At 52.5% G+C, this 139,377-nt stretch overlaps 8 protein-coding genes and 1 pseudogene across 16 annotated transcripts; 4 read left to right on the forward strand and 5 right to left on the reverse strand.

Moving 5' to 3' along the window:
• Nucleotides 1-7,346: 7,346 nt before the first annotated feature.
• Nucleotides 7,347-12,575, reverse strand: LOC120381000 (ribonuclease-like). Its single transcript, XM_039499000.1, has 2 exons — nt 12,530-12,575; nt 7,347-8,269 (listed from the first exon to the last, which is right to left on the reverse strand). Exon 2 carries the CDS (start codon nt 8,243-8,245, stop codon nt 7,817-7,819), a length of 429 nt encoding a protein of 142 aa, XP_039354934.1. The 5' UTR covers nt 8,246-8,269; nt 12,530-12,575; the 3' UTR covers nt 7,347-7,816.
• Nucleotides 12,576-16,211: 3,636 nt separating this feature from the next.
• On the reverse strand, nt 16,212-19,225 carry LOC120380044 (ribonuclease-like). The gene is made up of 2 exons (XM_039497547.1): nt 19,181-19,225; nt 16,212-16,688 (listed from the first exon to the last, which is right to left on the reverse strand). Exons 1-2 carry the CDS (start codon nt 19,223-19,225, stop codon nt 16,212-16,214), a joined length of 522 nt encoding a protein of 173 aa, XP_039353481.1.
• Nucleotides 19,226-20,513: 1,288 nt separating this feature from the next.
• On the forward strand, nt 20,514-88,499 carry LOC120379758 (ribonuclease-like). Of its 2 annotated transcripts, none has more exons than XM_039497266.1 (3): nt 20,514-20,532; nt 86,927-87,042; nt 87,535-88,499. In XM_039497266.1, exons 2-3 carry the CDS (start codon nt 86,971-86,973, stop codon nt 87,994-87,996), a joined length of 534 nt encoding a protein of 177 aa, XP_039353200.1. In that variant the 5' UTR covers nt 20,514-20,532; nt 86,927-86,970; the 3' UTR covers nt 87,997-88,499. The 2 variants fall into 2 exon arrangements, with proteins under 2 accessions (XP_039353200.1, XP_039353199.1); XM_039497265.1 differs by lacking the exon at nt 20,514-20,532 and adding an exon at nt 84,191-84,209.
• Nucleotides 33,901-39,436, forward strand: LOC120379759 (ribonuclease-like). 3 transcript variants are annotated; one of them, XM_039497268.1, is made up of 3 exons: nt 33,901-33,998; nt 37,848-38,018; nt 38,512-39,436. In XM_039497268.1, the coding sequence occupies exons 2-3, from the start codon at nt 37,959-37,961 to the stop codon at nt 38,971-38,973; spliced, it is 522 nt and encodes a 173-aa protein (XP_039353202.1). In that variant the 5' UTR covers nt 33,901-33,998; nt 37,848-37,958; the 3' UTR covers nt 38,974-39,436. The 3 variants fall into 3 exon arrangements, with proteins under 3 accessions (XP_039353202.1, XP_039353201.1, XP_039353203.1); XM_039497267.1 differs by lacking the exon at nt 33,901-33,998 and adding an exon at nt 36,755-36,797; XM_039497269.1 differs by lacking the exon at nt 33,901-33,998 and having other exon boundaries at nt 37,645-38,018.
• On the reverse strand, nt 54,687-61,001 carry LOC120379760 (ribonuclease-like). 3 transcript variants are annotated; one of them, XM_039497271.1, is made up of 2 exons: nt 60,966-61,001; nt 54,687-55,661 (listed from the first exon to the last, which is right to left on the reverse strand). In XM_039497271.1, the coding sequence occupies exon 2, from the start codon at nt 55,641-55,643 to the stop codon at nt 55,194-55,196; it is 450 nt and encodes a 149-aa protein (XP_039353205.1). In that variant the 5' UTR covers nt 55,644-55,661; nt 60,966-61,001; the 3' UTR covers nt 54,687-55,193. The 3 variants fall into 3 exon arrangements, with proteins under 3 accessions (XP_039353205.1, XP_039353206.1, XP_039353204.1); XM_039497272.1 differs by lacking the exon at nt 60,966-61,001 and adding an exon at nt 57,763-57,834; XM_039497270.1 differs by lacking the exon at nt 60,966-61,001 and adding an exon at nt 55,897-56,016.
• On the reverse strand, nt 66,046-67,463 carry LOC120380045 (annotated as a pseudogene).
• Nucleotides 88,500-98,845: 10,346 nt separating the features above from the next.
• Nucleotides 98,846-110,716, reverse strand: LOC120381097 (ribonuclease-like). 2 transcript variants are annotated; one of them, XM_039499169.1, is made up of 2 exons: nt 110,681-110,716; nt 98,846-99,520 (listed from the first exon to the last, which is right to left on the reverse strand). In XM_039499169.1, exon 2 carries the CDS (start codon nt 99,494-99,496, stop codon nt 99,071-99,073), a length of 426 nt encoding a protein of 141 aa, XP_039355103.1. In that variant the 5' UTR covers nt 99,497-99,520; nt 110,681-110,716; the 3' UTR covers nt 98,846-99,070. The 2 variants fall into 2 exon arrangements, with proteins under 2 accessions (XP_039355103.1, XP_039355102.1); XM_039499168.1 differs by lacking the exon at nt 110,681-110,716 and adding an exon at nt 110,356-110,542.
• Nucleotides 110,717-111,118: 402 nt separating this feature from the next.
• Nucleotides 111,119-112,864, forward strand: LOC120381096 (ribonuclease-like). The gene is made up of 2 exons (XM_039499167.1): nt 111,119-111,133; nt 111,829-112,864. Exon 2 carries the CDS (start codon nt 111,853-111,855, stop codon nt 112,288-112,290), a length of 438 nt encoding a protein of 145 aa, XP_039355101.1. The 5' UTR covers nt 111,119-111,133; nt 111,829-111,852; the 3' UTR covers nt 112,291-112,864.
• Nucleotides 112,865-120,799: 7,935 nt separating this feature from the next.
• LOC120381094 (ribonuclease-like) lies at nt 120,800-136,507 on the forward strand. 3 transcript variants are annotated; one of them, XM_039499162.1, is made up of 3 exons: nt 120,800-120,894; nt 127,010-127,116; nt 135,474-136,507. In XM_039499162.1, the coding sequence occupies exon 3, from the start codon at nt 135,498-135,500 to the stop codon at nt 135,939-135,941; it is 444 nt and encodes a 147-aa protein (XP_039355096.1). In that variant the 5' UTR covers nt 120,800-120,894; nt 127,010-127,116; nt 135,474-135,497; the 3' UTR covers nt 135,942-136,507. The 3 variants fall into 3 exon arrangements, with proteins under 3 accessions (XP_039355096.1, XP_039355097.1, XP_039355098.1); XM_039499163.1 differs by lacking the exon at nt 120,800-120,894 and adding an exon at nt 122,337-122,347; XM_039499164.1 differs by lacking the exons at nt 120,800-120,894; nt 127,010-127,116 and adding an exon at nt 135,231-135,239.
• The last annotated feature ends 2,870 nt before the right edge of the window (nt 136,508-139,377 follow it).

A 139,377-nucleotide genomic window follows, 5' to 3' on the forward strand; every position in this document is an offset into this window, starting at 1 on the left:
TTTCTAGCCCTCGTGACTGTGGAGAAAGCTTCACAATGTGACCACAGTGCACCCTAAAGGCTCAAAAAGCAGAAGGCAAATAAAAAGAACCCCAACGCGATTATTTTTACATAATCTCATGATTTTTGGTGGTTTTTGAACATTTGCAATTGGCAATACTGAGAAAGTGACTTGAAAGTGTCAGTTTCACTCCTATTTAAAGTCAGTTTCTAGCTTATTATTTGTAGTGGGGTAACACCCCTACAGCCCCAGGCAGGTGCAGTATAAGCTCATGGGGCCTGGCCATAGTAGGATGATTCCAAAGTTACATGATCTGTTCCAAGCTTGGTGAACTGCAAAAAGAAAATAGCCGAAATGATAGAAAGTAATTGTAGATTTTCCTGCAATTGCTTCAATTGTTGTTTTCAAGAGTAAGAATATACTTTACATTTTTAAATCTAACCAGTGTCCCTTAAGTGATGTGACGCAAGATGTCAGAACATGTTAGTGTTAGAGCTGAGTATTGGAGATTCTTTATATATATATCTAGTCAGCTAATTTTCAAGGTACTGTCTGCAAAATAACCAGAGTTTTCAGGTGCCTAAGTAGCCCCTGGAATCATGGTTAAAGTCAGGGGCGGCTCTATGTTTTTTGCCACCCCAAGCACAGCAGTGAGGCGGGCTGCGGTGGCACGCGTGCGGGTGGTCCACTGGTCACGCGGATTTGGTGGTGGTTCTGCGGGTGATCTGCCGGTCCCGCGCCTTCGGCGTACCCACCACTGAATTGCCACTGAAGCCGCAGGACTGGCGGACCTCCCGCAGGCATGCCGCCGAACGCTGCCTGACTGCTGCCCTCACACCAACTGGCACGTCCCCCCCGTGGCTTGCCGCCCCAGGCATGCGCTTGCTGCATTGGTGGCCTGGAGCCGCCCCTGGTTAAAGTTGTGTTCCCCTCCCCCCGCAACCAAAATCTTAAATGGGGTCCCTGCACGCTGCCCAGCCCCGCTGGCTCCCCAGATGTCGGTTGGTGGTTGGGATGTGACTTGCAGGCATCGGATACGATCCCCTCTTGCTCCTTGTGGTCTGGGGCAGCCTGTCACCATGACGGTTGGAAAGATCCTCCACACCCAGGGGAAGCTTTCACAACCCCTGGGCCCATGGGTTGAGGCTGAGGAAATGGGTGAAGGGACTGGGTTGGGGGTGTCTGACTTTAGGAGGGAAAATTTTCCACCCAAGGAGCTTAAGAGCTGGGGGAGGTGATGGGAAATGTCACAGCAGAAAGTGCCCAGGTTTAGAGCAATGTGTCCTGGCAAGAAGAGGACATCTGCCAGGGACTCCTCGCATCTCCCCGTTCCCCTACTCAAGTGCCGCGTGTGCCCCCCGCCACCCTCTACTTCAGGCTCTCCTGCAACTCCCCCCAATCTCTTCCCTTCCAGGGTCTCCATGTGCCCCCAGTGCCCTCTCTCCATACCAGGGTCCTCCATTCCCCCCTCATGCCAGGTGCTGCGTGCACCTCTGTTCCCACTTTCCCCCACTCCAGGGAATGATGCCTCCCCGGGGTGCCCAGGGTCATGAACCACCCCCTGCCCTTAGTGGAAGGGTCTGTGCCATCAGGCACAGCTTCCCAACTCCGCTGGCCATGGGTGACACAACCCCTCCCCTCTCGGCCACATGGATGTGATTGTCCCTCTGCGGTTGGGCAGAAGACAGAAGCGGAGCCTTGCAGGCAGGAGATGGGTCACCTGATAATTGCCCTGGTCTGTTCATTCCCCCCGAACCATCTGGCACCGTCAGCTGTCGGAGACAGGCCACAGCCCGTTGGTCTGACCCAGCATGGCCGTTCTTCTGGAGCAACAGGCACACACCAACCCCCGAACGTCCCCCTGCGGCGCCTGGCCCCAGCTCCACGGCACACATGGATGCACCGCACCAGTGTGGGTTACACTGAAATCCAGGGGAAGTTTATTTAACAGCACTTGGTGGAGTTGCAAGGAAAAGTAGTGGAAGCAAGTGGCTACATGGGAACTAAACCCAGAACCCACCTGGGAGAGCCCAGAGCAAGCTACAAGGACACGTTCTTGGCTAGGGGCATTTGCCCACCTGCAGCCTTTGCAGCAATGTCCAGCCAGGCTGGCTGGGACCCTCCGTTCACAGAGAGGACAATCTGAGGTTTGTCTCCTTGGGGAAGGATCAGGGTGTGTCTCAGTCCCCCCGTGACACCCCCTGTTGTCCATAGCAGGGGTAGGCACCCTATGGCACGGGTGCCAAAGGCGGCACGTGAGCTGATTTTCAGTGGCACTCACACTGCCAGGGTCCTGGCCACCGGTCCAGGGAGCTCTGCATTTTAATTTAATTTTAAAAGAATCTTCTAAAACATTTTAAAAACCTTATTTACTTTACATACAACAATAGTTTAGTTATATATTATAGACTTACAGAAAGAGACCATCTAAAAACGTTAAAATGACAGGCACGTGAACCCTTAAATCAGAGTGAATAAATGAAGACTCAGCACACCACTTCTGAAAGGTTGCTGACCCCTGGTCCATAGCCTAAACAGGGCACCCTCTCCCTGCGGGTTTTGTTTCTTTCCTTGTGACTTCAGACCCCATGGCTCTCAGCATCAGGCTCAGCAGGGCAAATAGGCCCCATTGAGAGCCCTAAAATGCCCCCAGACCCCCAAACACACCGACTCATTTTGCATTGGCAGGAAAGTGTTTTATTGCAAGAAGCAGCAAGGAAACAAACTCAGTGACAGCTTCCAGGGCCCTGCCTGGGACAATCTTCTCCCCACAACTTGCCCCCAATACCTAATGGATGCCGGGTGGGAGAGGGTGGCCGTACTGTACAATGGGCACCCGGCGAGGCGGGCGGTGGGCTGAGGCTGTGGGTCTCAGTGCCAGCTGAGGTGCCCGTATTTTCACTCGTGTGGATGGGAACCGGGCACCCAGTGTAGGAAATCCCCCCGCAGGCCCCGAGCTGCCGGCCTGTGGGATAAGAGGAGACGCTGAATGTCCCTGTGGAGACTCATGGCCGGCTTTGCCCAGCAGGGGCAAGGATGGGGCAGGAGAGCCCCCAGTGACAGAGGGCTGCCTAGGAGCAAAAGCAGGGAGTTTCTGGGTGTGCTAGGGGATAAGCAGGCCCAGGGCAGGATCCTGAAACAGCAAAAACCCCACAGCCTGAGAGCCTTGTGCACCTGCAATCCTCAACCCAATGTTTCCTCAAGAATGGAAATGGAACCCAGGAGTCCTGGTTCCCAGCCCCCCCTGCTCTAAGCCATGAGACTGCATTCCCCTTCCAGAGCCAGGGATAGAACCCAGGAGTTCTGGCTTCCAGACCAGCTGCTCTAAGCAACAGACCCCCCTCCCCCTCCAGAGCCAGGGAAAGAATGCAGAAGTCCTGATTCCCCACTCCTCTAACCACATGGCCCTGGTGCCCCAGTGAATCTACCCCCATACTGGTGCCCTGGGTCCCCATAACCACCACAACCCCCTGCCCCATTCAGTCTCTGCCCAGGTTCCCTGCCCAGGTCCCTGGGCATGGAGAGGGGCAGCGACCCTGCCAAGGGAGAGGCAGGCCTGGCTGCTGGAGACATCCATGGCCAGCAAAGCTAGTGGGAGCCAGGTCCTGCCCTCCCAGCACCACCTGAGCTCCAGAGCCTGGAGGAAGGGCAAGGGCTGGAGGGGATGTGGGGTGCAGTAGTCTCTGCTGGGTGTGTGTCCTGCCCCTGCAGTGTGTGTGTGTGTGTGTGTTTGTGTGAGAGAGAGAGAGAGAGCGAGAGTGCCAGAGCCAGAGTTTGCATGGGAATATGTCTGTACAGTGTGTATGAGTATGTGTGTTTGTGTGCAGTGTGTACGAGTATATGAGCAGTGGATGTATGTGTGTGTATGTCTGAGCAGTGCGTATGAGTATGTGTGTGAGCAGAGTGTATGTGAACGCATCTGGGTGGGGAGTGTGTTCGTGTATGTGTGTCTGTCTGTGTGTGAGTCCAGGTGTGTGTGCTGTTAGTGTTAGGGTTGCCAACTTTCTGACCGAACTCTCTGTGTCTCCTTGTCACTAACTGATCCCCTGATGTGTCTTGTTGGAGTAGGGGAGGCCGGGCTGGGCCCAGGGGGATCTGGGACAGGCCAGGCTGGCTGGGCCCAGGGGGATCTGGGACAGGCCAGGCTGGCTGGGCCCAGCGGGATCTGGGGCAGGCCAGGCTGGCTGGGCCCAGCGGGATCTGGGGCAGGCCGGGCTGGCTGGGCCCAGGGGGATTCAGGGCTGGCTGGGCCCAGCAGGATCTGGGACAGGTCAGGCTGGCTGGGTCCAGGGGGTTCTGGGGCAGGCCGGGCTGGCTGGGCCCAGGGGGATCTGGGGCAGGCCAGGCTGGCTGGGCCCAGGGGGATCTGGGGCAGGCCGGGCTGGCTGGGCCCAGCGGGATCTGGGTCAGGCCAGGCTGGCTGGATACACTGTCCAGTCTGATGCTCAGTTTCTTCTCTGTCTTTCCCCCAGACCAGCCCAGACCCCACAGATAACGACCGAGGAGGGGCAGGCCCCAGGACTGGTTCCCAGCCACCCCTCTCCACTGGCATCAGCTATGGGGCCCTGCCAGGTCCCCTCTGCACTGGATCCTGTCCCATTCCCCTGCATGACCCCGTCAGCCTGGATCAGCCCAAGCCCATCCCCTCTGGCTCGCCAGGTGTCAGTTGGTGGTTGGGACATTGCTGGACCCTTGCCTGTGGTCTGGGGCCTAGATCTGACCCTATCGGGGCTGCCCATGAGCCTAGCAGTGTGGCCTGGGCAGGGTAACACCCGAGGGCCCATTGCGCACTGCCCAACCCGGCTGGCTCGCCAGGTGTCGGTTGGTGGTTGGGATGTTGCAGGCGTCAGACACGATCCCCTCTTGCTCCCTGTGGACTGGGGCAGGCAACTGTCCCCATGACGGCTTGGAAAACCCTGTACACACAGGGGAAGCTTTCACAACCCCGGGGCCCTTACCCACCCGGGGCTCCTCGCATCTCCCCTTTCCGCCCCCAAGCTCCGTGGGTGCCCCCCCACTTCAGGGTCCCCTGCAACTCCCCCCAATCTCTTCCTTCCCAGGGTCTCCATATACCCCCCATTGTGCCCTCCCCAGACCAGGGTCCCCCATTCCCTCCTCCTGCCAGGGGCTGCATGCACCTCTGTTCCCACTTTGCCCCATGCCACAGGGTGACTCCTCCCCAGGGTGCCCAGGGCTGTAAGCCACCCCCTACCCTTATCAGGAGGGTCTATGACAGCTGGGGGCAGCTCCCTGACTCCACTGGCCAAGGGTGACACAAACCCTCCCCTCTCGGCGAACGCTGTCCCTCTCCAGGTGGGCAGAAGCCAGAAGATGGGCCTGGCTGGCAGGGGATGGATCACTCTATAACTGCCTGGCTCTGTCCATTGCCCCCGCACCATCTGGCACCAGCCGCTGTCAGAGACAGGCCACTGGCTCGTTCGTCTGACCAAGGATGGCCGTTCTTCTGGAGCAACAGGCACATGTCAACCCCTGAGTGTCCCCCTGTGGTGCCCAACTCAGGTCCCTCTCTGGTCACCAGGCCTGCCAACAGCAATTCCGAGCCCCAGGGTAGAACATTCAATGCCCACCCCCTCCAGAAAGGGGTGGCTAAGGTTTATGACGCTACTTCTTATCCTATTTATAACAATTTAGAACCCACTATAGGAAGGTTGTGGCGTTGCTTGATGTAATTAACTTTTTTTCCAGTTACAGCACCAGTATTATACAAATTGTGAGCCTAAATATAAGATGTAGAATTTGTTATTTTGAATTATATATTTACATTAATATATATATTAATATACGCATAGTGATCAATGGCTCCAACTGGCAGCCGGTATCAAGCAGAGTGCCCCAAGGGTCGGTTCTGGGTCCGGTTTTGTTCAATATCTTCATTAATGATCTGGAGATGGCATGGACTGCACCCTCAGCAAGTTTGCAGATGACACTAAACTGGGAGGAGTGGTTGATACGCTGGAGGGTAGGGATAGGATACAGAGGGACCTAGACAAATTAGAGGATTTGGCCAAAAGAAATCTGATGAAGTTCAACAAGGACAAGTGCACAGTCCTGCACTTAGGACGGAATGAATCCCATTCACTGTTACAGACTAAGGACCGAATGGCTGGGCAGCAGTTCTGCAGAAAAGGACCTAGGGGTTACAGTGGACGAGAAGTTGGATGTGAGTCAACAGTGTGCCCTTCATGAACCCCAGTTTGGGAACCACTGATCTAGACTGTTCTCAGTGGTACCAGATGGCAGAACAAGGAGCAATGGTCTCAAGTTGCAGTGGGGGAGGTTTAGGCTGGATATTAGGAAAAACTTTTTCACTAGGAGGGTGGTGAAGCACTGGAATGGGTTCCCTAGGGAGGTGGTGGAATCTCCTTCCTTAGAGGTTTTTAAGGTCAGGCTTGACAAAGCCCTGGCTGGGATGATTTAGTTGGGTTTGGTCCTGCTTTGAGCAGGGGGTTGGACTAGATGATCTCCTGAGGTCCCTTCCAACCCTGATATTCTATGATTCTATGAAATATGTCATGGAATGAAATTGGAGAGAGTGCAGTGGAGGGCAACGAAAATGATTAGGGGACTGGAGCACATGATTTATGAGGAGAGGCTGAGGGAACTGGGATTATTTAGTCTGCAGAAGAGAAGAATGAGTGGGATTTGATAGAAGCCTTCAACTACTTAGTATGAAATTAATTCTTTATAGGCTATGAAGGATCGCATACAGTACATATGCTATGGAAGAGGAAGTTGAAATAAAACATACAATACAAATTTTCATTGCTCGGAAAAATATTGGAATTTATCTTATATTGAGAGGAAAAATCATTTGTGTGCATGTGCTGAATGTGGGGCTTTGTCTCTTTGGCCAGAGACCAATCCTATTGATAGTGAAATACTGAACTGCCTGAAAACATCGTAGCCAAAGATGCATCATGGCCATAGGCTGCGTGGTTGGATGCCCTCTTCTGGCATGGCCAGGGCATCTACATGCCCGCCTGGCTGCCTTCATTGGTGCTGGTACCACTCCACGTGTGCCTAGGAGCTCTGCTGCCTGCCCGGGCAACTGCCCCCTTTGTGCCCCTTTGGCTGGCCTGCTGGTCACCGCCCCCCCCCCCCCGGACGCACAGCACTGGCATGGGCTACACTGAAATCCAGGGGAAGTTTATTTATCAGCGCTTGGTGGAGTCACAAGGAAAAGTACTGGAAGCAAATGGCTACATGGGAACTAAGCCCAGAGCCCGCCTGGGAGAGCCCAGAGCGAGCTAAGAGGACACGTTCCTGGCTGATGAAGTTTGCTCACCCACAGCCTTTGCAGCGCTGTCCAGCCAGGCTTTCAGAGACAGGCCAAGCACACCAATTCGTTTTGCATCGGCAGGAAAGTGTTTTATTGCAAGAAGCAGCAAGGAAACAAAACTCAGTGACAGCTTCCAGGGCCCCGCCTGGGACAATCTTCTGCCCACAACCTGTCCCCCAATACCCAATTTATGCCAGGTGGGAGGGGGCAGCCATACTATATAATGGACACCCAGCGAGGCAGGTGCTGGGCTTAGGCTGGTGGTCTCAGTGCCTGCTGCGGGAGCTGGGCACCTAGATTTTCACTCGTGCAGATGGGAACTGGGCACCCAGCATGGGAAACCCCCCCGCAGGCCTGAAGCTGCCGGCCTGTGGGAAAAGGGGAGACACTCAATGTATTTGTGGAAAACATTGTCCCAGGAGGGGCAGGGAGAGGGATGGGGCAGGAAAGCCCCCAGCAGCGAAAGCGGGGGAACAGGGGCCCCCCTGCTCCCAGCCCATGGCCAGAGCCCGGGGTCTACAGGATTCTGTCGAAGTGTACGGGCAGCCTCTGCCTACAGGCCACGCGGATCCTGCGGTTCCGGACTGTGGCCCTGTAAACACAGCGCCCCGGGCGGGAGCCGGGCCTCACCCGGCAGACGGTGAGGCTGAAGGCTGCGTTACTGTCGCAGTTGCGTCCGCGGCATCTCCCTGCATAAGTGCAGATGGCCTGGACCTGGTTGGCGGGGGCGTGGACGAAGGTGTTGGTGGGTTTGCAGACAGGGCGGGTCAGCCCTCGGCGCTGCATTATGCGGTTGCAGTAGAGCCGATCGTTGCCACTCTTGGGGAAGTCAACATGTCGGTTCAGGAACTGCCGGTAGTTGGCGCCTTCGCTGAGCTGGGCCAGGCAGGCGGCCAGCAGGACCAGGGTCAGGAAGAGCAAGGGGTGGGGTCCCTTTGGGGCCATCGCTGTGTCTATCACTGGATCAATCTGCAGTGGGGAGAGGGGGGAGATGGATGAAGACAGCGTGGGGTGGGAATCTGCCTTCTCCATGGAACCTCCTGGGCCTGAACCCCTCCCCCTGCCAGGCCATTCCACCCCTTAAGCTTCATGACCCCAACTGAGATCAGGGTCCTTGTTGTGTCAGATGGAAGCAGATTTCTGGCACTTAACATTAAAAAGGTCGTAGAGCAGTTTTTAAACTAAGGGTTGGGGGAAAAGCTGACAGGTGTGGAAGAGCACATGATTCGGACAGAGACATCCCTTAGGGGAGGATCTACTTGTGACAGTGTACCCCATAAGGCTTTATGGGGGGTGCTTACAAAGGTATATCTGATGTAACTGGAATAGAGTGTTACATGGCATATGTAGCAAAACTCTATTCCAGTTACATCATATATACCTTTGTAAGCACCCCCAATAAAGCCTTATGGGGTACACTGTCACACTACTAATGGAGATTCACTGTGTCCTAGTAAGGAGGAGAGGACGGAAGATGATAAAATACAGGTAGGATCTGATGAGAAACAATCAAATGAAAAAAAGTCTCATTCAGTTACATCATGTAATGGCAGACAGCTAACTGGTGACAAGTTTTTAAAGTGCTATATACAAATGCTAGAAGTCTAAATAATAAGATGGGTGAACTAGAGTGCCTTGTATTAAATGAGGAGATTGACATAATAGGCATCACAGAAACTTGGTGGAATTGGGATAATCAATGGGACACAGTAATACCAGGGTACAAAATATATCGGAAGGACAGAACAGGTGGTGCTGGTGGGGGAATGGCACTATATGTGAAAGAAAATGTAGAATCGAAGTAAAAATCTTAAATGAACCAAACAGTACCGTCGAATCTCTATGGATAGTAATTCCATTCTTGAACAATTAGAATACAGCAGTAGGGATATATTGCTGACCACCTGATCAGGATGGTGATAGTCACTGTGAAATGCTCAGGGAGATTAGAGAGGCTACTAAAATAAAAAAACTCAATAATAGAGGAGGATTTCAACTATCCCTGTATTGACTGGGTAGAATCATAGAATATGAGGATTGGAAGGGACCTCAGGAGGTCATCTAGTCCAACCCCCTGCTCAAAGCAGGACCAATCCCCAGACAGATTTTTGCCCCAAATCCCTGAATGCCCCTCCAAAATTGAACTCACCACCCTGGGTTTAACAGGCCAATGCTCAAACAACTGAGCTATCCCTCCCCTGTGCGTGCTACTACAGGATGGAATATAGAGATAAAGTTTCTTGACACCTTAATTGACTGCTTCTTGGAGCAGCTAGTCCTGGAACCCACCAGAGGAGAGGCAATTCCTGATTCAGTCCTAAGTGGAGCACAGCATCAGGTCCAAGAGGTGAATATAGCTGGACCCCTTGGTAATAGTGACCATAATATAATTAAAATTAACATTTATGTGGCAGGGAAAACACCACAGTGGCTGAACACTGTAGCGTTTAATTTCAGAAAGAGGAACTATACAAAAAGGAGGATGTTAGTTAAACAGAAATTAAAAGGTAAAGGGCCAAAAGTGAAATCCTTGCAAGCTGCACGGAAACTTTTTATAGACACCATAATAGATGCTCCACTTAAATGTAACCCCCAAATTAAACACCATAGTAAGAGAACCAAAAATGAGCCACACTGGCTAAACAACAAAGTAAAAGAAGCAGTGAGAGGCAAAAAGACTTCCTTTAAAAAGTGGAAGTTAAATCCTAGTGAGGAAAATAGAAAGGAGCATAAACTCTGGCAAATGAAGTGCAAAACTGTAATTAGGAAGGCCAAAAAAGAATTTGAAGAACAGTTAGCCAAAGACTCCAAAAGTAATAGCAACATTTTTTTAAGTACCTCAGAAGCAGGAAGCCTGCTAAACAACTAGAGGGGCCACTGGATGATCAAGATGCTAAAGGAGCACTCAAGGGGGATAAGGCCATTGCGGAGAAACTAAATGAATTCTTTGCATCGGTCTTCATGGATGAGGATGTGAGGGAGGTTCCCAAACCTGAGCCATTCTCTTTAGGGAACAAATTGATAAATTAAACAGTAATAAGTCACCAGGACCAGATAGGATTCACCCAGGAGTTCTGAAGAAACTCAAATGTAAAACTGCAGAACTACTAACTGTAGTCTGTAACCTATAATTTAAATTAGCATCTGTACCAAATGACTGGAGGATAGCTAATGTGATGCCAATTTTTTAAAAGGGCTTCAGAGGTGAGCCCCACAATTACAGGCCGGTAAGCCTGACTTCCATACTGGGCAAACTGTTTGAAACTATAGTAAAGAACAGAAGTGTCAGACACCTAGATGAACATAATTTTGGGGGAATAGTCAACATGGTTTTTGTAAAGGCAAATCATGCCTCACCAATCTACTAGAAATCTTTGGGGGCGGGGATCAAAAAGCATGTGGACAATGGGGATCCAGTGGTTATAGTGTATTTAGACTTTCAGAAAATCTTTGACAAGGTGCCTTGCCAAAGGCTCTTAAGCAAAGTAAGCAGTCATGGGATAAGAGGGCAGGTCCTCTCATGGATTAGTAATTGGTTAAAAGATAGGAAACAAAGGGTAGGAATAAATGGTTAGTTCTCAGAACGGAGAGAGGTAAATAGTGGTGTCCACCAGGGGTCTGTACCTGAACCAGTCCTATTCAACATATTCATACATGATCTGGGAAAGGGGGTAAACAGTGAGGTGGCAAAGTGTTAAGATGATACAAAATTACAAGGGTAGTTAAGTCCAAAGCAGACTGTGAAGAATTGCAAAGAGATCTCACAAAACTGGGTGACTGGGCATGAAAATGGTAGATGAAATTCAATGTTGATAAATGCAAAGTAATGCACATTGGAAAACATAATCCTAACTATACATATACAATGATGGGGTCTAAATTAGCTGTTACCACTCAAGAAAGAACCTTGGAGTCATTGTGGATAGTTCCCTACAAACATCCACTCAATGTGCAGCAGCAGTCAAAAAAGCTAAGAGAATGTTGGGAATCATTAAGAAAGGGATAGATAATAAGACATGTTGCCTCTATATAATATCACGTTGCCTCTATATAAATCCAAGGTACGCCCACATCTTGAATACTGCGTGCAGATGTGGCCACCCTATCTCACAAAAGATATATTGTACTTGGAAAAGGTTCAGAAAAAGGCAACAAAAATGATTAGGGGTATGAAATGGCTGCTGTATGAGGATTGATTAATAAGACTGAGACTTTTTAGCATGGAAAAGAGATGACTAAGGGGGGATATGACAGAGGTCTGTAAAATCATGACTGGTGTGGAGAAAGTAAATAATGAAGTGTTATTTACTCCTTCTCATAACACAGAAACTGGGGGCCACCAAATGAAATTAATAGGCAGCAGGTTTAAAACAAACAAAAGGAAGGATTTTTTCACACAACGTACAGTCAACCTGTGGCACTCCTTGACAGAGGATGTTATGAAGCCCAAGACTATAACAGGGTTCAGAAAAAAACTAAAATTCATGGAGGATACGTCCATCAATGGCTATTAGCTAGGATGGGCAGGGTGGTGTCCCTAGCCTCTGTTTGCCAGAAGCTGGGAATGGGCCACATTCTGGCAGGTGCTGCACAGACCCCGACTGAGATGAAGGCCCCTTTTTGCTCGGAGTGTCCCAGACACAGAGTGAAATGCAGGCAGAGCTCACGCTGCACAGGGAGCAGGGAAGGGAAGGGTTCTTCTCCCCCTGTTACAGGTGAGGAAGCTGAGCAGTGAAAAGTTAACGTTGGGGGTTTTCAGCTCCCTCTGGGTTCCCAAGTCCCATGGACACACCTCAGGGTTTGGCCTGCATCTGGGGGGGCTTGGAAATCCACATCCTAAGAAACAGGGAATGAACCCCAGGCTCCTAGACCCAGTGGGGGCACACAACGAGCAGAGCAGCTGGCCAGGAACTGAACTCAGCGTTACTGCTTTGTCTGCAGTGTATCCATTGTCCTGACTCCCAGTCCCAGCCGCCCTTCCTCTGACCACTAGATGCCACTCGCCACCCAGAGCTAGGGCGAGAACCCAGGAATCCTGACATACCCTCTCCCCAGCATGTTCCTCTCACTCTCTTGCCAAGTTTCTGATCTCAGTCCCCAGGGTCAATGCAGAGTCACTCCCTGAGTGCAATTGGGTCAGGGCTGGATTCTGCTCCCAGCCCCACTGGGTCAATCCACAGTGGCCCTCCCTCTGCTTTTCCCCCCTGGCTGTGTCTGTTCTCAGCTCACCTGAGTCCTGGGGCTCCCGTCAGAGATGGATCCAGTTGCCAGCAGAGCTGAAAGTTTCTAATTCTCCTTCCCTCCACCAAGCCCCTTATATAAAGCCCGACCAGTGGGAAGGAGTGGGGCAGCTCCTCCCACTGAGGGGCCCAGAAGGGCTGGGTGTGGCAGGGAGTTAGGGGGGAAGCAGGCACAGGGCAGGGTCCTGAGACACTGAGAACCCCACATCCCCTGTATCTGGTGCACCTGAACCCCGGGGTTCTGGCTTCCAGCCTGCCCGAGCTCTAATCCACAAGACCCCACTCCCCTCCCAGAGCCTGGTTCGAACCCAGGTGTCCTTACCCAGCTGCCCAGTGAACCTACCCTGTAACAGGTATAACCTGGGTGCCCTGGGTACCCCATAACCACAATCCCCCCCAGACTCTCCCCAGGTTTCCTGAGCAGGTCATCAAAAGAGGGGCAGCGACCCATGCAGGGGAGGGGCAGGCCTGGCCTGTGCCCAGCAGATTCTTGGATCACAGTCCTCCCCCCACCCCCTAGCTGCACCTGAACCCCAGGGCCAGGGGGAAGGGTGAGGGCTGGAGGGGACATGGGCGGGATGGGAACTGGCTGGGGCTTGGTGTCCTGTCTCCTGGGTCTGTGTCCTGCCCTCTGCAGAGTGTATGTGTTTGTGTGTGAGTGAGTGAACAGTGTGCAGGTGTGTGTGTGTGAGCAGTGTGTATGTGGGCAGTGTGTATGGGTGTGCATGAGTGTGTGTGTCTGTGCTGAGAGTGTCTCTGGGTGTGTAACACAACGGCTGGAGAGTTTGTGGTGCCAGGGGAGTGTTACAGAGCTGACTGGACACAGCACAGTGAGTAGCCGCATACTGGATGGCCCCTGGCTGCCTGCGACGCCCCACCCAGGGCTGGCTCTCCTCCGGGCCAGGGTATTCTCTGCCCGACTGCCAGGCCTGTGCAGTGTCACTGAACTGAAATAAATACCATGTCTGTGTTCGTGTCCGTGTCCGTGTCCGTGTGTGTGTGTGTGTGTGTGTTCTCTCTCAGTGTGTTTGTGTCATGCTGGGCCTGAAGGTGCATTTGTCCCTGTGTCTGATTGATCTGGGGCTTCTCACCACTGGATCTTGTCACCATCTAATCCCCTGATATGTCCTGTTGGAACAGGGGGGCTGGGATGGATGGGCCCAGTGGGGTGCTGAGAACCATTGACCCAAACTGTAAGCCTTGTGTATAATGGAAACCACTTCATGCAAGGGGGTGCGGCAGCCAGGCCCCTCTGCGCCGGTGCCTGTCCCATTCACCCTGCAGTGTCCCCCTGGTGCTCACTGGCTCGGGGCTTTGACACCCCTCCATCTGGCCCTGACGGGGGCTGCCCATGACCCCGGCAGCCTGGACTGGCCCTAGCCCCATCCCAGGCAGCCAGATGCAAGGTGAGACCTCTGTGTCCATGGATTGCTGCAGCTAGAAGGGCGAATGCAATCCTTCGGGTGAGAAACAGGGGCGCAGCGCTGCAATGCATGGACCCAAGGAGCCAAAGGTGTTAACATGACCCTGAAAGAGTCCAACAGTCAATAGTATTAATGAAGGTTCGGGGTTTGGTATCCAGAGATCTCAGCCTGCTCCATCCCATGGCAAACCCACCGCTCTGGATATTGTTTAACATGCTGTTAAGGCTCAGGAAAAGAAGGACAAACAATTAAAGCATGTAACATGGCTTTCATTTCAATGGCATCCTTTATTCCCCGTCACAGGCAGGCTTTGCGATGGTATAAAATATGGCCGTGGCTGTCTCCATTGGAGAGAAGAGCTGCTAGTAGTGTGTGTGTGTTTGTGTGTGTGACAGATGTGCAGGAGAGTGTCTCTGGGTGTGTAACACAACCCCGGTAGAGTTTGTGGTGCCAGGGGAATGTTACGGAGCTGACCGGACACAACACCCCGGAACAGATTGTAATTTCATCCTGGATGGCCTCTGGTTGCCCGGGGTATCCTCTGCCCAACCTGCCAACCCTGTGCAGTGTCACTGAACTAAAATAAATTGTGTTCGTGTGTGTGCAAAGTGCATGTGTGTGTATGGGTGTTTTGTCAGTGTGTTTATGTCACTCTGTACCTGGGGTGCATTTGTGCCTGTGTCTGGCTGATCTCGGGCTTTCTCACCAGTGATCTTGTCGCCATCTGAACCCCTGTTATAATAGGGGAGGCCAGGCTTGGCCTAGGGGGATCTGGAACAGGCCGGGCTGGCTGGGCCCAGGGGGATCCAGTGCAGACTGGGGTGGCTGGATACACTGTCCAGTCTGATTGTGGATTTCTTCTCTGTCTTTTCTCCCTGACCTGCTCAGACCCCACAGATAACGACCGGGGAGGGGCTGGCTCCAGGGGCCAGTTCCCAGCCACTCCTCTCCACTGGCACCGACTGTGGAGCCCTGCCAGGTCCTCTCTGCACCGGCTCCTGTCCCATTCTCCTGCAGTGTCCTCTGTGCTCATGGGCTCAGGGCTTTGACACCCCCACAGTCCCGGGGAAGGCCCAGATCTGGTCCTACTGGGGCTACCCATGACCCCGTCAGCCTGGACTGGCCCCAGCGCATCCTGGGCAGGGAGTGAGGCCTGAAGGCCCGTCCCGCGCTGCCCAACCACACTAGCTCCCTGGGCATCAGTTGGTGGTTGGGCCGTTGCTGGGTCCCTCCCCGTGGTCTGGGGCAGGTCACTCTCCCTGGGACAGGGGGGAGGGGAAACGCTGCACACACAGACAAAGTTTCACAACCCCGAGGCCCCTGGGCTGCGGCTGGGGAAGTCGGCGAGGCAGGGGGGTCTTGGAATTTAGGCAGTAAGAGCTGGGGGAGGCGATGGGAAATGTCATGGCTGGATGCCCACTGGGTGCAGAGCCCACCAGGGAGAGCTGAGAGCGAGCAAAGAGGACACGTTCCTGGCTAAGGAAGTTTCCCACCCACTGCCTTTGCAGTGATGTCCAGCCAGGCTGGCTGGGACCCTCCTTCCAGAGATAGGCCAAGTTGAGGTTTGTCACCTCGGGGAAGGATCAGGGTGCGTCTCAGTCCCTCCGTGTCACCCCCTGGCCCCTTTGTCCATACCCAGAACAGGACACCCCTCCCAGTGCAGGTTTCGTTTCTTCCTGGAGCTTTTCCTTCACTTCACACCCCACAGCTCAGCATCAGGCTCAGCAAGGCAAACAGGCCCCACTGAGAGCCCTAAAATGCCCCAGCCCCCCAAACACACCGACTGGTTCTGCACTGGCAGGAAAGTGTTTTACTGCAAGAAGCAGCAAGGAAAGAAAACTCATGGACAGCTTCCAGGGCCCTGCCTGGGACAATCTTCTCCCCACAACCTGCCCCCGCTACCCAATGGGGGAAAGGGGGTCTGGCTGTACTGAATGATGGGCACCCAGCAAGGGGGTGCTGGGCTCAGGCTGCGGGTCTCAGTGTCAGCTGGGCGGGGGGAGAGGGGGCTGGATACCTGGATTTTCACTCATGTGGATGGGAACCGGACGCCCAGTGTGGTAAATCCTCCCACAAGCCCGAAGCTGCCGGCCTGCGGAATAAGGGGAGACACTGAATGTCCCTGTGGAGACTCATGGCGGGTGTTGTGCAGGAGGGGCAGGGAGCTCCCAGTGACAGGGGGCTGCCCAGGAGTGAGAGACGGAGTAGGGACCCCTCTGCTCCCAGCCCATTGCCGGCGCCTGGGATCTACAGGATTCTGAGGAAGTGCACAGGCTGCTGCTGCTGGTTACAGGCCACGCGGATCCTGCGGGTCTGGGGTATTTCCCTGTAGATACAGCGCGGTGGGCGGCGGGGGCTGAACACCAGCAGGCACGTGGTGAGGCGGAAGGCTGTGAGGCTGTCGCACTGGTTGAGGCTGGGGTAGACGCATGTCCCTGTGCGGCCGCAAATGGCTCCAACCTGTCTGGTGGGAGCATGGATGAAGGTGTTGCTGAGTCTGCAGCCAGAGTGGGTCAGGCTGAGGCGCCACATCATGACTTTGCAGTAGCTCTGGTCAGTGGGGGGTCTGGTCTTGGGGAAATCAACGTGTTCGCTCACAAACCGCTGGTAGCTGTTGGGTAGTACAATGTTCTGGGCCAGGCAGGTGGCCAGCAGGATGAGGGTTAGGAAAAGGGAGGGGCAGGATCCCCTCAGGGCCATGGCCGCGTCTGTCACTGGATCGACCTGAGGTGAGGTGTGGGGAGGGAAATAGATGGAGACAGCGTGGAGTGGGGATTTGCCTTCTCCATGGAACCCCAAACCCTCCCCTGCCAACTGATTTTATCTGTAAAGCCTGAATAACCTGACCGAGATCAGGACCCCGTTGTGCCAGGTGCTGCACAGACCCTGACAAAGATCAGGGCCCCTTTCTGCTCAGAGTGTCCCAGTTCCAGCCACCCTTCCTGTGACCACTAGACACCACTCCCTTTCCAGAGCCGGGGTGAGAACCCAGGAGTCCTGAGTCCACATGTCCCCCCGTGTTCCTCTCACTCTCTTGCCAAGTTTCTGATCTCAGTCCCCAGGGCCAATGCGGAGTCACTGCCTAAGTGCCATGTGGTCAGGGCCGGATTCTGCTCCCAGTCCCCCAGAGTCAATCTGCAGTGCCCCTCCCTCTGCGTTTCCCCCCGGCTGGGTCTGTTCTCAGCTCACCCGAGTCCTGGGGCTTCCGTCAGAGATGGATCCAGCTGCCAGCAAAGCTGAGTATCTCTCAGTCTCCTTCCCCTTTGGGTGTCATTATATAGAGCCCGATCAGGCAGTTGGGGTGCAGCAGCCCCTCCCACTGCGGGGACCAGAGATGCAGACTACGACAGTGATTTTGGGGGGGAAGCGGGCACAGGGCAGGGTCCTGAGACAATGTGAGCCTCACAGCCCCAGTGTTTGGTGCACCTGCCTCTGTGATCCTCAACCCAGTGTTTCCCCAAGAATGGAAATGGAACCCAGGAGTCCTGGCTTTCAGTCTCCCTGAGCTCTAATCCATGCGATCCCACACACCTCCCAGAGCCAGGTTCAAATCCAGGAGTCCTTACCCAGGTGCCCCAGTGAATCCACCCCATTACAGGTTTAACCTGGGTGCCCTGGATACCCCATAACCACAACCCCAAGCTAGTCCCTGCCCAGGGTCCCTGATCAGATCCCTGGGCATCAAGAGGGGCAGTGACCCATCCAGGGGAGGGGCAGGCCTGGCCTGTGGCCAGCAGATTCTTGGATCACAGTCCTGCCCCTCCCACCAGTTGCACCCAAGGCTCAGGGCCAGGGGGAAGGGCGAGGGCTGGATGGGACATGGGGGGTTGGGTAGGGACTGGATGGGGCTTGGCGTCATCTTTCCTGGGGCTGCCCCCTGCCCCCTGCAGTGTGTGTGTGTGCGTGAGAGAGAGAGAGCAGTGTCCAGTGCACGAGGGTGTGTGTGTGTGTGCGTGAGAGAGAGAGAACAGTGTCCAATGCACGAGGGTGTGTGTGTGTGTGCGTGAGAGAGAGCAGTGTCCAGTGCACGAGTGTGTGTGTGTGTATCTGAACAGCACAGGTGAGTGTGCATGTGAGCAGTGTGCAGGAGTGAGTGTGTGAGTGTACGAGGGTGGTGTCTAACCAACGGCTATGAATGGGGGTGTGAGTGTGTACGTGAGTGAGAAGTGAATACGGGTGTGCATGTTTATCTGAGCATTTGTGTCTGTGCAGGATGTGTGTGTGTGTCTTTGGATGTGTAACACACACTCTGGAGAGTTTGTGGTGCCAGGGGAGTGTTACACAGCTGAACACACACAACCCCCCAGCACAGTGTGTAGCCCTGTCCTGGACACCCCTGGCTGCCAGTAACACCCCAGCCAGGACTGGCTCTCTTCCAGGCCGGGGTCTCCTCTGCCCAACCTGCCAGGTCTGTGCAGTGTCACTGAACTGAAATAAATTGTGTGTGTGTTCAAAGTGTGTATGTGTGTGGGGGTGTTGTCAGTGTGTTTGTGTCACTCTGAGCCCGGGGCGCATTTGTCCCTGTGTCTGGCTGATCTGGGGCTTTCTCACCAGCCGACTTTGTCGCTATCTGATCCCCTGATATATCCTGTTGAAGTAGGGGAGACCGGGCTGGCTGGGCCCAAGGGGGATCCAGGGCAGGTTGGGCTGTTTGGGCCCAAGGGAGATACAGGGCAGGCTGGGCTGGCTGTGCCCAAGAGGGATCCAGGGCAGGCCGGGGTGGCTGGGCCCAAGGGGGATCCAGGGCAGGCTGGGCTGGCTGGGCCCAAGAGGGATCCAGGGCAGGCTGGGCTGGCTGGGCCCAAGGGGGATCCAGGGCAGGCTGTGCTGTCTGGGCCCAAGGGGGATCCAGGGCAGGCTGGGCTGGGCCCAGGGGGATCCTGGTGGGCCGGGCTGGCTGGCTCCAAGGCTGGTTCCCAGCCATCCGTCTCCACTGGCAGCGGCCATGAGGGCCCTGCCAGGCCCCTCTGCGCCGGTCCTGTCCCCTTCACCCTGTAGTGTTCTCCGGTGCTCATGGGCGTGGGGCTTTGACACCCCCACAGTCCCGGGACAGGCCCATATCTGGCCCTAATGGGGCTGCCCATGACCCCCTCAGCTTGGACCAGCCCCAGCCCATCCCGGGCAGTGAGCAAGGCCCAGGGCCTGTCCTGCACTGCCCAGCCTCGCTGGCTCCACGGATGTCAGTTGGTGGTTGGGATGTCGCAGGTGTCGGATACGATCCCCTCTGGCCCTTGTGGTCTGTGGCAGGCTGCTGTCGCCATGACGGTTGGGAAGATCCTCCACACACAGGGGAAGTTTCCCAACTCTGGGGCAATGGGCTGAGGCTGGGGAAATCAGCAAAGGAACAGGGTTGAGGGGTGTGTGACTTTAGGAGGAAAAAGGATTCCATTGAAGGCCCTGAAGAGATGGTGGATCAGAAGGAAAAATGCCCCAATGGGGGCCACACGACTGCCAGACAGAGCCGTGTGGATTGCTCCGTGAGATCTGCTCCATCGAACAGCTCGTGTTTCCGTGCAGCCAGATGTGAGGTCACACCTCTGCCGTCGCAGATTGCTGTGGCTAGACGGTGGAATTCAGTCCTTGGGGGGTAAACAGGGATGTAGCGCTGCAGTGCATGGACCCCAGGAGCCAAAACATGACCCTGAAACACTTCAACATTTGTAATGAAGGTTCAGGGACCCAGAGCTCTTGGCCTGCTCCGTCCCATGGCAAACACACCGCTATGGATGTTTGTAAACCTTCTGTTCAGGCTCAGGAAAAGGAGGACAAACAGTTGAAGCAGGCGACATGTAAAGTACCAAGCCTGGCGTTCATTTCAAACACCATCCTTGTGACCCAGTAGTGAGCGGGGTGGATTGACCTGGGAATGTCCTTTAGTTTTACTGGGACCGTCTGCATGGGGGATGGGAGAGCAGGGGATGACTTTAGGTGAGGGACGGTACCTGAGCCTATAACCTGAGCCAGGAAGTGGGGTGGGGCGAGTCGACACCTTTGCCCGGGAAACTGGACAAAGGGAGACGGGGAGAGAAGGAGGGGGAGAGAACCTGCTGGAGGGGTTTTTGGTTTCAGTTTTGGGCTGGCTGGGAAGATGCAGGAAACCCCACATCTGGGGTCTAAGATCTTTGCTCCCCAGAGGGACCTGGCTGAGGGGTCCTGGTTGTACCTACAAGCCCTGCTTGGGACTGTGTCCTGTTGTCTAATAAACCTTCTGTTTTACTGGCTGGCTGAGAGTCACGGTGAATCGCAGGAAGTGGGGGGTGCAGGGCCCTGACTCCCCCACACTCCGTGACAATCCTTTATTCCCCTTCTCTCTAGCTGCAGAGAGGTTTTATAAGGAACCCCCGGCCTCCATGTGGCAGGCTTTGAGATGGCATTAAAGATGGTAATTGGTGTCTTCTTTGGAGAGAAGAGCCATTACTAGAGATTGGTTGGCGCTGTCACGGCTGCTATTGTTAAAGTCCCATCCAACTTCCCTTAAGACAAAACAAGGCAAACACAAAGAAAAGGGGAGAAAGAAGAACAGCAAAGGGAGAAATTCAGCTTCTGTCTCTGGTGTTGACTCACACAGGTAGGTCTGGTTTGGTCAGAACATCTCTTAGGATGAGGGTAGAGATGGTCAGGAGATGTTGGGGGTGGCAGACATGATGGTGGAGCTTGTTCCATCCCCTTCTTTCAGTCAGCCAGTGCTGTGCTAGCCAGGGTCTCTTTCTGAGGAGCCCAAAGGGAGTGATGCATGGCACAGCCCATCTCCTTGTTATTTAATTCACCAGTTAGGCCTAATTTCCAACACACAAATATCAGTTCACCGATTCCCAGTCCCACACTTCTCCCGTGTACCAGGCATGATCTTAACACAGCCTCAAGTTATATGGGGAGACCCTTTTGTTTAAACTAATTCACTCTCTGTCTTCCTTTTGTGTCCTTTCCCATCAGCATTTGCTTTTATTGTGTCACTTTATGAATTTTTCACTCACTTTGCGCTGTTGAGGTCACGATTAGGGTACATTTGTAGGTCTAGTTATCACAACAGCAGTTAGTCTAAATTTGGGGTCTAGCGGGTTGTTTCTGCTAGAAGGAGAAATTGGATAGTTACGCATTTCTTTGATTCAAGTCTGTTTATTTAGAAACGCTGTACAAAGTCCTATTTCCCTGCATGCAGGAGGAAGCAAAGAGCAGAAGACAGTTTCTTTGCACACAGTTCCAGGCCCCTTTCCAGTCAGCACTCTGCTCAAAATCTCTCTCTCTAGGTTTTTCTCTGGGCCACGTTCCCAGAGCTTATTCTAGCTGTGTCCTTGGCTTTCTGCTGCTTCTCTGTCAGTTTCTCTGCTGTTTCCTCTACTTCTCTTACAGATATACTTCCCCTCCACTAAACAATCCCCAGCAAAACCCCTGCTCCCACATATACTTCTCATGTGCTTATGTTTTGGGTGGAGGCTGCTATTGTTTCAGCTAGCTGCTTCAATAAAAGAGCATAGTTATTTCTTACATTTAATCAATGATGAAGCACGTCTGATACACTGATTATTTCCAAGTTTTAACTTAATCCACAACAACGCCTCTTGGCCCCGTCTTAGCTTTGCCCATCGTCTCAGTGGAGCCTAAAATGGGGACCTCCTAAGCAACCAACCCCAGACAGAGGCAGAAGAGACATAATGTAACAAATTACAAATTTCACTATTTGCATAGTTACATGTGGCCAGACTTTTAAAGGTATTTAGGCACTCAGATGCCTAATGGCTTTGAAAATCCTACTAGGTCACTAAATACCTTTAAAAACCTGCCCCCTAGTATCCTTCTGTCAAGATATTTTCACCCCCCACCCCTGCAAAAAAAAATTACTGCTTGATTTCCTTTTATCCATAGAATATGAGGGTTGGAAGGGACCTCAGGAGGTCATCTAGTCCAACCTCCTGCTCAAAGCAGGACCAATCCCCAACTAAATCATCCCAGACAGGGCTTTGTCAAACCTGACCTTAAAATCCTCTAAGGAAGGAGATTCCACCACCTCCCTAGGGAACCCATTCCAGTTCTTCACCACCCTCCTAGTGAATTTTTTTTCCCCCCAATATCCAACCTAAACCTCCCCCACTGCAACTTGAGACCATTACTCCTTGTTCTGTCATCTGGTACCACTGAGAACAGTCTAGATCCTGTCTCATTGAAACCCCCTTTCAGGTAGTTGAAAGCAGCTATCAAATCCCCCCTCATTCTTCTCTTCTGCAGACTAAACATCCCAGTTCCCTCACCCTCTCCTCATAAGTCATGTGCTCCAGCCCCCTAGTCATTTTTGTTGCCCTCCGCTGGACTCTTTCCAATTTTTCTACATCCTTCTTGTAGTGTGGGGCCCAAAACTGGGCACACAACTCCAGATGCGGTCTCACCAATGTCAAATAGAGGGGAATGATCACATCCCTCGATCTGCTGGCAATGCCCCTACTTATACAGCCCAAAATGCCATTAGCCTTTTTGGCAACAAGGGCACACTGTCGACTCATATCCAGCTTCTTGTCTATCCTGCACAGGGCCAGCTCCAGGCATCAGCTAAAGCAGCAGGTGCTTGGAGCGGCCAATACCAAGGGGTGGCCCTCTGGCCGCTATTGGGGCAGCACATCCGGGTCTTTGGTGGCAATTTGGCGGTGGATCCCTCAGTCCCTCTTGGAGTGAAGGACCCACTGCAGAATTGCCAACGAAGAATGGAGCGGTGCGATTGCGCTGCCGTGGCTTTTATTTTATTTTTTTCCGCTTGGGGCGGCAGAAAACCTGGAGCTGGCCCTGATCCTGCAGGGGCTTCTTTCTCCAAGTCCCTGAGGAACATCTATTGTTTCTGTGAAATCTGCTGGCTGAGGGGGATCCCACCTATGCGGGGGTGTAATGGAAAACTCATCTCTGTCACAATGTTTCCAGCCTCGATTTCCCCAGCTGCGATCCTTGGGATTCCAAGTTTCTCCCTTGATCTGTATGTACTTCACAAAGGACCCCAAAGCCGGTGAAGAATTCATTCATTAGGATCGCGGCTCCTGTCGCGGCCCTTTGATTTCTGATTGTGTAAACCTCAGGCCAGTCTGCAAAGCAGTCCATAGCTCCCAGCAGATATTGACAGCTGGCCTGTGTCTTAGACAAGGGCCTGAGAACATCAAAGGCAGTGCTCTCCATTGGTGCTCCCACAAGACCGTGCTGCAAAGCAGTTCTCCCAGTTTCAGGGGGAAACCTTCTTTGCAATTCATGCATCCCATTTTTTACACCACCCTTCCACATCCTGCCTGCATTTCACCCGCTACAAATTCTCTCTCAGCTTGGGTAAGATTCTTGCAATCCCCAAATGTCCAGCAGTTTTAAGATCACGACATAGCCTCAGAACTTCCTTTTTCAATATATCTGGTGCAACCAGCTGGTCCCTGTAACCATCACCCGCTGGTTTCTCCCATCTCCTAGACAATAGGCCATTTTCTAACTCTACATTTCCCTGGAAAGCTTTGACCGCGGGATTCTTAGGGGATACCAGCTTCCCCAGTGACTGCATTCGCCAAATGATTTTGCAGTCACGCACTGTGCTGTATCCAGATCTACCCTGTGGAAGCTTTTAATTACTCAGTGATAATTCCTGCAAACTCACGTCCAGCGTTCCAGTGGATGAACAGTGACATTTGCACTTGTGCAGATTATGGGACGAGAGGAGTCAGCCGTCACTCCCTCAGTACCCCCATCCCCTGGAGAAGCCAACACCTTGCTCTCCTGCCTAGAGGGTGTTTACAGTTAGCCGCCCCTGCAACAGTGTTTTTTAATACAACAAAATATAACTAGATACATCTAGGATCACAGAATGCTGGGAGCACTTATGGGATGGGGGACTCTAGCCCGGGAAGCCGTGATTCTGAAAAAAAGTTGGGTCATGATGGATAATCAGCTGAACATGAGTTCCCAGTGTGACTCTGTGGCCAAAAGAGCTACTGCCGTCCTGGGATGCATAAACAGGGAATCTTAAGTAGGAGCAGAGAGATTATTTAACCTCTGTATTTGGCCTTGGTGTGACGGCTGCTAAAATACTGTGTCCACTTCTGGTGCCCACAATTGAAGAAGGATGTTGACACATTGCAGAGGGTTCAGAGAAGACTCTGGCCTGTGCTATACAAGAGGTCAGAGTAGATGATGACAGTGGTGCCTTCTGGCCTTGGAATCTATGAATAGGGCACTACCAAATTCATGGTGCATTGTGGTCAATTTCACGGTCATAGGATTTTAAAAATTGTGCATTTCGTGATTTCAGCTATTTAAATCTGAAATTGCATGGAGTTGTAATTGTAGGGGCACTGACCCAAAAAGGGGCCGTGTGTGTGTGGGGTCGCAACGTGATTGTAGTAGGGAGTTGTGGTACCTCTACCCTTACTTTTGTGCTGCTGCTGGCGGCGGCGCTGCCTTCAGAGCTGGACAACTGGAGAGCAACAGCTGCTGGCTGGAGCCCAGCTCTGAAAGCAGAGCTGCCACCAGCAGCAGCAGCGCAGAAATAAGGATGGCCTGGTATGGTAGCGCCACCCTTACTTCTGCGATGCTGCCTGCAGAGCGGGGCCCTCAGTCAGCAGCCAATGCTCTCGGGCTGCCCAGCTCTGAAGGCAGCAGCACAGAAGTAAGGATGGCATGGTATGGTATTGCCACCCTGACTTCTGCGCTGCTGCTGGCAGGGCATTCCCTTCAGAGCTGGGTGCCCGGCCAACAGCCATTGCTCTCCAGCCACCCAGTTCTGAAGGCAGTGCAGAAATCAGGGTGACAATACCATGATCCCCCTAAAATAACCTTTTGGGTCAGGACCCCCAATTTGAGAAATGCTGTTCTCCCCCATGAAATCTGTATAGTGTAGGGTAAAAGCACACAGAAGACCAAATTTCATGGGAGAAGACCAGATTTCATGGTCGGTGATGCATTTTTCATGGCTGTGAATTTGGGAGGGCCCTATCTATGAACAAGGGCATCTGGACAAGGTGTTGACATTCCCAGGCCTGGGTGGGATTGTGAATTTGTAGCACTGCCATTCCTCTTCCCACCTGGCAAGCTACCTCTCAGATGTCTGGAACTGGAAAGAGCCATTGCAGGGAATCATGGTCTGTCCTGGCTGCCAGCTTCCTCCCATGTAAATCATGATGAAAACGTAACCGTTGCTGCTAGCTCCTTTCAGGTGATGCAATACTTTCTCTCAGAAGAACTCAGGCTTGGGCTGTAATAAGCCACCATCCTCTCTAGTCCTTTGTGCCGTTGTGTCATTTCTGCCCTCAAACCGTAGGTGCCAGCCCCGGTGTGCAATGCAAAAGGGATTTTGAAACATGGATACCCAAAGAGGACAACTCGCAACGGCCCTGTTCAGCTCTGCAAATGCTACCTCATGCTCTGCTGACCACTTGGTTCCCTTTTCTTTCCCAGCCTGTGCAGCTGTTTGCAATGTTGGCAGCCCACAAATGCAGTCACAAATGCAGAACCTTCTGCAGTCAGAGCCGAGCTCTGCAGAGCTCAGCACAGCCGCAAGTTGGCCAGATCTGCCCGGCCTCAGTTTTTCTTTTCGTCAGTGGAAATTCCCTCCACACTGAGGGAATTCAGGATGATGTTGTGAAGGTCAAGCCTATAACAGGGTTCAAAAAAGAACTAGATAAATTGATGGAGGATATTAGCCAGGATGGGCAGGGATGGTGTCCCTAGCCTCTGTTTGCCGGAAGTTGGGAATGGGCGACAGGGGATGGATCACCTGATGATTCCCTGTGCTGTTCATTCCCACTGGGGCACCTGGCATTGGCCACTGTTGGCAGACAGGATACTGGGCTAGATGGATCTTTGGTCTGACCCAGTATGGCCGTTCTTATGCTCTTAACATGCACCAAGATATCTAGGTATAACAGACAGACTTAGAGAAGCATGTCAGGTTCACTTATACCTTCCTGATATATTCCCTCGATGGCCTGTAATGCCTCGTCCCTATTAGCTACTGGTGACCGTTGAAGGGCTATTCAATGGGCCAGTTTCCCCCAGTATCAGGGCCTGGACCAGTGCACTGCAACCTCTGTCCTCCTTGGACTGGGAGACCAGCTCCTGATTCTAATCAGAAATTCTGTCAGACTGTTCTGCTGTTCCCTATTTAACTGCACAGCTCTGTGCTGGAGCTAAGATTCCCCCGAGAGCTTGGGTCGCAAAACAACCACTCCCCCATCTTTACTTTGCTGGCAAGCCACCATCTCTTGAAGCTGCTATTCTGGTTTAGGACAACTTGTTCACCCCAAACTCTTTGCTTCACCCGAGCCGCAGCTTGTAAGGGAATTTCCGCCGGATGAATGTGTAGGACACCTTCCCTGGCACGTGATCCTACGAGCTAATGATTTATTGCACAGTTATGAACCATCCAGTTATTAGCTCATCCTCTTGGCTACCCCATCTTCTTGCTCAGATTCAGCCAGTTTTTAAATCCAGTTGTCCCGGAGTTTGGATGAGGGCACATTCCCCAGTAAGGTGGGCCAGGTTTGGATCCCCGAGTCCCTCCCCTTGTTAGCGCTTTAGTCTGGTCTAAAACCTGTTAACGTTTGAGCTGGTGTCCTATTACACACAGATCCTATTACACACAGATCAGTAGCCAAACCCCCATCATCGCTGTGTAACACCTCACACCTAGCCGTGGAGCTGATCCTTGTCACCCAAGTTGTGCCCCTTCAGCTTGGTGTGCCCCCCATTTTGGGGGATTTCACGAGACATTTTTGATGCCAACAGTTTTTTTTATGGCCAGTTTTGTCACAGTGCCAGCATTTAACAGAACCACTTCCCTTAATTCTTGCATTATTGCCAATTTCCCCCTTTTTTTTTACAAACCAAATGTATCCCTTTTCCTAATAGCGCACAAATGCCATTAACCAGACTAGAATCCCCTTCTCCATCATACGCTGTAGACACAGATCCACACTTGCAGGCCTCATGGCGATCAGCCTCCATCTTGCTCACCAGCAGATTCTTCCTCTTCTCATTCACGGCTAAAAGGCAAGATTCAAATTCTGTGGCAAGTCGTACAGCCTCTCAGGGTGTCCTGGGCTGTCTTTCACTCCTCTGCAAGTCCAGCCAAATATCTGCAAACTGCCCCATTGCTGGTTTCTCCTGGAAGTCCTCCTCTGCCCATTTCAGTGAAATCACGTCCTCCGCTCTCCTTCTCGCTCTTCGTTGTGCATTGGCCAGCTCAGATTGATGGCTGCCTCCAAACCACATATCAAGGGTTTCTGCCAGATGTAGATAAAGACAGTCTCTTTTCTGTGGATAAGTTCTGCCCAACTGCCAGAGCTGGGCCATTTACATTGGCTGAAAGGCCCCCCCCCCCCCGTTTTTCTGTCCCTCTTCCCAGCCATTCATTTGGGCCACGATGTTAAACTTCAGCCCTTTCTGCAAAAGCTCCAGTTGCTGTTTTAATTCCCGTTCGGGAGCCTCTAGATCTTGTTTAAAGAGCTTGTTTTACTGCCTTTTGGCCATCTGCGAGCACCTCCATTACTGGTTCCATCTGGCTTCAGTAGGAGTAGCAGCTCACAGTCTCTCTCCTTGGAAACTGGATCCCACTCCTGACAGCAGTGTTTACCCCTTTTTGACCCAAGTGGTTAGCCAAAATTCAGGGTCTAGCAGGTTGTTTCCATCAGGAAGAGAAACTGATGTTGGATTCCAGAGTTTCTCTTGTGCAATCCTGTTTACGTTAAAAGTCTTGTTTCCCTGAACATGGGAAGAAGCAAACAGCAGGAGGCAGTTTCTTTGCTCATAGTTCCATGCCCCTTTCTAGCCAGCACTCTGCCCCAAAGCTCTCTCTCTAGGCTTTTGTCAGGGCCACATTCCCAGTGTTTGTTTCAGCTGCATTCTTGGCTTTCTGCGGCTTCTCGCTCAGCTTCATTGCTGTTTCTCATGCTTATCTCTCTGAGACAGGCACACACCCCTCCATCGGACAACCTTCAGGGAAACCCCTCTACCCACATGTGTCTTACATACAACTGTGTTTGGGTGGAGGCTGCTAGCTATCTGGTTCTATAAATGAGCTTAATTGTTACATTTATCAGTAATGAAGGATGGCTGTTCCACCCACCACTTTCAGTGAGGTTTAACCCAATCCTTGTTAGTACCTTCACAGGGGAAAAAACACGAGGTAGTAAAGGGCACTTTAATGTAACAGAGAAAACCGCAACAAGAACCAGTGATTGGACATTAGAGCTAGACACATTCAAGTTAGAAATGAGGCATGCGTTTTTCACAGAGAAATGGTAGATTTGCAATCTCTTATCAGGACTGTAGGTCTTTGTGGAAAATGCTTTAGCTAACCACAATTATTGCTCAACAGAAAAGTAACTGGATGAAATTCTCTGGCTTTTGCTATATAGGAAGTCAGAGTGGATTATTGAATAGTCTCTTGTATTTGGACTGTCAAAAGGAACATCCCAGCTCAAGTAATGTGCTTAAGGAGTCAATTCTGGGGACAGAACCTAGCTGTCCCATAGTCTAGACCACACTTTTAGCCACAGAGCTACTCTCTGAAGGATACCTAAGTAGATGCTAACTCTTAACTACAAGCACAGAGCACTGTTAATAAGCTGCATGAGCTGAGGCCCAGCGCTGTTTTGTGCTATTCCAGGCTGCAGAATGTGGCTTCAGGTGGAATATTTTTTTTCTGATAGAAAAATGGGCTTTCCTGGCATAGTGATGATTTTTCATCAGAACCCCCAAACCTTAGCTTTTTGGACAAACTTTTCCCCATTTCCAGTTGCTGAAAAGCTGGGGCAGGGGAATCATTTTTTCCACAGTCAAATTTTCTCCCCTCCAGTCCCTCAGCACTGGATTGAGGTGGTGGAGGACACATTGAAGCCGTGATTGTGCTAACGTCAGGAGGCAAAGAAAATGACCCCGCAGGAATTATTGCAAAAACCTCATGATTTGGAAGCTGATCTCGGGATGTTTGAGAGGCCTGGCTCGTGCCCTTTGGATGGCTGAGTTTAGCAGCACCCGGGGGGTTGGTTGCTGTCAAGTGTGTGGGACTGGATTTAATTATACAGGGCAAACTGCCAATTACCTCCCTCTCAAATGCCCCCTGCAGGTGCCCAGCCGTGCCTTCTGCACCTCCCTTTGGGTGAATCCACCCACCCTGCAGCCCCCCAGGGTCCCAACTGTGTTAACGCCATGGACCCAGCTTCCATCTGCTGGCCACCCACTCCTCATGCCCGAGGCCAGCATTGTTTCGGTGAGGGCGGCCCTCTGATCCTAGACTCAGCCATTGTTTCCTCCCACGGTTTCCTTTCCTCCCTTTGATTTAACTCCTGGCTGTCTGGTAGGTTCGTTGCAAACAAGTAACCGGGGGCAGGGGTGGGGGTAGAATAAAAAATACTGCACATAGCTCCCTCGCTCTCCACAGGGTGCGGCATGTGGCGCCTCAGAGGTGGGTGTGATCCCAGGTTAACAGCAGAGAACGAGCAGCCATTGGCACATCCCATCGCCCAGTGGAGTCACCAACTGTTAGCGCATTGCCCTAGCCTGGGTTGTGAAAACTTCCCCTGCGTGTGCAGGGTTTCCCCGTCCCCCCCGACCATCCCGGGGAGAGCAGCCTGCCCCAGGCCACAGGGAGGGATCCAGCAACATCCCAACCACCAACCGTCACCCGGCGAGCCAGCGGGGCTGCGCAGGCCCTAGGATGGGGGTTGGGGCTGGTCCAGGCTGCTGGGATGATGGACAGCCCCATTCAGGCCAAATCTGGGCCTGGGTTTCTATGAGAATCAGAGCCTGTGTGGCTTGCTCTAGGGAGGGGACTGGCTGGGCTGGACATGTTGCCACTGCCAGGGTGTCAATCCGGAGTGACTCCAGTGTAGGGGCAGAGCTGGGGGTTCAGTATCAGGAATGTGGGGGAGGGGAGGAGGGGGCAGAGTCTGATGTGGGGCCAATTCACACTAACCGCAATGAAACCCAGGAGTCCTGGCTCAGTCCAGCCAGCCACACACACAGAAACGCATCCTTCCATCCAACCCCCACCCCCGATCTATAGCCACCCATTCATATATACCGCCATACATACATCCCCCGACATACACAACCGCCTGTGTTTACACACACCGCCTACTCACATCCATCCATACCTGCGCATGCACAAGTGCACCTCCATACACAATCACACCCATCCACACACCCATCCAGCCACATCCATCCTCCCCCGTGCCCCAGCCTTCCAGACGGCCCTGGGTTAGATTCAAACTCCTTGACTGGGCAAAAAACAGCTGCCTTTTTTTCAGGATGAACGTAAAAAACAATCAAGGTCCTTTCTGACCTAGATAGCCTCCACCCAAACAAAGCCACATGCCAGGCTGGGTGTCAGAGTTAGCTACGCAGCTCAACGGGAGGACGTGTGTGTGTGTGTGTGTGTGTGTGTGCACTCCTTTCTGATAATGAATCCAGGGCTGATTGGTTTGCAGCGGTGTCCCTGTGTGCGTGTGGTAGATGTAGTGAGAAACAGAACCCAGAAGGAGCAGAAAGCCAAGGACGGAAGACAGAACGCAAGGGCACCATGCACATGGCCTGGAGAAAGTGCCTAGGGAGAGCTTTTGGGCAGAGTGCTGGCAGGAGGGAGGCTTGGAACAGTGAGCAAACAAAATATCTCATCTTGTTTCATTCTTAAATGGCACAGGCAGCATCTTGGGCTAGACACGTTGCATACGTACCCAGGGGTCAGGCAGGTGTGTTCTCGGGCAGCAAGTCTGTGCTGCCATGGCCACACTGCTGTTTGTAGAGTGCTCGCTCCAGTAGAGCTAGCACCTGCCTGTCTACCCGTGCTGGGAATTACACCTCCAGCTGCTGTGCAGATGCGCCCAAATATACCTGACTCCATCACCCCATTTCTCCTCCTAGCAGGAACAAGCTGCAGGCCCCTGAAAGCTGGCTAAGCACTCTGGTCAAAAACATGGGGGACAACCCCCCTAAACATTCCCACAAAAAAAACAGAGGTACAAACACAGGGAGACACGGCGCACACCGGTACCTCTGTGCGCGCAAACAGAGGTTCCCATCCATATCTACACACAAATGTGCAGTCACAGAGAGACACAATCACAGCCTCTGTCACACAGACGGAGTAGGGCCCATTCTCTCCAGCAGGGGGCAGCAGGGACACACGCACACACGCACGCACGCGCACCCAAAGTTGCACCCAAACTGCTGCGCATTCCGCCGGTCGAGCTTTATAGAACAGACCCTGGAGGGGACGGAGGTTTAGTGACCCTCAGCTATGCAGGTGCTGGGTCCATCTGGCTGATGGGAGCTGCAGCCCCAGCCCATGGGGGAGTCGGGGACCGACTGTGGAATAGGGCATCTCCAAAACTGAGGCAGGAGAGCCCAACGCCCAAGGAGGCAGATCCTGTCCCCAGCACCACTGCCAGAGTCACCCCAGCCAGTGCAGAGGGTTCGCTATGGAAGTCTATTGGTGGTGGCGGTGGGAGTATGAACTGGGCAACAAAAAGAGGCCAGTGAGGGACCTGGGAGTCAGGACTCCTGGGTTCTATCCCCAGCTCTGAGGGGAGTGGAGTCTAGTAGTTAGAGCAGGAGGACTGAGAGCCAGAACTCTTGGGTTCTCTCCCAACTCTGGGAGGGGAGCGGGGTCTCCATCCGATCCATCCCCTCCCCTCTCCTCACAGCAGGTCGATCCAGTGACAGACCCAGTTGTGGCTCTGTAGGGACCATGCCCCTGCACTTGCCCACCCTGCTGGCCTCTTGCCTGGCCCAGCTCAGGGCGGGTGCCAGCAGCTGGCAGTTCACAACCCAACATGTTGACTTCCCGAAGACCAGCGGCTCTATTGAGGTGCCAGGGCTGGCCCGGCCCACTTGCGAATACCCCAACACCTTTATCTGCACCTGCCCCCTGAGACACTTGCAGATGGGGAGTGGGAGGTGGAGTTCCTGCTGATTCAAGGATTGAATTCACAGCCCTGGGTTGAGCAGGCCAATGCTCAAACCACTGAGCTATCCCCCCTGCTTTGCATCACACAGGCATGAATGGATTTAGCCTAGGAGGCAGGGAAGCATTAGCCCCATTTGGAAGAGGGGGGGGATCTAGGGCACTGAGAGATGAAGCGACTTTCCTGAGACTAAGCAGGGAGTCTGTGGCAGAGCAGAGAATCAAACTCAGAACACCTGAGCCCAAGGCCTGTGCTTTAACCAGTAGGCAACCTTTCCTAGCCTGAGGAGGGGAACCTCCTGTGTCACTTTGAGTGAGCGGGTGGAGTCAGGTGGGTCCCAGATGAAACTAGTGTGTGTACTACAAGAGTGCTTTGCTGAGGAAGATCAATAAATCCATTAACTACTCTGAGATTTAAAGCAGCCAATAAATCTCTGCCAAGGATAGGAGTGCCTTTGTGGACAATGCAGAACTCTGCAGTTACACAGCAGTCACCAAAAGTAACTATTGCTGGCAGGCAGCCATGTACTGGGATATGGTTTTTCAAATAGCACATCAACTGAAGTTTGGGTTCAGTAAGAGGCACATCTTTAAAGTAATGCAAATAGATGGAATCAGGTAGTATAGATACTGCTGAGCCAATGTCCAGCATTAGCTGAATAGAGTGTGATTTGCCTGAGGATATGGCGGAAACATTTACAGAGCACTTTATCTGTTCTGGAATATGTGCAGTAGTGGTTTTGTCCACATCAGCACAGTAACACCTGGTATTGTAACTGCATGCACCTGTTGATTGAACTGGCTACTGCCACATACTTTAGCAAAATACTCAATCTTTTTGCAATGATTGCACTGAGCTACTTTTGCTGGACATCCTGTGTAGGTTGCAAGGAGTTGTGGGGATCCACAGCAAAAGCTTTTACTGTATTTTGAATTTGCTGATTCAGTGGCTTTTCATTAGTTTTCCTCCTTCAATTGTTTGTCTGCAGCGATAGTGAACTTTTCTGCAAATGAGTCACAGCCTGGACTGTGCCTCCTGTATCTCTGCTCATTGTTTTGGCTTCAGCTGTAGCTGATTCAATCTGAGTAGCAATGGTTATTGCTTTCTCTAGTGTAAATTGTGGTTCTAGAAGTAAGTGTTCTCTTACACAAAGCATGGTTGTTTTCTCAATGAGCTGGTCTCTAATCATCTCATCTGCCATACTCCCAAAGTCACAAATTACAATCAGACTCCTCAGGGAAGCAATATACTGCATTATAGTCTCCCTGGTTTCTGCTCACGCTGGCGAAATCTGTAGCGATTAGCTACTACATTCACTTTGGCACAAAAAAGTTCTCGAATGCAGTGAGTGCAGTCTCATATTCATCATTGGCAAGGGGAAAAGTGTAAAATACACACTGCCCTTCTGCTCCAAGGCAGTGGATTAGCAGAGCAGCTTTCTCACTTCAGAAATCTCTGTAGCACCGATTGCAAGCAGATAAGTCTCAAACATATGGATCCAGACAGTAAAAGCAATTGGAGGCTCACCTGGGCTTTGCAGAAAGGGTTCAGGTGGGTCCAGAGGCAGAAGATCCATCCTTGTTGCCAAAATGTTATATCAACCAGGCAAGGTACTAACAAACTTCAACAGGACTTTATTTTTACAGTGGAAACCTCTTTACCAAGCTGCTGCACTCTCACTCAGCCTCCTCAACTCCTTCCTGTTTCCTGTCCTTTCAGATTCCCAGGAGCCAGTGCTCCCAGTTCTAATAATTACAAGCAGCATCTAAACACCACACCTAGTGTCCAGAGTCAATGTAGCTGTCCTCTCCCCCAGGGCAGTGTGGCCTAAAGGCCAGAGTCTATATTAGGGCCCTCTCCTTCAGGACTGAGTGGCCCAATGGCCAGAGTCAGTATAGAGGACCCTCCCTCACAGGACTCTGTGGCCTAGTGGCGAGAGTCAATATAGCTGACCTCTCCCTTGGGGATGTGAGGGCCAATGGCCAGAGTCACTATAGAAGTGGTTTAATGGCTGTAAGGGGGAATGAGTCACCACCTAAGGGGGGTTTCGTGGCCAGGGTAGGGGGACCTGGGCCCTCCCTACTCCACCAGGCCCCAGCCGAGGGCCCTATCAGTGGTAAGTGTACTCGTCACTGAGTCAGCGGGGAGCCTAGAGAAACACACTTGCTTATTGCTCGGTTCGGTAATTGGATCATTGTATAGTCCTTCTGGGCTACTTCCTACCCTGTGTCCTGATCCAGTGATCCCGGTGTCTCCTGGATCACCTGGCCTGTGTAGCTCTCTGCGGCTCTGCTCTGCCTCGGACATCCTCAGTAGCCAGGTATCAGCCTGGGTCTTGGCAGGTCTGGCTTCTGCAATCTGGGACTTCAGTGGCTCCTGGGCTGGACATGGCAACGTGCATCCCCCTCCTCAGCAGCCAGCCTTGACTGAGCTGAGCTGCTCCCTTTTATACTGGTGCTCCAGTTGGAGCAGGCCCAGCAGGGGCAAAGGGTGTGTGGCTTCCTTGGCTCACAGCGCAGGGTTAACCCTTCCCTGCCCAGTGCGAGGCGAGTACACCTGGCTTGGGTCAGTCAGAGCCTTGTCTGTCTCCAGTGTTATGCCCTGTGCGTGTTTGTGTCCTGTACATTCCTCCAAGTGTCTCTTTCCACACACCACCATCCTTCCAATGCCCAGAGCCAATGGGTGAGCAAGCCGAAACCCCAACCCTGCCCAACCCAACCAACCTGCTCCCTTTGAAAACCAGGGCCGCCCAGAGGATTCAAGGGGCCTGGGGTCTTCGGCGGCGGGGGATCCCCACTTTGGTGGTAATTCGGCAGTGGGGGGTCTTTCCACTCTGGGACCTGCCACCGAAGTGCCCCGAAGACCCACGGCGGGGGCCCCCTGCTGCCGAATTACCACCGAAGACCCGGGACTTCGGCTGCCGAAGACCCGGAGTGAAAGAAGCTCCGGGGGCCTGGGCCCCGTGAGAGTTTTCCGGGGCCCCTGGAGCGAGTGAAGGACCCCGCTCCGGGGCCCCAAAAAACTCTCGTGGGGGCTGTGACGATGTGGTTTTGGCGGGACCCAACTGAAAGTGCCAATTCAGGACCAATTGCTCAAGCAGGGCAGTCACAACCCTAGGCTGGGGTTTCTCCACCTCTAAGGCAAACCAAACCAGCCAGACAAAAAGGACTTTGGTTTCACCCCACTGGCTAACCACAAGTCACACAAGCAATTTCCTTAGACACTCCAGTCTCCCAGTATCCCCACCAGTGCCACTCATCCATATTGGGGATGAATGGTTATGAAAACCAACACCCCAATAAAAGAAAAAGGTTCTCTCGATCCCAAAGAATCAAGCCCCAGACCCAGGTCAATATACAGATCAGATCTTACCCACAAATCACGCTGTTGCCAATCCTTTAGAATCTAAAACCTAAAGGTTTATTCATAAAGGGAAAAAGGTAGAGATGAGAGCTAGAATTGGTTAAATGGAATCAATTACATACAGTAATGGCAGAGTTCTTAGTTCAGGCTTGTAGCAATGATGGAGTAAACTGCAGGTTCAAATCAAGTCTCTGGAGAACATCCCCAGCTGGGATGGGTCATCAGTCCCTTGTGTAGAGCTTCAGCTTGTAGCAAAGTCCCTCCAGAGGTAAGAAGCAGGACTGAAGACAAGATGGAGATGAGGCATCAGCCTTATATAGGTTTTCCAGGTGTAAGAATCTCTTTGTCCTTACTATGGAAAATTACAGCAAAATGGAGTCTGGAGTCACATGGGCCAGTCCCTGCATACTTTGCTGAGTTACAAGGTGTGTCTGCCTTCTCTCCATGGGTCAATTGTGTAGCTGATGGTCCTTAATGGGCCATCAAGCAGGCTAGGCAGAGCTAACACCAACTTGTCTGGGATGTTACCCAGAAGCAGAGAACAAATACAAAATACAGACAGTATAGAGCCAATACTTATAACTTCAACTACAAAATGATGCATACATACAGACAGCATAATCATAACCAGCAACCCATAACCTGGTCTTAGACACCTTACATGACCCCCTTTTACATAAGATTTGGTGCCACTACAGGACCTTGGTTGCAAACCATGTTCTATATGGTTCCAGTTTATATCAATAACGTCCCAGGGGCCCCTGCGGGGCCTGGGGCCTGGGGCAAATTGCCCCACTTGCCTCCCCCTATGGTCGGCCCTGTTGAAAACTCCAGACCTGGCTTCAGTCTCAAGAGAAAAAAAATTACTACACTACTCTCTCTCTCTCTCTCTTTCTCATCTCTCTCTTTCTCTCTGTTCATTATAAAATTTCCAAGGGCACATTTCTGCCCCTCACAAATAGGGCAGACACCCAATGGCATCCACTCGAAATTCTTTTTCCTTTGGCGAATCGTTCTTACCCTGAAGGGAAAGAATCACACAGCTGCAGGTTGGCCATTCGTCTGGTTTTGAACCATAGACTCCTCTTTTTAGGTGGCTTGTCCCCAGACACAATGGGATGTGCTTTTGTCCAGTATCAGATAGGGGACACCATTTTGAAGAACGCACCATTCTGCCCTGGCCCACGTGATCTGGCATGTATGAGGGTAGAGTGGTGCGCTCTTCAAAATGGTGTCCTTCATGTGGCATGACCTTATTCACATCATGTCCTGATAGATCACGCTGGTGGGAGTGGGGTCACCCCATTCCCAGAAGTACCACCATTTCTGGGATTCTGGGATTGTGTGAGTGGCAGGTCCAGCTCCAGCTATTTTGCTGCCCCAAGCAGTGAAGGAAAAAAAAAGAAAAGAAAAGAAAAACCCGATTGAGCTGCCGCCAAAGTGCCGCCGCAGACCCCCGGACGTGCCACCCCAATAACGGAAGGAGTGCCGCCCCTTTCTATTGGCTGCCCCAGGCATCTGCTTTCTTCGCTGGTACCTGGAGCCGGCCCTGGTGAGTGGCCACCATACGTGGATGTGTGAGGTGTGTCATCACGCCCGGCCCTTAAGTCTGAGTTTGATCTACTGGGAGCCGGCTAATCTCCTCTCTTCCTGTTCTGACACCCCAACAGCCCCAGGGATATGTGTCCTGTGACTGCCACCTTCAAATCAACAAAGGGATTTAGATGCCTAGTTTCCCACTAATTCTCATGGCCTCCAAATTCCTTAGTGCCTGATAAAATCTCAGCCCTCGGGGTGTTTGGATGCAGAGCTTTGCCTCATGCTCTCTTTCTGCTCTGCTTTTGGAAACTGGATGGCCTGCTAATCAGATGAGAAGAAGCCATTTTTATAGTTCCTCATTAAAGTTCAGGGCTGCCTGCGGAAGGGAGGGTGGTGGGGCTGCTGGTCAGGATTGAAGGAAACCAGCACAAATGTGTCTGTGGGGAGCCCGGGGCAGAGGGACAATAGGGGGCTGCAGGCTGAGATCGAGGGGTATTAGCAGAGCTCTGCGTGTGTGGGTGGGGAGAGCCCAGGGCGGGGATTGCAGGGACCACAGGGCTGGAGTGAGGGGCACTGGCAGAGCTGCAAGTTTCTAGGCTTGGGCCAGATTCAGAAGGTGCCAGTGGGTCAGGACTCAGGCTCTGTCTGCAGCAAATGAAGAGTATTTGTAGCACGCGTCAGCATTGCTACGCTAGCTTTAATCTAGCTAACACAGGTAAGAAGGACAGTCGAGATATAGTGGCCTGGACTTCAGCACAGGCTGGTAACCAGAGTAGGTACCCAGAGTCTCTGGTGGGCTGGTACTGGGGCATCTACTCTATGATGAAGCCTGTGCTGCCCGCTATTGTTACCCGCACTAGCTGGATTATGACTGGCATAGCTCTGCCCACCTGCACTAAAATCACACCTTTGTTTGCTGGGTAGACACACCCTGAGATGTTTCTGTGAAGTCCAGGTCTCTAGCAGGACACCTGATATTTATTCTCCACCTATGCCCTGCCTACTATGTCACTCCTTTGAATTGCCAGATATCAGAAAGTCCTGCTGACCCAATTGTTTACAGGATTTCCCCACCCACTCCTCCCGCCTCCAAGTCCTTCTTGGCTCTATATAACCTGCCACACAACAGGAAGGAAGATGAGGGTGAGGTTCAGCTCAGCAGTCTGAGCCCAATATGGATGGAGCAGTCACTGAGATTCATCACTCTGATGACAGTAAAGGAACAAGGACGTGGGTAAGTTTCAGGAGATTCCACCAGCTGGGAGAGAGGAGAGAATAGTGTCACATGGGGCTGAAACTCCAGGGTTTGTTTCTGGGGGGTGGTATGATCCAGTGGTTAGAGCAGGGGAACTGGGAATCAGGACTCCTGGGTTCTATCTCCACCTCTGGAGGGGAATGGGGAACAGTGGTTAGAGGGGGGAGGCCCTGATCTCAACTGGGGTCTGTGCAGTGCCTGGCACAATGGGGTCCCAGATCTTCGGCAGGGTATTTAGGTGCCATGTGACAAAAATAAAAAAAACTCTCCCATATTTGGGGCAGAGGGGTGGGAGGGTGAGGGGCTCTGAGGGTAGAGTGGGATGAGGTCATGGGTGAGGATGGGCCTTTGGGGGCAAAGTAGGGTGGGAGGGGATAATGGGATACCCAGGCTTCAGGCTTAGGAGGTTCCAGGGAGGAGGCAGATCCCCACCCATGCTGTCTCCATCCATCTCCCCCTCTCCCCACTGCAGGTTGATCCAGTGACAGAGATGGCCATGGCCCCGAGGGGACCTGTACTCCTGCTGCCCCTTGTCCTGCTGACCACTGGCCTGGCCCAGATCACCGATGGCGCCAGCTACCAGCAGTTTGTGAACCAGCACGTCGACTTCCCCAGGTCCAGAGTCCCCAACAACCAGAACTACTGCGACCTCCTGATGCAGCGCAGGGCCCTGACCCACCTCGTCTGCAAACCCATCAACACCTTCATCCACGAGCCCGCTGGCCAGCTCCGAGACATCTGCAGACGCGGAGGAAGACACATCAAGAGGAACCTCTATGACAGCAAAAGAACTTTCCGTGTCACCACGTGCCGGGAGGCACCTGGCTCCCGCCCAAGGCACTGTAGATACAGGGCCTCAGTTCGTGTCACCAGGGTCCGCGTGGCCTGTAACTCTAATCTGCCCATGCACTTAGATCCAAAATACTTGTCATGAGCAGGAAGCAGGGGATCCCTCTTGCCCCCTGGCCCAACTTTGCTCCTGAGGTTGCTAGGGGCTCCTCTGCCCCATCCTTGCCCCTCCTGAGCAGCACCCACCATGAGTCTCCACAGGGGCAATCAGTGTGTCCCCTTATCCCATGAGCCGGCAGCTTGGGGCCTGCAGGGGGATTTCCAAGGCTGGGTGCACAGTTCCCATCCACACGAGTGAAAATCTGGTTGCCCAGTCCCCCCAGCTGGCACTGAGAATCTCAGACTAATTTGGTTTGGGTGCCCTCTTTTAGTCTCCCAAGACAGACCAAAATTCCCATGAACCCCTTGACAGCTGCCCGTTCTCCACCCCACCCTCTACTGCCCCTAGTGCCGATTATACTGTGCAGCCCTTCCCCATCCCTGATCCACTGGATGCTGTGTGGATGTTGTCTCAGGCTGAGCCCTGGGGAAGCTGTCACTGAGTTCAATTTTCTCGCTGCTTCTTGCAATAAAATACTTTCCTGCAAACGCAGAATGAGGGGAGAGTTTTTGTGGGGGTTGGGTGCAGAGTCACTTGTTATCCAGCGTTATTTAACCCTAGCAGCATGTCAGAAATCCAGCTAGATTGCTCAGAGGGATCAGGGAATGGGATAAGGTGCAGAGGCTCCGATCCATCCCTAGGGGACCAGCTGGCTCAGGGGGCTGGGGAGTGCAATCTGGGGCCTTTCCTCTTTAGGGGGCCCTGGCTCTGACCTAGCCCCAGAACTGGCTGGCTCAAGGGGGTGGGGATTGGATATGAGGCCTTTCCCTTTCAGATGCCCTGCCCCTAGTCCCTGTGTGGCAAGAGGCTGGGCGACTCAGTGGCACATGGGGAACGGGGTACAGGAGGGCGCCACCTGCAATGCTGACCCAGCTCGGCAGGGTCTGACTGGCGCCAGGTGCGTGTCAGGGACGGGGATCCGGGAATAAAGAGGTTTCCTCTGAGGTTTGCCAGTGAATGGCTCAGGTGCTTGCAGCCAAAGTCTCTATGGGGCTGGAAGGCTGTGCCCCAGGCAGGTTTGCAGTAGGGAGGCAGAGCTGGCCTCTCATGCCCCTGCCCCTTCACCCACTGCTCTGCAGCTCCCAGGGCGCGTACAGCCATCACCACCGCAGTGCCCCTTTGCCGTGACACAGCACTCGGCCCCCAAGCCCTTTACACAGACTGGGCCACACACCCAGGGAAACAGAAACAGGGTCTGAGATGGAGCAGACCATAGTTGCTGCACAGAGGGGTAACCAGGCTGGAACCGGGAGCAGTGGGTCAGCCTGGGTTGCCCTACCAGCCGCTGGGAAAGTGGCACCAGACCTGACCAGGGATTGGAAGCCTGTCCGGAGCGGCATGAGGACAGCTGGTCTATTGGCACTGTGATACCCCCGGGGAGGGGAAACAGAGAGTGCTCGGGATGGAGGGTCAGATCCTGAAGCAGGAGCATGCTGAGAGTGAGAGAGGGGCCGTGGGGACAGCACATGACAGAAGGGGCGGGGGGACCAGACTTGAATGGAGCTAATCCCCTTTGCGGCCAGGGGGAGGCGCACTAGCAACATGTACACATAGGGTACGTCCAGACTACCCGCCATATCGGCGGGTAGCCATCGATTTCTCGGAGTTTGATATATTGCGTCTCATCTAGACGCGATATATCGAACTCCGAACGTGCTCCCATCGACTGCGGAACTCCACCACCGCGAACGGCGGCGGCGGAGACGACGGGGGAGCCGCGGACTTCGATCCCGCGGCATCTGGACGGGTAAGTAATTCGATCTAAGGTATTCGACTTCAGCTACGCGAATAGTTGCGTACCTTGGATCGAACTCCCCCCCTAGTGTAGACCAGGCCTTACACATAGAGACACATGGAGAACCGGACAGAAACCCATACAAATACACGTGCCAATTTACACCTCCCAGCAGCCCACACCTCAACAGGACTCCTCCCCTCCCACTGGGGACAGCAGAGGCATATGGACACACACGCATATTCACACACCCACACAAACACCCTCACACACGGCTGGTACCATTTCTGGCCACATTCCCCAGAAGGAGCAGCCATGTTCTATCCTAACGTCCCAGGGCACAGCATCTTGCTGTGATGTCCGCCCCACCCCCACCAGCTCTTTGCACTTCCCAGGATTGGGGACAGGGCTGGGGGGCAGGAAGGATAGTGGAGCCGAGAGGCAGAACTCAAATAAGGCTCATGCAAAGAACGGAATGAGAGAGACTGACTCTGGGTGGGGGGTCGGAATCCTGAGGGTTAATTCTCAGATGTTCCCTGGTACAAAACTCTCCCTGCCCATCAGAAGGAGCAGGCAACACCCTGGTGAGATGCAAACCTCACAACGCTTGGTTCCCAAGGCCGGGCGTTACCTGCTGAGCGATGGAGCCAGCTGTCAGAGAGAGGCAGAGGGAAAGAGAGATGCAGACTGGGTGATATTTTGCAGCGATTTCCCCTGGGCTCCCAGCCAGGGCTCTCTCTGGCAAATGCCCCAGTCTGGGCTGGGCTGCAAGGCTGATTGGTTTGCCCACAGGCTTGTGGCTGGGTGACAAGGGGCAGGACCTGCTAGATACACACACACACACAGTCACTCTCACGCACTCTACAGAAGGCAGCCGCCCTTGGCTGCATGGAGACTCACCATTGTCCTCCCCATGGGACGGCCTCCGGGAGCAAGGTGCTGCACTTTAGCTCTGTGTAGCGAGGTGAAGTGACCCTAGGTGGGGGCATTGGGCTGACCTTGGCCAGCTGCATGGAGGTGAAATGTACCTGGGCTTCGTTGCCAGGAGGATCGCACACCTGCTTTGGCTTGTTTCCCCTGGTGAAGAGTCACCGGCTGTATGTTGCTTGTCTCCGCCCAGGGATCACACAGTTGTGCATGTGGTGGCATGTTCATCTGAACCCCAACACCAGCTCCCTCTGGGGGGGCCAGGAAGACTGTGTGAAATGCAGCCCAGTGACTGCCGGAGAGGCTGGGAGCAGCTTGGCAGAAGCTTCTCCGCAGCCAGCTGGGAAGAAGCTGTGAGGACATGATGGGAACAGAGGGTCAGGGACCCGGGGAAGACTGACCGGCAGGGACAGGAAAGTGGCAGGAGCCCGGAGGAAGGGTCTGGCTCCCCCTAGCTCTCCTCAGACAGGGGGAAGAAGAGAAGGCTGCCAGGGACACCAAAGACAAGCCCCGGATGGGGGCCTCCTCAGCATGGAGGCCACCAAACATGGGGTTTCCCTGTGGTTTGGGCTGGACTTTGGATTACCCTGAAAGGGGCACGAGGAACAGGTCACAGCTGCCAAGGGGCCCCCAGAGGCCTCACCGGCTGGTCAGCAAGCTGGAGTGGGGAGAAGCACCCGGCTGCGAGGGCAGGCCTGGATGGTGAGTCTCTTTGCCGTGGGGGTACCTGCTGGGGAAGATCCCCAAGCTCCGGAGAAGCATTCCAGCTCCCTGCAGGCTCTGGGGCCTGGGGAGTTTCCATGGTCAGTTCCAGAGCTGGGAACAGAACCCGGCTCCCAGCCCCCTTGTCCCGATCAGCAGCAGGAGATGGGCGTGGTGGGGGGAGAGCAGGCTGGAGGAGTGTGTGTGTAGGCACTGGGGAGGGGTTCCAGCTGCAGGTGAGGTGGGAGTGGGGGGACCGCAGGTTGAGAGAGATCAGGCAGGGTTCCCAGCAGTAGGACAGGGTGTTTGTGGGGGAGTTTACTCCCTTCTCCTGGGAGCCCTGTGAATCAGGAGACTCACATGACACCCTCAGGAAAGAATCGCACCACAGCCAAGCACTGTGCTGGGAGCCAGGCCAGGTGACTAGCCCGATCAGCGGTTCTGTGGCTTCTCTCTTGGAGCACAGTCCTTAGCCTCACAGTTCAGATTTCACTCAGAACTTGTCTTTAAGAGAATTAACTAAAAGTCCCTTTCACCCTATGACACTTCCCGGTGTACCCAGGGTTGTGTGGTGCCTCACCCCCACCCCCCACCCTTTGTGTGAGGCCGGCTTGCCGGGAAAGCAGCAGCCTCTGGGAACACAAGCGGTAATTTGCAGGCCTTGTTCTCTCTGCACATATGAGCTGTAGGCACTCGCCTGGCCTCTAGACCTCTGGAGTACCCATCCCCGTTCCACCAGGCGCTCTTGGAGCATCTGGGTCTGTGGAAATTGGTAAGAGTCACTCAGGATCATCACTGAGATCCATAGGGCAAAAAAGAATGAATGGATGAGCACAGAACTGAGGTTCAAGTGACAAGATCCAAAATATTGGACACAAAGGGTGACGTATAAGACAACATCATAAGGTGCTTTCTAGATACTAAACCCAACGAACAAAGAATTCCCCTGCCACCTACAAGTTCTTATCCCTGAGTTCTTTCTCCAGCAGTTTCAACCAGGGTGGTCATGACCCCACCTCAGAAAATCAAGCCCGCTGGCAGCTTGTCCTGCAGGAGTAACTGTGGGGTCTGCTGCCCTTCCTAGGCATAGTTCCAAAGTTCATTGTCTTACCCCTAACGAGGAGTGCTGTTAATTCCTAGTAATGTGACCAGCCAGAGAGAGAGACGCATTTCCCCCAGGCATACATCTTGCAATGATTCACGCGGCCAGTCACATGCTGGCTTTTATTACAGACCCCTACATGACATTTTCAGGCCTGTCTGACAGTGTGTGAAACAGAAACCTTACAGGAAGATATCATTAATTAACTGACCAATTAATTCCCCTCCTCTTGGCCCACTTCCTTCCTTACCCTATTTGTGTTTCAGTTTCTCTGTACATAAAATAAAGATAAGGCGGAATACGACACAATCATTCCGGGGTACAAAATATATCGGAAGGACAGAACAGTCCGTGCAGGGGGAGGAGTGGCACTATATGTTAAAGAAAGTGTAGATTCAAATGAAGTAAAAATCTTAAGCGAATCCACAGGTTCCATAGAGTCTCTATGGATAGAAATTTCATGCTCTAATAAAATTATAACAGTAGGGATCTATTATCGACCACCTGACCAGGACAGTAATAGTGATGATGAAATGCTAAGGGAAGTTAAGAACCCAATAATAGTGGGGGATTTCAATTATCCCCATATTGACTGGGAACATTTCACTTCAGGACGAAATGCAGACATAAAATGTCTTGATACTTTAAATGACTGCTTCATGGAGCAGCTGGTACGGGAACCCACAAGGGGAGAGGCAACTCTAGATTTAATCCTGAGTGGAGCGCAGGAGCTGGTCCAAGAGGTAACTATAGCAGGACCGCTTGGAAATAGTGACCATAATACAATAGCATTCAACATCCCTGTGGTGGGAAGAACATCTCAACTGCCCAACACTGTGGCCTTTAATTTCAAAAGGGGGAACTATACAAAAATGAGGGGGTTAGTTAGACAAAAGTTACAAGGTACAGTGACTAAAGTGAAATCCCTGCAAGTTGCGTGGGCCCTTTTTAAAGACACCATAATAGAGGCCCAACTTCAATGTATACCCCAAATTAAGAAAAACAGTAAAAGAACTAAAAAAGAGCCACCGTGGCTTAACAACCATGTAAAAGAAGCAGTGAGAGATAAAAAGACTTCCTTTAAAAAGTGGAAGTCAAATCCCAGTGAGGCAAATAGAAAGGAGCACAAACATTGCCAACTTAAGTGCAAGAGTGTAATAAGAAAAGCCAAAGAGGAGTTTGAAGAACGGCTAGCCATAAACTCCAAAGGTAATAACAAAGTGTTTTTTAAGTACATCAGAAGCAGGAAGCCTGCTAAACAACCAGTGGGGCCCCTTGATGATGAAAATACAAAAGGAGCGCTTAAAGATGATAAAGTCATTGCGGAGAAACTAAATGGATTCTTTGCTTCAGTCTTCACGGCTGAGGATGTTAGGGAAATTCCCAAACCTGAGCTGGCTTTTGTAGGTGACAAATCTGAGGAACTGTCACAGATTGAAGTGTCACTAGAGGAGGTTTTGGAATTAATTGATAAACTCAACATTAACAAGTCACCGGGACCAGATGGCATTCACCCAAGAGTTCTGAAAGAACTCAAATGTGAAGTTGCGGAACTATTAACCAAGGTTTGTAACCTGTCCTTTAAATCGGCTTCGGTACCCAATGACTGGAAGTTAGCTAATGTAACGCCAATATTTAAAAAGGGCTCTAAGGGTGATCCTGGCAATTACAGACCGGTAAGTCTAACGTCGGTACCGGGCAAATTAGTTGAAACAATAGTAAAGAATAAAATTGTCAGACACATAGAAAAACAAACTCTTGAGCAATAGTCAACATGGTTTCTGTAAAGGGAAATCGTGTCTTACTAATCTATTAGAGTTCTTTGAAGGGGTCAACAAACATGTGGACAAAGGGGATCCGGTGGACATAGTGTACTTAGATTTCCAGAAAGCCTTTGACAAGGTCCCTCACCAAAGGCTCTTACGTAAATTAAGCTGTCATGGGATAAAAGGAAAGGTCCTTTCATGGATTGAGAACTGGTTAAAGGACAGGGAACAAAGGGTAGGAATTAATGGTAAATTCTCAGAATGGAGAGGGGTAACTAGTGGTGTTCCCCAAGGGTCAGTCCTAGGACCAATCCTATTCAATTTATTCATAAATGATCTGGAGAAAGGGGTAAACAGTGAGGTGGCAAAGTTTGCAGATGACACTAAACTGCTCAAGATAGTTAAAACCAAAGCAGATTGTGAAGAACTTCAAAAAGATCTCACAAAACTAAATGATTGGGCAACAAAATGGCAAATGAAATTTAATGTGGATAAATGTAAAGTAATGCACATTGGAAAAAATAATCCCAACTATACATACAACATGATGGGGGCTAATTTAGCTACAACGAGTCAGGAAAAAGATCTTGGAGTTATCGTGGATAGTTCTCTGAAGATGTCCACGCAGTGTGCAGAGGCGGTCAAAAAAGCAAACAGGATGTTAGGAATCATTAAAAAAGGGATAGAGAATAAGACTGAGAATATATTATTGCCCTTATATAAATCCATGGTACGCCCACATCTCGAATACTGTGTACAGATGTGGTCTCCTCACCTCAAAAAAGATATTCTAGCACTAGAAAAGGTTCAGAAAAGAGCAACTAAAATGATTAGGGGTTTAGAGAGGGTCCCATATGAGGAAAGATTAAAGAGGCTAGGACTCTTCAGTTTGGAAAAAAGAAGACTAAGGGGGGACATGATAGAGGTATATAAAATCATGAATGATGTTGAGAAAGTGGATAAGGAAAAGTTATTTACTTATTCCCATAATACAAGAACTAGGGGTCACCAAATGAAATTAATAGGCAGCAGGTTTAAAACAAATAAAAGGAAGTTCTTCTTCACGCAGCGCACAGTCAATTTGTGGAACTCCTTACCTGAGGAGGTTGTGAAGGCTAGGACTATAACAATGTTTAAAAGGGGACTGGATAAATTCATGGTGGCTAAGTCCATAAATGGCTATTAGCCAGGATGGGTAAGAATGGTGTCCCTAGCCTCTGTTCGTCAGAGGATGGAGATGGATGGCAGGAGAGAGATCACTTGATCATTGCCTGTTAGGTTCACTCCCTCGGGTGCACCTGGCATTGGCCACTGTCGGTAGACAGATACTGGGCTAGATGGACCTTTGGTCTGACCCGGTACGGCCTTTCTTATGTTCTTATGTTCTTATGACGTAAAACCAGTTGGATTTTTATAAACAAATTTGGTTTGTTTGCAAATGGTAATACAAATAATTGACATATTTTAAGCATTTATATGGTATATAATGAAATGTTTCAAGTGTAATTAAGATTAGGTAGCACATTATTACCGCATAGATGTAGTTTGGTGTGTGTGTGTGTGTGTGTGTGTGTGTGTGTGAAATTAAAATTTAATAAAAATTTAATAGGAAAAAAAACCCAACGAATTACCCATTTAATTATCTACTTTATTAATATTCCTACAGGGAGCTGCCCCAGGGACCTTCCCCAACTCCTTATTGGCTGAGTAGAAATTGCCCCCAAAGGGCAGGAGCTGGAATCTCCCCATGTGAGGAGGCCCTGCCCCTAGTCCCTGTGTGGCCACAGGCTGGGCAGCTCGGTGGCACATGGGGAACGGGGTACAGGAGGGCGCCACCTGCAATGCTGACCCAGCTCGGCAGGGTCTGACTGGCGCCAGGTGCGTGTCAGGGACGAGGATCCGGGAATAAAGAGGTTTCCACTGAGGTTTGCCAGTGAATGGCTCAGGTGCTTGCAGCCAAAGTCTCTATGGGGCTGGAAGGGTCCCCGTGTCCCACAGACACCTATGGGGCTGTGCCCCAGGCAGGTCTGCAGTAGGGAGGCAGAGCCAGCACCGCCAACCGGGCCGTTAAAAGTCAGACTAGTCCTTACCTGTCCTGGCTCTGCGCTGCACCCCGGAAGAGGCCAGAAAGTCTGGCTCCTAGGCAGGGTGGGCGGGGAGCACGGGACTCTGCGCACTACCCCTGCCCCAAGCACTGGCTCCGCACTCCCACTGCCTGGGAACCGTGGGCTATGGGAGCTGAGAAGGGCGGTGCCTGTGCATGAGAGCAACGCACGGAGCTACTGCCCTCACTCCATCACCTAGGAGCCAGACCGGGGTGCAGCGCGGAGGCAGGCCAGGCAGGGAGCAGACCTCAGCCCTGCTGTGTCGCTGACTGGGAGCCGCCCGAGGGAAGCCACTGCCCCAACCCTGAGCCCCAGCCCTGAGCCCCCCCCCCCAACCTAGAGTCTCCTCCTGCACCACGAATCCCTCATCCCTGGGCCCACCCCAGAGCCTGCACCCCCAGCCAGAGACCTCATACCCCCGTTCACCCCACCCCCCTGCCTCAACCCACAGCCCCCTCCCACACTCTGAATGCATCAGCCCCACCCCCCAGCCTGGAGCCCCCTCCTGTACACGAAACCCCTCAGCCCCAGCCCCACCCCAGAGCCCAAAACCCCAGGTGAAGCCCTCACCTCCTCCCACAACCCAGCACTTTGCCCCCGCCTGCAGGCCCCTCCGGCACCCTAAACCACCCTGAAGCCAGCACCCCCAGTTAGAGTCCTCTCCCCCTCCTGCACCCCAACCCCCAGCCCCAGCCCATTGAAAGTGAGTGAGGGTGGGGGAGAGTGAGCCACCAAGAGACGGGAAATGTAGTGAGTGGGGGCAGGGCCTCTGGGAAGAGGTGGGGTGGGTGGTGGGGCCTCGGGGAAGGAGTGGGGCTAGGGTGTTCGGTTTTGTACAATTAGAAAGTTGGCAACCCTGACACTCAGTGGTCCTGGGTTACGGGGTCGTGGGGAGCCCTGTCAGGGCCAGAGCTGGGCCTGCCGTGGGACTGCGGGGGTGTCAAAGCCCCAAGCCCATGATCACGTGAGGACCCTGCAGGGTGAATAGGACAGCAGCCGGCCTGTCCCAGATCCCCCTGAACCCAGCCAGCCTGGCCTGGCCCAGATCCCCCTCCAACAGGATAAATCCAGGGATCAGAGGGTTACCAGCTGAGCTGGTGAGAAAGCCCCAGGTCAGACAGACACAGGGACAAATGCACCCTCGGGCACACAGAGTGACACAAACACAAGCAGTTTGACAAAGCACCCCCCAGCCCCAGAGCACTGTACACACACACACACATACACTCAAACACACACACACACTCATATTCTTACACACACATTCACTGACACATCCATAGAAACATATCCAGATGCACCCTGCGCGTGCACGCACGCACACACACACACTCCCAGCCATGTACTCTGTACACACATGCCCTTACACAAGCATTCAAGTAGTGTCCCCCCCCACACTCTGAATACATATGCCCTCCACACAGATGCATACACACTACATGCGCAGACCCCACACATATACATGCATTCAGTCTAGCCAGGCAGGGCTCGTGGACACTAGAAAGGCTGGGCCAGCAGAGCTGTATTGGCAGAGCCCCCTAGTGGAGCCGTGATAAATAGCCACCTTCTGGCAAAAGGTCTCTTCTATCAGCATCTGCACAGGGGCTTTTGCCAGCACAGGTCTGTGAGTCAGGGGTGTGATTTTCTACACCCCTCTGAGCAGCACAGTTATGCCGGCAAACCTTTGCAATGTTGACCTGGCCTCTCTGACACACACACTTTATGCACACACACCTTTTACATCCCAATGTGCATTTCCTCATGCAGACGTGCATGCACCTTAGACACACATGCATGCACTCTACACAGACACACTCAGTGTGCAGACACATTGTCTTTCTGTCACACACACAGATACACACAATTCTGTTTATCAGTACTTGAGTGGCATGACAATCAACAGATACAAATGTAAAAGCAACAAAGAGTCCTGTGGCACCTTATAGACTAACAGACGTATTGGAGCATGAGCTTTCGTGGGTGAATACCCACTTCATCGGATGCGTGCAACGAAGTGGGTATTCACCCACGAAAGCTCATGTTCCAATACGTCTGTTAGGCTATGAGGTGCCACAGGATTCTTTGCTGCTTTTGCAGATCCAGACTAACATGGCTACCCCTCTGATACAGATACAAATAGTTATTCAACAACGACACCAAGGGCAGGTTGCCTGATGACCACGCTCATACAGGAACACATGCACAACCACTCTCCACTCCCCTCTTCTAGGACACTAGTGGGGCAATTAATATTCCAATTTAGGGGCACGAAATGGGACCCTGAACCCCCCCCCACAAAGAAGAGAAAGCGTGAGACCCTTCATAATAGTGCTGGCAATTTGCCACATGTGGTATCACAAGTGGGATACCTGTGTATAGTCTATAACAATGACCCATCTAATGAGTAATTTGTTTCTTTCAACCTCAAGATCTTTGTCGCCTGTTTTGAAATGTATTTATGTATAGGGCCAGGCGTCCTTTGAGAAAATTAGTTATGTCATGACAGTTCCTATGAAAGACCTACAAGCAGGATGTGTGAAATCTGGGGCTTTGTTTTCCACTAGCTACATAAAACAATCTCCAATCTCCTCCAACAGTCTCACACTTACAGAATTATTATGGGGCAAAGTCTGTAATACAGATTCCCTATTTAATATTTTTTGATTCAGGGAAGTAGAGACACTATGTGAGGGCCTAGTTCTGCCAATCATACTCATGTTGAGACCTTATTCCTTCAATAGCCTCATTAATTTCAACACCAGCAGATCCCAAATGTGGGGTCTAGGCCTTAGACTGTTCATGAGTGTTTGTTACTGGAAATAAATATTAGCTTTTGCAAGGCCCATCTGACAGCCTGTCACTTAGAAAGTTTTGGTAGGTGTTGAGTTTTTCAAGGAATTTGTGTGTTGATAATTAAGATGCATATTCTTTCAGATTCCTAAATTTATTGTCAACCAAGTGAGAAAGCAAAACACTGCAAGTCAGAAGAAGGAGAAAAAGGACAAAGCTATGAAGAAACTGCTGAAAAAGATGTCTTGCTTTTCATGTTTTTCCTTGTCATAAGCCAAGAGCCCCAATGATGTAAGAAAATAGGCTCTTGTCAAATCATAGTTATTGGGTCATATTCTCCGTTGTGACAAATTGCCGGCACTATTATGATGGGTCTCATGCTTTCTCTTCTTTGAGGGGGGTTCAGGGCCCCATTTCTTGCCCCTAAATTGGAATATTAATTGCCCCACTAGTGTCCTAGAGGAGGGGAGTGGAGAGGGAGGGACCTGGGCCCACCCTCTACTCCAGGTCCCAGCCCAGGGGCCCTGAGGATAGTGGTGAACCACTTGAACTGACGGTTCCTTCCCCTGGGCTACTTCCCTCTCCTGCCCTTCAGCTTGTGGGGGGCTTTCTGCCCTCCCTCTGCACAAGCCAGGTGCCCCTTACCTAGAGTCTAGGACTTCTTAGCCCACTGCAGCACTTCTCCAGACTGGTCTCTGCTTCAACACCAATCCTTTCTGCTCCAACTCCCACACTGTCTGATTGAAGCAGGGGTTTTTATCATGTGACTGATTGCAGGTGCTCTAATTGGCGTCAGGTGCTCTAATTAATCTATAGCAAACTTTCTTCCCCTTACAGGGAATAAGGCTCCCTTCTAACCCTCTCCTGCTGCCCTCACAATGATATAACTGGAATATGTTTTATGCTACATATGCCATGTAACATATCTCTGTGAAGGTCATGGTCTACATTCATCCTATTTGTATGCATGTATCATTTTTGTACTTGAAGTTAGGAATATTGGCTGTATAGTTGCTTGGTTTCTTTTGAGAAAGGAATGTGCAAATTAATGTGCCCAATCAAGAACTACTTAAGCCAACAATGAATTCGAAGATGCCAATTCACATCAGAGGTTTCCCAGGAATGTGGCTTGGCTGGTAAGAAACTCAGTCATGCATGGAAATGTGACTTGCCCATGTGACTCCAAAACTGCATCTTGGAGCTGGACTTTGCATAGGAGAGAGGAGGGGGTCTCCACCCACAAGAGAAAGTCTATTTAAACCCCTGGGAGACCCCTCCATTTTGTCTTCACCTGGCTAAAGAGAGAGCCTCTCCATCCCAACGATACCTGAAAGAAACTGGAACAAAGGACAGCGACTGCAAGGGGTGCGAGTGATTGCTGGACCCAGACTAGAAGGAGATTAGTCTATAAAAGGAAACTTAATGGGTGAGAATTTTATCTATATTCAATTTTTATTACTGTACTAGACTTAGACTTGCATGTTTTATTTTATTTGGCTTGGCAATTCACTTTGTTCTGCCTGTTACCGCTTGGAACCACATAAATCCTCCTTTCTGTATTTAATAAAATCACTTTTACTTATTAATTACCCAGAGTATGTATTAATACTTGGGAGGAGGGAACAGCTGTGCATATCTCTCTATCAGTGTTATAGAGGGTGAACAATTTATGAGTGGATTTATTGGGGGTTTGAAGCCCATTGGGAGTTGGGCATCTGAGTGTTAAAGACAAGAACACTTCTGTGAGTTCCTTTCAGTTAAGTCTGCAGCTTGGGGGCATGTGGTTCAGACCTGGGTCTGGGTTTGCAGCAGGCTAACGGGTCTGTCTCAAACCAGGCAGGGCACTGAAGTCCTAAGCTGCTAGGGCAGGAAAGCAGGAGCAGAAGTAGTTTGGGCACATCAGGTGGCAACCCTAGGGGCTTTCTGTGATCCAACCTGTCATACAAGGTATTCAGAGTGTGGGAGGGGGCCGTCCGTTGAGGCAGGGGGTTGGGGTGAAGGAGGAGGTCTGGGCTCTGGGCTGGGGCTTTGGGTTCTGGGGTGGGGCCGGGTATAAGGGGCTTAGGGTGTGGGATGGGCTCTGGGCTGGGGCAGGAGGTTGGGCTGCAGGGGGGTGTGAGGGCTCCAGCTGGGTGTACAGGCTCTGGAGTGGGCCCAGGGATGAGGGGTTTGGGGTGCAGGAGGGGGCTCTGGATTTGGTGGGGGCTCGGGGCTGAGTCAGGGGGTTGCGGCTCGGGGTTGGGGCATGGGCTTACCTCGGGCGGCTCCCAGTCAGCGGCATAACAGGGCAAAGGTATGCTCCCTGCCTGTCCTGCCTCCATGCTGCACCCTGGAAACGGCCAGCAGGTCTGGCTCCTAGGCATGGAGAGGGGGCAGGAGGCTCTGTGAATTGCTCTGATGTGCAGGCACTGCCCCCCCAGCTCCCATAGGCCATGGTTTACATCCAATGGGAGTGCAGAGCCGGTGCTTGAGGCGTGGGGTAGTGCCTGGAGCCCCATAGCCCCCACACCCCGGTAGTGGCAGGCTGTTTGTGGAGTTTTAGGCTCCCCTGCTCTCTTATACCCGTCACCATGCTGCCAAAGGTAAGGCAAGTCCCCCAGCCCAGGGTCACAATGCAGTGCGGCCGTATCCTCCCTGTCTCCCCTTCAGTTTTCTGATTTCCCCCCCAGAAAATTCCCTGCGTGGGTGGGACTGATCTCCAGGAGCTATCACCCGCGCCAGGCCATCGAGGAGAGCATAGGGCCTTCACAAACCAGCCTCAGTTCAGGACAGTTTCGTGCATGACAGCAGGGGACTAGGCTGCCCCAGGGAGATACGCACTAACAACGCTTGGCTTAGGTGATCACAGCACTGAGTGCTGAGCTGGGGATCCTCCAGGACCCAAGCGCTTCCCCTATAAATATTCCCATCTCCCTGCACTGCCACTGACTTCTGTGTGAGCAAGACAGAGCCACCTCCCCATCTCTGCCTTGGTTTTCCACACCTGTGGGATATGGGGGAAGATTCTGGCCCAGTCTGTGTAAAGGGCTTGGGGGGGCCGAGTGCTGTGTCACGGCAAAGGGGCGCTGCGGTGGTGATGGCTGCCCTACATGCCCTACTGTTCCTGGGAGCTGCAGAGCAGGGGCAGGGGCAGGAGAGTCCAGCTCTACCTCCGTATTGCAAACCTGTCTGGGACAGAGCCCCATCGGTGGCCGTGGGGTCTGGGGACTCTTCCAGCCCCGTGGAGACTTTGGCTGCAAGCAGCTGAGCCATTCACTGGCAAACCTCAGAGGAAACCTATTTGTTCCTGAATTCCCCTCCCAGATAAGCACCCAGAGCCAGTCAGACCCTGCTGAGCTGGGTCATTGCAGCTGGCACCCTGCAAAAAAAGAGGTCCTGTACCCCATTCCCTGACTGCCACCGAGCCGCCAAGCCAGGGGCCATCCAGGGACTAGTGGCAGGGCCTCTGAAAGGGAAAGGCCTCATATCCAATCCCCACCTCCTTGAGCCAGCCAGTTCTGGGGCCAGATCAGAGCCAGTGCCCCCTAAAGGGGAAAAGGATTGCACTCCCCAGCCCCCTAAGCCAGCTGGTCCCCCAAAACTAGGGCTGGATCAGAGCTGCTGCACCTTATACCATTCTCTGAGCAATCTAGCTGGATTTCTGACATGCTGCTAGGGTTAAATAACGCTGGATAACCAGTGACTCTGCACCCAGCCTCCACAAACACTCTCCCCCTCATTCTGCGTTTGCAGGAAAGTATTTTATTGCAAGAAGCAGGGAGAAAACTGAACTCAGTGACAGCTTCCCCAGGGCTCAGCCTGAGACAACACCCGCACAGCATCCAGTGGATCAGGGATGGGGAAGGACTGTACAGTATAATGGGCACTAGGGGCAGCAGAGGGTGGGGTTGGGGAAGGGGCGGCTATACTGTATAATTGGCACTAGGGGACAGCAGAGGGTGGGGGCGGGGAAGGGCGGCTGTACTGTATAATGGGCACTAGGGGTAGCAGAGGGTGGGGCGGGAAGGGCAGCTATACTGTATAATGGGCACTAGGGGCAGCAGAGGGTGGGGGCAGGGAAGGGGCGGCTGTGCTGTATAATGGGCACTAGGGGCAGCAGAGGCTGGGGGTGGGGAAGGGCGGCTATACTGTATAATGGGCACTAGGGGCAGCAGAGGTGGGGCAGGGAAGGGGCGGCTTTACTGTATAATGGGCACTAGGGGCAGCAGAGGGTGTGGCAGGAAGGGCGGCTGTGCTGTATAATGGGCACTAGGGGGCAGCAGAGGGTGGGGGCAGGGAAGGGGCGGCTGTACTGTATAATGGGCACTAGGGGGCAGCAGAGGGTGGGGGCGGGGAAGGGGCGGCTATACTGTATAACGGGCACTAGGGGGCAGTAGAGAGTGGGGTGGGGAAGGGGTGGCTATACTGTATAATGGGCACTAGGGGCAGCAGAGGGTGGGGGCAGGGAAGGGGCGGCTATACTGTATAATGGGCACTAGGGGCAGCAGAGGGTGGGGGTGGGGAAGGGGCGGCTGTACTGTATAATGGGCAATAGGGGGCAGCAGAGGGCGGGGTTGGGGAAGGGGCGGCTATACTGTATAATGGGCATTAGGGGAGCAGGGAGTGGGGGATGGCGAAGGGGCGGCCATCAAGGGGTTCATGGGAATTTTGATCTATCCTGGGAGACTAAAATTGGGCACCCGAACCAAATCAGTCTGGGGTTTCAGAGCCGCTTGGCATCTTCCCCTCCTGGTGGCTCGGGCAGCCCAGCCCAAGTGCAGACCAGCTGTGTTTGAATCCTGCCCAGCGAGGCAGGTGCTGGGGCTCAGTCTGAGGGTCTCAGTGCCAGCCAGGGGGGCTGGGCACCCAGATTTTCAGTTGTGTGGATGGGAACTGGGCACCCAGAATTGGAAATCACCCTGCAGGCCCCAAGCTGCTGACCCATGGAATAGGGGGGAGAGGCTGAATGTCCCAGTGGAGACTCATGGCAGGCACTGCCGAGGAGGGGCAGGGACAGGGCAGGAGAGCCCCCAATGAAAGAGGGCTGCCTATGAGTGAAAGGGGGGTGGGGGACAGCAGGGGGATCCCGTGCTCCCTGCTCATGGCAGATATGTTGGCTCCAAGTGCACGGGCAGCCGCCGGACACAGGCCACGCGGACTCTGGTGACTCCAGTTGCAGCTCTGTATCTACAACGCCCTGGTTGGGAGCCAGGCAGCACCCGGCACGTGGTGACGCTGAATGATCTGATGCTGTCGCGGAGGTTGCCACTAACAGGTCTCCCTCCCCTGCCACAGATGTTTCGGAGCTGGTGGGTGGAGGTGTGGATGAAGGTGTTGGTGGGTTTGCACTGGGGTCTGGTCAGGCCCCGTCGCTGCATCAGGAGGTTGCAGTAGATCCTGTCATTGGGCGCTCTGGTCTTGGGGTGGTCAACGTGTTGTCTCACAAACTGCCGGTAGCTGGCACCTTCGCTGAGCTGGGCCAGGGTGGCAGCCAGCAGGATGAGGGGCAGCAGGAGCGTGAGGCGGGGTCCCCTTGGGGCCATGGCCATCTCTGTCACTAGTTCAACCTGCAGGGAGGTGGGGGGGGGAGATGGATGAAGACAGCGCTGGCTGGGAATCTGCCTCCTCCATGGAACCTCCAGGACCTGAACCCCAAACCTGCCATTATACCCTCCCACCCCACTCTGCCACCCAAAAACCACCACAACTCATGATCCCATCCCACTCTATCCCCTCATCTCCCACCCAACTCTTCCCCAAATATAGGAGAGTTATTATTTTTATCACATGGCACCTACATACCCTGCCAAAGACCTGCTCTCCCTCTGCACAAGCCAGGTGTCCCTTTACTTGGGGTCTTGGACTTCTTAGCCCACCACAGCACTTCTCCAGACTATCCTCTGCTTCAACACCAATCCTTTCTGCTCCTACTCCCACACTGTCTGATTGAAGCACGGGTTTTTATCATGTGATTGGCTTCAGGTGCTTTAATTGGCATCAGGTGCTCTAGTTAATTTATAGCAAACTTTCTTCCCCTTACAGGGAATAAGGCTCCTTTCTAACCCTCTCCTGCTGCCCTCTGGCCATGCTGTATCACAATCATATATATATTCATAAGCATATTCCCATGAAGACTTATGGAGTACACCATCACACCTTGGTCACCCCCCTAGCTGCACCCCAAATCCCTCATCCCCAGCCCCTCACCCCCTCTCACAACCCGACCCTGTGCCCCAGCCCAGTGAAAGTGAGTGAGAGTGGGGGAGTGCGAGCCACTGAGGGATGGGGACTGCGGTGAGCAGGGGTGGGCCACAGGGAAGGGGCGGGGCCTCGGGGAAGGGGCAGGGCCTCGGGGAAGGGGTAGGGTTTGGGTGTTCAGTTTTGTGCGATTAGAAAGTTGGCAACTCTACCCACCAGTGAGTCTGGGCAGCATGGGACAGGCCCTTGGGTCTCACTCCCGGCCCAGGATCGGCTTGGGCTGGTCCAGGCTGATGGAGCTGGGGGCTGTCTGTTATAGCTGTCCCCCTGCTGCATTCCTTTTTTTTCTCTCCTTTCTGTTTGTCCTGTGTGGCCGCCCCTCCCGGCCTTGGGCTAACAAAAGTCACAGCCTGGCCCTGCTCATGGGGATGGCTCGTGCAGAGTGACTGGAGCCATTGCTCTGCTCAGGGAGGGGGGCTTTTTTGCTCCTTTGTCTAGCTTCTTTGTTCGGACCCAGCTCGGTGTAGGGGGCGCTGCCCAAAAATGCAAGACCTAAAATGGCCAAATAGCTGAGCATATGAGTCATACCTGTGGCTTAAAACATGCCCAGGCATGCCTATGCGTACCTGCAGTTTTTCCCTGCCTTCTCTCCTCCCTGTGAGAAGGGGAACCAATCAGAGTTACTGGCGGGAAGCTGCCTGAGTTTGCCTTTAAAAACAGACATTTTCTGATCAGACCCCCGGAGAAGGTCCTTGCTTTGCCACCTGGTCTGATCAGCTAGGGGTCTTTGGGGGCCCTCTCCCTGCTCTCGTTTGTTTTTGAGCATAGCCCCGCTTTAAACTCCCCTCCCACAAACAACAAATTTTGCCTGGAAATCTCCTGATTATTGTAAGCGAATCGAGTCCTCTCTGCGTCCTCTGATGCTGAAACTGCTGTTCCTGCTGCTGCTGCTTTGGGGATTGGTAAGAACTCTCTCTTGCAAACTCCCCCTGTCCTAGCTGCTGGCCTTGTTTCCCCAGCAGACGGACCCAAGCTAACTCCGTGGTCTGTGTTCTGTAACTGCTCTGCTTCTAGCTCCGCAGTGCCTTTGCTGCTAAAAATAAGCCTGTGCCGCTGCCAAGCTGTGCCTCTCTTGGAGCTGTATCCTGGGCACACACCACTCTGCCCTCTGAAACTACCCCTAGTATAAGGTGCACCCATTAGGTTAGGTTTAGCCTTTAGTCTAGATAAATTGTAATTTCATTTTGCATAGCTGTGGTTAAGTTAGGTTTAGAAAATTGTTTGCATTGTACTCGGTAAGTTCGGCTTAGAGAATTGTTGCATTGTGTTTTGTTACTTGCTAATTTGTGTAGTCTTGGTTAAGTTAGATCATAGATAAGATTTTGCTGTGTTCTGTATAATTGTGGTTAAGTCTGTCTTCCCACCGCCAGCCCCTCCTCCCCCCCCCGGGGGGCTTCCCCAGTCACTTACAGCCTGTCTGCTCTCTGTGTCGCACTGAGTTTAAATCTCCCTCGGCAGCGCCTCTGTCTTTGGTCTCTGCTCCACCATGTTCTCTCTCTTTTAATTCCTTCCCTCACGTGTTCACCCTGCTCCTACTGCTGCCAAACCTCAATTGTATTGCTAAAGTCTATATAGCAATAAAGTTTCTTGACACCTTAAATGACTGCTCCTTGGAGCAGCTAGTCCTGGAACCCACCAGAGGAGAGGCAATTCCTGATTCAGTCCTAAGTGGAGCACAGGATCTGGTCCAAGAGGTGAATATAGCTGGACCCTTGGTAATAGTGACCATAATATAATTAAAATTAACATTTATGTGGCAGGGAAAACACCACAGTGGCTGAACACTGTAGCGTTTAATTTCAGAAAGAGGAACTATACAAAAAGGAGGAGGTTAGTTAAACAGAAATTAAAAGGTAAAGGGCCAAAAGTGAAACCCTTGCAAGCTGCACGGAAACTTTTTAAAGACACCATAATAGAGGCTCCACTTAAATGTAAACCCCAAATTAAACACCATAGTAAGAAAACCAAAAATGAGCCACATTGGCTAAACAACAAAGTAAAAGAAGCAGTCAGAGGCAAAAAGGCATCCTTTAAAAAGTGGAAGTTAAATCCTAGTGAAGAAAATAGAAAGGAGCATAAACTCTGGCAAATGAAGTGCAAAAATGTAATTAGGAAGGCCAAAAAAGAATTTGAAGAACAGTTAGCCAAAGACTCCAAAAGTAATAGCAACATTTTTTTAAGTACCTCAGAAGCAGGAAGCCTGCTAAACAACTAGAGGGGCCACTGGATGATCAAGATGATAAAGGAGCACTCAAGGCTATTGTGGAGAAACTAAATGAATTCTTTGCATCAGTCTTCACGGATGAGGATGTGAGGGAGGTTCCCAAACCTGAGCCATTCTCTTTAGGTGACAAATCAGAGGAACTGTCCCAGATTGAGGTGTCATTAGAGGAGGTTTGGGAACAAATTGATAAATTAAACAGTAATAAGTCACCAGGACCAGATGGGATTCACCCAGGAGTTCTGAAGGAACTCCAGTGTGAAACTGCAGAACTACTAACTGTAGTCTGTAACCTATCATTTAAATTAGCATCTGTACCAAATGACTGGAGGATAGCTAATGTGATGCCAATTTTTAAAAAGGGCTTCAGAGGTGACCCCCACAATTACAGGCCGGTAAGCCTGACTTCCGTACTGGGCAAACTGTTTGAAACTCTAGTAAAGAACAGAAATGTCAGACACCTAGATGAACATAATTTTGGGGGAACAGTCAACATGTTTTTTGTAAAGGGAAATCATGCCTCACCAATCTACTAGAAATCTTTGGTGGGGGGTGTCAAAAAGCATGTGGACAATGGGGATCCAGTGGTTATAGTGTATTTAGACTTTCAGAAAAACTTTGACAAGGTCCCTCGCCAAAGGCTCTTATCCAAAGTAAGCTGTCATGGGATAAGAGGGAAGGTTCTCTCCTGGACTGGTAACTGGTTAAAAGATAGGAAACAAAGGGTAGGAATAAATGGTTAGTTCTCAGAATGGAGAGAGGTAAATAGTGGTGTCCACCAGGGGTCTGTACCGGAACCAGTCCTATTCAACATATTCATTCATGATCTGGGAAAGGGGGTAAACAGTGAGGTGGCAAAGTGTTAAGATGATACAAAATTACAAGGGTAGTTTAGTCCAAAGCAGACTGTGAAGAATTGCAAAGAGATCTCACAAAACTGGGTGACTGGGCATGAAAATGGTAGATGAAATTCAGTGTTGATAAGTGCAAAGTAATGCACATTGGAAAACATAATCCTAACTATACATATACAATGATGGGGTCTAAATTAGCTGTTACCACTCAAGAAAGAACCTTGGAGTCATTGTGGATAGCTCCCTACAAACATCCACGCAATGTGCAGCAGCAGTCAAAAAAGCTAAGAGAATGTTGGGAATCATTAAGAAAGGGATAGATAATAAGACATGTTGCCTCTATATAATATCATGTTGCCTCTATATAAATCCAAGGTACGCCCACATCTTGAATACTGCATGCAGATGTGGCCACCCTATCTCACAAAAGATATATTGTACTTGGAAAAGGTTCAGAAGAAGGCAACAAAAATGATTAGGGGTATGAAATGGCTGCTGTATGAGGTTTGATTAATAAGACTGAGACTTTTTAGCATGGAAAAGAGATGACTAAGGGGGGATATGACAGAGGTCTATACAATCATGACTGGTGTGGAGAAAGTAAATAAGGAAGTGTTATTTACTCCTTCTCATAACACAGGAACTGGAGGCCACCAAATGAAATTAATAGGCAGTAGGTTTAAAACAAACAAAAGGAAGCATTTCTTCACACAACCTATAGTCATCCTGTGGAACTCCTTGCCAGAGGATGTTATGAAGCCCAAGACTATAACAGGATTCAGAAAAGAAGTAAAATTCATGGAGGATACGTCCATCAATGGCTATTAGCTAGGATGGGCAGGGTGGTGTCCCTAGCCTCTGTTTGCCAGAAGCTGGGAATGGGCCACATTCTGGCAGGTGCTGCACAGACTCCGACTGAGATGCTTTTTTGCTCGGAGTGTCCCAGACACAGAGTGAAATGCAGGCAGAGCTCACGCTGCGCAGGGAGCAGGGAAGGGAAGGGTTCTTCTCCCCCTGTTACAGGTGGGGAGGCTGAGCAGTGAAAAGTTAACGTTGGGGGTTTTCAGCTCCCTCTGGGTTCCCAAGTCCCATGGACATACCCCAGGGTTTGGCCTGCATCTGCGGGGGGCTTGGAAATCCACATCCTAAGAAACAGTGAATGAACCCCAGGCTCCTAGACCCAGTGGGGGCACACGACGAGCAGAGCAGCCGTCCAGGAACTGAACTCAGCGTTACTGCTTTGTCTGCAGTGCATCCATTGTCCTGACTCCCAGTCCCAGCCACCCTTCCTCTGACCACTAGATGCCACTCGCCACCCAGAGCAAGGGCGAGAACCCAGGAATCCTGACATACCCTCTCCCCCGCATGTTCCTCTCACTGTCTTGCCAAGTTTCTGATCTCAGTCCCCAGAGTCAATGCAGAGTCACTCCCTGAGTGCAATGGGGTCAGGGCTGGATTCTGCTCCCAGCCCCCCTGGGTCAATCCACAGTGGCCCTCCCTCTGCTTTTCCCCCCTGGCTGTGTCTTTTCTCAGCTCACCCGAGTTCTGGGGCTCCCGTCAGAGATGGATCCAGTTGCCAGCAGAGCTGAAAGTTTCTAATTCTCCTACCCTCCACCAAGTCCCTTATATAAAGCCCGACTAGTTGGGGAAGAGTGGGGCAGCTCCTCCCACTGAGGGGCCCAGAAGTGCTGGGTGTGGCAGGGAGTTAGCAGGGAAGCAGGCACAGGGCAGAGTCCTGAGACACTGAGAACCCCACATCCCCTGTATCTGGTGCACCTGAACCCTGGGGTTCTGGCTTCCAGACAGGGCCGGCTCCAGACTCCAGCACGCCAAGTGCGTGCATGGGGCGGCATTTTGCCAGCAGGGCAGCAGGCGGGTCCAGTGGATCTTCCGCAGTCATGCCTGCGGGAGGTGCACCGGAGCCGCGGGACCAGCGAACCCTCCACAACTGTGGGAGGTCCACTAGAGCCGGGGGACCAGCGGACCCTCCGCAGTCATGCCTGCGGGCGGTCCGCTGGTCCCGCGGCTCCAGTGCACCTCCCGCAGGCATGACTGCTTGGGGCGGCCAAATTCCTAGAGCCGCCCCTGCTTCCAGCCTGCCTGAGCTCTAATCCACAAGACCCCACTCCCCTCCCATAGCCTGCTTCGAACCCAGGTGTCCTTACCCAGCTGCCCCAGTGAACCTATCCTGTAACAGGTATAACCTGGGTGCCCTGGGTACCCCATAATCACAACCCCCACCTGGACCCTCCCCAGGTTTCCTGAGCAGGTCATCAAAAGAGGGGCAGCGACCCATCCAGGGGAGGGGCAGGCCTGGCCTGTGCCCAGAAGATTCTTGGATCACAGTCCTGCCCCCACCCCCTAGCTGCACCTGAACCCCAGGGCCAGGGGGAAGGGTGAGGGCTGGAGGGGACATGGGCGGGATGGGAACTGGCTGGGGCTTGGTGTCCTGTCTCCTGGGTCTGTGTCCTGCCCTCTGCAGAGTGTGTGTGTTTGTGTGTGAGTGAGTGAACAGTGTGCAGGAGTGTGTGTGTGGGCAGTGTGTATGGATGTGCATGAGTGTGTGTGTCTGTGCTGAGAGTGTCTCTGGGCGTGTAACACAACCGCTGGAGAGTTTGTGGTGCCAGGGGAGTGTTACAGAGCTGACTGGACACAGCACAGTGAGTAGCCGCATACTGGATGGCCCCTGGCTGCCTGCGACGCCCCACCCAGGGCTGGCTCTCCTCCTGGCCAGGGTATTCTCTGCCCGACTGCCAGGCCTGTGCAGTGTCACTGAACTGAAATAAATACCATGTCTGTGTCCGTGTCCGTGTGTGAGTGTGTGTGTGTGTAACCCTTCTGCCCCTCTGAGTTGGCAGCAACAAGGGCCGGGTTCAGTATCCAGGGGTTCCGTTTCAATAACACAATGCAAAACCGGCTCGAGCCCCCACCCAGTGACCTGGGACAATTACCTACCACCCCCCCGGGCGCCTCTAGGAGGCAATACTTCCCCACTCGCAAGCACAGAGTCCAAGTGTAGCAAAATCCTTTTAATAAAGGAGGGAAACAATGCGGCATCACGTTGGAGAGACACCACAAACAGGACTATACACAAACCATAAGCAAAAAACCCACCTCCAAGTACATTTGGCACTGTCCTTTCCCCCTTAGGGTCTTAAGTCCAATCACCCCAAAGTCCAACAACCCAAGAGTCTCTGTCTCTGGTCAGTGCCACCCCAAAGTTCAAAAGTTTATCTGCAGAGTTTTACCCCCCCAGCCTGGGTGGAAATGGGGGGGGCACACACAGGGTGTTAAGGGACACCTTATGTGGGCCAGGGCCGACTGCCCCGCTTCTCCGTGGAGTTCTGCTGTAGCCTTCACCACGACTGGCTCCACTCCACCAGCTATGCCGCTCCTCCAGCCAACCCGTGAACCGCATCAGCTGTCCACGCGAACCGCTCCACACTGCTCACTGTTCCATGGGCTGCGCCAACGTGCTGCAGACTGCTCCGCTCTGCCAGCTGCTTAGCGATCGATCTTCAGGCTCCCCCACTCAGTAATCTCAGCTCAGTAAGCTTAGCTCTTTTAGTGGTTTCAGCTTGTAGTAGAGGAGCCCCAGTGCCACCTTGGCCCAACATGAATTCAGGTCAGCAGCCTCCAGATGGACTCCTAAAGGATTCAAAATTAGCTCTGCTCTTTAACAGTGGAGAGAGGAGGATGTGCAATTGGTGTTCCCCTCAAAAGGGGCCCATACCATCACGTACACACACCAGTCCCCAGCCTCTCTCCCTTCACTGGGTTTTGGAACCCATGTCCCTTGTCTAGCAAGTACTATTTTATGTAGGTTAAGTCATTTCTGTCATAAAGCAGTCTCATAGTTCCTCATTCACATAATTAAGGTAACAGCCCTTTTTTTTCCTTCCTGCCCCAATAACAAAGAAATTGGGGATTCCACAGTGTAAAAATAACCATCCCATGCTGCTGTGTGTTATGCTAAGTGGAGTGGGATTACCAATGCAAATGCAGATTCCTAAAATTCCTTTGCCCACTCCTCATAATGTACCACCAGATGTCAGGGTAGATCTCATCCTGACTCTGCTTACATGTGTGTTCTCTCTCAGTGTGTTTGTGTCACGCTGGGCCTGGAGGTGCATTTGTCCCTGTGGACCTTGTCACCATCTGATCCCCTGATATGTCCTGTTGGAACAGGGGGGCTGGGATGGATGGGCCCAGTGGGGTGCTGAGAACCATTGACCCAAACTGTAGGCCTTGGGTATAATGGAAGCCACTTCATGCAAGGGGGTGCGGCAGCCAGGCCCCTCTGCGCCGGTGCCTGTCCCATTCACCCTGCAGTGTCCCCCTGGTGCTCACGGGCTCGGGGCTTTGACATCCCTCCTCTGGCCCTGACGGGGGCTGCCCATGACCCCGGCAGCCTGGACTGGCCCTAGCCCCATCCCAGGCAGCCAGATGCAAGGTCAGACCTCTGTGTCCATGGATTGCTGCAGCTAGAAGGGCGAATGCAATCCTTCGGGTGAGAAACAGGGGCGCAGCGCTGCAATGCATGGACCCAAGGAGCCAAAGGTGTTAACATGACCCTGAAAGAGTCCAACAGTCAACAGTATTAATGAAGGTTCGGGGCTTGGTATCCAGAGATCTCAGCCTGCTCCATCCCAATATCACTCTGGATATTGTTTAACATGCTGTTAAGGCTCAGGAAAAGAAGGACAAACAGTTAAAGCATGTAACATGGCTTTCATTTCAATGGCCTCCTTTATTCCCCTTCACAGGCAGGCTTTGCGATGGTATAAAATATGGCCGTGGCTGTCTCCATTGGAGAGAAGAGCTGCTAGTAGTGTGTGTGTGTGTGTTTGTGTGTGTGACAGATGTGCAGGAGAGTGTCTCTGGGTGTGTAACACAACCCCGGTAGAGTTTGTGGTGCCAGGGGAGTGTTACGGAGCTGACCGGACACAACACCCCAGCACAGATTGTAATCTCATCCTGGATGGCCTCTGGTTGCCCGGGGTATCCTCTGCCCAACCTGCCAACCCTGTGCAGTGTCACTGAACTAAAATAAATTGTGTTTGTGTGTGTGCAAAGTGCATGTGTGTGTATGGGTGTTTTGTCAGTGTGTTTATGTCACTCTGTACCTGGGGTGCATTTGTGCCTGTGTCTGGCTGATCTCGGGCTTTCTCACCAGTGATCTTGTCGCCATCTGAACCCCTGTTATAATAGGGGAGGCCAGGCTTGGCCTAGGGGGATCTGGAACAGGCCGGGCTGGCTGGGCCCAGGGGGATCCAGTGCAGACTGGGGTGGCTGGATACACTGTCCAGTCTGATTGTGGATTTCTTCTCTGTCTTTTCTCCCTGACCTGCTCAGACCCTGCAGATAACGACTGGGGAGGGGCTGGCTCCAGGGGCCAGTTCCCATCCACCACTCTCCACTGGCACCGACTGTGGAGCCCTGCCAGGTCCTCTCTGCACCGGCTCCTGTCCCATTCTCCTGCAGTGTCCTCTGTGCTCATGGGCTCAGGGCTTTGACACCCCCACAGTCCCGGGGAAGGCCCAGATCTGGTCCTACTGGGGCTACCCACGACCCCGTCAGCCTGGACTGGCCCCAGCGCATCCTGGGCAGGGAGTGAGGCCTGAAGGCCCGTCCCGCGCTGCCCAACCCCACTAGCTCCCTGGGCATCAGTTGGTGGTTGGGCCGTTGCTGGGTCCCTCCCCGTGGTCTGGGGCAGGTCGCTCTCCCTGGGACAGGGGGGAGGGGAAACCCTACACACACAGGCCAAGTTTCACAACCCCGAGGCCCCTGGGCTGAGGCTGGGGAAGTCGGCGAGGCAGGGGGGTGTTGGAATTTCGGCAGTAAGAGCTGGGGGAGGCGATGGGAAATGTCATGGCTGGATGCCCACTGGATGCAGAGCCCACCTGGGAGTGCTGAGAGCGAGCAAAGAGGACACGTTCCTGGCTAAGGAAGTTTCCCACCCACAGCCTTTGCAGTGATGTCCAGCCAGGCTGGCTGGGACCCTCCTTCCAGAGACAGGCCAAGTTGAGGTTTGTCTCCTCGGGGAAGGATCAGGGTGCGTCTCAGTCCCTCCGTGTCACCCCCTGACCCCTTTGTCCATACCCAGAACAGGACACCCCTCCCCGTGCAGGTTTCGTTTCTTCCTGGAGCTTTTCCTTCACTTCACACCCCACAGCTCAGCATCAGGCTCAGCAGGGCAAACAGGCCCCACTGAGAACCCTAAAATGCCCCCAGCCCCCCAAACACACCGACTGGTTCTGCACTGGCAGGAAAGTGTTTTACTGCAAGAAGCAGCAAGGAAAGAAAACTCAGGGACAGCTTCCAGGGCCCTGCCTGGGACAATCTTCTCCCCACAACCTGCCCCCGATACCCAATGGGGGAAAGGGGGTCTGGCTGTACTGAATGATGGGCACCCGGCAAGGGGGTGCGGGTCTCAGTGTCAGCTGGGCGGGGGGAGAGGGGGCTGGATACCTGGATTTTCACTCATGTGGATGGGAACCGGACGCCCAGTGTGGTAAATCCTCCCACAAGCCCGAAGCTGCCGGCCTGCGGAATAAGGGGAGACACTGAATGTCCCTTTGGAGACTCATGGCGGGTGTTGTGCAGGAGGGGCAGGGAGCTCCCAGTGACAGGGGGCTGCCCAGGAGTGAGAGACGGAGCAGGGACCCCTCTGCTCCCAGCCCATTGCTGACGCCTGGGATCTACAGGATTCTGAGGAAGTGCACAGGCTGCTGCTGCTGGTTACAGGCCACGCGGATCCTGCGGGTCTGGGGTATTTCCCTGTAGATACAGCGCGGTGGGCGGCGGGGGCTGAACACCAGCAGGCACGTGGTGAGGCGGAAGGCTGTGAGGCTGTCGCACTGGTTGAGGCTGGGGTAGACGCATCTCCCTGTGCGGCCGCAAATGGCTCCAACCTGTCTGGTGGGAGCATGGATGAAGGTGTTGCTGAGTCTGCAGCCAGAGTGGGTCAGGCTGAGGCGCCGCATCATGACTTTGCAGTAGCTCTGGTCACTGGGGGGTCTGGTCTTGGGGAAATCAACGTGTTCGCTCACAAACCGCTTGTAGCTGTTGGGTAGTACAATGTTCTGGGCCAGGCAGGTGGCCAGCAGGACGAGGGTCAGGAAAAGGGAGGGGCAGGGCCATGGCCGCGTCTGTCACTGGATCGACCTGAGGTGAGGTGTGGGGAGGGAAATAGATGGAGACAGCGTGGAGTGGGGATTTGCCTTCTCCATGGAACCCCAAACCCTCCCCTGCCAACTGATTCTATCTGTAAAGCCTGAATAACCTGACCGAGATCAGGACCCCGTTGTGCCAGGTGCTGCACAGACCCTGACAAAGATCAGGGCCCCTTTCTGCTCAGAGTGTCCCAGTTCCAGCCACCCTTCCTGTGACCACTAGACACCACTCCCTTTCCAGAGCCGGGGTGAGAACCCAGGAGTCCTGAGTCCACATGTCCCCCCGTGTTCCTCTCACTCTCTTGCCAAGTTTCTGATCTCAGTCCCCAGGGCCAATGCGGAGTCACTGCCTAAGTGCCATGTGGTCAGGGCCGGATTCTGTTCCCAGTCCCCCAGAGTCAATCTGCAGTGCCCCTCCCTCTGCGTTTCCCCCCGGCTGGGTCTGTTCTCAGCTCACCCGAGTCCTGGGGCTCCCGTCAGAGATGGATCCAGCTGCCAGCAAAGCTGAGTATCTCTCAGTCTCCTTCCCCTTTGGGTGTCATTATATAGAGCCCGATCAGGCAGTTGGGGTGCAGCAGCCCCTCCCACTGCGGGGACCAGAGATGCAGACTACGACAGTGATTTTGGGGGGGAAGCGGGCACAGGGCAGGGTCCTGAGACAATGTGAGCCTCACAGCCCCAGTGTTTGGTGCACCTGCCTCTGTGATCCTCAACCCAGTGTTTCCCCAAGAATGGAAATGGAACCCAGGAGTCCTGGCTTTCAGTCTCCCTGAGCTCTAATCCATGCAATCCCACACACCTCCCAGAGCCAGGTTCAAATCCAGGAGTCCTTACCCAGGTGCCCCAGTGAATCCACCCCATTACAGGTTTAACCTGGGTGCCCTGGATACCCCATAACCACAACCCCAAGCTAGTCCCTGCCCAGGGTCCCTGATCAGATCCCTGGGCATCAAGAGGGGCAGTGACCCATCCAGGGGAGGGGCAGGCCTGGCCTGTGGCCAGCAGATTCTTGGATCACAGTCCTGCCCCTCCCACCAGTTGCACCCAAGGCTCAGGGCCAGGGGGAAGGGCGAGGGCTGGATGGGACATGGGGGGTTGGGTAGGGACTGGATGGGGCTTGGCGTCATCTTTCCTGGGGCTGCCCCCTGCCCCCTGCAGTGTGTGTGTGTGCGTGAGAGAGAGAGAGCAGTGTCCAGTGCACGAGGGTGTGTGTGTGTGAGAGAGAGAGAGAGCAGTGTCCAGTGCACGAGGGTGTGTGTGTGTGTGCGTGAGAGAGAGAGAGCAGTGTCCAGTGCACGAGTGTGTGTGTGTGTGTATCTGAACAGCACAGGTGAGTGTGCATGTGAGCAGTGTGCAGGAGTGAGTGTGTGAGTGTACGAGGGTGGTGTCTAACCAACGGCTATGAATGGGGGTGTGAGTGTGTACGTGAGTGAGAAGTGAACACGGGTGTGCATGTTTATCTGAGCATTTGTGTCTGTGCAGGATGTGTGTGCGTGTGTGTGCATGAGAGAGCAGTGTCCAGTGCACGAGTGTGTGTGTGTGTATCTGAACAGCGCAGATGAGTGTGCATGTGAGCAGTGTGCAGGATTGTGTGTCTATGAGTGTATGAGGGTGGTGTCTAACCAACGGCTATGAATGGGGGTGTGAGTGTGTACGTGAGTGAGAAGTGAATACGGGTGTGCATGTTTATCTGAGCATTTGTGTCTGTGCAGGATGTGTGTGTGTGTCTCTGGATGTGTAACACACACCCTGGAGAGTTTGTGGTGCCAGGGGAGTGTTACACAGCTGAACACACACAACCTCCTAGCACAGTGTGTAGCCCTGTCCTGAACAGCCCCTGGCTGCCAGTAACACCCCAGCCGGCTCTGGCTCTCTTCCAGGCCAGGGTCTCCTCTGCCCAACCTGCCAGGTCTGTGCAGTGTCACTGAACTGAAATAAATTGTGTGTGTGTTCAAAGTGTGTCTGTGTGTGGGGGTGTTGTCAGTGTGTTTGTGTCACTCTGGGCCCGGGGCGCATTTGTCCCTGTGTCTGGCTGATCTGGGGCTTTCTCACCAGCCGACTTTGTCGCTATCTGATCCCCTGATATATCCTGTTGAAGTAGGGGAGGCCGGGCTGGCTGGGCCAAGGGGATCTGGGGGAGGCCGGGCTGGCTGGGCCAGGGGGATCTGGAGGAGGCCAGGCTGGCTGGGCCAAGGGGGATCCAGGGGAGACCAGGCTGGCTGGGCCAAGGGGGATCCGGGGCAGGTTGGGCTGGCTGGGCCCAAGGGGGATCCAGGGCAGGTTGGGCTGTTTGGGCCCAAGGGAGATACAGGGCAGGCTGGGCTGGCTGTGCCCAAGAGGGATCCAGGGCAGGCCGGGGTGGCTGGGCCCAAGGGGGATCCAGGGCAGGCTGTGCTGTCTGGGCCCAAGGGGGATCCAGGGCAGGCTGTGCTGTCTGGGCCCAGGGGGATCCAGGGCAGGCTGGGCTGGCTGGCTCCAAGGCTGGTTCCCAGCCATCCGTCTCCACTGGCAGCGGCCATGAGGGCCCTGCCAGGCCCCTCTGCGCCAGTCCTGTCCCCTTCACCCTGTAGTGTTCTCCGTTGCTCAGGGGTGTGGGGCTTTGACACCCCCACAGTCCCGGGACAGGCCCATATCTGGCCCTAATGGGGCTGCCCATGACCCCCTCAGCTTGGACCAGCCCCAGCCCATCCCGGGCAGTGAGCAAGGCCCAGGGCCTGTCCTGCACTGCCCAGCCTCGCCGGCTCCACGGATGGTCTGTGGAAGGCTGCTGTCACCATGACGGTTGGGAAGATCCTCCACACACAGGGGAAGTTTCCCAACTCTGGGGCAATGGGCTGAGGCTGGGGAAATCAGCAAAGGAACAGGGTTGAGGGGTGTGTGACTTTAGGAGGAAAAAGGATTCCATTGAAGGCCCTGAAGAGATGGTGGATCAGAAGGAAAAATGCCCCAATGGGGGCCATACGACTGCCAGACAGAGCCGTGTGGATTGCTCCGCGAGCTCTGCTCCATCGAACAGCTCGTGTTTCCGTGCAGCCAGATGTGAGGTCACCCCTCTGCCGTCGCAGATTGCTGTGGCTAGACGGTGGAATTCAGTCCTGGGGGGGGGGTAAACAGGGATGTAGCGCTGCAGTGCATGGACCCCAGGAGCCAAAGCATGACCCTGAAACACTTCAACATTTGTAATGAAGGTTCAGGGACCCAGAGCTCTTGGCCTGCTCTGTCCCATGGCAAACACACCGCTATGGATGTTTGTAAACCTTCTGTTCAGGCTCAGGAAAAGGAGGACAAACAGTTGAAGCAGGCGACATGTAAAGTACCAAGCCTGGCGTTCATTTCAAACACCATGCTTGTGAGCCAGTAGTGAGCGGGGTGGATTGACCTGGGAATGTCCTTTAGTTTTACTGGGACTGTCTGCATGGGGGATGGGAGAGCAGGGGATGACTGTAGGTGAGGAACGGTACCTGAGCCAGGAAGTGGGATGGGGCGAGTTTGCCCAGGAAACTGTGCAAACTCGAAACTGGGCAAACTCGAAAAGGGAGTGGGGGAGAGAAGGAGGAGGAGAGAACCTGCTGGAGGAGTTTTTGGTTTCAGTTTTGGGCTGGCTGGGAAGAGGCAGGGAACCCCAAATCTGGGGTCTAAGATCCTTGCCCCACAGAGGGACCTGACTGAGGGGTCCTGGTTGTACCTACAAGCCCTGCTTGGGTCTGTGTTCCTGTCGTCTAATAAACCTTCTGTTTTACTGGCTGGCTGAGAGTCACGGTGAATCGCAGGAAGTGGGGGGTGCAGGGCCCTGACTCCCCCACACTCCGTGACAATCCTTTATTCCCCTTCTCTCTAGCTGCAGAGAGGTTTTATAAGGAACCCCCGGCCTCCATGCGGCAGACTTTGAGATGGCATTAAAGATGGTAATCAATGTCTTTGGACAGAAGAGCCATTAATTGAGATTGGCTGGAGCTGTCGCGGCTGCTATTGTTAAAGTCCCATCCAACTTCCCTTAAGACAAAACAAGGCAAACACACAGAAAAGGGGAGAGAGAAGAACAGCAAAGGGAGAAATGCAGCTTCTGTCTCTGGTGTTGACTCACACGGGCAGGCCTGGTTTGGTCAGAACATCTCTTAGGATGAGGGTAGAGATGGTCAGGAGATGTTGGGGGTGGCAGACATGATGGTGGAGCTTGTTCTATCCCCTTCTTTCCGTCAGCCAAGGTTGTGCTAGCCAGGGTCTCTTTCTGAGGACCCCAAAGGAAGTGATGCATGGCACAGCTCATCTCCTTGTTATTTAATTCACCAGTTAGGCCTAATTTCCAACACACAAATATCAGTTCACCGATTCCCAGTCCCATACTTCTCCTGTATATCAAGCATGATCTTAACACAGGCCTCAAGTTATATGGGGAGACCCTTTTGTTTAAACTAATTCACTCTCTGTCTTCCTTTTGTGTCCTTTCCCATCAGCATTTGCTTTTATTGTGTCACTTTATGAATTTTTCACTCACTTTGCGCTGTTGAGGTCACAATTAGGGTACATTTGTAGCTCTAGTTATCACAACAGCAGTTAGTCTAAATTTGGGGTCTAGCGGGTTGTTTCTGCTAGAAGGAGAAATTGGATAGAGTTACGCATTTCTTTGATTCAATTCTGTTTATTTAGAAACTCTGTACAAAGTCCTATTTCCCTGCATGCAGGAGGAAGCAAAGAGCAGAAGACAGTTTCTTTGCACACAGTTCCAGGCCCCTTTCCAGTCAGCACTCTGCTCAAAATCTCTCTCTCTAGGTTTTTCTCTGGGCCATGTTCCCAGAGCTTATTCTAGCTGTGTCCTTGGCTTTCTGCTGCTTCTCTGTCAGTTTCTCTGCTGTTTACTCTACTTCTCTTACAGATATACTTCCCCTCCACTAAACAATCCCCAGCAAAACCCCTGCTCCCACATATACCTCACATGTGCTTGTGTTTTGGGTGGAGGCTGCTATTGTTTCAGCTAGCTGCTTCAATAAAAGAGCTTAGTTATTTCTTACATTTAATCAGTGATGAAGTGCGGCTGATACACTGATCACTTCCAAGATTTAACCTAATCCACAACAGTGCCTCTCGGCCCCATCTTAGCTTTGCCAATCATCTCAGTGGAGCCTAAAATAGGGACCTCCTAAACAACCCACCCCAGACAGAGACAGAAGATACATTATGCAAATAGTGAAGTTTGTAATTTGTTACATTGTTACACGTTGCCAGACTTTTAAAGGTATTTAGGCACTCAGATGCCTAATGGCTTTGAAAATCCTACTAGGCCACTAAATACCTTTAAAAACCTGCCCCCTAGTATCCTTCTGTCAAGATATTTTCACCCCTCACTCCCGCAAAACAAAACAAAACAAACAAACAAAAAATTACTGCCTGATTTCCTTTTATCCATAGAATATCAGGGTTGGAAGGGACCACAGGGGTCATCTAGTCCAACCCCTTGCTCAAAGCAGGACCAAATTCCCAACTAAATCATCCCAGCCAGGGCTTTGTCAAGCCTGACCTTAAAAACCTCTAAGGAAGGAGATTCCACCACCTCTCTAGGGAACCCATTCCAGTGCTTCACCAACCTCCTAGTGAAATTTCCCCCCCCCCCCAATATCCAACCTAAACCTCCCCCACTGCAACTTGAGACCCTTACTCCTTGTTCTGTCATCTGGTACCATTGAGAACAGTCTAGATCCTGTCTCGTTGAAACCCCCTTTCAGGTAGTTGAAAGCAGCTATCAAATCCCCCCTCATTCTTCTCTTCTGCAGACTAAACATCCCAGTTCCCTCACCCTCTCCTCATAAATCATGTGCTGCAGCCTCCTAGTCATTTTTGTTGCCCTCCGCTGGACTCTTTCCAATTTTTCTACATCCTTCTTGTAGTGTGGGGCCCAAAACTGGGCACACAACTCCAGATGAGGTCTCACCAATGTCAAATAGAGGGGAATGATTAGGTCCCTCAATCTGCAGGCAATGCCCCTACGTATACAGCCCAAAATGCCATTAGCCTTTTTGGCAACAAGGGCACACTGTTGACTCATATCCAGCTTCTCGTCTATCCTGCACAGGGCCAGCTCCAGGCACCAGCTAAAGAAGCAGGTGCTTGGGGCGGCCAATACCAAGGGGTGGCCCTCTGGCCGCTATTGGGGCAGCACATCCGGGTCTTTGGTGGCAATTCGGCGGTGGATCCCTCAGTCCCTCTCGGAGTGAAGGACCCACTGCAGAATTGCTGACGAAGAGTGGAATGGCGCGATTGCGCTGCCGCGGCTTTTTTTTTTTTTTTTTGCCGCTTGGGGCGGCAGAAAACCTGGAGCTGGCCTTGATCCTGCAGGGACTTCTTTCTGCAAGTCCCTGAGGAACATCTATTGTTTCTGTGAAATCTGCTGGCTGAGGGGGATCCCACCTATTGGGGGTCTAATGGAAAACTCATCTCTGTCACAATGTTTCCAGCCTCGATTTCCCCAGCTGCGATCCTTGAGATTCCAAGTTGCTCCCTTGATCTGTATGTACTTCACAAAGGACCCCAAAGCTGGTGAAGAATTCATTCATTAGGATCGCGGCGCCTGTCACAGCCCTTTGATTTCTCATTGTGTAAACCTCAGGCCAGTCTGCAAAGCAGTCCATAGCTCCCAGTAGATATTGACAGCTGGCCTGTGTCTTAGACAGGGAACATCAAAGGCAGTGCTCTCCATTGGTGCCCCCACAAGACAGTGCTGCAAAGCAGTTCTCCCAGTTTCAGGGGGAACCTTCTTTGCAATTCATGCATCCCATTTTTTACACCACCCTTCAACATCCTGCCTGCATTTCACCCACTACAAATTCTCTCTCAGCTTGGGTAAGGTTCTTGCAATCCCCAAATGTCCAGCAGTTTTAAGATCACGACATAGCCTCAGAACTTCCTTTTTCAATATATCTGGTGCAACCAGCTGGTCCCTGTAACCATCACCCGCTGGTTTCTCCCATCTCCTAGACAATAGGCCATTTTCTAACTCTACATTTCCCTGGAAAGCTTTGACCGCGGGATTCTTAGGGGATACCAGCTTCCCCAGTGACTGCATTCGCCAAATGATTTTGCAGTCACGCACTGTGCTGTATCCAGATCTACCCTGTGGAAGCTTTTAATTACTCAGTGATAATTCCTGCAAACTCACGTCCAGCGTTCCAGTGGATGAACAGTGACATTTGCACTTGTGCAGATTATGGGACGAGAGGAGCCAGCCGTCACTCCCTCAGTACCCCCATCCCCTGGAGAAGCCAACACCTTGCTCTCCTGCCTAGAGCGTGTTTACAATTAGCTGCCCCTGCAACAGTGTTTTTTAATACAGCGAAATGTAACTAGATACATCTAGGATCACAGAATGCTGGGAGCACTTATGGGATGGGGGACTCTATCCCGGGAAGCCGTGATTCTGAAAAAGATTTGGGTCATGATGGATAATCAGCTGAACATGAGCTCCCAGTGTGACTCTGTGGCCAAAAGAGCTACTGCCGTCCTGGGATGCATAAACAGGGGAATCTTAAGTAGGAGCAGAGAGATTATTTAACCTCTGTATTTGGCCTTGGTGTGACGGCTGCTAAAATACTGTGTCCACTTCTGGTGCCCACAATTGAAGAAGGATGTTGACACATTGCAGAGGGTTCAGAGAAGACTCTGGCCTGTGCTATACAAGAGGTCAGAGTAGATGATGACAGTGGTGCCTTCTGGCCTTGGAATCTATGAATCTATGAATAGGGCCCTACCAAATTCATGGTGCATTGTGGTCAATTTCACGGTCATAGGATTTTTAAAATTGTGCATTTCGTGATTTCAGCTATTTAAATCTGAAATTGCATGGAGTTGTAATTGTAGGGGCACTGACCCAAAAAGGGGCCGTGTGTGTGTGGAGTCGCAACGTGATTGTAATAGGGAGTTGTGGTACCTCTACCCTTACTTTTGTGCTGCTGCTGGCGGCGGCGCTGCCTTCAGAGCTGGACAACTGGAGAGCAACAGCTGCTGGCTGGAGCCCAGCTCTGAAGGCAGAGCTGCCACCAGCAGCAGCAGCAGCGCAGAAATAAGGATGGCCTGGTATGGTAGCGCCACCCTTACTTCTGCGATGCTGCCTGCAGAGCTGGGCCCTCCGTCAGCAGCCAATGCTCTCGGGCTGCCCAGCTCTGAAGGCAGCAGCACAGAAGTAAGGATGGCATGGTATGGTATTGCCACCCTGACTTCTGCGCTGCTGCTGGCAGGGCATTCCCTTCAGAGCTGGGTGCCCGGCCAACAGCCATCGCTCTCCAGCCACCCAGTTCTGAAGGCAGTGCAGAAATCAGGGTGACAATACCATGACCCCCCTAAAATAACCTTGCAACTCCCTTTTGGGTCAGGACCCCCAATTTGAGAAATGCTGTTCTCCCCCATGAAATCTGTATAGTGTAGGGTAAAAGCACACAGAAGACCAAATTTCATGGGAGAAGACCAGATTTCATGGTCGGTGATGCGTTTTTCATGGCTGTGAATTTGGGAGGGCCCTATCTATGAACAAGGGCATCTGGACAAGGTGTTGACATTCCCAGGCCTGGGTGGGATTGTGAATTTGTAGCACTGCCGTTCCTCTTCCCACCTGGCAAGCTGCCTCTCAAGATGTCCGGAACTGGAAAGAGCCATTGCAGGGAATCATGGTCTGTCCTGGCTGCCAACTTCCTCCCATGTAAATCATGATGAAAACGTAACTGTTGCAGCTAGCTCCTTTCAGGTGATGCAATACTTTCTCTCAGAAGAACTCAGCCTTGGGCTATAATAAGCCACCATCCTCTCTAGTCCTTTGTGCCGTTGTGTCATTTCTGCCCTCAAACCGTAGGTGCCAGCCCCGGTGTGCAATGCAAAAGGGATTTTGAAACATGGATACCCAAAGAGGACAACTCGCAACGGCCCTGTTCAGCTCTGCAAATGCTACCTCATGCTCTGCTGACCACTTGGTTCCCTTTTCTCTCCCAGCCTGTGCAGCTGTTTGCAATGTTGGCAGCCCACAAATGAACCTTCTGCAGTCAGAGCCGAGCTCTGCAGAGCTCAGCACAGCCGCAAGTTGGCCAGATCTGCCCGGCCTCAGTTTTTCTTTTTATCAGTGGAAATTCCCTCCACACTGAGGGAATTCAGGATGATGTTGTGAAGGTCAAGCCTATAACAGGGTTCAAAAAAGAACTAGATAAATTGATGGAGGATATTAGCCAGGATGGGCAGGGATGGTGTCCCTAGCCTCTGTTTGCCGGAAGTTGGGAATGGGCGACAGGGGATGGATCACCTGATGATTCCCTGTTCTGTTCATTCCCTTTGGGGCACCTGGCATTGGCCACTGTTGGCAGACAGGATACTGGGCTAGATGGATCTTTGGTCTGACCCACTATGGCCGTTCTTATGCTCTTAATATGCACCAAGATATCTAGGTATAACAGACAGACTTAGAGAAGCATGTCAGGTTCACTTATACCTTCCTGATATATTCCCTCGATGGCCTTTAATGCCTCGTCCCTATTAGCTACTGGTGACCGTTGAAGGGCTATTCAATGGGCCAGTTTTCCCCAGTATCAGGGCCTGGACCAGTGCACTGCAACCTCTGTCCTCCTTGGACTGGGAGACCAGCTCCTGATTCTAATCAGAAATTCTGTCAGACTGTTCTGCTGTTCCCTATTTAACTGCACAGCTCTTTGCTGGAGTTAAGATTCCCCCGAGAGCTTGGGTCTCAAAACAACCACTCCCCCATCTTTACTTTGCTGGCAAGCCACCATCTCTTGAAGCTGCTATTCTGGTTTAGGACAACTTGTTCACCCCAAACTCTTTGCTTCACCCGAGCCGCAGCTTGTAAGGGAATTTCCGCCGGATGAATGTGTAGGACACCTTCCCTGGCACGTGATCCTACGATCTAATGATTTATTGCACAGTTATGAACCATCCAGTTATTAGCTCATCCTCTTGGCTACCCCATCTTCTTGCTCAGATTCAGCCAGTTTTTAAATCCAGTTGTCCCGGTGTTTGGATGAGGGCACATTCCCCAGTAAGGTGGGCCAGGTTTGGATCCCCGAGTCCCTCCCCTTGTTAGCGCTTTAGTCTGGTCTAAAACCTGTTAATGTTTGAGCCGGTGTCCTATTACACACAGATCCTATTACACACAGATCAGTAGCCAAACCCCCATCATCGCTGTGTAACACCTCACACCTAGCCGTGGAGCTGATCCTTGTCACCCAAGTTGTGCCCCTTCAGCTTGGTGTGCCCCCCATTTTGGGGGATTTCACGAGACATTTTTGATGCCAACAGTTTTTTTTATGGCCAGTTTTGTCACAGTGCCAGCATTTAACAGAACCACTTCCCTTAATTCTTACATTATTGCCAATTTCCCCTTTTTTTTTTTACAAACCAAATGTATCCCTTTTCCTAATAGCGCACAAATGCCATTAACCAGACTAGAATCCCCTTCTCCATCATACGCTGTAGACACAGATCCACACTTGCAGGCCTCATGGCGATCAGCCTCCATCTTGCTCACCAGCAGATTCTTCCTCTTCTCATTCACGGCTAAAAGGCAAGATTCAAATTCTGTGGCAAGTCGTACAGCCTCTCAGGGTGTCCTGGGCTGTCTTTCACTCCTCTGCAAGTCCAGCCAAATATCTGCAAACTGCCCCATTGTTGGTTTCTCCTGGAAGTCCTCCTCTGCCCATTTCAGTGAAATCACGTCCTCCGCTCTCCTTCTCGCTCTTCGTTGTGCATTGGCCAGCTCAGATTGATGGCTGCCTCCAAACCACATATCAAGGGTTTCTGCCAGATGTAGATAAAGACAGTCTCTTTTCTGTGGGTAAGTTCTGCCCAACTGCCAGAGCTGGGCCACTTACATTGGCTGATATGACCCCCCCCCCCCGTTTTTCTGTCCCTCTTCCCAGCCATTAATTTGGGCCACGATGTTAAACTTCAGCCCTTTCTGCAAAAGCTCCAGTTGCTGTTTTAATTCCCATTCGGGAGCCTCTAGATCTTGTTTAAAGAGCTTGTTTTACTGCCTTTTGGCCATCTGCGAGCACCTCCATTACTGGTTCCATCTGGCTTCAGTAGGAGTAGCAGCTCACAGTCTCTCTCCTTGGAAACTGGATCCCACTCCTGACAGCAGTGTTTACCCCTTTTTGACCCAAGTGGTTAGCCAAAATTCAGGGTCCAGCAGGTTGTTTCCATCAGGAAGAGAAACTGATGTTGGATTCCAGAGTTTCTCTCGTGCAATCCTGTTTACGTAAAAAGTCTTGTTTCCCGGAACATGGGAAGAAGCAAACAACAGGAGGCAGTTTCTTTGCTCATAGTTCCATGCCCCTTTCTAGCCAGCACTCTGCCCCAAAGCTCTCTCTCTCTAGGCTTTTGTCAGGGCCACATTCCCAGTGTTTGTTTCAGCTGCATTCTTGGCTTTCTGCGGCTTCTCGCTCAGCTTCATTGCTGTTTCTCATGCTTATCTCTCTGAGACAGGCACACACCCCTCCATCAGACAATCTTCAGGGAAACCCCTCTACCCACATGTGTCTTACATACAACTGTGTTTGGGTGGAGGCTGCTAGCTATCTGGTTCTATAAATGAGCTTAATTGTTACATTTATCAGTAATGAAGGATGGCTGTTCCACCCACCACTTTCAGTGAGGTTTAACCCAATCCTTGTTAGTACCTTCACAGGGGAAAAAACACCAGGTAGTAAAGGGCACTTAAATGTAACAGAGAAAACCGCAACAAGAACCAGTGATTGGACATTAGAGCTAGACACATTCAAGTTAGAAATGAGGCATGCGTTTTTCACAGAGAAATGGTAGATTTGCAATCTCTTATCAGGACTGTAGGTCTTTGTGGAAAATGCTTTAGCTAACCACAATTATTGCTCAACAGAAAAGTAACTGGATGAAATTCTCTGGCTTTTGCTATATAGGAAGTCAGAGTGGATTATTGAATAGTCTCTTGTATTTGGACTGTCAAAAGGAACATCCCAGCTCAAGTAATGTGCTTAAGGAGTCAATTCTGGGGACAGAACCTAGCAGTCCCATAGTCTAGACCACACTTTTAGCCACAGAGCTACTCTCTGAAGGATACCTAAGTAGATGCTAACTCTTAACTACAAGCACAGAGCACTGTTAATAAGCTGCATGAGCTGAGGCCCAGCGCTGTTTTGTGCTATTCCAGGCTGCAGAATGTGGCTTCAGGTGGAATATTTTTTTTCTGATAGAAAAATGGGCTTTCCTGGCATAGTGATGATTTTTCATCAGAACCCCCAAACCTTAGCTTTTTGGACAAACTTTTCCCCATTTCCAGTTGCTGAAAAGCTGGGGCAGGGGAATCATTTTTTCCACAGTCAAATTTTCTCCCCTCCAGTCCCTCAGCACTGGATTGAGGTGGTGGAGGACACATTGAAGCTGTGATTGTGCTAACGTCAGGAGGCAAAGAAAATGACCCCGCAGGAATTATTGCAAAAACCTCATGATTTGTAAGCTGATCTCGGGATGTTTGAGAGGCCTGGCTCGTGCCCTTTGGATGGCTGAGTTTAGCAGCACCCGGGGGGTTGGTTGCTGTCAAGTGTGTGGGACTGGATTTAATTATACAGGGCAAACTGCCAATTACCTCCCTCTCAAATGCCCCCTGCAGGTGCCCAGCCGTGCCTTTGGGTGAATCCACCCACCCTGCAGCCCCCCAGGGTCCCATCTGTGTTAACGCCATGGACCCAGCTTCCATCTGCTGGCCACCCACTCCCCACTCCTCATGCCCGAGGCCAGCATTGTTTCGGCGAGGGCGGCCCTCTGATCCTAGACTCAGCCATTGTTTCCTCCCACCGTTTCCTTTCCTCCCTTTGATTTAACTCCTGGCTGTCTGGTAGGTTCGTTGCAAACAAGTAACCGGGGGCAGGGGTGGGGGTAGAATAAAAAATACTGCACATAGCTCCCTCGCTCTCCACAGGGTGCGGCATGTGGAGCCTCAGAGGTGGGCGTGATCCCAGGTTAACAGCAGAGAACGAGCAGCCATTGGCACATCCCATCGCCCAGTGGAGTCACCAACTGTTAGCGCATTGCCCTAGCCTGGGCTGTGAAAACTTCCCCTGCGTGTGCAGGGTTTCCCCGTCCCCCCCAACCATACCCGGGAGAGCAGCCTGCCCCAGGCCACAGGGAGGGATCCAGCAACATCCCAACCACCAACTGTCACCCGGCGAGCCAGCGGGGCTGGGCTGCGCAGGCCCTAGGATGGGGGTTGGGGCTGGTCCAGGCTGCTGGGATGATGGACAGCCCCATTCAGGCCAAATCTGGGCCTGGGTTTCTATGAGAATCAGAGCCTGTGTGGCTTGCTCTAGGGAGGGGACTGGCTGGGCTGGACATGTTGCCACTGCCAGGGTGTCAATCCGGAGTGACTCCAGTGTAGGGGCAGAGCTGGGGGTTCAGTATCAGGAATGTGGGGGAGGGGAGGAGGGGGCAGAGTCTGATGTGGGGCCAATTCCCACTAACCGCAATGAAACCCAGGAGTCCTGGCTCAGTCCAGCCAGCCACACACACAGAAACGCATCCTTCCATCCAACCCCCCATCCCCGATCTATAGCCACCCATTCATATATACCGCCATACATACATCCCCCGACATACACAACCGCCTGCGTTTAAGCACACCGCCTACTCACATCCATCCATACCTGCGCATGCACAAGTGCACCTCCATACACAATCACACCCATCCACACACCCATCCAGCCACATCCATCCTCCCCCGTGCCCCAGCCTTCCAGACGGCCCTGGGTTAGATTCAAACTCCTTGACTGGGCAAAAAACAGCTGCCTTTTTTTCAGGATGAACGTAAAAAACAATCAAGGTCCTTTCTGACCTAGATAGCCTCCACCCAAACAAAGCCACATGCCAGGCTGGGTGTCAGAGTTAGCTACGCAGTTCAACGGGACAACATGTGTGTGTGTGTGTGTGTGTGTGTGCGCGCGCGCACTCCTCTCCGATGATGAATCCAGGGTTGATTGGTTTGCAGCGGTGTCCCTGTGTGTGTGTGGTAGACGCAGTGAGAAACAGAACCCAGAAGGAGCAGAAAGCCAAGGACGGAAGACAGAACGCAGGGGCACCATGCACATGGCCTGGAGAAAGTGCCTAGGGAGAGCTTTTGGGCAGAGTGCTGGCAGGAGGGAGGCTTGGAACAGTGAGCAAACAAAATATCTCATCTTGTTTCATTCTTAAATGGCACAGGCAGCATCTTGGGCTAGACACGTTGCATACGTACCCAGGGGTCTGGCAGGTGTGTTCTCGGGCAGCAAGTCTGTGCTGCCATGGCCACACTGCTGTTTGCAGAGTGCTCGCTCCAGTAGAGCTAGCACCTGCCTGTCTACCTGTGCTGGGAATTACACCTCCAGCTGCTGTGCAGATGCGCCCAAATATACCTGACTCCATCTCCCCATTTCTCCTCCTAGCAGGAACAAGCTGCAGGCCCCTGAAAGCTGGCTAAGCACTCTGGTCAAAAACATGGGGGACAACCCCCCTAAACATTCCCACAAAAAAAAACAGAGGTACAAACACAGGGAGACACGGCGCACACCGGTACCTCTGTGCGTGCAAAGAGAGGTTCCCATCCATATCTACACACAAATGTGCAGTCACAGAGAGACACACAATCACAGCCTCTGTCACACAGACGGAGTAGGGCCCATTCTCTCCAGCAGGGGGCAGCAGGGACACACACACACACACTAGGGTCTGTCCCCTCCACCAGGGGGCAGCAGGGACACACACACGCACGCACGCGCACGCACCCAAAGTTGCACCCAAACTGCTGCGCATTCCGCCGGTCGAGCTTTATAGAACAGACCCTGGAGGGGACGGAGGTTCAGTGACCCTCAGCTATGCAGGTGCTGGGTCCATCTGGCTGATGGGAGCTGCAGCCCCAGCCCATGGGGGAGTAGGGGACCGACTGTGGAATGGGGCATCTCCAAAACTGAGACAGGAGAGCCCAACGCCCAAGGAGGCAGATCCTGTCCCCAGCGCCACTGCCAGAGTCACCCCAGCCAGTGCAGAGGGTTCGATATGGAAGTCTATTGGTGGTGGCGGTGGGAGTATGAACTGGGCAACAAAAAGAGGCCAGAGTGAGGGACCTGGGAGTCAGGACTCCTGGGTTCTATCCCCAGCTCTGAGGGGAGTGGAGTCTAGTAGTTAGAGCAGGAGGACTGAGAGCCAGAACTCTTGGGTTCTCTCCCAACTCTGGGAGGGGAGCGGGGTCTCCATCCGATCCATCCCCTCTCCTCTCCTCACAGCAGGTCGATCCAGTGACAGACCCAGTCGTGGCTCTGTAGGGACCATGCCCCTGCACTTGCCCACCCTGCTGGCCTCTTGACTGGCCCAGCTCAGGGCGGGTGCCAGCAGCTGGCAGTTCACAACCCAACAAGTTGACTTCCCGAAGACCAGCGGCTCTATTGAGGTGCCAGGGCTGGCCCGGCCCACTTGCGAATACCCCAACACCTTTATCTGCACCTGCCCCCTGAGACACTTGCAGATGGGGAGTGGGAGGTGGAGTTCCTGCTGATTCAAGGATTGAATTCACAGCCCTGGGTTGAGCAGGCCAATGCTCAAACCACTGAGCTATCCCCCCTGCTTTGCATCACACAGGCATGAATGGATTTAGCCTAGGAGGCAGGGAAGCATTAGCCCCATTTGGAAGAGGGGGGGATCTAGGGCACTGAGAGATGAAGCGACTTTCCTGAGACTAAGCAGGGAGTCTGTGGCAGAGCAGAGAATCAAACTCAGAACACCTGAGCCCAAGGCCTGTGCTTTAACCAGTAGGCAACCTTTCCTAGCCTGAGGAGGGGAACCTCCTGTGTCACTTTGAGTGAGCGGGTGGAGTCAGGTGGGTCCCAGATGAAACTAGTGTGTGTACTACAAGAGTGCTTTGCTGAGGAAGATCAATAAATCCATTAACTACTCTGAGATTTAAAGCAGCCAATAAATCTCTGCCAAGGATAGGAGTGCCTTTGTGGACAATGCAGAACTCTGCAGTTACACAGCAGTCACCAAAAGTAACTATTGCTGGCAGGCAGCCATGTACTGGGATATGGTTTTTCAAATAGCACATCAACTGAAGTTTGGGTTCAGTAAGAGGCACATCTTTAAAGTAATGCAAATAGATGGAATCAGGTAGCATAGATACTGCTGAGCCAGTGTCCAGCATTAGCTGAATAGAGTGTGATTTGCCTGAGGATATGGCGGAAACATTTACAGAGCACTTTATCTGTTCTGGAATATGTGCAGTAGTGGTTTTGTCCACACTCAGCACAGTAACACCTGGTATTGTAACTGCATGCACCTGTTGATTGAACTGGCTACTGCCACATACTTTAGCAAAATACCCAATCTTTTTGCAATGATTGCACTGAGCTACTTTTGCTGGACATCCTGTGTAGGTTGCAAGGAGTTGTGGGGATCCACAGCAAAAGCTTTTACTGTATTTTGAATTTGCTGATTCAGTGGCTTTTCATTAGTTTTCCTCCTTCAATTGTTTGTCTGCAGCGATAGTGAACTTTTCTGCAAATGAGTCACAGCCTGGACTGTGCCTCCTGTATCTCTGCTCATTGTTTTGGCTTCAGCTGTAGCTGATTCAATCTGAGTAGTAATGGTTATTGCTTTTTCTAGTGTAAATTGTGGTTCTAGAAGTAAGTGTTCTCTTACACAAAGCATGGTTGTTTTCTCAATGAGCTGGTCTCTAATCATCTCATCTGCCATACTCCCAAAGTCACAAATTACAATCAGACTCCTCAGGGAAGCAATATACTGCATTATAGTCTCCCTGGTTTCTGCTCACGCTGGCGAAATCTGTAGCGATTAGCTACTACATTAACTTTGGCACAAAAAAGTTCTCGAATGCAGTGAGTGCAGTCTCATATTCATCATTGGCAAGGGGAAAGTGTAAAATACACACTGCCCTTCTGCTCCAAGGCAGTGGATTAGCAGAGCAGCTTTCTCACTTCAGAAATCTCTGTAGCACCGATTGCAAGCAGATAAGTCTCAAACATATGGATCCAGACAGTAAAAGCAATTGGAGGCTCACCTGGGCTTTGCAGAAAGGGTTCAGGTGGGTCCAGAGGCAGAAGATCCACCCTTGTCGCCAAAATGTTATATCAACCAGGCTAGGTACTAACAAACTTCAACAGGACTTTATTTTTACAGTGGAAACCTCTTTACCAAGCTGCTGCACTCTCTGTAACTCTCACTCAGCCTCCTCAACTCCTTCCTGTTTCCTGTCCTTTCAGATTCCCAACAGCCAGTGCTCCCAGTTCTAATAATTACAAGCAGCATCTAAACACCACACCTAGTGTCCAGAGTCAATGTAGCTGTCCTCTCCCCCAGGGCAGTGTGGCCTAAAGGCCAGAGTCTATATTAGGGCCCTCTCCTTCAGGACTGTGTGGCCTAGTGGCGAGAGTCAATATAGCTGACCTCTCCCTTGGGGATGTGAGGGCCAATGGCCAGAGTCACTATAGAAGTGGTTTAATGGCTGTAAGGGGGAATGAGTCACCACCTAAGAGGGGTTTCATGGCCAGGGTAGGGGGACCTGGGCCCTCTCCCTACTCCACCAGGCCCCAGCCCAGGGCCCTATCAGTGGTAAGTGTACTCATCACTGAGTCAGCAGGGAGCCTAGAGAAACGCACTGGCTTATTGCTCGGTTCGGTAATTGGATCAATGTATAGTCCTTCTGGGCTACTTCCTACCCTGTGTCCTGATCCAGTGGTCCTGGTGTCTCCTGGATCACCTGGCCTGTGTAGCTCTCTGCGGCTCTGCTCTGCCTCAGACATCCTCAGTAGCCAGGTATCAGCCTGGGTCTTGGCAGGTCTGGCTTCTGCAATCTGGGACTTCAGTGGCTCCTGGGCTGGACATGGCAACGTACATCCCCCCCTCCTCAGCAGCCAGCCCTGACTGAGCTGAGCTGCTCCCTTTTATACTGGTGCTCCAGTTGGAGCAGGCCCAGCAGGGGCAAAGGGTGTGTGGCTTCCTTGGCTCACAGCGCAGGGTTAACCCTTCCCTGCCCAGTGCGAGGCGAGTACACCTGGCTTGGGTCAGTCAGAGCCTTGTCTGTCTCCAGTGTTATGCCCTGTGAGTGTTTGTGTCCTTTGTGAGCAAGCCAAAACTCCAACCCTGCCCAACCCAACCAACCTGTTCCCTTTGAAAACCAGGGCTGCCCAGAGGATTCAGGGGGCCTGGGATCTTCGGTGGCGGGGGGTCCCCACTTTGGTGGTAATTCGGTGGCGGGAGGTCCTTCCACTCTGGGACCCGCCACCGAAGTGCCCCGAAGACCTGCGGCTGGTCCCCCCGCTGCCGAATTACCGCCGAAGACCCGGGACTTCGGCTGCCAAAGACCTGGAGCGGAAGAAGCTCCGGGGGCCTGGCCCCGAGAGAGTTTTCCGGGGCCCCCGGAGTGAGTGAAAGACCCCACTCCAGGGGCCCCAAAAAACTCTTGTGGGGGCCCCTGCGGGGCCTGGGGCAAATTGCCCCACTTACCTCCCCCTCTGGTCGGCCCTGTTGAAAACTCCAGACCTGGCTTCAGTCCCAAGAGAAAAAAAATTACTACACTACTCTCTCTCTCTCTCTCTCTTTCTCATCTCTCTCTTTCTCTCTGTTCATTATTAAAATTCCAAGGGCACATTTCTGCCCCTCACAAATAGGGCAGACACCCAATGGCATCCACTCAAAATTCTTTTTCCTTCGGCGAATCGTTCTTACCCTGAAGGGAAAGAATCACACAGCTGCAGGTTGGCCATTCGTCTGGTTTTGAACCATAGACTCCTCTTTTTAGGTGGCTTGTCCCCAGACACAATGGGATGTGCTTTTGTCCAGTATCAGATAGGGGACACCATTTTGAAGAATGCACCATTCTGCCCTGGCCCACGTGATCTGGCATGTATGAGGGTAGAGTGGTGCGCACTTCAAAATTGTGTCCTTCATGTGGCATGACCTTATTCACATCATGTCCTGATAGATCACGCCGGTGGGAGTGGGGTCACCCCATTCCCAGAAGTACCACCATTTCTGGGATTCTGGGAGTGGCAGGTCCAGCTCCAGCTATTTTGCTGCCCCAAGCAGTGAAGGAAAAAAAAGAAAAGAAAAGAAAAACCCGATTGAGCTGCCGCCAATGTGCCGCTGCAGACCCGGACGTGCCACCCCAATAATGGAAGGAGTGCCGCCCCTTTCTATAGGCTGCCCCAGGCACTTGCTTCCTTCGCTGGTACCTGGAGCCGGCCCTGGTGAGTGGCCACCATACGTGGATGTGTGAGGTGTGTCATCACACCCAGCCCTTAAGTCTGAGTTTGATCTACTGGGAGCCGGCTAATCTCCTCTCTTCCTGTTCTGACACCCCAACAGCCCCAGGGATATGTGTCCTGTGACTGCCACCTTCAAATCAACAAAAGGATTTAGATGCCTAGTTTCCCACTAATTCTCATGGCCTCCAAATTCTTTAGTGCCTGATAAAATCTCAGCCCTCGGGGTGTTTGGATGCAGAGCTTTGCCTCATGCTCTCTTTCTGCTCTGCTTTTGGAAACTTGATGGCCTGCTAATCAGATGAGAAGAAGCCATTTTTATAGTTCCTCATTAAAGTTCAGGGCTGCCTGCGGAAGGGAGGGTGGTGGGGCTGCTGGTCAGGACTGAAGGAAACCAGCACAAATGTGTCTGTGGGGAGCCCGGGGCAGAGGGACAATAGGGGGCTGCAGGCTGAGATCGAGGGGTATTAGCAGAGCTCTGCGTGTGTGGGTGGGGAGAGCCCAGGGCGGGGACAGCAGGGACCACAGGGCTGGAGTGAGGGGCACCGGCAGAGCTGCAAGTTTCTAGGCTTGGGCCAGATTCAGAATGTGCCAGTGGGTCAGGACTCAGGCTCTGTCTGCAGCAAATGAAGAGTATTTGTAGCACGCGTCATCATTGCTACGCTAGCTTTAATCTAGCTAACACAGGTAAGAAGGGCAGTCGAGATATAGTGGCCTGGACTTCAGCACAGGCTGGTAACCAGAGTAGGTACCCAGGATCTCTGGTGGGCTGGTACTGGGGCAGCTACTCCATGATGAAGCCTGTGCTGCTCACTATTGTTACCCGCACTAGCTGGATTATGACTGGCATAGCTCTGCCCACCTGCACTAAAATCACACCTTCATTTGCTGGGTAGACACACCCTGAGATGTTTCTGTGAAGTCCAGGTCTCTAGCAGGACACCTGATATTTATTCTCCACCTATGCCCTGCCTACTATGTCACTCCTTTGAATTGCCAGATATCAGGAAGTCCTGCTGACCCAATTGTTTACAGGATTTCCCCGCCCACTCCTCCTGCCTCCAGGTCCTGCTTGGCTCTATATAACCTGCTACACAACGGGAAGGAAGATGAGGGTGAGGTTCAGCTCAGCAGTCACTGAGATCCATCACTCTGATGACAGTAAAGGAACAAGGACGTGGGTAAGTTTCAGGAGATTCCACCAGCTGGGAGAGAGGAGAGAATAGTGTCACATGGGGCTGAAACTCCAGGGTTTGTTTCTGGGGGGTGGTATGATCCAGTGGTTAGAGCAGGGGAACTGGGAATCAGGACTCCTGGGTTCTATCTCCACCTCTGGAGGGGAATGGGGGAACAGTGGTTAGAGGGGGAAGGCCCTAATCTCAACTGGGGTCTGTGCAGTGCCTGGCACAATGGGGGCCCAGATCTTCGGCAGGGTATTTAGGTGCCATGTGACAAAAATAAAAAACTCTCCCATATTTGGGGCAGATGGGTGGGAGGGTGAGGCACCCTGAGGGTAGAGTGGGATGAGGTCATGGGTGAGGATGGGCCTTTGGGGGCAAAGTAGGGTGGGAGGGGATAATGGGAGACCCAGGCTTCAGGCTTAGGAGGTTCCAGGGAGGAGGCAGATCCCCACCCATGCTGTCTCCATCCATCTCCCCCTCTCCCCACTGCAGGTTGATCCAGTGACAGAGATGGCCATGGCCCCGAGGGGACCTGTACTCCTGCTGCCCCTTGTCTTGCTGACCACTGGCCTGGCCCAGCTCACCGAAGGCGCCAGCTACCAGCAGTTTGTGAACCAGCACGTCGACTTCCCCAGGTCCAGAGTCCCCAACAACCAGAACTACTGCGACCTCCTGATGCAGCGCAGGGGCCTGACCCGCCCTGCCTGCAAACCCATCAACACCTTCATCCACGAGCCCGCTGGCCAGCTCCGAGACATCTGCGGACGCGGAGGGAGACACATCAAGAGGAATCTCTATGACAGCAAAAGAACTTTCCGTGTCACCACGTGCCGGGAGGCACCTGGCTCCCGCCCGAGGCACTGTAGATACAGGGCCTCAGTTCGTGTCACCAGGGTCCGCGTGGCCTGTAACTCTAATCTGCCCGTGCACTTAGATCCAAAATACTTGTCATGAGCAGGAAGCAGGGGATCCCTCTTGCCCCCTGGACCCACTTTGCTCCTGAGGTTGCTAGGGGCTCCCCTGCCCCATCCTTGCCCCTCCTGAGCAGCACCCACCATGAGTCTCCACAGGGGCAATCAGTGTGTCCCCTTATCCCATGAGCCGGCAGCTTGGGGCCTGCAGGGGGATTTCCAAGGCTGGGTGCCCAGTTCCCATCCACATGAGTGAAAATCTGGGTGCCCAGTCCCCCCAGCTGGCACTGAGAATCTCAGACTAATTTGGCTTGGGTGCCCTCTTTTAGTCTCCCAAGACAGACCAAAATTCCCATGAACCCCTTGACAGCTGCCCGTTCTCCACCCCACCCTCTGCTGCCCCTAGTGCCGATTATACTGTGCAGCCCTTCCCCATCCCTGATCCACTGGATGCTGTGTGGATGTTGTCTCAGGCTGAGCCCTGGGGAAGCTGTCACTGAGTTCAATTTTCTCGCTGCTATTTGCAATAAAATACTTTCCTGCAAATGCAGAATGAGGGGAGAGTTTTTGTGGGGGTTGGGTGCAGAGTCACTGGTTTTCCAGTGTTATTTAACCCTAGCAGCATGTCAGAAATCCAGCTAGATTGCTCAGAGGGATCAGGGAATAGGATAAGGTGTGGAGGCTCCGATCCAGCCCTATGTCAGGGGGACCAGCTGGCTCAGGGGGCTGGGGAGTGCAATCCTTTTCCTCTTTAGGGGGCACTGGCTCTGATCTGGCCCCAGAACTGGCTGGCTCAAGGGGGTGGGGACTGGATATGAGGCCTTTCCCTTTCAGAGGCCCTGCCCCCAGTCCCTGTGTGGCCACAGGCTGGGCAGCTCGGTGGAACATGGGGAACGGGGTGCAGGAGGGCGCCACCTGCAATGCTGACCCAGCTCGGCAGGGTCTGATGGCACCAGAATCATGTCAGGGACGGGGATCCGGGAATAAAGAGGTTTCCTCTGAGGTTTGCCAGTGAATGGCTCAGGTGCTTGCAGCCAAAGTCTCTATGGGGCTGGAAGGCTGTGCCCCAGGCAGGTTTGCAGTAGTGAGGCAGAGCTAGCCTCTCCTGCCCCTGCCCCTTCACCCATTGCTCTGCAGCTCCCAGGGCGCGTACAGCCATCACCACCGCAGTGCCCCTTTGCCGTGACACAGCACTCGCCCCCCAAGCCCTTTACACAGACCGGGCCACACACCCAGGGAAACAGAAACAGGGTCTGAGCTGGAGCAGACCATAGTTGCTGCACAGAGGGGTAACCAGACTGGAACCGGGAGCAGTGGGTCAGCCTGGGTTGCCCTACCAGCCGCTGGGAAAGTGGCACCAGACCTGACCAGGGATTGGAAGCCTGTCCGGAGCGGCATGAGGACAGCTGGTCTATTGGCACTGTGATACCGCCGGGGAGGGGAAACAGAGAGTGCTCGGGATGGAGGGTCAGATCCTGAAGCAGGAGCATGCTGAGAGTGAGAGAGGGGCCGTGGGGAAAGCACATGACAGAAGGGGCGGGGGGACCAGACTTGAATGGAGCTAATCCCCTTTGCGTCCAGGGGGAGGCACACTAACAACATGTACACATAGGGTACGTCCAGACTACCCGCCATATCGGCGGGTAGCCATCGATTTCTCGGAGTTTGATATATTGCGTCTCATCTAGACGCGATATATCGAACTCCGAACGTGCTCCCGTCGACTGCGGAACTCCACCACCGTGAACGGCGGTGGCAGAGACGACGGGGGAGCCGCGGACTTCGATCCCGCGGCATCTGGACGGGTAAGTAATTCGATCTAAGGTATTCGACTTCAGCTACGCTATTTGCGTAGCTGAAGTTGCGTACCTTGGATCGAACTCCCCCCCTAGTGTAGACCAGGCCTTACACATAGAGACACATGGAGAACCAGACAGAAACCCATACAAATACACGTGCCAATTTACACCTCTCAGCAGCCCACACCTCAACAGGACTCCTCCCCTCCCACTGGGGACAGCAGAGGCATATGGACGCACACGCATATTCACACACCCACACAAACACCCTCACACACGGCTGGTACCATTTCTGGCCACATTCCCCAGAAGGAGCAGCCATGTTCTATCCTAACGTCCCAGGGCACAGCATCTTGCTGTGATGTCCGCCCCACCCCCACCAGCTCTTTGCACTTCCCAGGATTGGGGACAGGGCTGGGGGGCAGGAAGGAGAGTGGAGCCGAGAGGCAGAACTCAAATAAGGCTCATGCAAAGAACGGAATGAGAGAGACTGACTCTGGGTGGGGGGTGGGAATCCTGAGGGTTAATTCTCAGATGTTCCCTGGTACAAAACTCTCCCTGCCCATCGGAAGGAGCAGGCAACACCCTGGTGAGATGCAAACCTCACAACGCTTGGTTCCCAAGGCCGGGCGTTACCTGCTGAGCGATGGAGCCAGCTGTCAGAGAGAGGCAGAGGGAAAGAGAGACGCAGACTGGGTGATATTTTGCAGCGATTTCGCCTGGGCTCCCAGCCAGGGCTCTCCCTGGCAAATGCCCCAGTCTGGGCTGGGCTGCAAGGCTGATTGGTTTGCCCACAGGCTTGTGGCTGGGTGACAAGGGGCAGGACCTGCTAGATACACACACACACACAGTCACTCTCACGCACTCTACAGAAGGCAGCCGCCCTTGGCTGCATGGAGACTCACCATTGTCCTCCCCATGGGACGGCCTCCGGGAGCAAGGTGCTGCACTTTAGCTCTGTGTAGCGAGGTGAAGTGACCCTAGGTGGGGGCATTGGGCTGACCTTGGCCAGCTGCATGGAGGTGAAATGTACCTGGGCTTCGTTGCCAGGAGGATCGCACACCTGGTTTGGCTTGTTTCCCCTGGTGAAGAGTCACCGGCTGTGTGTTGCTTGTCTCCGCCCAGGGATCACACAGTTGTGCATGTGGTGGCATGTTCATCTGAACCCCAACACCAGCTCCCTCTGGGGGGGCCAGGAAGACTGTGTGAAATGCAGCCCAGTGACTGCTGGAGAGGCTGGGAGCAGCTTGGCAGAAGCTTCTCCGCAGCCAGCTGGGAAGAAGCTGTGAGGACATGATGGGAACAGAGGGTCAGGGACCCGGAGAAGACTGACCGGCAGGGACAGGAAAGTGGCAGGAGCCTGGAGGAAGGGTCTGGCTCCCCCTAGCTCTCCTCAGACAGGGGGAAGAAGAGAAGGCTGCCAGGGACACCAAAGACAAGCCCCGGATGGGGTCCTCCTAGCATGGAGGCCACCAAACATGGGGTTTCCCTGTGGTTTGGGCTGGACTCTGGATTACCCTGAAAGGGGCAAGAGGAGCAGGTCACAGCTGCCAAGGGGCCCCCAGAGGCCTAGCCGGCTGGTCAGCAGGCTGGAGTGGGGAGAAGCACCCGGCTGCGAGGGCGGGCCTGGATGGTGAGTCTCTTTGCCGTGGGGGTACCTGCTGGGGAAGATCCCCAAGCTCCGGAGAAGCGTTCCAGCTCCCTACAGGCTCTGGGGCCTGGTGAGTTTACATGGTCAGTTCCAGAGCTGGGAACAGAACCCGGCTCCCAGCCCCCTTGTCCCGATCAGCAGCAGGAGATGGGCGTGGTGGGGGGAGAGCAGGCTGGAGGAGTGTGTGTGTAGGCACTGGGGAGGGGTTCCAGCTGCAGGTGAGGTGGGAGTGGGGGGACCGCAGGTTGAGAGAGATCAGGCAGGGTTCCCAGCAGTAGGACAGGGTGTTTGTGGGGGAGTTTACTCCCTTCTCCTGGGAGCCCTGTGAATCAGGAGACTCACATGACACCCTCAGGAAAGAATCGCACCACAGCCAAGCACTGTACTGGGAGCCGGGCCAGGTGACTAGCCCAATTAGCGGTTCTGTGGCTTCTCTCTTGGAGCACAGTCCTTAGCCTCACAGTTCAGATTTCACTCAGAACTTGTCTTTAAGAGAATTAACTAAAAGTCCCTTTCACCCTATGACACTTCCTGGTGTAGCCAGGGTTGTGTGGTGCCTCACCCCCACCCCCACCCTTTGTGTGAGGTTGGCTTGCCGGGAAAGCAGCAGCCTCTGGGAACACAAGCGGTAATTTGCAGGCCTTGTTCTCTCTGCACATATGAGCTATAGGCACTCGCCCAGCCTCCAGCCCTCTGGAGTGCCCATCCCCGTTCCACCAGGCGCTCTTGGAGCATCTGGGTCTGTGGTTCCCAAAGGAAATTGGTAAGAGTCACTCAGGATCATCACTGAGATCCATAGGGCAAAGAAGAATGAGTGGATGAGCACAGAACCGAGGTTCAAGTGACGAGAGCCAGAATATTGGACACAAAGGGTGACGTATAAGACAACATCATAAGGTGCTTTCTAGATACTAAACCCAACAAACAAAGAATTCCCCTGCCACCTACAAGTTCTTATCCCCGTGTTCTTTCTCCAGCAGTTTCAACCAGGGTGGTCATGACCCCATCTCAGAAAATCAAGCCCTCTGGCAGCTTGTCCTGCAGGAGTAACTGTGGGGTCTGCTGCCCTTCCTAGGCATAGTTCCAAAAGTTCATTGTCTTACCCCTAACGAGGAATGCTGTTAATTCTTGGTAATGTGACCAGCCAGAGAGAGAGAGACGCATCTGTCAGGAGAATGTGGATCGCTCTTTGGGGTCCTGTCTTCACTCACAGACCGAGAGAAACATAATTTTTAGCAGAGATACATAACTCCTTAAATCTCCCTCAGGCATACGTCTTGCAACGATTCACGTGGCCAGTCAGATGCTGGCTTTTATTACAGACCCCTACATGCATTTTCAGGCCTGTCTGACAGTGTGTGAAACAGAAACACACAGAGGAAGATATCATTAATTAACTGACCAATTAATTCCCCTCCTCTCAGCCCACTTCCTTCCTTACCCTATTTGTGTTTCAGTTTCTCTGTACATAAAATAAAGATAAGGCGGAATAAGACGTAAAACCAGTTGGATTTTTATAAACAAATTTGGTTTGTTTGCAAATGGTAATACAAATAATTGACATATTTTAAGCATTTATATGGTATATAATGAAATGTTTCAAGTGTAATTAAGGTTAGGTAGCACATTATTACCACATAGATGTAGTTTGTTGTGTGTGTGTGTGTGTGTGTGTGAAATTAAAATTTAATAAAAATTTAATAGGAAAAAAACCCCAACGAATTACCCAATTAATTATCTACTTTATTAATATTCCTACAGGGAGCTGCCCCAGGGATCTTCCCCAGCTCCTTATTGGCTGAGTAGAAATTGCCCCCAAAGGGCAGGAGCTGGAATCTCCCCATGTGATATTTGAATGCTGCTCCCAGCTGCTTTTTTGGCAATGAATCGCTGACAGAGAGCGGAGTTGTGGTTTGCTACATGAGATGATGATGATGAAGTTGCACCAGCAGGTGGCACAAAGGCTCCATTGTCTGTGCAAGGAGAGCGCCATGTGGTGACAATTAGAGGTGAGGTGCTGGCTGCAGGCCTTTCTGCACAAGTGGTTTGTTGGTCTAAATCAGGGGCTGGCAACCTACGGCACGCGTGCCGAAGGTGGCACACGAGCCGATTTTTCATGGCACGCGGGGTGGGCTGAGCTGCTCAGCCCGCCCCCACTCTGGGGTTCCCGCTGCTGACCCCTTACCAGCCGGGGTCCCACTCAGCACCCGCTGCTGGCCTGGGGGATGGAACCCCAGGCTGGCAGTGTGCTGAGACCCCAGCTGGCAAGGAGCTGATGGTAGAAACCCCAGAGCGGCGGCGGGCTGAGCTGCTCAGCCTGCCACTGCTCTGGGGTTCCCGCTGCTGGCCCCTTGCCAGCTGGGGTCCCCCGTGCCGCAGCCCCACTCAGCACCCGCTACTGACCTGGGGGAAGGAACCCCAGGCTGGCAGCAGGCTGAGACCCCAGTTGGCAGGAGCTGGTGGTGGAAACCCCAGAGCGGTGGTGGTCAGCCCACCCCTGCTCTGGGGTTCTGGCTGCTGGCCCCTTGCCAGCAGGGGTCCCCGCAGCCCCATTCACCTTGCTTCCAGTTGGAGGTCCAGTGCAGGCCCCCTGCCAGACAGAGTTCAGGCTTCCAGCCCTGCTCAGCCGTACCAGCCGCCAGCTCCACTCACCTCAGCTGCTGATCTGGGGTTCCAGCCACTGACCTCCTGCCAGCCCGTTATCAATTTATAACTCAGAAGCCTGTGTGCAGCTTAAAGTATCTAAATAGGTGCCACCAGACATTGGAAAACTCATCAAGGAAAAGCAGGGGCAAGGATCACATTACACTAATAAGATCTGCATTTTAATTTAATTTTAAATAAAGCTTCTGAAACATTTTGAAAACCTTGTTTACTTTACATATAACAGTAGTTTGGTTTATATATTATAGACTTATAGACAGACCTTCTAAAAAACATTCAAATGTATTACCGGCACTCAAAGCCTTAAATTAGAGTGTATACACGAAGACTCGGCACACCACTGCTGAAAGGTTGCTGACCCCTGGTCTAAATCTAAGGGATATGGGTTTCATTCTGGGTGGACAAGGTCGGGGTCTGAATCCTGGATGAGCCCATCTCTTTGAAGTTTGTGCTGTCAGGAAGACAATTATTACTGGAGATGCAAATTGGTCAAAAACAAATTGTAAAAATCTATCTATCCAAACACACAACCTGTTTTTAATCTGGCAAAATGTGAAGTCATACATCCAGGAAGAAACCAGGAGGGCAATCCTGGTAGGGTGGGGGACTCTACCCTGGGAAGCAGTGTCTTCAAAAAAGATTTGGTGGATAATTATCTGCTCATGAGCTCCCAGCGGGACAGGGCTAATGTGGGATGCATAGATAGTGAAATCTCAAGTAAGAGAAGAGGGATTAATTTGCTCAATTTAATTGGGCACTGGTGCAACTGCTGCTGGAATGCCGTGTCCAGTTCTGGTGTCAGCAAATTGAAGAAGGATATTGATAATTTGGAGAGGGTTCAGAGAAGAGCCATGAGAAAGATTAAAGACCAGATAACATGCTGTATAGTGAGAGACTCCAAGGAGCTCAATCTATTTAGCTGAACAAAGAGAAGGGGTGACTTGAGCACAGTCTATAAGTACCTACACGGGGAATAAATATTTGATACCGAACTCTTCAGTCTAGCAGATAACATGATTCAATGGCTGGAAGAGGAAGCTAGACAAATTGAGAAGGAAATAAGCTGGTTGCAGGAGCTGAAGGGGTCTGGGCAGATCAGTCTTCGAGCAGGGACCGGGGGAGCTGCAAAGGCTAAGGCAGGTAGTTGCTGGCAGGGACCAGGGAAGTGAGGGAATAGCTACTGGCTGGCTTCCAATACTCACTTAAGACAGGCTACAGAGAAGTGCAAAGGGAAATACAGTTAGTTAAAGAGATGTGGCACATGGCTGCCTCTTACAGGGTCCCTGGGCTGGGACCCGGGGTACTGGGTGAGCCTGGGTCCCACCCCCCTGTGATGGTGTACCCCATAAGGCTTCATGAGAATATGCTTATGAATGTATGTATGATATAACTGGAATATGTTTTATGCTACATATGCCATGTAACATCTCTCTGTAAAGGTTATGATCTACTGAATACATTCTTCCTATTTGTATGCATCATTTTTGTACCTGAAGTTAGGAATACTAGCTGTATTCTTGCTTGATTTCTAAGTAACCTTAGTTAAGCATTTGGTCAGCTTCATTTGAAAGGAATGTGCAAATTAATGTGCCCAATCAAGAACCACTTAAACCAACAATGAATTTGAAGATGCCAATCCATGTCGGAGCTTTCCCAGGAATGTGCTTGGCTGGTAAGAAGCTCAGTCATGCATGGAAATGTGACTTGCCCATGTGACTCCAAAACTCCATCTTGGAGCTGGATTTTGCATAGGAAAGAGGAGGGGGTCTCCACCCACAAGAGAAAGTCTATTTAAATCCCTGGGAGACCCCTCCATTTTGTCTTCAGCTTTCTAAAGAGATATCCTCTCCACCCCCTAGGATACCCAGAAGAAACTGGAACAAAGGATAGTAACTACAGGGGGTGTGAGTGATTGCTAGATCCAGACTAGAAGGAGACTAGTCTGTAAAAGGAAGCTTACTGGAATTCCTCTAAGGGTGAGGTTTTTATTTGTACTCAGTTTTCTTACTGTATTAGACTCAGACGTGCATGTTTCATTTTATTTTGCTTGATAATTCACTTTGTTCTGTCTGTTACTACTTGGAACCACTTAAATCCTACTTTCTGTATTTAATAAAATCACTTTTTACTTATTAATTAACTCAGAGAATGTACTAATACCTGGGGGTGCGGGCAATCAGCTGTGCATCTCTCTCTATCAGTGTTATAGAGGATGAACAATTTATGAGTTTACCCTGCATAAGCTTTATACAGGGTAAAACAGATTTATTTGGGGTTTGGACCCCATTGGGCATCTGAGTGTTAAAGACAGGACCACTTCTGTCAGCTGCTTTCAGTTAAGTCTGCAGCTTTGGGGCACGTGGTTCAGACCCTGGGTCTATGTTGGAGCAGACGGGCATGTCTGGCTCAGCAAGACAGGGTGCTGGAGGCCCGAGCTGGCAGGGAAAGCATGGGCAGAAGTAGTCTTGGCACATCAGTTGGCAGCCCCAAGGGGTTTTCTGTGATCCAACCGTCACCCCCGCCCCCAACAAGGGGGTGTAGACAAGCTCAGGGAAGGGACTGTCCGTGGAACTGTTACTTCCAGAAGGGAGCTGAATTGCGGTTGACCCAGCTGGAGAGCTGGGGTCAGAGGACTAAAGGGCAGGCAAAGAGCATCCAGGGAGGAAGCCCTTCACATGTACACTGGCCAGCTAGAGTACTGACCTCGGCCTGTTGGTCAGATTGAGCACCAGAGCCTGGGGAGGGCTACAGAGATGTTGGAGCTCGCAGAGGGCAACAGACATTACTGAGGGCTCTGAGATAGGCCTGGTTGGACAGTTTACCCCAGAGGGGAGGGCAACGTAGGCAGCTTAGCCAGAGGACTGAGTCGCTAAAGACCCTCCAAGAGATCCATCGGCCGGAGGGGGCACTTGTGTAACTTTAGCGCCCTCGTGACCAAGATGGAGTCTGCTCTGCAGGCAGCTCTGGCCAAGAGACAGCGCGCGCAGGAATGCAGCAGGAGAAATCCCTTCCACCCCAGGGGCACCTGTTCCAACCCCCCAGAGTGACCACACCCACCCACAGGAAAAGCACAGTCTATATAACAAAGGGAGATATTTATTTACAGAGGGCTGGGAGGAGAAAAACAACAAGGGGAAATATAGGGGGAGCAGTAAAACAGGCTGCATTCAAACCAAGGCCCCACGGACCCAGTGGTAGCACAGTCTGACAGGGCAGATACTGAGCAATGTGTCTGTACACAGTGTTCAGGAGGCCTGAGCAAAGTTCCAGTCCGGTGGTGAGTCTTGGGTGCTCCTGGTCGTCTTCAGCGCCAGTGAACTCTCCCCAGCAAACCCCTCCGGTGCCTCTTCTGCCGCTCTCTGCAAAGCCCCACAGAGCGGCCACCTCCCCACTTAACTATCTAACAGCCTCCCTCCTTATTCCCAGTGCGGAGTCACAAGCCCCAGTACTCACAGCCCCAGGCAGCTCCGGGCAGCCGTGATACTGGGTCCAGCTCTGGCCTGTCCTTCTCGGGCGATTCCCCCCGGCACAGGACTTCTCCTGGCTCCTGTCCTGGGCTGTCCCCGATCGGGCTTGTCCTCCTCAGGCCTCCAGCAGGTTCTCTCTGCTTCCTTCCCCAGGGCCAGCCATGCTGCTGCTCCTCTCTCTCCCTCCAGCTCCAGCCCTGCCCCCTGGAGTTTCCCTCCTTTTTTCTTACTCTCCCCCTCCCCCTTTGGGAAAAAGATTTAAAGGGGCCATGCTCTCTAGACCCCAAAGTGGTTACACTTGTCAGAGGTGGGTACCGGCCTGCTGAAAAGAACTGAGTGATTGCAGGCACCCTTGACCAGAGACAGGTGGCGCTAGTGGGAGGCAAGTGTCGACCCTGTTACAGTAACACAGTAATTGCTTTGCAGGTTTCAGGTTTTATTGAGTTTAGGGAGCACAGAGAATGGCAGGTAAGAGGAAAATATTCAAAACTGATGAAGAGAACAATGACAAATATAACACTTAACATGACAAAAGTGAAGATTATCCATTCTTAGAGTGAATACGCAACACCGGCAGGGTAAAACTGGTGGATAGTTCTTAACGAAAGGACAGAGTTTGACATGACTGCTATTTGTGGCAGCTGGGAAATGACATGTGGGATCGGGTCGGGGTGGGGAAGGGGCGGCTATACTGTATAATGGGCACTAGGGGGCAGCAGAGGGTGTGGCAGGGAAGGGGCGGCTATACTGTATAATGCGCACTAGGGGCAGCAGAGGGTGTGGCAGGGAAGGGGCGGCTATACTGTATAATGGGCACTAGGGGCAGCAGAGGGTGGGGGTGGGAAGGGGTGGCTATACTGTATAATGGGCACTAGGGGCAGCAGAGGGTGGGGTGGGGAAGGCGGCTATACTGTATAATGGGCACTAGGGGCAGCAGAGGGTGGGGGTGGGAGGGGCGGCTGTACTGTATAATGGACACTAGAGGCAGCAGAAGGTGGGGGTGGGGAAGGGGCGGCTGTACTGTATAATGGGCACTAGGGGCAGCAGAGGGTGGGGGTGGGAAGGGGCGGCTATACTGTATAATGGGCACTAGGGGCAGCAGAGGGTGGGGTGGGAAGGGGCGGCTGTACTGTATAATGGGCACTAGGGGGCAGCAGAGGGTGGGGGCAGGGAAGGGGGGGCTATACTGTATAATGGGCACTAGAGGCAGCAGAGGGTGGGGGTGGGAAGGGGCGGCTATACTCTATAATGGGCACTAGGGGCAGCAGAGGGTGGGGGTGGGGAAGGGCGGCTATACTGTATAATGGGCACTAGGGGCAGCAGAAGGTGGGGGTGGGGAAGGGGTGGCTATACTGTATAATGGGCACTAGGGGCAGCAGAGGGTGAGGGAAGGAAATTTGTCCTGTACAGTTTGACCTGTGTTCAGAGTTAGGTGAGGAGCCACCTCCTTTGTGTGGTGACTGTCACAAAGGAGCCGGAGCCAGATGGGAGGAAGCAGCAGGGTCCCCTGCCTGCCCTCCATGCCTAGCGCTGGCCCTATATGCTCTTCACATAGAAAACAGGGAGACGATTCAAGCAGGTGATGACGATTTTTTGTGATGCGCTGGTCCCGGTGTAAGAGAAGCCCCAGGGGTTCAATGTGCAGATGGTGATGCTGAAGGGATTCTTGCTCTCGTACTGGTAGGGCCCGGCGGATAACCCAGCCGTTGTGCAGACTTTTCTGATATCCTTTTCCTCCGCATGGATGAAGGTGTTGCTGTATTTCAAGTACAGCACCCGGTCCCACATCATCTTGTTGCAATAGGCGTTGTTGTTGGTGGCGACGGTCTTGGGGGAGTCCACATGGTTTTTCTGGAACATGTCATTCAGTGGGTTCCACCTGTGTCCGAGGGTCAGAGCCACAGAGGCAGCCAGCAGGGCGAGGGTCAGCAGGAGCACAGGGCAGGGTCCCCTCAGAGCCATGTCTGTGTCTGTTGCTGGATTGACCTGCAGCAGGGACACAAGGGGGAGATGATTCGGGGTGGGGATCTGCCTCCTCTGTGGAACCTGTTGGGCCCAAAGCCTCTTCCCTCTCCCATCCCACTCTGCCCCCAAAGCCCAGCCCCCTCCTTGTAACAAGGAGGAGGAAAAAAATTGTTCTCCTTAACCTCTGAGGATAGGACAAGAAGCAATGGGCTTAAACTGCAGCAAGGGAGGTTTAGGTTGGACATTAGGAAAAACTTCCTAACTGTCAGGGTGGTTAAGCACTGGAATAAATTGCCTAGAGAGGTTGTGGAGTTTCCATCATTGGGGATTTTTAAGAGCAGGTTAGACAAACACCTGTCAGGGATGGTCTAGATAGTACTTAGTCCTGCCTTGAGTGCAGGGTACTGGACTAAATGACCTCTCGAGGTCCCTTCCAGTCCTATGATTCTATGATTATTCCCCCCCCCACTATGCGACACGTTGCACTGAGCCCCACTAACACCAGGCCCTACACTCTGTCCTCTCTCCCACTGCTCCCCACGCTCTGAACCCAGGAGTCCTGGCTCCGAGCTCTTCTTCCATAGCCACTGGATCATGCTGCCTCTCAGAAAGAAACCCTGCAATAGAATCCCAATATGAAACTGTTCTTTCCTCGCTCCCAGCTGGTGGAATCTCCTGCAACTTACCTAAGTCCTTGTTCCTTCACTGTCACCAGAACAATGGATCCCAGCGTCTGTTGAGCTGAACCTCGCCCTGATCCTCCTGACTGTCTTGGGGCGGGTTATATAGAGCCCAGCTAGGTATGTAGGGGGAGGAGAGGGAGGGGAAAACAATAACCAATTGGGTAAGGACAATTTCCTGATATCTTGCAATTAAAAGTAGTGGCCCAGCAGGCAGGGCAAGGGTACGGATTAGACAGCACGTGTCCTACCAGAGATGTGGGATCCTCCAAAACATCTCAGGGTGAGTCTACCCACCTTTGCTGCCCCTAGTGCCCATTATATTGTATAGCTGCCCCTTCCCATCACTTACCTATGTCGTGGTAGGTTAATGTTGGGAAAAGATTGTGTCAGGCTGAGCTCTGGAAGCTGTGACTGAGCTGGATTCACTTACTGCTCCCTGTTATAAGACACTTACTGCAAATCCCAAATGTCTGGGGTGAGTTTGTAAGGGCCTCGGTGTGTCAAAAATTAAAAAATCTCTTAAAAAACAGAGAACCTGCTGCGGACCTCCTGTGTCTCTCCCCCTACAACACAGTCACTCTGGATTCATAGATTCTAAGGACAGAATAGTTATAATCTAGTCTGACCTCCCATATAGCATAGGGCAGAGAACTGCCCCAAAATACTTCCTAAATTAGATCTTTTAGAAAAACATCCTGTCTTGATTTAACAACTTGTCATCGATGGAGAATCCACCACAACTTTTGGTAAATTGTTCCAATGGTTAATTACCCTCACCATTCAAAATGTTCATCTTGTTTCCTGTTTGGGTCGTGTGAGACCTTCCTTTGCTAGACTGAAGAGCCCGTTATTAAATATTTGTTCCCCATGTGGGTAATTTTAGACTGTGATCAAGTCACCCCTGAACTTTCTCTTTGTTAAACTAAATAGATTGAGCTCCTTGTATCTACCACTCTAAGGCAGGTTTTCTAATCCTTTAGTCATTCTCGTGGCTCTTCTCTGAACCCTCTGCAATTTTTCAGCCTCCTTCTTCAATTACGGGCACCAGAACTAAACACAGTATTCCAGCGGCACCCAAATACACAGGTCAAATAGCCTCTCTGCTCCTACTGAAGATTCCTCTTTCCTTTCATCCCACGATCCCATTAATCCTTTTGGCTGCAGCATTGCACTGGAGGCTCATGTAGGGCCAAGAATCAATCCCTGTGGGACTTCACAAAAAACACATCCACTCCACAGAATCATAGGACATGAAGGGACCATGAGACGTCATCTAGTCCAGTCCCCTGTAGTCATGGGAGGACGAAGTATTATTTAGACCATTCCTGACAGGCGTTTGTCTAACCTGCACTTAAAAATCTCCAGTGATGGAGATTCCATAACCTCCCATGTGAATTCTGTATTGTTCTAACTTCGTAATCAAAATATTGTGCTTTAGCAAGCCAAACGCATAATAGAGTCTATGTATATTATGTCAACACTATCACCTTTATCAACCAAACTTGTAATCTCATAAAAAAAGATATCAAGTTAGTCTGACAGGGTCGATTTTCCGTAAACCCATGTCGATTGGCATCAATGACATTACCCTCCTTATTTCTTTAATAATAAAATCCCAGATCAGCTACTTCATTATCTTGCCCAGAATCAATGTCAGGCTGGCAGGTCTATAATTACCTGCCTTTTTAAATATTAGCACACCCTTTTAAAATATTGGCACAAAATCAGCATTCTTCTAGTCTTCTGGAACTTCCCCAGTGCTCCAAGACTTATTGAAAATCCACATTGATGGTCCAGTGAGCTCCTACCCAGTTCTTAACCTGTTTCAATATATAAAACAACCTCTCACTGTCAGAAATATTCCCCCTCGGAAAAGTGATTCCACAATTAACCAGGTGTTAGTTTGTGGAATCCATTTATGTAGCCCTTAGAGAGACAAGGTGGGAGAGGTAGTGTATTTTGTTTAATCAACTTCTGTGGGTGAAAACAACAAGCTTTCGAGATTACACATAGCTCTGTTTATGCTTGAACTATCCACCTTGTCTCTCTAACTCCTGAGACCAACGCAGCTACAACAACATTGCAGACAACATATGTGAACCTTATGGATTCTGATTGATTGTATGAGCTCTGAATATGGTCTGAACATTATGCAAAATGCTAAATCCCAGTGTATATTTGAAGCCACTGTTTGCTAGCACGGACAGGTCACGTATCTCCCACACCCTGATTGGAAGCTACTATTGGACAATCAAAGGTCATTAACCTCTGCTGTGGTAGAATAATGGGGGTGCCAAAGAGTGTGGGTCCTGGTTGATAGTCAGCTGAACAAGAGCTCCTAGTGTGATGCTGTGGCCAAAAGAGGTAAATAGGGGAATCTCCAGGAAGGAGTAGAGAGGTCATTTTACCTTGGTGTTGGGCACTGGTGCAACCACTGCTGGAGAACAGTGTCCAGTTCTGATTTTGGACCTACTACACACCACTCCTCTCATGGATGGGGAGATAGAACCCAGGAGTCAGGGCTCCCAGCCTCTCCTGTCCTAACCTACTTGATCCTATAAAGAATAAAACCAAGATTGCTGGCCTCAACTCCCACCCTGCTCAGGTCCCAAATCCCACCGGATGCAAGGAACCGAGAGGACCTCTTTAAAGCTGATGAGACTCTAGAAGTGAAGGAGTGTAACAGCGACCAACATGACCTCCTAAGCAAAATCAGGACAAGAGCTTGTTCAGAAGCTTCTACGAGACCAAAGAAACATGGCCCCTAAACTCCCAGTTTGCATGGCGATAACACCTGACCTCCTTCCCAGCTTGGCGGGTCCATCATTTCTACCTGCCAGATATGTTCATGGCAATAACAACCTCCCACAGTCCTGTAGCATCTGCCAGTCCTGCTCCCACATAGGGATGGGCACAGATGTAATTACAGAGGGAGATAGAGGGGTGTGTCGGGGATGGGTGGATAGAGAGCAATTTTTGTACTGATGTAGCTATTAGTCCAGTGCTATCCTAGTGTGCACGCAAGTAGAGCAGTATAACCAAGCTTTATACCTGTCAGCGACCAGGACATGAGCACTTGTGGCTTGTGGTTGGAGCAGGAGTCATGCCTAGTGGTTAGAGAAGGAGCTGGTAGTCAGGAATTGGAACTGAGGGTTGGGACCAGGGGGTTACTCAGAGTAAGATAAGGTAGGGGTAAGGCTGAGGTTAAGGCAGGAGCCAGGCTGGGTCCCAGGCAGGAGCAGGACTGAAACTAGACAGAAAAGGAACGATTGTGATCATGGAGGAATGCTTTGAGCGGTCGTTGAACTGCTGCTGTGGGGCTTAAGTGCCTGTCTGCTGACTCTTCCAGCCAATCAGGTAGCATTGCTAATCAGACAGCCTATTACAGGCCAGCTGTACTTGTTAGGGTGCCCTGCTTCCAAGCTGGCTCTGCTGTAGCTTCTCACAAAACTGGGCGACTGGGAAACAAAATGGCAGATGAAATTCAGTGCTGAGAAATGCAAAGTAATGCACATTGGAAAACTTAATCCCAACTCTACATATAAAATGATGGGGTCTAAATTAGCTGTTACTACTCAAGAGAGAGATTTGGCGTCGTGGATAGTTATCTGAAAACATCCAATCAAAGTGCAGAATGTGGGGAATCATTTGGAAAGGGATAGATAATAAGACAGAAGATATCATATTGCCTCTATGTAAATCCATGGTATGTCCACATCTTGAATACTCTATGCAGATGTGGTCGACCCATCTCAAAGCAGATATATTGGAATTGGAAAAGGTTCAGAAAAAGGCAACAAAAATGATTAGGGGCATGGAACAGCTTCCGTATGAGGAGAGAATAATAAGATTGGGACTTTTCAGCTTGGAAAAATGACAACTAAGGGGGAATATGATAGAGATCTATCAAATCATGACTTGTGTGGAGAAAGTGAATAAAGAAATGTTATTTACTCCTTCTCATAACACAAGAACTAGGGGTCACCAAATGAAATTAATAGGGAGCAGGTTTAAAACGAACAAAAGGAAGTATTTCTTCACACAAGGCACAGTTAGCCTGTGGAACTCTTTGCCAGAGGATGTTGTGAAGGCCAAAAGTTATTAAAAAAGAACTAGATAAATTCATGGGGTATTGGTCCATCAATGGCTAATAGCCAGGATGGGCAGGGGTGGTGTTCCTAGCCTCTGTTTGCCAGAAGCTGGGAGCGGACGACAGGGGATGGATCACTCAATAGTTGCTCAGTTCTGTTCATTCCCTATGGGGCAACTGGCACTGGCCACTGTCAGAAGACAAGTTACTGGGCTTGATGGACATTTGGTCTGACCCAGTGTGGCCGTTCTTATGTCCTTATCCTGACATTCAGAGAAAATGAGGATGTCATCTAGGTAAATGACAACAAATTGATCCAGCATGTCCATAAAGATGTCATTTATAAAGTGCAGGAAGTTTGCCGGGGCACTACACAACTGCAAAGGCATGACCAAATATACATAGTGGCCGTTCCTGGTATGGAAGGAGGTCTTCCATTCATCTCTTTTCTGGATCCTCACCAGGTCCAACTTTGTGAAGACCTTTGCAGGACAGAGTCTTTCAAACAGCTCATTAATAAGTGGTAAGGATGTACCTGTAATCTTTTTCAGAGCTTGGAATTCCACACAGGACCAGAAGGAGCTTTCTTTCTTTGCCACAAAGAAGATCTGGGCCCTCACTGGGAACATGGAGGGATGAATCCACTCCTTCTGCTGGTTTTCCTCAAGATAGCTCTGGGGTGCCTATAGTTCGGGTTCAAAGAGGGAATAAATACACCTGTTCCCAGGTGCAGATTGATGTGGCAGTCACGGCTATGATGGGGCAGGAGTGTGTCAGTTTTTTTCTGTCAAATGTTTTGGCATATTGTTGACATTTAACAGGAATCCCCAGCACAATTGAGGAGGTCATGGGGGTGCTGGGGTCACCATCTCTGAATTCTTTGGAGGACCAAGTAAACCACAACAGGTTGCTGGTCCCAGCTCAGCTCAGGAGAAACAGGATTGTCGTCAAGATGGGAGGTCAAAGAGCACAGTGCCTGACTGCCAGTGGATGTATGGGTTGTGGGCAGCAAGGCAGGAGATACCAAGGACAACTGTTGAATGTGGTGCACAAATTAGCCCATACTGGAGGATTCTTAGTGGCCTCAAAGGGTGGTCAAGTATCAGGGGGTAGCCGTGTTAGTCTGTATCCACAACAAGGAGACTGGTGGCACCTTAAAGTCTAACAGATTTATTTGCGCATAAGCTTTCGTGGGTAGAAAAATCTCATTTCTTCGGATGCATGGAGTGAAAGTTACAGATACAGACATTATATACTAACACATGAACTGTGGGATTCCCCACAGTATAGGCAGAGGCCAGATGCCAGACAGCCATCCTTCCCCATGTTGTAGAGGTGGGGCCAGACCTGAGTGACTTGCAAGGGCTTGGTGACAGAAAAGGCACCGGTTGTGACATATTTCCATAAAGCACTCCATATGCTTTATGGAAATGTGCTTACGAATATGGCATAACTGGAATATGCTTTATGCTAAATACCCCATTGTATGGTGTCATTAGAAAGCTTGTAATCTACTGTGTTCATACTGTTTGTTTGCATGTATTATTTCTATATCTGGAGTTAGGAGAATAAGATATAAACCTGTAACACTGATGTAAACAGATTAAGTGGTGCTCCAGAAACAATCAGTTGTAAATGGCCTTAGATACCTGAAAGCCTTCCTGTGTATGTGTGGGCCAGCCTATGGGGAATGGAGACTAGGGGACTTACCGTGACATGTGACCATGTCACCTGATAATGGAATCCATCTTAAATCTGGTACTTTTCCATTTAGAAGGAGGAGTGGGGACCGAGACAAAAGATTCCCGCCTTGTGCCAAAACTATAAAAGGGGCTGGAGCAGGACAAAGAGTTCGAGCACTCATGAGAAAACCCCTGCTTACCACCTCAGATGTCTGCTGGAACTAACAAGGACTGTGGTGGGGAAAGGATTGAGCCCAGACTAGGAAGGGTCTAGTCTGTGAAAGAAACTTATTGGAACATGTTGGAGGGTGAGATATTACCTGTAATCAGTTTCTTATGTATTAGGCTTAGACTTGCGTATTTGGTTTTATTTTGCTTTGTAACTTACTTTATTCTGTCTGTTATTACTTGAAACCACTTAACTCCTACTTTTTATATTTAATTAAATCATTTTTATTTATTAATAAACCCAGAGTAAGTGATTAATATCTGGGGGGAGAGGTGGGCAAACAGCTGTGCATCTCTCTCTCTATCAGTGTTATAGAAGGTGGACAATTTACAAATTTACCCTATATAAGCTTTATACAGAGTAAAATGGATTTATTTGGGGTTTGGATCCTATTGGGAAGTGGGTGACTGGGTGCTGGAAACAGGCAACCTGTGCACCTGTTTTCAGTTAAAGTCTGCAGCTTTGGGGGCATGGACCAGACCTGGGTCTGTGTTGCAGCAGGCTAGTGTGTCTGGCTCAACAAGGCAGGGCTCTGAATTCCCAAGCCGGCAGGGAAAATAGGCTCAGAGGTAATTTCAGCACATCAGGTGATAGTGCAAGGGGATCTCTGTGACCAAACCCATCACACCGGTGATGGCAGGGCCGGAGATGACAGGAGCCAGGCGAACCATCTTTTGTCTTGGAGGTGTTCAGTCAGTTTTTCAGATGGGTATTCCACACATATCAGTTCATCTTTCACATTGTAGTTTAGGTGAAGTTGATTCTAATTTAGGAAACCACTAAATTTGTCATGGTTGCTACGGAATGCATCAGATAGGGGGAGCTTGGGCTTGTATGGGTCAGAGCTGAAGGCAGCATTGCTTGAAAATTGGCCTCCAGGCTACCAACATGGGCTTGGAAGGTCTGTAATGGGCTTAAGAGTAGGTCTGGTGACTCTTCCAACTGATCAGGGAATGGTGCTAATCAGGCAGGTGATATCGACACAAATCAGCTCTACCAGTACAAGCATCTTTCCACTGGTTTCACTGCCCCAAAAGGAAAATCCAAAATACCTGCTTTTGCGAGTCACATCTGTCCATGTGTCATGTTTGGGCTTGTGTGTGTGTGTTTCTGTGGATTGGTCTTGTGTGTTTTGTTTTTTGCCTGGTATGTTTTTGTGTTCTGTGTGTTTGAATCCCTGGCTTGTGTGAGCATTGTGTGTCTCATGTTAGGTTTCTTTTGTGTGTGTTGGTGTTTTGTGCATGTGTGCATCTTGCTTGGATGCATCTTTCATGGCTTCTTTTCCAACTTGTGTTCATGTTTGTATCTTTTGTCAGGGTGCCAGAGGTTGAATACATCCCAGCCCCTCCTTTTGGCGGGACAAGAGATTTACAGCCTGTGGCTAAGTCCACCTGGCCACCCCTAACCTCAGGGCATCCTGGCCTAGTGGCTGGAGTTGATATAGTTGCCCTGTTTGCCAGGCTGTGTGGCCCAATGCCAGAATCAATATAGCTGTCCTCTTCCCCAGGGCAGTGTGGCCTAAAGGCCAGAGTCCATACTGGGGCCCTCTCCCTCAGGACTGAGTGGCCCAATGGCCAGAGTCAGTATAGAGGACCCTCTTTAACAGGGCTATGTGGCCTTGTCACCAGAATCAGTATAGATGCCCTCTCCCTTGGGGATGTGTGGCCCAATGGCCGGAGTCACTATAGGCATGATTTAATGGTTGTAAGGGGGCATGGGCCACCACCTAGGGTGGATTTGCTGGCTGGGGTAGGGGAACCTGGGCCCGACCTACTCCACCAGACCCCAGCCCAAGGCCCTGTCAGCAGTGAATATACTCATCACAGAGTTAGTGGGACCCTAGTGAAACACACTGGCTTATTGCTTGGTTCTACAACTGGATCAATGTATTGTCTCTCTGGGCTACTTCCTACTGATCCAGTGGTCCCGGTGTTTCCGGGGTCTCTGGGTTCTTCGGCCTGTGCAGCTCTCTGCAGGTCTGGCTTCCACAGTCTGGGTCTTCAGCAGCTCCTGGGATGGACCTGGCAACGTGCATCCTCCCTCCTCAGCAGTCAGCCCTGACTGAGCTGAGCTGCTCCCTTTTATACTGGTGCTCCAGTTGGAGCATGCCCAGGAGGGGCAAAGGGTGTGTGGCTTCCTTGGCCTACAGTGCGGGGTTAACCCTTCCCTGTCCAGTGTGTGAGGCGAGTACCTGGATTGGGTCAGTCTGAGCCTTGTCTGTCTCCAGTGTTGTTGCCTGTGTGTTCTTGTGTCTTGTGTGTCTATCTGCATGCATTCCTTCAAGTGTCTCTTTCTACACACCACCTTCCTTCACTGGCCCAGAGCCTATGAGTGAGCAAGCCGAAACTCCAACCCTGCCCAACCAACCTGTTCCCTTTGAAAACTCTGGACATGGCTTTGTTCCCAAGAGAAAAAAAATTACAACACTCCTCTGTCAATCTCTCTCTCTCTTTCATTCTGTCCTTCCTCATCTCTCTCTCTCCTTTCTTTATTAAAATTCCAAGGGCACATTTCTTCCCATCACACATAGGGCAGACACCCAATGACATCCAATAGGGGGTTCTTTTTCCTTTGGAGAATCATTCTTATCCTGAAGGGAAAGAATCACTTAGATGTAGGTTGGCCATTTGTCTAATTTTGGTCATGCTGGTGGGAGTGGGGCCACACCGTTCCCGGAAGTACCACCATTCCTGGGATTCCATGCGACTCTATTGCTCACTAGACTGCTCTTGTGATGCTGGTGCTATGAGTTCAAGTCTGCTGGGGCTGTTTTTGAATGTGCTCTGGGGGAGTTTGATCTACTGGGAGCCGGCTAATTTCCTCTCTTCCTGTGATGACAGCACAGCAGCCCAAGGGATACGTGTGCAGTGACTGCCACCTTCAAATCACCAAAGGGGTTTAGACACTGGCTAATTTTCATGGCCTCCACATTCCTTAGGTGCCTGAGAAAATCTCAGCGCTCAGTGCGTTTGGATGCCTCCCACTCTCTTTCTGCTGTGCTTTTGTAACACTGACAGACCCTGGTCCTCGGCAAGCAGGACTGAACCTGGGACCTCTGGAGCTAAATGCCTGAGCCTCTACTGCATGAGGTAAAAAGGCATGCGGCTGTTAAGCGAACTCTTTAATCTCTTTCTAAGTGATCTCGGTGCCACTAGCTGGGACAGAACACAACACCTTTGAGGTGTGTGGGTCATATTTCAGAACGTGGCCTGCTAATCAGATGAGAAGAAGCCATTTTTATAGTTCCTCATTAAGGTCCAGAGCTGACTGTGGAGGGGAGGGTGGTGGGGCTGCTGGTCAGGACTGAAAGGCATCAGCAGAAATCTCTCCAAGGAGAGCCAAGGGCAGAGAGACAGTAGGGGGCGGCAGACTGAGATCGAGGGGCATTAGCAGAGCTCTGTGTGGGTAGGTGGAGAGAGCCCAGGGCTGGGCTAGCAGGGGGCTGCGGATCAGGAGTGAGGGGCACTGGCAGAGCTGTGAGTTTCTAGGCTAGGACTGCATTAGGAAGGTGCCAGTAGGCCAGGACTTAGGGTGCATCTACACAGCAAACGAAGGTGTGATGGCAGCATGGGTGGGGGATCCTATGCTGGCGTTAATCTAGCTAGCACAGGTAAAAAGAGCAGTGGAGACATGGTAGCCTGGACTGCAGCACAGACAGCCAACCCGAGTGGTACCCAGGTCCCTAGCGGGCTGGCACTGGGGCAGTTAGCCCATGGTGATGTCTCTGCTGCCTGCTGTTTTCACCCACACTAACTAGGCTAAAGCTGGCACGGCTCTGCCCCCCTGCACTACAATCCCACCTTCACTTGCTGGGTAGACACACCCTGAGATGTTTCCGTGGAGCCCAGATCTGTGTTGTTTGTTCCCCACCCATGCCTGGGGGCCTGCTGGGACACTGCTTCTAATTGCCAAATATCAGGAAGTCCTGCTGACCCAATTGCATTCTGGATTTATCCCTCCCACTCCTCCACCTCCCTCTCTGGCTGGGCTCTATATAAACCTCTCCAAGACGGGCAGGAGGATCAGGGTGAGGTTCAGCTCAGCAGAAGCTGGGATCCATCGCTCCAACGACAGCAAAGGAACAAGGACTTGGGTAAGTTGCAGGAGATTCTAGCAGCCAGGAGAGAGGAGAGAACAGTGCCACATGGGGCTTGTAAACGGGCGGTACTCACCGCTGCCGCGCCTCCTGCTGGTTGGGCTCTGAATTTCCCGCAGTTCTGCCCTGGAGCGCCCGCGGCAGGCTGGTGACCCGCCTGTTCGCAGGCCCCGGCATCCCTCCCTGGACCCGGCGCCCCCTTTCTATAACTGGGTCTCCCCCTCCCAGGGGAACCCCCACGCTACTATCCCCACTTTGCCTCAGTAGTGGCCACTGACAGTCATGGTCTAGCCCCACACCCTGGGACAGACTGCAGTACCAGCCCACTCATCACAGGCAATAGGGGGTTTGGACCTGCTGCTTCGTCCTACCCCTGGGCTGCCCTCTGCAACCCCCAGTACCTATTGGCCCACTGCTAGGCCGCGGCCTGGGGCTCTCTAGGCTGGAGCTCCCCGGCTCCTCAGCCTTCCCCAGCCCTGCTGCACTCAGGTATCCAGTCTCAAGCCCTAAGCAGCCAGGCCCATCTCTCTCCACAGCCAGAGAGAGACTCTGTCTGTGCTCTGGCTTCCCTGCCTCTTATAAGGCCCTGTTCCTCAGTTTGGGGCGTGGCCCCCAGCTGCAGCCACTTTCCCCATTAGCCCAGCCTCCAGCCGCCAGGCTGCTTTTTCAAAGCCCTCAGGGCCGGAGCAGGGTCCACCCTGCTACAGGGCTGTAACTGCATGGTTTGTTTCTGGAAGGCAGTGTGAGCTAGTGGTTAGAGCAGACTACGCTTGATACGTTTATGAAGGGGATGGTATGATGGGATAGCCTAATTTTGGCAATTAATTTGGCAATTGATCTTTGATTATCAGCAGGTAAGTATGCCCAGTGGTCTGTGATGGGATGGGATCTGAGTTACTACAGAGAATTCTTTCCTGGGTGCTGGCTGGTGAGTCTTGCCCACATGCTCAGGGTTTAGCTGATCGCCATATTTGGAGTTGGGAAGGAATTTTCCTCCAGGGCAGATTGGCAGAGGCCCTGGAGGTTTTCTGCCTTCCTCTGCAGCATGGGGCATGGGTAACTTGCTGGAGGATTCTCTGCACCTTGAGGTCTTCAAACCACAATTTGAGGACTTCAATAACTCAGACATAGGTTAGGGGTTTGTTACAGGAGTGGGTAGGTGAGGTTCTGTGGCCTGCATTGTGCAGGAGGTCAGACTAGATGATCGTAATGATCCCTTCTGACCTTAAAGTCTATGAGAAGGGGTCAGGACTCAGGGTTCTGTCTACACCTCTGGGAGGGGAGTGGGGAATAATGGCTTAGAGGTGGGAGGCCCTGATCTCAACTGGGGTCTATGCAGCACATGGCACAATGGGGACCTAGATCTTCAGCAGGGTATTTAGGAGCCGTGTGATAAAAATAAATAACTCCCCTATTTTTAGACCATTGGGGGCAGAGTGGGGTGGGAGGGGATAATGGGAGGCATTTGTATTCCAGGAGTTTCCAGGGAGGAGGCAGATCCCCACCCCACGCTGTCTCTATCCATCTCCCCCCTCTCTTCGCACTGCAGGTCGATCCAGTGACAGACGCGACCATGGCCCTGAGGGGACCTTGCCCCTTGCTCTTCCTGACCCTCATCCTGCTGGCCACTGGCCTGCCCCAGATCAGACCACCTGACAGTTACCCAAAGTTTGTGAGCGAACACATTGATTTCCCCAAGACCAGACCCCCCACTGGCCTGACCTACTGCAACTACATGATGTGGCTCCTGAGCCGGAAGCTTGGTATGTGCAAACTCATCCACACCTTCATCCACGCCCCCACCAGCCAGATCCGGGCCATTTGCACCACTGGAGGGAAATGCAACCAAAACAACGAATGCGACAGCAACACAGCCTACCCCCTCACCACCTGCCGCGTGCGCAGCCCACCCCGCCCACCGAACTGTATCTACACGGGAGAATCCAAGACCAGCAGGATCCGCGTGGTCTGTAACCAGGGGCTGCCCGTGCGCTTCATCAGAGTCCTGTAGAGCCCAGGTGCTGGCCATGGGCTGGGAGCAGGGGGTCCCTGCCCTCCCCGTTCGCTCCAGTGCAGACCCCTGTTGCTGGGGGCTCTCCTGCCTCATCCCTGCCTCCTGGGCAGCGCCCACCATGAGTCTCCGTAGGGACATTCAGCATTTCCCCTTATCCCACAGGCCGGCAGCTTGGGGCGGGCGGGGGAATTTCCCACACTAGGTGCCCAGTTCCCATCTCCACGAGTGAAAATCCGGGTGCCCAGCCCCTCTCCTCCAGCTGGCACCGAGACCCTCATCCTGAGCCCAGCACCCGCCTCGCTGGGCAGGATCCAAACACAACTGGCCTGGACTTGGGCTGGGCTGCCCTGAACCCAGCAAGGGAAGGGGCCAAGCGACTCTGAAACCCCAGACTGATCTGGTTTGGGTGCCCAATTTTAGTCTCCCAGGATAGATCAAAATTCCCATGAACCCCTTGATGGCCGCCCCTTCGCCATCCGCCACTCCCTGTTCCCCTAATGCCCATTATACAGTATAGCCGCCCCTTCCCCACCCCCACCTCTGCTGCCCCTAGTGCCCATTATACAGTACAGCCGCCCCTTCCCCGCCCCCACCTCTGCTGCCCCTAGTGCCCATTATACAGTATAGCCTCCCCTTCCCCACCCCCACCCTCTGCTGCCCCTAGTGCCCGGTATACTGTCCAGCCCGTCCCCAGCCCTGATCCACTGGATGCTGTGTGGATGTTGTCTCAGGCTGAGCCCTGGGGAAGCTGTCACTGAGTTCAGTTTTCTCGCTGCTATTTGCAATAAAATACTTTCCTGCAAACGCAGAATGAGGGGAGAGTTTTTGTGGGGGTTGGGTGCAGAGTCACTTGTTATCCAGCGTTATTTAACCCTAGCAGCATGTCAGAAATCCAGCTAGATTGCTCAGAGGGATCAGGGAATGGGATAAGGTGCAGAGGCTCCGATCCAGCCCTAGGGGACCAGCTGGCTCAGGGGGCTGGGGAGTGCAATCTGGGGCCTTTCCTCTTTAGGGGGCACTGGCTCTGATCTGGCCCCAGAACTGGCTGGCTCAAGAGGGTGGGGATTGGATATGAGGCCTTTCCCTTTCAGAGGCCCTGCCCCTAATCCCTGTGTGGCCAGAGGCTGGGCGACTCGGTGGCACATGGGGAACGGGGTACAGGAGGGCGCCACCTGCAATGCTGACCCAGCCCGGCAGGGTCTGACTGGCGCCAGGTGCGTGTCAGGGACGGGGATCCGGAAATAAAGAGGTTTCCTCTGAGGTTTGCCAGTGAATGGCTCATCTGCTTGCAGCCAAAGTCTCTATGGGGCTGGAAGGGTCCCCGTGCCCCACAGACACCTATGGGGCTGTGCCCCAGGCAGGTTTGCAGTAGGGAGGCAGAGCTGGCCTCTCGTGCCTCTGCCCCTGCCCCTGCTCTGCAGCTCCCAGGGCGCGTACAGCAGCCATCACCACCGCAGTGCCCCTTTGCCGTGACACAGCACTCGGCCCCCAAGCCCTTTACACAGATGCTCCCCTTGATGGCCTGGCGCGGGTGATAGCTCCTGGAGATCAGTCCCACCAACGCAGGGAATGTTCTGGGGGGGAAATCAGAAAACTGAAGGGGAGACAGGGAGGATAGGGCCGCACTGCGTTGTGACCTCGGGCTGGGGGACTTCCCCTGTCCGAGCCCCCGCTGCACTGTGAACCTGGCCTCACCCTTGGCAGCATGGTGACGGGTAGGGGACACTAAACCTCCACAACCCGCCCGCCGCTGCTGCCCTAGTCATGGCCCTGCCCACGCTGGGCAAGCTGCTCACTCCTGCTCGTCCTCTTTCCCCGTGGCCCTGCCACGCTGCTCCTCTTCCTGCCTTGGGTAGGGGGCAGACTGGGGGCGGGGCCGTGCGGGAGAAGGGCCAAGCGGGGGCCAGGCCTTGGGACGGAGAAGCGGGTGGGGACATGTTCCAGGCACACCCGTCCTCCCCAGATGGGGGCGTCACACTGCCCATAATTGGCAGCTGCACTAAGGCGCCCCCACTGCACTGCACGGCCTTTCTGACGCGGCTCTCTGGCGTGAGCTGCCTCTGCGCTGCCAGATGACAACGTTTGGTGCTGAGTTGCAGCAGGCATCAGGCTCTGTCTCACCCCCTCGAACTGGTCCTGAGTCAGACTGATTTGGGTGTGGAGGGAAGGGGGAGTTGGGATCAAACTGGGATCAGAGCCCGGGTTTCCAGCGTTCAGTGTAGGCAGAGCCGGGGCGAGCTCTTTAGCACGGCCACCGCTGCAATTGTCTACAGCTCAGACAACTGGCTGCTGGCACCATTCGCACCTTCCAGCAGACCAGCACCTCTGCCCACTCTCCCAAGAGCATGAGACTCGTTGGCACCAGCCAACATAGGGTTGCCAGCTGTCCGGTTTGCTATGGGAACGCCCAGTCGAAAAGGGAGCCTGGCACAGAGGTGAAAGTAAGGCGGTCCGGTCTGGTGTACTGGCAAGAGTCCTGGGCCCTTTAAATCACTGCCAGAGCCCTGGCTGCCGCCGCTACCTCAGGGGCTCCAGGATGGGGGCGCAGGTGGCTATTTAAAGGGCCCGGGGCAGTAACGGTGGCTGGGCTCTGGCAGTGATTTAAAGGGCCGGGGGATTTTAATGGCCCCACCTCTTCCGGTTGAGGCCCTGTCCCCTGATCAGGACTGCGGCGTGCCAGTAAGTCCTTTAAATTACTTTCACCCCTGGCCTGGCGGCTCGGGCCAGCACCACCAACCGGGCCGTTAAAAGTCAGACTAGACCCTATCTGTCCTGGCTCTGCGCTGCACCCCGGAAGTGGCCAGAAATCTGGCTCCTAGGCGGGGGAGAGGGGGGAGCACGGGACTCTGCGCACTACCCCTGCCCCAAGCACTGGCTCCGCACTTTCACTGCCCGGGAACCGTGGGCTATGGGAGCTGAGAAGGGTGGTGCCTGTGCATGAGAGCAACGCACGGAGCTACTGCCCTCACTCCATCACCTAGGAGCCAGACCGGGGCGCAGCGTGGAGGCAGGCCAGGCAGGAAGCAGACCTCAGCCCTGCTGTGTCGCTGACTGGGAGCCGCCCAAGGTAAGCCCGTGCCCCAACCCTGAGCCCCAGCCCTGAGCCCCCCCGCAACCTAGAGTCTCCTCCTGCACCACGAACCCCTCATCCCTGGGCCCACCCCAGAGCCTGCACCCCCAGCCAGAGACCTCATACCCCCCTTCACCCCACCCCCCTGCCTCAACCCACAGCCCCCTCCCACACTCTGAATGCCTCAGCCCCACCCCCCAGCCTGGAACCCCCTCCTGTACACCAAACCCCTCATCCCCAGCCCCACCCCAGAGCCCAAAACCCCAGGTGGAGTCCTCACCTCCTCCCACAACTCAGCACTCTGCCCCCGCCTGCAGGCCCCTCCGGCACCCTAAACCACCCTGAAGCCAGCACCCCCAGTTAGAGTCCTCTCCCCCTCCTGCACCCCAGCCCCCAGCCCCAGCCCATTGAAAGTGAGTGAGGGTGGGGGAGAGCGAGCCACCAAGAGACGGGAAATGTAGTAAGTGGGGGCAGAGCCTCTGGGAAGAGGTGGGGTGGGTGGTGGGGCCTCGGGGAAGGAGTGGGGCTAGGGTGTTCGGTTTTGTACAATTAGAAAGTTGGCAACCCTGACACTCAGTGGTCCTGGGTTACGGGGTCGTGGGGAGCCCTGTCAGGGCCAGAGCTGGGCCTGCCGTGGGACTGCGGGGGTGTCAAAGCCCCAAGCCCATGATCACGTGAGGACCCTGCAGGGTGAATAGGACAGCAGCCGGCCTGTCCCAGATCCCCCTCCAACAGGATAAATCCAGGGATCAGAGGGTTACCAGCTGAGCTGGTGAGAAAGCCCCAGGTCAGACAGACACAGGGACAAATGCACCCTCGGGCACACAGAGTGACACAAACACAAGCAGTTTGACAAAGCACCCCCCACCCCCAGAGCACTGTACACACACACACACACATACACTCATAAACACACACACACACGCATATTCTTACACACACATTCACTGACACATCCATACAAACATATCCAGATGCACCCTGCGCGTGCACGCACGCACACACACACACACACTCCCAGCCATGTACTCTATACACACATGCCCTTACACAAGCATTCAAGCAGTCCCCCCCCACACACTCGGAATACATATGCCCTCCACACAGATGCATACACACTACATGCGCAGACCCCACACATATACATGCATTCAGTCTAGCCAGGCAGGGCTCGCGGACACTAGAAAGGCTGGGCCAGCAGAGCTGTACTGGCAGAGCCCCCTAGTGGAGCCGTGGTAAATAGCGACCTTCTGGCAAAAGGTCTCTTCTATCAGCATCTGCACAGGGGCTTTTGCCAGCACAGGTCTGTGAGTCAGGGCTGTGATTTTCCACACCCCTCTGAGCAACACAGTTATGCCGGCAAACCTTTGCAATGTTGACCTGGCCTCTCTGACACACACACTTTATGCACACACACCTTTTACATCCCAATGTGCATTTCCTCACGCAGACGTGCATGCACCTTAGACACACATGCATGCACTCTACACAGACAGACTCACTGTGCAGACACATTGTCTCTCTGTCACACACACAGATACGCACAACTCTCTTTATCAGTACTTGACTGGCATGACAATCTACAGGTACAAATGTAAAAGCAGCAAAGAGTCCTGTGGCACCTTATAGACTAACAGACGTATTGGAGCATGAGCTTTCGTGGGTGAATACCCACTTCATCGGATGCATGCCACAGGATTCTTTGCTGCTTTTACAGATCCAGACTAACACGGCTACCCCTCTGATACAGATACAAATAGTTATTCAACAATGACACCAAGAGCAGGTTGCCTGATGACCACACACACTCATACAGGAACACATGCACAACCATACTCAGTGTGCTGGGGTGTTCGTGCCACTCCTCACCTGAAAGGGATAAGGTCTAATTAACCTGCCAGGCTGCTCCTGGGGGAGAGCCAGCCTGGCTAAGCAAGCGCCGCAGAGCAGGTGCAGGCCAGGCTGGTACAAAGCCAGTAAGCTGAGAACAGAAAGGGGCTGCAGGGGAAGTAGTCTGCAGTCACTCCCTGGGAGGAGGGAGTTTGGGCTGGAAAACCCAGGGAGGAGGGAGCCAGAAGATAGAGCACAGAGATGGGAAGGTGCCCAGGGAAACAGAAAGAGGGTCTGAGCTGGAGCAGACCGTAGTTGCTGGACAGAGGGGTCCCTGGGCTGGAACCGGGAGCAGTGGGTGGGTTCGGGTTCCCCTACCAGCCGCTGGGAAAGTGGCACCGGACCTGATCAGGGACTGGAAGCCTGTCCAGAGCGGCATGAGGACAGCTGATCCATTGGCACTGTGATACCCCCGGGAGGTGTGGGGGACACAGATTGTGGCCAGGCTGGAGAGCTAAGTCCCGAAGCGGGAGCACGCTGAGAGAGAGAGGGGCTGTGGGGACAGCACATGATGGAAGGGGGATCAGACTTGTATGGAGTTAATTCTGTGTGTGGCCAGGGGGAGGTACCCTTGCGGGGTGCATATATACACATACAGACACGTGGAGAACCAGACACAAACCCGTATGCTTACACATGCCAATTCACTGCACACCCAGCCACCTACACCTCAACAGGACTCATCCTCTACCACTGGGGACAGCAGGGACATGTGGACACACACACACACACACACACACATAGACACCCACCCACATGGCGGGTACCATTTCTGCCCACAATCCCCAGAAGGAGCAGCCCCATTCTATCCTAACATCCCAGGGCACTGCATCTTGCTGTGACCTCGCAATCTTTGAGATACGCCGCCGCACCCCCACAAGCTCTTTGCACTTCCCAGGATTGGGGGCAGGGCTGGGGGCCGGGGGATGGGGGGGCAGGAAGAATAGTGGAGCCGAGAGGCAGAATTCAAATTGGGCTCATGCAAAGAACATAACGAAAGAGACTGACTGTGGGTGGGGGCTGGGAATCCTGGGGATAAATTCTCAGATGTTCCCTGGTACAAAACTCTCCCTGCCCATCTGAAAGAGCAGGCAACACCCTGGTGAGATGTAAGCATCACAACGGTTGGTTTCTAAGGTCAGGGAGTTATTTGCTGAGCGATGGAGCCAGCTGTCAGAGAGAGAGAGGCAGAGGGAGAGAGAGACACAGACTCGGTGATATGTTGCAGCGATTTCCCCTGGCAAACGCCCCAGTCTGGGCCGGGCTGCAAGGCCGACTGATTTGCCCACGGGCTTGTGGCTGGGTGACAAGGGGCAGGACCTGCTAGCAACACACACACACACACACACACACAGTCACTCTCATGCACTCTACAGAAGGCAGCCGCCCTCAGCCACACGGAGACTCACCATCGTCCTCCCCATGGGACGGCCTCCGGGAGCAAGGTGCTGCACTTGAGCTCTGTGTAGCTAGGTGAAGAGAACCCCAGGTGGAGGCATCGGGCTGACTTTGGACAGATACATGGAGGCAGGGCGGGTGCAAGGATACTTTGCGCCCTAGGCGAAACTTCCACCTTGAGCCCTCCATCCCCACCTCTCCCCCTCAGAGCATCGATTATAAACTTTCAAAAATGAATACTGCATAATATGGCATTGTTCATTAGAATTAACACACGTTCGGCTTGAAAATTTATGAATTTCATTATTTAGTCTACATATTTAATGAAAATAAATGAATAACCTCACAGGGTGTGGGGCTGGCTGGCTTCGGGCAGGGGTGTGTGGCAGGGGTTGGCTGGAGACAAGGGGGTGCTGGGCTGGCTGGAGGCAGAGGAGGGGATGTGGCAGGGGTTGGCTGGAGACAGGGGGTGTGCGGCTGGCTGCGGGCAGGGCAGCAGGTGCAGCAGGGGCTGGCTGGAGACAGAGGGTGCGGGGCTGGAGGCAGGGCAGGGGCTGCAGCAGGGACTGGCTGGGGGCAGGGCATGGGGTGCAGCAAGGGCTGGCTGGGGGCAGGGCAGGGGGTGCAGCAGGGGCTGGCTGGGGGCATGTTATATCCTTTGAGGCAGCCGGTTTAGGAAGAAATCACTTGAGGCCAGACAGCTAACAAAACTACCATTTTATTTACAGACACAGAGCTCACCCAATCGGCCGAAGCTGGCTGGGCTATCCCCTAATAATCTAACTCAGTTCCCATAGGAACAAAAACCATGACAACCAAATACACAACAGGGCAGGGCAGGGGGTGCAGCAGGGGCTGGCTGGGGGCAGGGCAGGGGTGCAGCAGGGGCTGGCTGGGGCAGGGCAGGGGTGCAGCAGGGGCTGGCTGCGGGCAGGGCAGGGGTGCAGCAGGGGCTGGCTGGGGCAGGGCAGGGGTGCAGCAGGGGCTGGCTGGGGGCAGGGGTGCAGCAGGGGCTGGCTGCAGGCAGGGCAGGGGGTGCAGCAGGAGCTGGCTGCAGGCAGGGCAGGGGTGCAGGAGGGGCTGGCTGAGGGCAGGGCAGGGGGTGCAGCAGGGGCTGGCTGCGGGCAGGGCAGGGGGTGCAGCAGGGGCTGGCTGGAGGCAGGGCAGGGGGTGCAGGAGGGGCTGGCCGGGGGCAGGGCAGGGGGTGCAGCAGGGGCTGGCTGGAGGCAGGGCAGGGGGTGCAGCAGGGGCTGGCTGGAGGCAGGGCAGGGGGTGCAGCAGAGGCTGGCTGGAGGCAGGGCAGGGGTGCAGTAGGGGCTGGCTGGGGCAGGGCAGGGGTGCAGCAGGGGCTGGCTGGCGGCTGGGCTGGGGGTGCAGCAGGGGCTGGCTGGAGGCAGGGCAGGGGGTGCAGGAGGGGCTGGCTGAAGGCAGGACAGGGGGTGCAGTAGGGGCTGGCTGGGGGCGGGGCAGGGGGTGCAGCAGGGGCTGGCTGGGGGCAGGGCAGGGGGTGCAGCAGGGGCTGGCTGGAGACAGGGGGTGCAGGGCTGAAGGCAGGGCAGGGGTGCAGCAGGGGCTGGCTGGAGGCAGGGCCGGGGGTGCAGCAGGGGCTGGCTGCGGGTGGGGCAGGGGGTGCAGCAGGGGCTGGCTGTGGGTGGGGCAGGGGGTGCAGGAGGGGCTGGCTGGGGGCAGAGCAGGGGGTGCAGCAGGGGCTGGCTGAGGGTGGGGCAAGGGGTGCAGGAGGGGCTGGCTGGGGGCAGGGCAGGGGGTGCAGCAGGGTCTGGCTGCGGGCGGGGCAGGGGGTGCAGGAGGGGCTGGCTGCAGGCATGGTGGTGGGTACCGGGGCCATCCCTAGATATTCTGGGGCCCTACACCCCTCCCCCCGGAGGCCTGGGGCACCACACCCCTCCCCTGCGGGGGGAGGCTCCTCGGGGGGCGGGGGAGCCCCAGGCTTCCATGGGGGGGCAGGCCTCGGAGGGGCGGGTCTCGCTTGGGGGGCAGGGGGTACTACTCCCCAGCACTCCCCTGCGGCGCGCCTCGGGCCGGGTCTCTGCACTTCCCCCCCGGTGAGTGCAGGCCCAGCCCTGCTGCAGAGCTCAGGGAGTGGGGGTGGGGTAGGGCTGAGCAGGGGCAGGGGCCCTGGGGCAGAGCCAGAGCTGCAGGGAGCAGCGCAGCGGCCCCGGCGGGCAGAGGAGGAATGACATCACTTCACGGCCCGCCGGAGCTGATTAAAGCCGCAGCACTGGGTGAGCATCCCAGGCATTTTGGGCAGCACTTTTTGGCACCCTCAAATCTTGGCGCCCTAGGCGGCCGCCTAGTTTGCCTAATGGTTGCACCGGCCCTGCATGGAGGTGAAATGTACCTGGGCTTCGTTGCCAGGAGGACACACCTGGTATGTTTTGTTTCCTCTGGTGAACAGTCACAGGCTGTGTGTTGCTTGTCTCTGCCCAGGGATCACTCCGTTGTGCATGTGGTGACGTGTCCATCTGAACCCCAAGTCCAGCTCCCACTATGGTGGGTGGTGGGGTGGGGATGGAAGGATTGTGTGAAATGCAGCCCAGCAACTGCCCGGGGGGGAGGGGGGCTGGGAGCAGCTTGGCAGAAGCTCCTCCATAGCCAGCTCGGAAGAAGCTGTGAGGACAGGATGGGAACAGAGGGTCAGGGACCAGGGGAAGACCCTGACGGGCAGGGACAGGAAAGTGGCAGGAGCTTGGAGGAAGGGTCTGGGTCCCCCTAGCTCTCCCCAGACTTGGGGGAGAAGAGAAGGCTGCCAGGGACACCAAAGACAAGCTCCAGATGGGGGCCTCCTTGGCATTGAGGCCACCAGACATGGGGTTTCCCTGTGGTTGGGCTGGACTCTTGATTACCCCGAAAGGGGCTAGAGCTGTGAGTGACCTGGCTGGAGGAGCAGTGGCCTGGCCGCCCAGTCAACAGGGCTGGAGTGGGGAGAAGCACCTGGCTGCGAGGGGGTGCACGGATTGTGAGTGTCTTTGCCCTGGGGATACCTGCCGGGGAAGCCCCCCAAGCCCTGGAGAAGCATTGCAGCTCCCAGCAGGTTCTGTGTGTGACATTGCACTCCATATGCTTTACAAAATATGCTTGGAAAGTGAATATAATGAAACTGGAATATGCTTCATGCAAAAGGTCTCTTGTAAGGTATCATTACAAAGCTTATAATCTACTGAGTGTGTTAATCCTATTTGTATAAATGTACCACTCTTGTATCTGAAACTAGAAATATGAAATATAACTCTGAGGTCCTATTGTACTTATGCAAAGTGTGGGCCATTAATGGTGGTTTAGAATCTTGATGGCTCCCATTGACCAGGACAATTATTTGTAAATGGCTCTGTTTACTTGTAAGCCTTCCTGTGTTCCTGTGAGTCAGGCCGGAAAGAATGAAGGCTTGGGGCTCTCACAGGACATGTGACTATGTCACCTGTTACTGGAATCCATCTTACACCTGGTGCTTTTCCATTTAGAAGGAGAGGTGGGAACCCAGAGAGACACAAAGGATTCCCACCTTGTGCCAAAGATATAAAAGGGGGTGGAGCAGAACAAAGGAGGCTGCTAGTCATGAGAAATCCCCTAGTTACCACTTGAGCTGGAACTAACAAGGACTGTACCATGGGAAAGGATCGTGCCCAGACTAAGAAGGAGTCTAGTCTGTAAAAGAAGCTTATTGGAACATCTCTGAGGGTGAGATTTACCTGTATTCAGTTTCTTAAATGTATTAGACTTAGACTTGCGTGTTTTCTTTTATTTTGCTTGGTAACTTACTTTGTTCTGTCTGTTATTATGTGAAACCACTTAAATCCTACTTTTTATATTTAATAAAATTACTTTTGTGTGTTAATTAACCCAGAGTAAGTGATTAATACCTGGGGGAGCAAACAGCTGTGCATATCTCTCTATCAGTGTTATAGAGGGCGGACAATTTATGAGTTAACCCTGTATAAGCTTTATACAGAGTAAAACAGATTTATTTGGGGTTTGGATCCCATTGGGAGCTGGGTGTCTCGGTGCTGGAGATAGGTGACATGCTGAGCAGTTTTTGGTTAAAGTCTGCAGCTTTGGGGGTGTGGACCAGACCTGGGTCTGTGTTGCAGCAGACTAGTGTGTCTGGCTCAACAAGGCAGGGTTCTGGAGTCCCAAGCTGGCAGTGGAAAACAGACTCAGAGGTAATCTCAGCACGTCCCAAGAGGGTTTCTGTAACTGAACCCATCACGCTGTGGCCCAGGGGTTTTTTGTGGTCAGTGCCAGAGCTGGGAACAGAACCCAGCTCACAGGCCACTTGTCCTGATCAGCAGCAGGAGGTAGGCGTCATGTGGGGGGAAGCGCAGGCTGCAGGAGTGTGTGTGAAGGCATTGGGGAAGGGTTCCGGCAGCTGGTGAGGTGGGGAGCGGGGGGACCGCAGGCCAAGGGAGGTGGGAGATCAGGCAGGGTTCCCAGCAATGGGACAGGTGGTTGGTGAGAATTGGAGTTGCCAGAAGGGACTAGACCGTGGGTCCATCTAGCTTGGGAACCCATAATGGCTGTTGGCCTGGTCCAGCATAGGCAGGTGCAAGATGTCTCCTTGTGGACAGTTTTCTGGATGGCCTCCCTCATCCTGACCCTGGGAGGGAAGCAGTTTCCACTAGGTTAGAAAAGGGCGCATGAAGACTTAGGACTCCTAGGTTTAATTCCAAGCACTTGATGAGAAGTGGGGTCTAGTGGGTTAAAGCAGGGCCAGATGTGGGAGTCAGGACAACTGGGTTCTGTTCCCAAGACTGGGGTGAAAGGTTGAGACTGGGCTTGAAAACAGAGAATGTCACTGAAAACCACAACACTTTTCCAACACTCTCCTGGCTCAAGTGGCTTATGTCCTTGCTATCCCCAATGTGACTGTGTTGGGGTGGACTAGGCCCAAAGGCCCCTTGCTGGAGGCCTCAGGGTCCTGCCACACCCATCCCAGGAAAGAAGCGGAGGTCCTCCAAGTGGGCTAGAGTGCCTGCAGGGAAGCAGCCAATGAGGGACCAGCAGGCTCATATAAAAGGAGCTACAGGGCCGGTGTGAGTGCAGTTTGCTTACAGGGACTGGGGGACCAAGAGGAGTTCCTGGCTGGCTACAGAAGCTGAAAAGGCCTGGATAGACCAGTCTGCTATCAGGGACCGGGGGAGCAAGATTTGCTATACTTTATAATGGGCACAAGGGGTGACAGAGGGTCGGGGCAGGGAAGGGGTGTTTATGCTGTATAATGGGAAGTAGGGGCAGCAGAGGGTAGAAACATCTATATAATCTGACCTGTGTTCAGAGGTAGGTGAGGAGCTGGAGCAGGATTGGAGGAAGTAACAGGGTCCCCTGCCTGTCCTCCATGCCTAGTGCTGGAGCCTATATATGCTTCACATAGAAAAAAAAGAGAGCATTCCAGCAGGAGATGACAATTCTTTGGACTGTGCTGATCCTGGTGTAAGAGATGCTCCAGGGTGAAATGTGCAGATGGTGATGTTGAAGGAACTCATGGTAGGGCCCATTGGATACCCCATCTGTCATGCAGACTTTGTTAATGTCCTCGTTCAATGCGTGGATGAAGGTGTTGCTGTATTTCTAGTACATCACCTGGATCCACATCATTCTGTTGCAATAGGGGTGGTCACTGGTGCTGGGGATCTTGGGGAAGTTCATGTTTCCAGAATATGTTGTTCAGCCGGTTCCACCCCTGCCTGAGTGTTAGAGCCAGGCAGGGGGCCAGCAGGGCGAGGGGCAGCAGGAATGTGGGGTGGGGGGGTCTCGCAGAGCCATGGCTGTGTCTGTCACTGGATCGACCTGCAGCAGGGACACAAGGGGGAGATGGATGGAGACAGCGGGTGGTGGGGATTGTCTCCTTCCATGGAATCTGCTGGGCCCAAAGCCCCTTCCCTCTCCCACCCCACTCTCCCCCCAAAGCCCTGCCCCCTCCTTGTAACGAGGAGGACGGAGAAAAATTGTTTTCCTTAACCTCTGAGGATAGGACAGGAAGCAATGGGCTTAAACTGCAGCAAGGGAGGTTTAGGTTGGACATTAGGAAAAACTTCCTAACTGTCAGGGTGGTTAAGCACTGGAATAAATTGCCTAAGGAGGTTGTGGAGTTTCCATCATTGGGGATTTTTAAGAGCAGGTTAGACAAACACCTGTTAGGGATGGTCTATATAGTACTTAGTGTTAGGATATAGATATTCAGGCCTGTCTGTAAAGGCCTATACTTTAAGAATTTAGGTGTATTCTTATCACTTAGCTAGTTATAGAGGTATAAAAGAGAAAATCAAAATCACTGTCTGTGTAATGGCCTTCTCTTACTGTGACAGGCTAAGGCCTTCAGCTAAGATGTAGTTAGGCAGCCATAAGCTGGGAAGTGTATGGTCACATCCTCACATTCCAAACTAGTCACATTGAAATAAGGTGCTATTGGGCTATTAGGAATACAGTCCTGTCCTGATATTCCTATCACCTCCAGAGAAACGGAAGAGCCTAGAAGATAGCATCCTGTCTGGCAAGAACTCACTTATCAATAGACACAGCTGGAAAATCCTTATGTCTGTATAGATGTAGTTGTGAAATCATAGAATCATAGAATCTCAGGGTTGGAAGGGACCTCAGGAGGTCATCTAGTCCAACCCCCTGCTCAAAGCAGGACCAAACCCAACTAAATCATCCCAGCCAGGGCTTTGTCAAGCCTGACCTTAAAAACCTCTGAGGAAGGAGATTCCACCACCTCCCTAGGTAACCCATTCCAGTTCTTCACCACCCTACTAGTGAAAAAGTTTTTCCTAATGTCCAACCTAAACCTCCCCCTCTGCAACTTGAGACCATTACTCCTTGTTCTGTCATCTTCTACCACTGAGAACAGTCTAGATCCATCCTCTTTGGAACCCCCTTTCAGGTAGTTGAAAGCAGCTATCAAATCCCCCCTCATTCTTCTCTTCTGCAGACTAAACAATCCCAGTTCCCTCAGCCTCTCCTCATAAGTCATGTGCTCCAGCCCCCTAATCATTTTTGTTGCCCTCCGCTGGACTCTCTCCAATTTATCCACATCCTTCTTGTAGTGTGGGGCCCAAAACTGGACACAGTACTCCAAATGAGGCCTCACCAGTGCTGAATAGAGGGGAATGATCACATCCCTCGATCTGCTGGAAATGCCCCTACTTATACAACCCAAAATGCCATTAGCCTTCTTGGCAACAAGGACACACTGTTGACTCATATTCAGCTTTTCATCCACCGTAACCCCTAGGTCCTTTTCTGCAGAATTGCTGCCCAGCCATTCGGTCCCTAGTCTGTAGCAGTGCATGGGATTCTTCCGTCCTAAGTGCAGGACTCTGCACTTGTCCTTGTTGAACCTCATCATATTTCCTTTGGCCCAATCCTCTAATTTGTCTAGGTCCCTCTGTATCCTATCCCTACCCTCCAGCATATCAACCACTCCTCCCAGTTTAGTGTCATCTGCAAACTTGCTAAGGGTGCAGTTCACACCATCCTCCAGATCGTTAATGAAGATATTGAACAAAACCGGCCTCAGCACCGATCCTTCTGTGTTGTTTTGTATGTTTATTTGCATGGTCTCTGTCTGGTTCTGTGATTGTTTCTGTCTGCTGTATAATTAATTTTGTTGGGTGTAAACCAATGAAGGTGGTGGAATGTAATTGGTTAAATAACCATGTTACAATATGTTAGGATTGGTTAGTTAAATTTCAATAAAATGATTGGTTATAGTATAGCTAAGCAAAACTCAGGTTTTACTATATAGTCTGCAGTCAATCAGGAAGAGGGGGGAAATGGGAACAGGGACTGGGAATGGGGGAATTGGGATCATGTTTTACTAAGGGGGGAAATGGGAACAGGGGATGGGAACCGAAACAGGGACACAGGCAAGGCTCTGTGGTGTCAGAGCTGGGAAGGGGACACTGAGGAAGGAAACTGGAATCATACTTGCTGGAAGTTCACCCCAATAAACATAAAATTGTTTGCGCCTTTGGACTTTGGGTATTGTTGCTCTCTGTTCATGCGAGAAGGACCAGGGAAGTGAGAGGGTGAAGGAATAAGGCCCCTAACACTTAGTCCTGCCTTGAGTGCAGGGGACTGGACTAGATGACCTCTCGAGGTCCCTCTCAGACTTATGATTCTATGATTATTCCCAACCCACTGTGTGACGTGTTGCACTGAGCCCCACTGACACCAGCCCCTACACCCTGTCCTCTGTGCCACTGCTCCCCATGCCAAGGTGGAGATAGAACCCAGGAGTCCTGGCTTTGAGCCTCTCTGCGATAGCAGCTGGATCATGCTGCCTCCCAGAAACAAACTCTGCAGTTGCAGCCCCATGTGACCCTGTTCTCTGCTCTCTCCCAGCCGGTGGAATCTCCTGCGACGCACCCAACTCCTTGTTCCTTTGCTGCCATCAGAGTGATGGATCCCAGCCTCTGCGGAGCTGAACTTTGGTCAGATCCTCCAGCCAGGTATGGAGAGGGAGGAGTGGGCGGGGAAATGCAATAAACTATTGGGTAAGATCAATTTCCCGATATCTTGCAATTAAAAGTAGTGGCCCAGCAGGCAGGTCAAGGGTGCGGAATGAAAAAAGCACGTGTCCTGCCAGACATGTGGGATCCTCCAAAACATCTCAGGGTGTGTCTACCCACCTTTGCTGCCCCTAGTGCCCATTATACAGTATATCATCCCCTTCCCATCACTTACCCATGTGGTGGTGGGACTGATGTTGGGAAAAGATTGTGTCAGGCTGAGCTCTGGGAGATGTGACTGAGCTGGATTCTCTTACTGCTCCCTGTTATAAGACATTTACTGCAAAAATAGAATGTCTGGGGTGTGTTTGTAAGGGCCTCAGTGTATCAAAAAATGGAAAATCTCTTAAAAAATAGAGGACCTGCTGCAGAACTCGTGTGTCTCTCCCCCTACAACAGAGTCACTCTGGATTCAGAGATTCTAAAGACAGAAGGGGCAATTGTGATGATCTTGTCTGACCTCCTGTGTAGCAGGACCTGTGTAGGTCAGAGAACTTCCCCAAAATACTTCCTAGAGCAGAGCTTTTAGAAAAACATCCAGTCTTGATTTAACAACTTGTTAGTGGTGGAGAATCCACCATAACTCTTGGTAAATTGTTCTAATGATTAATTTCCCTCACCATTAAAATTTTTCACCTTATTTCCTGCCTACATTTTTCTAGTTCCAAAATCCATCCATTGGATCGTGTTAGACCTCTCTGCTAGATTGAAGAGCCCATTATCAAATATTTGTTCCCCATGTAGTTTGTGATCAGGTCACCCCTGAACCTTCTCTTTGTTGATCTAAACACATTGAGGGATGTCTCCCACTGTAAGGGGGTGTTTTCTAATCCTGTAGTCATTCTTGTGGCTCTTCTCTGAACCCTCTGCCATTTATCAACATCCTTCTTCAATTGTGGGCACCAGAACTGGAAACAGTATTCCAGCGCCAGTCACACCAATGACAAATACAGAGGTCAAATAAGTTCTCTGCTCCTACTGAAGATTCCCCGTTTCTTTCATCCCAGGATCCCATTAGCCCTTTTGCCTGTAGCATTGCACCGGAGGCTCATGTAGGGCCCAAAATCAAACCCTGTGGGATGTCACCAGAAACAAACCCACTCCATGATGATTCCCCATTTATAGTTACATTTTGAGACCTATCAGTTTTTAATCCTTTTAAGGTGGGCCACATGAATTGTGTATTGTTCTAGCTCTGTAATCAAAATATTGTGCTTTAGCAAGCCAAACATGTCACAAAAGTCTAAGTATACTATGTGAACACTATCACCTTTATCAACCAACTTGTAATCTCATCAAAAAAAGATATCAAGTTAGTCTGACAGGGTCAATTTTCCGTAAACCCATGTCGATTGGCATCAATGACATTACCCTCCTTATTTCTTTAATAATCGAATCCCAGATCAGCGACTTCATTATCTTGCCCAGGATCGATGTCAGGCTGGCAGGTCTATGATTACCTGGGTCGTCCTGTTCACCCTTTTTAAATATTGGCACAAAATCAGCATTCTTCCAATCTTCTGGAACTTCCCCAGTGCTCCAAGACTTATTGAAAATCCACATTGATGGTCCAGTGAGCTCCGACCCAGCTCCTGCACTGTTTCAATACATAAGACAACCTCTAACCGTCAGAAATGTTCCCCTCCAGGAAAGTGATTCCATAATTAACCAGGTGTTAGCTTGTGGAATCCCTTTATGTAGCCCTTAGAGAGACAAGGTGGGTGAGGTAATCTCTTTTGTTGGATCAACTTCTGTGGGTGAAAATGACTAGCTTTCGAGATTAAGCAGAGCTCTGTTTATGCTCGAAAGCTTGTCTCTTCCACCAACAGAAGTTGGGCCAGTAAAAGATATCCCTTCCCCACCTTGTCTCTCTAACACTTGAGACCAACGCAGCTACAACAACATTGCAAACATCCTATGTAAACCTTAAGGATTCTGATTGATTGTATGAGCTCTCCCTATGCTATACGCCACTGTTTGCTAACAAGGACAGGTCAGGGATCTCCCAAACCCTGATTGGAAGCTGCTACTGGACAATCAAAGGTCATTAACACTGAATGACTCTGCCCTGGTAGAACAATGAGGGTGCCAAGGAGTGTGGGTCCTGGTTGATAGTGAGCTGAACAAGAGCTCCTAGTGTGATGCTGTGGCCAAAAGAGGTAAATAGGGGAATCTCCAGGAAGGAGTAGAGAGGTCATTTTACCTTGGTATTGGGCACTGGTGCAACCACTGCTGGAGAACAGTGTCCAGTTCTGATTTCGGACCTACTACACACCACTCCTCTCATAGATGGGGAGATAGAACCCAGGAGTCAGGGCTCCCAGCCTCTCCTGTCCTAATCTACTTGATCCTATAAAGAATAAAACCAAGATTGCTGGCCTCAACTCCCACCCTGCTCAGGTCCCAAATCCCACCGGATGCAAGGAACCGAGAGGACCTCTTTAAAGCTGATGAGACTCTAGAAGTGAAGGAGTGTAACAGGGACCAACATGACCTCCTAAGCAAAACCAGGACAAGAGCTTGTTCAGAAGCTTCTATGAGACCAAAGAAACACGGGCCCTGGGCTCCCAGTTTGCATGGTGATAACACCTGACCTCCTTCCCAGCTTGGTGGTTCCATCATTTCTACCTGCCAGGTATGCTCATGGCAATAACAACCTCCCACGGTCCTGTAGCATCTGCCAGTCCTGCTCCCACACAGGGATGGGCACAAATGTAATTACAGAGGAAGATAGAGGGGTGTGTCTGGGGATGGGTGGATAGACAGAGAGCAGTTTTTGTACTGATGTAGCTATTAGTCCAGTGCTATCCTAGTGTGCATGCAGGTAGAGCAGTATAACCATGCTTTATACCTGTCAGTGACCAGTTGTGCCTTGTGGTTGGAGCAGGAGTCAGGCCTAGAGGTTAGAAAAGGAGTTAGTAACCAGGAATTGGAGTTGAGGGTCAGGACCAGGGAGTTACCCAGAGTGGGGTAAGGCTGAGGTCAAGGCAGGAGCTGGGCTGGGTTCCAGGCAGGAGCAGAGCTGGAACAAGCCACTTATTGTGACCATGGACAAATGCTTTGAGCAGTCACCGAATTGCTGCTGCTGTGGGGCTTAAGAGCCAGTCTGCTGACTCTTCCAGCCAATCAGGTGGCGTAGCCAGTCAGGTAGTCTATTATAGGCCAGCTGCGCTGATTAGGTTGCCCTGCTTCCAGGCTGGCTTTGCTGCAGCCATTGATTTCGGACCTTATTCCTCCTTCCCAAGGGTGCCTCCTGGGGCCCCAGGGCCTGGTTTCTCTGGGTACTACTGTTGGAACTCTTGCCAAAAATCCAGCCCATGGCTGTTGTCAACCAGCTCCCAAGACCTCGCATCTGTACCATAGATTTCACAGCCCACCAGGTGCTGGAGCCTTCCGCTACCTTCTCACAAAACTGGGTGACTGGACAACAAATGGCAGATGTAATTTAATGCTGACAAATGCAAAGTAATGCACATTGGAGAAGAGAATCTCAACTAGAGATATAAAATGATGGGATCTAGATTAGCTGTTACCACTCAAGAAAGATCTTGGAGTCACTGTGGAAAGTTCTCTGAAAACATCCACTCCAAGTGCAGCGGCAGTTAAAAATGTCAGGAACGATTAGGAAAGGGACAGATAATAAGATAGTAAATATCATGTTGACACTATATAAATCCAGGATATGCCCACATGTTGAATACTGCATGAAGGTGTGGTCACCCCATCTCAAAAAAATATATATTGTAACTGGAAAAGGTTCAGAAAAGGGCAACAAAAATGATTAGGGGTATGGAACAGATTCCACGTGAGGAAAGATTAATAAGACTGGGAGTTTTCAGCTTGGAAAAGAGATGACTAAGGGGAGAATATGACTGAGGTCTATAAAATCTTGACTGGTGTGGAGAAAGTGAATAAGGAAGTGTTATTTACTCCTTCTCATAACACAAGAATTAGGTGTGATGAGTTGGATCACAGAAACCCCCTTGGGAACTGCCAACTGATGTGCCAAGACTACTTATGCCCCTGCTTTCCCTGCCAGCTTGGGACTCCAGCACCCTGTCTTGCTAAGCCGCACACGCCCATCTGTTCCAACACAGACCCAGAGTCTGAACCATGTGCCCCAAAGCTGCAGACTTAACCAAAAGCAACTTACAGAAGTGTTCCTGTCTTTAACACTCAGATGCCCAACTCCCAATGGGGTCCAAACCCCAAATAAATCCATTTTACCCTGTATAAAGCTTAGGAATCCACTAAATTTATCATGATTGCTGTTGAATGCATCAGCTAGGAAGAACTTGGGTTTGTCGGGATCAGAGCTGAAGGCAGCTTGGCTTGAACTTGCACCTCCAGGGTGGTGACTTGGGCTTTGAAGATCTGTAATGGACTCAAGAACAGGTCCGGTGACACTTCCAGCAAATAAGGCAATGTAGCCAATCAGGCAGGGTGCTATTGATGCTAATCAGCTCTATTTGTACAAGCATCTTTCCACTGGTATTCACTGCCCCAAAAGGAAAATCCAAAATTCTCGTTTTTAAGAGTCACATCTGTCCCTGTGTCATGTTTGGGCTTGTGTCTGTGTTTGTGTGGGTCAGTCGTGTGTGTTTCATTTTTTTGTCTGGTGTGTTTTTGTGTTCTGTGTGTTTGAATCCCTGGCTTGTGCGAGCGTTGTGTGTCTCATGTTAGGTTTCTTCTGTGTGTGTTTGTGCTTTGTGCATGTGTGACTCTTGCTTGGATGCATCTTTCATGGCTTCTCCTCCAACTTGTGTGCATGTTTTTATCTTATGTTGGGGCGTCGCAGGGCGAGTACACCCCGTCCCCCCTTTGGGTAGGGCAAGAGTGTTACATCCCTGTGACTAAGTCCACTTGGCCATCCTTAAACTCAGGAAAGCCTGGCCTAGTGTCCAGTCAATGTAGCTGTCCTCTCCCCCAGGGCAGTGTGATCTAAAGGCCAGAGTCCATATTGGGGCCTCTCCCTCAGGACTGAATGGCCCAATAGCCAGAGTCAGTATAGAGGGCCCTCCCTCGCAGGGCTATGTGGCCTAGTGGACAGAGTCAATATAGGGTAGGTTTACACTTACCGGCCGGGTCGACGCGGTGAGTTCGACTTCTCGGAGTTCGAACTATCGCATCTGATCTAGACGCGATAGTTTGAACTCCGGAAGCGCTGTGGTCGACTCCAGTACTCCACCACTGCAAACGGCGGTGGCGGAGTCGACGGGGGAGCCGCGGAGTTCGACCCCGCCGCGTCTGGACAGGAGAGTAGTTCAAACTAGGGTACTTCGAATTCAGCTACGCTATTCACGTAGCTGAATTTGCGTACCCTAATTCGAACCCCCTTTTTAGTGTAGACCAGGCCATAGATGCCCTCTCCCTTGGAACTGTGTGGTCCAATGGCCGGAGTCACTATAGAAGTGGTTTAATGACTGTAAGAGGGGCTGGACCACCATCAAGGGGGGGTTTGCTGGCCGGGGTAAGGGGATCTGGGCCCTCCCTACTCCACCAGGCCGCAGCCAAGGGCCCTGTCAGCGGTGAGTGTACTCGTCACTGAGTCAGTGGGGATCCTAGTGAAACATGCTGACTTATCACCCAGTTCCACCACTGGATCAATGTATTGTCTGCCTGGGGTACTTTTTACCCTTTGTCTTGATGCAGTGGTCCCGGTGTCTCCAGGGTCTCTGGGTTCCTCAGCCTGTGCAGCTCCACTCTCCCTCAGGCGTCCTCAGGTAGCCAGGTATCAACCTGGGCCTCTGCGGGTCCCGCTTCTACAATCTGGGGCTTCAGTGGCTTCAAGGCTCAAGCTGGCAACATGTGTCTTCTCTCCTTGGTGGTCAGCCCTGACTGAGCTGAGCTGCTCCCTTTTATACTGGTGCTCCAGTTGGAGCAAGCCCAGCAGGGGCAAAGGGTGTGTGGCTTCCTTGGCCTACAGTGCGGGGTTAAGCGCAAGGCAAGTACACCTGGCTTGGATCAGTCAGAGCCTTGCCTGTCTCCAATGTTGTGCCCTGTGTGTTTGTGTCTTGTGTGTCTATCTGCATGCATTCCTCCAAGTATCTCTTTCCACATACCACCTTCCTTCCCTTGCCCAGAGCCTATGGGTGAGCAAGCCAAAACTCCAACCCTGCCCAACCCAACCTGTTCCCTTTGAAAACTCCGGACCTGGCTTTGGTCCCAAGAGAAAAAAATTACAACACTCCTAAGTCAATCTCTCTCTCTCTCTCTCTCTCACATCGTGTCCTTCCTCATCTCTCTCTCTCCTTTCATTATTAAAATTCCAAGCGCACATTTCTTCCCCTCACAAATAGGGCAGACACCCAATGACATCCAATAGAGGGTTCTTCTTCCTTCAGAGAATGGTTCTTATCCTGAAGGGAAAGAATCACTTAGCTGCAGGTTGGCCATACATCTGGTTTTGAACCAGACACACCTTTTTTTAGGTGGTTTGTCCCCAGACACAGTGGGATGTGCTTTTGTCCAGTGTTGGATAGGGGACACCTTTTTGAAGAATGTGCCATTCTGCCATGGCCATCATGACCTGGCACTCACGGGGGTGGAGTGGCGTGCTCTTTGAAATTGCATCCTCCGTATGGCATGACCTCGTGCACACCATGTCTGCTAGGTCACGCCGGTGGAAGTGGGGTCACCCCGTTCCCAGAAGTACCACTGTTTCTGGGATTCTGGGAATGCGTGAGTGGCTACCGTACGTGGATGTGCGTGTTGCGTCATCACACCTGGCCCTTAAGTCTGAGTTTGATCTACTGGGAGCCTGCTAATCTCCTCTCTTCATGTTCTGAAAGCCCGACAGCCCCAGGGATATGTGTCCTGTGACCACCACCTTCGAATCGCCAAAGGGATTTAGATGCCCAGTTTCCCACTAGCTCACATGGCCTCCAAATTCCTTATGTGCCTGAGAAAATCTCAACCCTCTGGGTGTTTAGGTGCAGACCTCTGCCTCCCGCTCGCTTTCCGCTGTGCTTTCAAAGACATGATGGCCTGCTAATCAGATGAGAAGAAGCCATTTTTATAGTTCCTCATTAAGGTCCAGAGCTACCTGCAGAGGGGAGGGTGGTGGGGCCGCTGGTCAGAATTGAAGGGCACCAGCATGAATGGGTCCATGGGGAGCCAAGGGCAGAGAGACAGGAGGGGGCTGCAAGTTGAGATTGAGGGGCATTAGCAGAGCTCTGTGTGGGGAGGTGGGGAGAGGCCAGGGCTGGGAGAGCAGGGGCTGCAGGTCAGGAGTGAGGGGAACCGGCAGAGCTGCGAGTTTCTAGGCTAGGGCTGGATTCGGAAGGTGCCAGTGGGTCAGGACTCAGGCTCTATCTGCAGCAAATGAAGAGTATTTGTAGCACGCGTCAGCATTGCTACGCTAGCTTTAATCTAGCTAACACAGGTTAAAAGGGAAGTAGAGACGTGCCCTGGATTTCAGCATGGGCTCCAACCAGAGTTGGTACCCAATGTCCTGGCAGTCTGGCACTGGCTAGATTAAAGCTGGGACGGCTTTGCCCACCCACGCTACAATCACACCTTCGCTTGCTGGGAAGACACACCCTGAGATGTTTCTGTGGAGCACAGGTGTCTAGCAAGACGTGTGCTATTTATTCCCCAGCCATGCCCTTCCTGCCATCTCACTCATTTTAATTGCCAGGTATCAGGAAGTCCTGCTGACACAATTGTTTACTGGATTTGCCCTCCCCCTCCATGCCCAGCTGGGCGCTATATAACCTGCACCAAGACGGGCAGGAGGATCAGGGTGAGGTTCAGCTCAGCAGAGGCTGGGATCCTTCGCTTTGATTACAGTGAAGGAACAAGGACTTGGGTAAGTTGCAGGAGATTCCACCAGTCTGGAGAGAGCAGAGAACAGTGTCACATGGGGCTGCAGCTGCAGGGTTTGTTTCTGGGATGCAGTATGATCTAGTAGTTAGAGCAGGTGGACTGGGACTCAGGACTCCTGGGTTCTCGCTCCATCTCTGGAAGGAGAGTGGGGAATAATGGGTTAGAGGGAGAAGGCCCTGATTTCAGCTGGAGTCTGTGCAGCACATGGCATGATCGGGGGCCAGGTCTTTGGCAGGGTATGTAGGTGCCATGTGATAAAAATAATAACTCTCCTATATTTGGGGAAGAGTTGGGTGGGAGATGAGGGGATAGAGTGGGATGGGATCATGGGTTGTGGTGGTTTTTGGGTGGCAGAGTGGGGTGGGAGGGTATAATGGCAGGTTTGGGGTTCAGGTCCTGGAGGTTCCATGGAGGAGGCAGATTCCCAGCCAGCGCTGTCTTCATCCATCTCCCCCCCCACCCCCCTGCAGGTTGAACTAGTGACAGACACGGCCATGGCCCCAAGGGGACCCCGCCTCACGCTCCTGCTGCCCCTCATCCTGCTGGCTGCCACCCTGGCCCAGCTCAGCGAAGGTGCCAGCTACCGGCAGTTTGTGAGACAACACGTTGACTACCCCAAGACCGGAGCGCCCAATGACAGGATCTACTGCAACCTCCTGATGCAGCGACGGGGCCTGACCCGCCCCCGATGCAAACCCACCAACACCTTCATCCACGCCCCCACCGGCCAGCTCCGAAACATCTGCGGCAGGGGAGGGAGACCTGTTAGTGGCAACCTCCGCGACAGCATCAGATCATTCGGCGTCACCACGTGCCGGGTGCTGCCTGGCTCCCAACCAGGGCGTTGTAGATACAGAGCTGCAACTGGAGTCACCAGAGTCCGCGTGGCCTGTGTCCGGCGGCTGCCCGTGCACTTGGAGCCAACATATCTGCCATGAGCAGGGAGCACGGGATCCCCCTGCTGTCCCCCACCCCCCTTTCACTCATAGGCAGCCCTCTTTCATTGGGGGCTCTCCTGCCCTGTCCCTGCCCCTCCTTGGCACTGCCTGCCATGAGTCTCCACTGGGACATTCAGCCTCTCCCCCCTATTCCATGGGTCAGCAGCTTGGGGCCTGCAGGGTGATTTCCAATTCTGGGTGCCCAGTTCCCATCCACACAACTGAAAATCTGGGTGCCCAGCCCCCCTGGCTGGCACTGAGACCCTCAGACTGAGCCCCAGCGCCTGCCTCGCTGGGCAGGATTCAAACACAGCTGGTCTGCACTTGGGCTGGGCTGCCCGAGCCACCAGGAGGGGAAGATGCCAAGCGGCTCTGAAACCCCCGACTGATTTGGTTCGGGTGCCCTATTTTAGTCTCCCAGGATAGATTAAAATTCCCATCAACCCCTTGATGGCCGCCCCTTCGCCATCCCCCACTCCCTGCTCCCCTAGTGCCCATTATACAGTATAGCCGCCCCTTTGCCATCCCCACTCTGCTGCCCCTAGTGCCTGTTATACTGTGCAGTCCTTCCCCATCCCTGATCCACTGGATGCTGTGTGGATGTTGTCTCAGGCTGAGCCCTGGGGAAGCTGTCACTGAGTTCAGTTTTCTCCCTGCTTCTTGCAATAAAATACTTTCCTGCAAATGCAGAATGAGGGGAGAGTGTTTGTGGAGGCTGGGTGCAGAGTCACTGGTTATCCAGCGTTATTTAACCATAGCAGCATGTCAGAAATCCAGCTAGATTGCTCAGAGGGATCAGGGAATGGGATAAAGTGCAGCAGCTCTGATCCAGCCCTAGGTTTGGGGGACCAGCTGGCTCAGGGGGCTGGGGAGTGCAATCCTTTTCCCCTTTAGGGGGCACTGGCTCTGATCTGGCCCCAGAACTGGCTGGCTCAAGGGGGTGGGGACTGGATATGAGGCCTTTCCCTTTTGGAGGCCCTGCCCCTAGTCCCTGAATGGCCACTGGCTTGGCGGCTCGGTGGCAGTCGGGGAATGGGGTACAGGACCTCTTTTTTTGCAGGGTGCCAGCTGCAATGATCCAGCTCAGCAGGGTCTGACTGGCTCTGGGTGCTTATCTGGGAGGGGAATCCAGGAACAAATATGTTTCCTCTGAGGTTTGCCAGTGAATGGCTCAGCTGCTTGCAGCCAAAGTCTCCATGGGGCTGGAAGAATCCCCAGTCCCCACGGCCACCTATGGGGCTCTGTCCCAGACAGGTTTGCAATATGGAGGTAGAGCTGGACTCTCCTGCCCCTGCCCCTGCTCTGCAGCTCCCAAGAACAGTAGGGCATGTAGAGCAGCCATCACCACCGCAGTGCCCCTTTGCCATGATACAGCACTCGGCCCCCCAGCCCTTTACAAAGACAGGGCCAGAATCTTCCCCCATATCCCACAGGTGTGGAAAACCGAGGCAGAGATGGGGAGGTGGCTCTGTCTGCTCACACAGAAGTCAGTGGCAGTGCAGGGAGATGGGAATATTCATAGGGGAAGCGCTTGGGTCCTGGAGGATCCCCAGCTCAGCACTCAGTGCTGTGATCACCTAAGCCAAGCGTTGTTAGTGCGTATCTCCCTGGGGCAGCCTAGTCCCCAGCTGTCGTTCATGACTCTGTTCTAATCTGAGGGTGGTTTGTGAAGGCCCTATGCTCCCCTCGATGGCCTGGCGCGGGCGATAGCTCCTGGAGATCAGTCCCACCCACTCAGGGAATGTTCTGGGGGGAAAATCAGAAAACTGAAGGGGAGAGAGGGAGGATAGGGCCGCACTGCGTTGTGACCCCGGGCTGGGGGACTTGCCCTGTTCGAGCCCCCGCTGCATTGTGAACCTGGCCTCACCCTTGGCAGCATGGTGACTGGTATAAGAGGCCAGGGGAGGCTAAAACTCCACAAACAGCCTGCCGCTACCGGGGTGTGGGGGCTATGGGGCTCCAGGCACTACCCCACACCTCAAACACCGGCTCTGCACTCCCATTGGATGTAAACCATGGCCTATGGGAGCTGGGGGGGGGCAGTGCCTGCACATCAGAGCTATGCACAGAACCTCCTGCCCCCTCTCCACACCTAGGAGCCAGACCTGCTGGCCGTTTCCAGGGTGCAGCATGGAGGCAGGACAGGCAGGAAGCAGACCTTAGCCCTGTTATTCCGCTGAGTGGGAGCTGCCCGAGGTAAGCCCGTGCCCCAACCCCAAGCTGCAACCCACGGCCTCAGCCCCGAGCCCCCACCAAACCCAGAGCCCCCTCCTGCACCCCACACCCCTCATCCTTGGGCCCACCCCAGAGCCTGTACACCCAGCTGGAGCCCTCACACCCCCCTGCAGCCCAACCTCCTGCCCCAGCCCAGAGCCCATACCTCCTCCTTCACCCCAACCCCCTGCCTCAACGCACGGCCCCCTCCCACACTGAATACCTTGTGTGACAGGTTGGATCACAGAAAGCCCCTAGGGTTGCCATCTGATGTGCCCAAACTACTTCTGCTCCTGCTTTCCTGCCCTAGCAGCTTAGGACTTCAGTGCCCTGCCTGGTTTGAGACAGACCCGTTAGCCTGCTGCAAACCCAGACCCAGGTCTGAACCACATACCCCCAAGCTGCAGACTTAACTGAAAGGAACTCACAGAAGTGTTCTTGTCTTTAACACTCAGATGCCCAGCTCCCAATGGGGTTCAAACCCCAGATAAATCCACTCATAAATTGTTCACCCTCTATAACACTTACAGAGAGATATGCACAGCTGTTTCCTCCCCTCAAGTATTAATACATACTCTGGGTTAATTAATAAGTAAAAGTGATTTTATTAAATACAGAAAGTAGGATTTATGTGGTTCCAAGAGGTAACAGGCAGAACAAAGTGAATTGCCAAGCAAAATAAAATAAAACATGTAAGTCTAAGTCTAGTACAGTAATAAAAATTGAATACAGATAAAATCCTCACCCATTAAGTTTCCTTTTACAGACTAATCTCCTTCTAGTCTGGGTCCAGCGATCACTCGCACCCCTTGCAGTCACTGTCCTTTGTTCCAATTTCTTTCAGGTATCCTTGGGGTGGAGAGGCTCTCTCCTTAGCCAGGTGAAGACAAAAGAGGGGTCTCCCAGGGGTTTAAATAGACTTTCTCTTGTGGATAGAGACCCCCTCCTCTCTCCTATGCAAAGTCCAGCTCCAAGATGGAGTTTTGGAGTCACATGGGCAAGTCACATGTCCATGCATGACTCAGTTTCTTACCAGCCAAGCCACATTCCTGGGAAAACTCCGATGTGAATTGGCATCTTCGAATTCATTGTTGGCCTAAGTGGTTCTTGATTGGGCACATTAATTTGCACATTCCTTTCTCAAAAGAAATCAAGCAACTATACAGCCAATATTCCTAACTTCAAGTACAAAAATGATACATGCATACAAATAGGATGAATG

This window comes from Mauremys reevesii, linkage group 13 (genome assembly GCF_016161935.1).
Source record: "Mauremys reevesii isolate NIE-2019 linkage group 13, ASM1616193v1, whole genome shotgun sequence".
Lineage (NCBI taxonomy): Eukaryota > Metazoa > Chordata > Testudines > Geoemydidae > Mauremys > Mauremys reevesii.

Coding starts and splice junctions, on each gene's coding strand:
- LOC120381097 (XM_039499169.1), bottom strand. CDS start 99,496: ATGGCTCTGAGGGGACCCTGCCCTGTGCTCCTGCTGACCCTCGCCCTG.
- LOC120381096 (XM_039499167.1), top strand. CDS start 111,853: ATGGCCCTGAGGGGACCTTGCCCCTTGCTCTTCCTGACCCTCATCCTG.
- LOC120379759 (XM_039497268.1), top strand. CDS start 37,959: ATGGATGGAGCAGTCACTGAGATTCATCACTCTGATGACAGTAAAGGA. Junction 38,019..38,511: donor GTAAAGGAACAAGGACGTGG/GTAAGTTTCAGG, acceptor TCCCCACTGCAG/GTTGATCCAGTGACAGAGAT.
- LOC120381000 (XM_039499000.1), bottom strand. CDS start 8,245: ATGGCCCCAAAGGGACCCCACCCCTTGCTCTTCCTGACCCTGGTCCTG.
- LOC120379758 (XM_039497266.1), top strand. CDS start 86,971: ATGAGGGTGAGGTTCAGCTCAGCAGTCACTGAGATCCATCACTCTGAT. Junction 87,043..87,534: donor GTAAAGGAACAAGGACGTGG/GTAAGTTTCAGG, acceptor TCCCCACTGCAG/GTTGATCCAGTGACAGAGAT.
- LOC120380044 (XM_039497547.1), bottom strand. CDS start 19,225: ATGGCGACAGCAGCCTGCCACAGACCACAAGGGCCAGAGGGGATC. Junction 16,689..19,180: donor CACAAGGGCCAGAGGGGATC/GTATCCGACACC, acceptor ACCTCACCTCAG/GTCGATCCAGTGACAGACGC.
- LOC120381094 (XM_039499162.1), top strand. CDS start 135,498: ATGGCCCCAAGGGGACCCCGCCTCACGCTCCTGCTGCCCCTCATCCTG.
- LOC120379760 (XM_039497271.1), bottom strand. CDS start 55,643: ATGGCCATGGCCCCAAGGGGACCCCGCCTCACGCTCCTGCTGCCCCTC.